The 144,179-nt window shown below is 44.0% G+C and overlaps 1 protein-coding gene across 1 annotated transcript; it reads left to right on the top strand.

Moving 5' to 3' along the window:
- Window positions 1–41,457: 41,457 nt before the first annotated feature.
- Window positions 41,458–117,319, top strand: LOC126131776 (uncharacterized). Its single transcript, XM_049915175.1, has 4 exons — window positions 41,458–41,659; window positions 69,067–69,240; window positions 94,040–94,141; window positions 116,471–117,319. Exons 1-4 carry the CDS (start codon window positions 41,458–41,460, stop codon window positions 116,599–116,601), a joined length of 609 nt encoding a protein of 202 aa, XP_049771132.1. The 3' UTR covers window positions 116,602–117,319.
- The last annotated feature ends 26,860 nt before the right edge of the window (window positions 117,320–144,179 follow it).

Genomic DNA, 144,179 nt, shown 5'->3' with positions numbered 1-144,179 from the left:
GTGCTGATCCAACAGCAGTAATTTCAGGTATTTTTGATAAATTAATATAAAATTTTCTAAACAATTTTACACCGGGACAATACATGTACTTCGATGAAATGCTACAGTGGTCCCTGCAAATTCCGTAAAGACTGACAAATACGATATTAAAATAATGATAATGACAGATGCCAGGAATAGCTATTGTTACAATGCATACATTCATTCGGGTAAAGGATCTAATGGAAAAGATAAGATATAAGTGCACGGAAGTTAAACAAGCCAATACAACATGCCCTGAAACTCCAACTTACAGCTATAGAACCGACGTACCTTGGTTTCCGTACGTTCCTAAGAAGAGAAGGCAGTGGTTGTGCTGAAATATGTCCATTTTTGTTCAATAGGTAATCTAGACACAAATAAGCCAGACAGTTTCGTTCAGTAACCTGACAAGAGGTGGTGTGGATTCTTTAGATAAGGAATGCGCAAACTATAGCACTAGTCGACGCAATACTACTTGCCCATCTTTCATGACAAGTTAGATGTGGCTGCAATGCATTCATGTATACTCTTTCAGAGCAAGGAAAATCATATGGATATTGAAAAAGATTGATGACCTCAGATGTTAAGTCCCGTTGTGCTCAGAGCCATTTGATATTGAAAAAAAATAGCCTTCGTGAAAGATTTAGCAAGCAGACTTGTACTGCCACACATTCAGCGGCGTCTTCATCACACCGGAATACCGTTTTCACTAAGAACACAAATCTCCGTGTGTAACACTCCTTCTGAAATGCGACACTACTTATTGCCAGCGTAAAACTGGGTGGTTTGTATTCATAGTCACACAAATCACTGAGGTAAACAAAAAAATGTATTGAGAAACACAAGACGCTATTATTTGCAACACCTAAGCAAATGACGGCAGAACTGTATAAAGAATACGCATTTTCTAGTCAAAAGGTATTGTTCTTGTGATGTATTTTAGACGAAACGTTCATAATAAAAAAATGTGTTTTTTTTGCAGATGGAAGGTACTCTGTGTAACACCTGGTATTATTTAGAGAGTAGCGTACTCGTGAAAAAATGTTTCAAATGGCTCTGAGCACTATGGGACTTAACATCTGAGATCATCAGTCCCCTAGAACTCAGAACTACTTAAACCTAACTAACCTAAGAACATCACACACATCCATGCCCGAGGCAGGATTCGAACCTGCGACCGTAGCAGTCGCGCGGGTCCGGACTGAAGCGCCTAGAACCACTCGACCACCGCGGCCGGCCGTACTCGTGAAAATAACAACCAAGTTAAATACTTAATTTTCTAGCAATAAGTATCCACATGTTATGTGTTATTACCCTTTCACAGAATAAAAGAAAAAAATGGTGAGGTACTATAAGGAGTCTCACACTGAGGGAAAGTTAATTATGATGTAGGCAGTTATCCATTCTGGGAATAGATAATATCGACGATTTTTGTCTGTTATCGACATTGATGTTGCAAGATATCTGTTCCAGGGATTCCAAAACTTTCGATAATGTTTTAATTTCAGGTTTGACGTCGGATAACAAATAAAAAAAGAAATATTGTTTCTTGTGGTATAATTGGAGAATAACAGTTTCTATTTTTTTCCTTTACTTGTACTGCGAAATATTGCTTCTTGTCAAATTTCATGATTCTACGTCAACGAGATGCGCCCTATAGGTTTTAATGACTGAGTTTGCGAGTGTCAAAATATATGAGATAAATGGTCGTATCATTCACTGTATTGACTTATAAGCTTAACATTTTTCAGCACCAGTGACCTACAAACCTTAGAAAAAGTGGTCTTAACAGCTGGACAGACAGACAGGCAGACAGACAGACAGTCTGATAGCACATGAAAAAAAATCTGTTTTCATGTAATATAATCAGAAATTAACAATTTTCGGGTTTTTATCTTTAGGTTGTTCTCTGAAATCTTGCTTCCTGCAAAATTTCATGATTCTACATCAACGGTAAGTATCCCATAGGTTTTGATGAGCGAGTTTGCGAGTATCAGAATATGTGATGTAAGTAGCCGTATCTTTTGAATACACTGACTTAGAATCCTATATTTGTTCCAACGCTAATGGAGTGTACACATTAGTACGGGACACAAACCTTAATTAGATACGTCTATCAGCTAGCGAGAAAAAGGAATTTTAACAGTCCAATAGACAGACAGACGAACAACAAACTGATCCTGAGAGGGTTTCGTCTTTACCGACTGACGTAGGGAACCCTATGGAATGTAGAAATATAACGAAACATCCCATTTGGCTTTTAGACAAAATAACAATGTTCCCAACTAGGCAAATACCTCCAACTGCAGAGATTTTCAGTTTCATCTAGTGATTTGTTCTCAGTACGCCTTCCGGCCAATGACGCCAAATGCTCACATCCATTTCCAGTACTAAAGCCACACCTCCGTCCCTGTTTGTTTTAATGACTCTAAATGAAAAGTAGGGTCCCAGCTGCCTCTCTACCTTCCTTAGTAACTTTAAAAATTATCCCAAATACTTTGGCCTGCGAACATATTCACCCATTTGTCTGCCGAGAGGGAAGAAGACAGTGGTATTGGCAAAGAGACGGAAATGTAATAAATACTGGAAGACAGTAGACGGTGATTGCGTCATAGGAAGAGCGAACGAGATAACAGCAGTGTGAGAGAAAGAGAGGGACACAATGGGAGTGGAACACAGTTGACAGTGACAGAACAGTGCTAGAAAAAAATAGTGGCGGCAGTACCAGACGGAGAGAAATAAAGAGAAAAAGAAAGTCGAAGTGGGTGAGATCCAGATTATACAACAGTGACAACGAGGAAGAGACAGATAGTGACAATGAGAAGAGACAGCAGCAGCAGGACGGAAGGAATGAGGCGTTAGCAGTAAGAGAGAGCAAGACGGAGACAGTGACGCTGAGAGAAGACTGTAATAGTAGGACAGAACGAAGGGAGCTGTGGCTGTGACACGGGAGACAATGACAGAGAGAAACAAAGAGGTGATGACTTGGAGTTGGGCAGAATGATTGACTGAGAATGGAAACTCGGAATGGATGAGTGAGCAGCGATGGACAATCTGGTGTGAGTGAGTTAGAGTTAGAGGAGCTTTTGGTCGTTTGAGGTGAATTGCATGTTAAAAAAAAAACCACCAACATGTTCTCATGCCAGTAAGAGGTAACATAAAATACCAACAACCTCGTCTCTTATAATTTTTTCGGAAAATATTTAGAGCTTCTGAGTAATCTAAAATGAGGTAGTTGGTACCCCATTTTCAGTCAGAGTCTTTTAAATAAGCAGGAACATATTCGCATTTTTTGTGCTCCAATAGGAGCATTTTACCGTTGATTAAATGTATGGTCTTCAATTGCGAGGTAAGACCTTTGATAATAACGAGCTAAGCCAATAAATTAAGTCGTGTCTTCACTGATAGCGACCTACAAAGAAGAAACAAAAGAAATGTGAATTCCCAAAGGATCAAATTGCTGAGGCCATCGGTCCCTAGACGTACACACTACTTAAGCTAACTTATGCTAGGAATAACACACACACCCATGCCCGAGGGAGGGGCCGCTCAATCCGTGACATGGCGCCTCTAACCATGCGACCAATCCACGCGACCAACGCCAACATAAAACAAAAAATGGTTCAAATGGCTCTGAGCACTATTGGACTTAACATCTAAGGTCATCAGTCCCCTAGCACTTAGAACTACTTAAACCTAACTAATCTAAGGACATCACACACATCCATGCCCGAGGCAGGATTCGAACCTGCGACCGTAGCGGTCGCGCGGTTCCAGACCAAATCTCCTAGAACCGCTCGGCCACACCGGCCGGCTATATAAAACAGCCAGTGTGCCCGCAGTAGTCCACAGTATCCAAATACTCCTTGACTTCATCGTGTTTAATTCCAGTTTTAAATTTTTAACATCGAATTGACATCAAGTGCTTCGAAATTTTTTTCTTGAGTCGTATTTATACACTTTTCCCACCCTTCTTCAGAAACGCTTCTGGAAAAGAATTTGTATGTGTGTGATGTCTGCAGGTCAAATACAAGAGGAAATCCCTAAAATGTAAGCTTTGGAAAACATTCGCATTAACAGACAGCGACTACGAATTCCTCCATATGCCGGACGGGTGTTATCGATAAGTGGAAAATCATCTCTAAGGCAATGTAACTGATACAGCTTAGAGTACAATAAGAAGGAAACACACAATTTCGAATAATATGATGCTGGAAAATGACGCGAGACTGCTCACCGTCTTCTTCGTCATTAGATAACTGTCTGCAGCCGGCCGCTGTGACCGAGCGGTTCTAGGCGATTCACTCTGGAACCGCGCTGCTGCTACGGTCGCAAGGTCGAATCCTGTCTCGCGCATGGATGGGTGTGATGACTTTAGGTTAGTCAGGTTTAAGTAGTTCTATGTCTAGGGGACTGATGACCTCAGATGTTAGGCCCCATAGTGCTTAGAGCCGTTTGAACCACTGACTGCCCAGAGCAAAGGCTGGCTTCCTTTCTATCATCTTTCAAGCTTGTAAATGTTCGGTTCAAGTCTCTTTTGTGTCCTGACTTCTACTGGTGGAGTGCCGTTACCTGGTAGGCAGGATGCACGTGCACAAATGTAAGAAACCAGCGGTGAGGCTGCTACTGAAGGGCGGAAGCGGAACGAAGATAACCCCCACTTTCACTTTTTAACTAATTACTCTAGTAATTGACGATTAGAGCTGGTATAAGTAGCAATATACTTTTCTTCAGTTGACCTTATGAAGGCTTTACATTTTCAAAAATAACTATTTGAATATTTATCACTGTCTTTTTCTTTAATGGCGAACATTTTAATATAGGCTTTATCGTGACTTTAATTAATATCGAATGAAATGACAAGTTTACTGTTACCAGTGACGGTTTATTTACATCCGCGACGCGTATCAAAGCATTATACCTCTATCATTAGGTAGATTTATATGTGTTAATGCGACATGTGTGTATTGTGTTACAACCTTGTGGTAACCTGCGGCACTGTCTACAATGGTCATAGGCCCTTTCTCTGTCGTAATAAATCACATATAAACTGTCACACTTTGTAAACAAAAATGTTGCTGTTGTTGTGGTCATCAGTCATGAGACTGGTTTGATGCTGCTCTCCATGCTACTCTATCCTGTGCAAGCTTCTTCATCTCCCAGTACTTACTGCAACCTACATCCATCTGAATCTGCTTAGTGTATTCATCTCTTGGTCTCCCTCTAAGATTTTTAACCTCCACGCTGCCCTCCAATGCTAAATTTGTGATCCCTTGATGCCTCAGAACATGACCTACCAACCGGTTACTTCTTCTTGTCAAGTTGTGCCACAAACTCCTCTTCTCCCCAATTCTATTCAATACCTCCTCATCAGTTATGTGATCTACCCACCTAATCTTCAACATTCTTCTGTAGCACCACATTTCGAAAGCTTCTATTCTCTTCTTGTCCAAACTATCTATTGTCCTCGTTTCACTTCCATACATGGCTACATTACATATAGAAACGATTTCATGGTACATAAATCTATACTCGATGTTAACAAATTTCTCTTCTTCAGAAACGCTTTCCTTGCCATTGCCAGTCTACATTTTATATCCTCTCTACTTCGACCATCATCAGTTATTTTGCTCCCCAAATAGCAAAACTCCTTTACTACTTTAAGTGTCTCATTTCCTAATCTAATACTCTCAACATCACCCGACTTAATTCGACTACATTCCATTATCCTCGTTTTGCTTTTGTTGATGTTCATCTTATATCCTCCTTTCAAGACACCATCCATTCCGTTCAACTGCTCTTCCAAGTCCTTTGCTGTCTCTGACAGAATTACAATGTCATCGGCGAACCTCAAAGTTTTTATTTCTTCTCCATGGATTTTAATACCTACTCCGAATTTTTCTTTTGTTTCTTTTACTGCTTGCTCAATATACAGATTGAATAACATCGGGGAGAGGCTACAACCCTGTCTCACTCCCTTCCCAACCATTGCTTCCCTTTCATGCCCCTCGACTCTTATAACTGCCATCTGGTTTCTATACAAATTGTAAATAGCCTTTCGTTCCCTGTGTTTTACCCATGCCACCTTTAGAATTTGAAAGAGAGTATTCCAGTCAACATTGTCAAAACTTTCTCTAAGTCTCCAAATGCTAGAAACGCAGGTTTGCCTTTCCTTAATCTTTCTTTTAAGATAAGTCGTAAGGTCAGTATTGCCTCACGTGTTCCAATATTTCTACGGAATCCAAACTGATCTTCCTCGAGGTCGGCTTCTACCAGTTTTTCCATTAGTCTGTAAAGAATTCGCGTTAGTATTTTGCAGCTGTGGCTTATTAAACTGATAGTTCGGTCAACACCTGCTTTGTTTGGGATTGGAATTATTATATTCTTCGTGAACTCTGAGGATATTTCGCCTGTCTCATACATCTTGCTCACTAGATGGTAGAGTTTTGTCAGGACTGGATCTCCCAAGACCGTGAGTAGTTCTAACGGAATATTGTCTACTCCCGGGGCCTTGTTTCGGCTTAGGTCTTTCAGTGCTCTGTCAAACTCTTCACGCAGTATCGTATCTCCCATTTCATCTTCATCTACATCCTCTTCCATTTCCTTAATATTGTCCTTAAGTACATCGCCCTTGTAAAGACCCTCTATATACTCCTTCCACAGTTCTATTTTCCCTTCTTTGCTTAGAACTGGATTTCCATCTGAGCTCTTGATATTCATGCAAGTGGTTCTCTTATCTCCAAAGGTCTCTTTAATTTTCCTGTAGGCAGTATCTATCTTACCCCTAGTGAGACAAGCCTCTACATCCTTACATTTGTCCTCTAGCCATCCCTGCTTAGCCATTTTGCACTTCCTGTCGATCTCATTTTTGAGACGTTTGTATTCCTTTTTGCCTGCTTCATTTACTGCATTTTTATATTTTCTCCTTTCATTTACTAAATTCAATATCTCTTCTGTTACCCAAGGATTTCTACTAGCCCTCGTCTTTTTATCTACTTAATCCTCTCCTGCCTTCACTACTTCATCCCTCAGAGCTACCCGTTCTTCTTCTACCGTATTTCTTTCCCCCATTCCTGTCAATTGTTCCCTTATGCTCTCCCTGAAACTCTGTACAACCTCTGGTTTAGTCAGTTTATCCAGGTCCCATCTCCTTAAAATCCCACCTTTTTGCAGTTTCTTCAGTTTTAATCTACAGTTCATAACCAATAGATTGTGGTCAGAGTCCACATATACCCCTGGAAATGTCTTACAATTTAAAACCTGGTTCCTAAATCTCTGTCTTATCATTATATAATCTGTCTGATACCTTCTAGTATCTCCATGATTCTTCCACGTATACAGCGTTCTCATATGATTCTTGAACCAAGTTTTTGCTATGATTAAGTTACGCTCTGTGCAAAATTCTATCAGGCGGCTTTCTCTTCCATTTCTTAGCCCCAATCCACATTCACCTACTATGTTTACGAGACCGGAGCCGCTACTTCTCAATCAAGTAGCTCCTCAGTTCGTCTCCCCAGGGCTGAGTACACCCCGCTTGCCAGTAGCGCTCGGCAGACCGGATGGTTACCCATCCAACGGCTAACCACCTAGCCCGACAGCGCTTGACTTCGGTGATCGGATGGGTACCGGTGTTACCACTGCGGCAAAGCCGTTGGCTTCGCAAAACCTACCTGCAATATTTCATTTCCGCTACTCACATGAGCTTTTTAAATGGAGAAATTTCTTACGTGGTATACTGAACAGCTGTGTTCGTTACCTTCTGCACATCGTTATGTTACAAGTCTCCGGGAGAAATATTTCAGTATGTTATAGCATTGTGATTAAATACACGAAACAGTACTTTTGCGATAACGTATATTTTAGTAAGCTGATTTTGCTGCAATATTACCATCAAAATAAACTGTTGAGTTCATTCAAAATTATCCTTTAGAAAACACTCCGAACCGTTAAGCATTTTAACCATAGCAACGCATGATCTAAATAAATTTTCTTCTGAATAATGCGTAACTGTTCACATAAATAATTACATTAAATGTAATCGTCGTCAAAAAATTGCCAATATAATATTCCCCAGATTTGCTTATAGCTGAAAAAAGTGAGCTATGCATAAGAAAAATCTTTAACACTTAATTATGAAAAGAAGAAAGCCCTGTCAGGCAGCAAACAGTATATGTTTCAATTCTACGTACAGGAGATTCCGCAACTGTGCAGCAAACATGAATGAAACCCAGTTGTTTTGATAGCCCGTAACCAGATTCGTTCCAAAGTATCCTACTAACCCGCGAAGCTAATAAATGAACATCCCAAAACCTCATAAAACTAGCTAAATATAAACAAAACTAAATAAAAAAGTCTAGTATGGGACTGCCTGAGTCACTGTCCAAAGTCGATGTAAGAAGTTTTTAGTTGCATTCGTATTAGAATGTAGTGACACTTTCTTATGTGGCGGTATGTACATGCGGTGAGGATGTGGCACTAAACCTGCATGGCGACATGGGCGTCACATGTTTGTTATCTCCTTGTTTATGAGCTCAAGGTAAGAAGATAACTTTACTAGAACATTCTACGATAAAACTGACTCACACCAACCTAAATGACACTCCTCATTGTTCAAATTATCGCATAGCCTTCTCTTTCGTGCCTAAAGACTAATTAATGGCTAAGAATGGAAGGCAGTGTCACAAAAGAACATACTAGAATACATTTCCGTGACAGCTGTTTAGTGGAACATAACTGACAGTACGCGATATTCTTTCTTCGGTGTGAGAATTGCCAGAGATCACTGACTAACTCCTTTACCCGTTTAATGAAAAGGGAAACATCCAACAAAAGCAACTCAAAGGAATTTGGTGAAGGTGCCCAAGCCGAGGAAATCAGACGAAATTTTTTATGTACAAGGTGTAGAACTTTGCTTCCGCCGTTTGCCAGTAGGTGGCGACAAGGTAAGTAGCGGTCGAAAGAAACAGATCGCAGATGTCAGACAGTTAGCTTGGACCTCGGTCAACATAACCTCATTCAAACATTAGTCGATTCGTGTCTGCATCATGAAGTTGTTCTTGACTGAAAATGTCAGATTACGAGCCTAATTCTCGTCATTTGCGGGAGGCGTTACTGTTTTGTTTCAGTATGAAGAAAACAGCGGCCGAGTCTCATCGAATGCTCTCAAGTATGTATGGTAATGACGCTATTAGTGAAAGAACGTGTCTTGAGTGGTTTCAACGCTTCAAGAACGGTGACTTTAACGTCGTAGACCGGCATAGTGGTGGAAGAGAGAATGTTTGCGAAGTTGCAGAATTGGAGACATTGCTGAGTAAAGACTCGTGTCAAACTCAATGAGAATTGGCACGATTAGTGGGAGTGACACAGCAAGCCATTTCAAAACGCCTGAAGGCTATGGGCATGATTCAGAAAGAAGGAACTTGGGTCCCGTGTGATCTGAAACTAAGAACGGCGTTTGTGTGTTTGTCAACAGTTGCTTCAGAGGCAAAGACGGAAGGGATTCCTGCATCGCATTGTGACCGAGGACGAAAAATGAGTTCATTACGATAACCCTAAACGCAAAAAATCATGGGGATATCTCGGCCATGCTCCCACGTCGACGGCCAAACCGAACATTCACTACTCCAAGATCATGCTCTGCATTTGGTGTGACCAGCTCGGCGTCGTGTATTATGAGGTGTTAAAACCAAGTGAAACAGGTGCTCGTTAACGAACGCAATTAATGCGTTTGAGCAGAGCATTAAAAGACAAACGGCCGCAATACAGCGAGAGGCGCGGTAAAGTGCTTTTGCAGCAGGGCAAAGCTCGACCCCACGTTGGGAAAGAGGTCAAAACGTACATGGAAACGTTAAAATGGGAAGGCCTACCCCACTCGCCGTATTCTCCAGACATTGTTCCCTCAGACTACCACATGTTTAGATCAATGGCGCATGGCCTGGCTGACCAACACTTCCGATCTCTCGAAGAAGTCACAAAATGGATCGATTCGTAGATCGCTTCAAAAGATGAGGAATGTTTTCGACGCGGGATGCGCACACTGCCGAAAGATGGGAGAAAGTAGTGGCCAGCGTTGGAAAATACTTTGAATGATACATGTGCAACCAATTTGTTTTATTAAAGCCTCAAATGTTGGTGGAAGCAATGTTGTACACCTTGTACTTGCTGAAATAGCATTTAGTAACGGCATAATATAACATACTCTAACACAAAAAAAAACGTTAACACGTAGCACAATCCTTTCTATGACAAATTATCTTCCAGAAGGCGATAAATCTTTCATGTCTCTAGCCCTCGACTAAATATCCCACAATCTATGTTAACTTACATTGTGCTGTGATCTTCGAACGGTAATGTTCCTGATGTTTCCAAAGCTGTCTTCCGTGTGTGTCGTGAATCATTAGCGTTTCAACATATTATTTCAAGTATCTACGCTCTAAGGATCCGGAAGCAGTGTATGTACCGCATTCTATGCGAATGTAGTATGTCTTACGTGGGATAGGCTATCAGGATAGTCGAGGAACGTTGCAAGGAACATCAGCAACACAGCCGACTAAAACAATCAAGTAAACCAGCTATGGCAAATCTGACGTCTCCCGGAGAGAAAAAATAGATACCGCGGATTCATATAACATTAGCGTTATGTTGATTTCTCTCCGTCTTAATCGTACCACACATTGATAAGCTCCTTCATCAGCTGCATTTAGGTACTATCGATAAGTCAGTAGCAGCGGTTGTACTGCACTGCAATCATTACGAGTAGATGACATTTTCTATTCTTTTGATCACTGTATAATGAATGCAGCACCTGTGGTCTAGAGGGTCATATGTTGTCCCTAATTACCCTACGACTCCTCATCAGATACCTACTCAATTGCTCCACTTCTGGGCGTGCGATACTTCCCGCAAGCGAAGGTGAACTCTGTGAAGTGGATTTGTGGACACGCAGCTCACTATTTGTTTGCTGATGGCGAGAAAAGTATCTTTGATTTTTGGCAGATCCTTAATGAACGCCATTGTGCAGTTGTCCTCAATCCAAAGTACATTGTCTTCCTTAACGTACCCCAAAGCTGGGGTGTTCCCGTGATGAATAGTTCATCCCCACATCTTCCACACTTAGAATCGATATGTAAGTAGGCTGTTTAGGTTTTTATATTGGTAACGCCACTTAGCGCTCTGTATGAAAATCACTGGCTGTGCTGTGTGCAGTCTGTGGCTGGGTGGCATTGTTGTAATATTCGCCATTGTAATGTTGTGCAGTCTGCTGTTAACAGTGCGTAGCGTTGTGCAGTTGGAGGTGAGCCGCCAGCAGTGGTGGTTGTGGGGAGAGAGATGGCGGAAATTTGAGAGCGGACGATCTGGATGTGTGTCCATCAGAAAGAGTAAATTTGTAATATTGGATATCATGGACCGATATATATATTATCACTTTTGAACACTATTAAGGTAAATACATTGTTTGTTCTCTATTAAAATCTTTCATTTGCTAACTATGCCTATCAGTAGTTAGTGCCTTCAGTAGTTTGAATCTTTTATTTAGCTGGCAGTAGTGGCGCTCGCTGTATTGCAGTAGTTCGAGAAACGAAGATTTTTGTGAGGTAAGTAATTTGTGAAAGGTATAGGTTAATGTTAGTCAGGGCCATTCTTTTGTAGAGATTATTGAAAGTCAGATTGCATTGCGCTAAAAATATTGTGTGTCAGTTTAAGCGCACTCATGTACAATTTTTCTAAGGGGACGTTACAGATATATTCTTAAAGAAAAACAAGAAACTGAGTAGACTGCTAGAAAAAGTGCAGCGACTTTGATTACTAATCAAAACGTCCTCGGTCCCGGGTTCGAAACCCGCCACCGCTTAATTGTTGATTAATAATCAGAATTGCCGGCCGAAGTGGCCGTGTGGTTAAAGGCGCTGCAGTCTGGAACCGCAAGACCGCTACGGTCGCAGGTTCGAATCCTGCCTCGGGCATGGATGTTTGTGATGTCCTTAGGTTAGATAGGTTTAACTAGTTCTAAGTTCTAGGGGAGTAATGACCTCAGCAGTTGAGTCCCATAGTGCTCAGAGCCATTTGAGCCAATAATCAGAATTGTCGGCCGAAGATTTCCGGCATGAGAAGTCTCCCTCATTCTGCCAACGGCCTTGCCAAAGAGGGTGGAAGAGCGGACAGAGGTTCAGGGCGCTCTCTAGTCCTTGGGGTGGGAAACCGCCCCTAAAGGTGGAAGCATCAACAATGATCAACGGCATGAGGATGTAGAAGGCAATGGAAATCACTGCATTAAAGACACATAACGTATATCCACAGGACACTTGGCCTGTAACTCAAAAAGTGTCGTGATGGTCTCTCAATTGCTAAAAAGATTCCGGATTAGTCCGCCATTCGGATCTCCGGGATGGGACTGCCAAGGGGGAGGTAACCATGAGAAAGAGATTGAATAACAAACGAAAGGACAACGTTATACTTGTCAGGGCGTTGAATGTCACAAATTTTAAAGTGTTAGGGAAGCTAGAAAATCTGAAAAGGGAAATGCAAAGTCTCAATATAGATATCGTAGGGTACAGTGAAGTGAAATGGAGAGAAGACAAGGATTTCTGGTCAGATGAGTATAGGATAATATGAACAGCAGCAGAAAATGGTGTAACTGGAGTAGGATTCGTTATGAATAGGAAGGTAGGGCAGAGAGTGTGTCACTGTGAATAGTTCAGTTTTGTGGTTGTTCTTATCAGAATCGACTGCAAAACCAACACCGACTACGATAGTTCAGGTATACATGCCGACGTCGCAAGCTGAAGATGAAGAGATAGAGAAAGTATATGAGGATATTGAAAGGGTAATACAGTATGTAAAGGGAGATGAAAATCTAATAGTCATGGGGGACTGAAATTCAGTTGTAGGGGAAGGAGTAGGAGAAAAGGTTACAGGAGAATGTGGGCTTGGGACAAGGAATGAGAGAGGAGAAAGACCAATTGAGTTCTGTAACATGAACAGTGCAGTGTGTACAGAATATGGATTGAGAGAAAATCGAAGAAAGACGAAAGTAATGAGAAGTAGCAGAAAATGAGAACAGAGAGAAACTTAGCATCAGGATTGACGGTCACGAAGTAGATAAACTTAAGGAATTCTACTACCTAGGCAGCAAAATAACCAATGACTGACGCAGCAAGGAGGGCATCAAAAGGAGATTAGCAATGGTAAAAATGACTTTCTTGGCCAAAAGAAGTCTACTAGTATCAAACACAGGCCTTAATTTGAGAAAGAAATTTCTGTGAATGTACGTTTTGAGCACTGCGCTATATGGTGGTGAAACATGGACTGTTGGAAAACCGGAACAGAAGAGAATCGAAACATTTGAGATGTTGTGCTACAGAAGAATGTTGAAAATTAGGTGGACTGATAATGAGGAGGTTCTGCGCAGAATCTGACAGGAAAGGATTATATTGAAAACACTGAGACGAAGAAGGGACAGTATGATAGGACATCGGTTAAGACATCGGTGAATTACTTCCATGGAACCAGAGGGAGCTGTAGAGGGAAAAACACATAGAGGAAGGCAGAGATTGAAATACATCTAGCAAATAAATGAGGATGTAGGTTGCAAGTGCTACTCTGAGATGAAGATGTTGGCACAGGAGACTGATGACTCAAAAAAAATAATGAATGGAGTTCGTTCGGAGACATCAAAGAACATGGGAAAGCAGTTGAATGGAATAGAAAGCGTCTTCAAAGTAGGATATAAAATGAATATCAACGAAAGCAAAACACGGATAATGGAACGTAGTCGAATTCAATGAGGTGATTTTGAGAGATTTAGATTAGGAATCGAGGCACTTAAAGTAACAGATGAGTTTTTTTATTTGACAGGTAGTAACTGATGATGGATTAAGTGGAGAGGATATAAAATGTAGACTGGCAATGGCAAGAAAAGCATTTATGACGAAGAGAAGTTTGTTAGCATCGGATATGAGTGTAAGTGTTCGGAAGCGTTTCCTGAAGGTATTTGTCTAGAGTATAGTCTTGTACGGATGTGAGAAATTGACGACAAAAAGTTCAGAAAAGAAAGGGAACAGGAGCTTTTGAAATGTTGTGCTACAGAAGAATGTTGAAGATTAGAGGGGTAGATCGCAGAACTAATGAGTTGTTGCTGAATCGAAATGGGGGAAAACAAATTTGCGGTACAATTTGACTAAAAGAAGGGACGTCCAAGAAACATCAGTTTGGTACTGGAGGAGAGTGTGGGGAGTAAAAATTGTAGAGCGAGACCAAGACTTGAATATAGTAAGCAGGTCCACATCGATGTGGGTTGGAGACGACGAAGCATGCACGAAATAGAGTACCGTGGAGAGCTGCATCAAACCAGTCTTCGGACTGAAGACCACAACAACAGAACGAGCAGTACTTTCGTTTCGTGACGACATTTTCTAGACATTACTGACAGCGTTTTTTGTGCCTTTTGACAAGTTCTGTTGACAGTTGCATCTCTCTTCAAGTTAGCAGATGCTGGAATAGAATTTGTAATGCACGTACTCTCTGCATTCTTTTCATTGCAATATTTTACCCCACTTTACTTTCTTGATTTGAAACTTTGGGTTATTCATAACGTTCAGAGAACGTCAATGAAATTATTCTAAAGAAAATTTGTTTTTAAATTTATAGTGGTTTAAAGCACGAAAAGGGTTATCTACTCACAATGAGTACAACTACTGATGATGCTGGAAAATAAAAAAAAAATCAAATCGCGTTGGCTGAATGAACTTTTCTACTTAAAGCTGCTGAAGAGAACGGCCCCCTGTTCGTAATTTACGATCGCAAAATGCAGTCGGCGAATCTAACTTTTATTTATAACTGCACTTTAACTCCAGCCGATAGTTACAGAAGAACGAATGAAACTAATGTGGCTATTCATTTGATCTCACCTTCAAAATGTGAGTACAAGTTGCTGAAGGAATAGCCCATCTGTACAAATTTATTCTCCCTCTCATCGTCGTAACTCAGATGAGGCAACATCCTAGAACATGTTTGACATCTCTTTGATTGTCAGCATGTCTGTGTGTACTAAACCGGGGACCTAGAAACGATGGAGAGGCTTCGCCCTGCCGTAAATCTCAGTGGTTCACAAACTCACAGCAACCCATCAACCCCACCGCCGCCCCACACCGAACCTAGGGTTTGGGTGCGGTTCGCCCCCCCCCCCCCTCCCGAAACATCTCATACCAGGCGAGTGTAATTGTGTAATTCAAAATGTTTGTTTGGTAGATTAATAATGGTATACGCATACATGGAGACAGTGTTTGCACAGCAATCGCCGACATAGAGTAACTGAGGCAGAATAAGGGAACCAGCCTGCATTCGCCGAGGCAGTTGGAAAACCGCGTTAAAAATCATCCACAGGCTGGCCGGCACACCAGACCTCGATGCTAATCCGCCGGACGGATTGGTGCCAAGGACTAGCACGCTTTCCCGCGGCTAGCCGGGTGGGCATGATTGTCCGCTTACTTCGTGGGGTGTCTGAGAATTATTCTGCTTCATTCACTTGCACCCGCGGTCTCTGATTAGTAGTGAAAAGCCCCTCGGGCTCGGGTTCGAATCGCGCCACTACTTACATTGTGAATAAAAACCATCAGCAATGGCTGCCGGAGAGGAATCCGAATATCTGGAGTGACGTTTACATGTTGAATAAAGTGTGTGCACGTCGTAGATTGTAATTAATTTACGTTTTGTTTCATATAGTTCAATACTTGTCACTCTGTATGCACTCTTTTATTACGCATACCCTGTTCTTCAAAAATAGGGTTCCATCATAACATTATCTTGAAATATTGTAATCTATTTGTAGTAGTACAAGCAACAATAATAAGTAATTTCATGCAGGCGAATGTGAATGCAGAAATGTGCACTGTAGGTAACACGTGAAGATACGCGATCAGTTAGGTGGACGCCGGTCGGCATCAGGTGGTGCCTGTCTGGGAAGCTTCTTTTGTTGTATTGAGAGGAAAGTCCCGCGCAGAAATAGTTCTGACGAGGAGACACAGGCACGTACGAGCTGTTGTGTGCAGATATATTTGAAAGGTTTTGTTGTTACTGGTGCGTTATAAATTGAACTAATTTATCTTCGCAGTACTGTCAGATTGATACTTATGTCAGTTTAAAATATAAAGGAAGTAGTGGGCTCCAACTCTAGATTAATTTCCGCGAGGGGTAGTCGCGCGGTGTAGGGGGCGCCTTGTCACGGTTCGCCCGGCTCCTCCCGTCGGAGGTTCGAGTCCTCCCTCGGGCATGGGTGTGTGTGTTGTCCTTAGCGTAACTTAAAGTCAGATTAAGAAGTGTGTAAGCTTAGGGACCGATGACCTCAGCGGTATAGTCCTATAGAACTTACCACAACTTTCCAAATTTTTTTCTAGATTAATTTCGAAATACGGCGAATGTCGCCAAGTCTGTGTTTCTCCATATCATTTCTGCGGCTTCGTATGGCCTGATGGGTAGGTAAACCGAAGGTCACATGTCCGTTTTTCACACGAGTCAAATAATTTAACACGCGCGAGAAGATGTCCTCCACCTCTGGGTAAACCAAGTGAAATACGCCGAGCTCCATCGCTGTTCGGAATCCAATATAAAATTTGAAAAGTGTGTGTGTGTGTGTGTGTGTGTGTGTAATGAAGCATAGACAACCCTCGTAGGTACTAAAAGAGAAACCCTCTAACTTCGAAGATACGAGAATGTGCATTTTTAATGACGAAGAGAACAAACTTAGCATTGCGATCTGACTCGAAAATAAGTAGAAAATAGTCACAAAAGACAAACTTTCATCCGTAAGTAGCACGTAAAGGAATAGGTCCGTGAATGCAATATATTACTATGAACGTGTGTTAACTTTCCGCTTACGGTATCCAGCTGTCCAATGAGGCTGTCACCTCTTTTGTCTATACACGAATTCAAAATTCAGAAAATAATTATCAGAGTGATCAATTGCAATTCTAACTCGTTATCTACTTAATGTTGCATTAGATAAGCGAGGCGACGCAACTTGGCTCATAGCGGCAGACAGCAGCCCAGCACAGCACAGTCTACCTTTTATCAGCGTTTGAAACCTCCTTAGCATGCAGAGAAATTTTATTTTTATCACAAGGACGTAAGTCCGGGAAGTATGGTGGATGGTACAATACTTCCCAGTCCCATCGACCGAACAGAGCAGCCACAGCCTGCGCTGTATTCGCCCGCGCATTGTCATGCAAAATGATGGGTGGGTTGCGCAGAAAGTGTCGCCTCTTCTTTCGCAAAGCTGGTCGCAGGTGATGCTCCAAAAACGAATAGTAATACGACTTGTCCTTGTGACTTTGATTTCATTCCGAAGATGAAGGAACCACTTCGTGGCATTCGCTTCAGAACTGTTCCAGAGAGTCGACAGGCAGTAGACCGCCCCATTGGCACCATCAACAGAACAGGCTCTGCTAAAGGTATACTACGCCTTCCACATCGCTGGCAACGGTTTCTACACAATGCTGGTGACTACTTTGAAGGACAGTAATAGTTGCAAACATGTAACTATTCTGTATCGGTTGTGAATACGTAGTTGCCACTCCTCCAACCCTCGTAGATCAAATAAAAAGAATGACATGGTTCTGGTAAATTAATTCCTAAGACGTAAGTTTGTTGTTTTGGTCTTCAGTCCTGAGACTGGTTTGATGCAGCTCTCCCTGCTATTCTATCCTGTGCAAGCTTCTTCATCTCCCAGTACCTACTGCAACCTACATCCTTCTGAATCTGCTTAGCGTATTGACGGACGTAAGTTTAACAAGCAATGTATTGACATTAAAGACAAGAGAAAACTTTGCAGTCCCTTAGGGATATTCCCACCAATTCCAAGATTCAGCTTTATAAAAAAAAACTCCATCAACTGAAATACGTGGCTCTGATTCCTTCAAAAATTAATCTTATGTTTTAAAAGTGGTTAACATCTTTGAATTTATACTAACACCGAATGAAGTAAAGCAATACATGACGCAATAACGAACTCCCAAACAGTTTCTGACAGCAAATTTCGAAGACCTAATGCAGTGTGCGGAAACATGCCATCGGACATCTACATGCCGGCTAATAGAAAAAAACATTTCCAGCTAACCTTCATCATGGTAAATAAATTGAGTTAGCCCGCCCAATCCTTGCGTACTTTTATAACAAGAACAGTCTAGACCGCATACAATAATTTTATTTTTAAAGAAGGTGACTGGTTTCGATCAGTTCGACCAGCGTTTGATCATCTTCACACCGCTACTCCATGCTTAATGGCACGTAACATGAACAGCTCTAGGACGAAGTGAAAAACTGTTCAAACACTGAAGGAAACAGGCCAGTTTTTTAAAAAACATAAAATTATTGTATATGGTCTGGACGGCTTTTATCATAATTTTTTTTAAAAAAAGTTTCCTTCTCAACATCAAAAAGACGGCATACTGTACCTTTTCGGCTTTAACCATTCCAAGTCCAGACAAAAAGCGATCAAGAGTAGTGGGGAATTACTAACAGACAACGAATACATTCGATCGACAGCAAAAACGTTTCACCGATGACATATTTTTGTCACAGTGACCAAGCGAATAGGTTGCCAAAGAGATCTTTTGAAACTGATTACATAAAAATATCATAGATCAGCAGAGAAAATATAAACATCACGATAGGATACATAAAAAAACAAAATTTACTATGAAAGAGGTAGTAGGCACATTTCAAGGTGATGTCTCCAACTATCAATTTGAATGTAGGCAGTTTAGATTCGACAATGACACAAGAGGGTTGTAACTGGACGTCCTCCTATAGATTTACTTTTCCTCAACAGCAGTTGTCGACGACACCTATGTTATTTTTCTAATTTTGGAGCGGTCAGTATTACCTCAGCTGCTTTTCTGAAAATTTTCATATAATTTTATACACAGTATGTTATATTTCAAGTTTAAATTTATGAAAAGGAATTATTTTATAAACTACCTTAGTTTCGATGTTATAATCGACAAGCACTAGTTCTGAATGTACAGTTAAATACATTTTTATAGAAATATTTGAGATTACGAATTATTTGCGAACTTCAAATTTCTATTATTAATTCTGTAATCCTGTACTGTTTACTATGTTTATTTCTGAATTGATTTATGAAATAATAATCGAAATTAATAATGTAAGGAAAACTATGAGGAATTCATTTGTTAAGGTAAATTGTGAACCCTTTGGAATGTTGTTATTTCCGCAGAGTGAGAGAGTCGTAAGCTTGCGTCTGATGTGATTGGACATAATTTTGTATAACAGGTGCGAACAATGTAATTTCGGCTTTGTTAATGTGAAAAATCAAAATACTGTATGATATACTAAAATGTAAGAAAATCAGTGGAAAATATATTTAAGTAAAGGAAATTCTGCAACTACAATCTTCAAATTTATTTAGTTCAAGCCAACCGTGAGAACCTGATGTTAGTGTTTCAGCCTCAAGAATCAGACCCCTAGACAGGAAGAACTGGAGTCATCTAAACATGACAAACTAAGTAAACTTGAAAGTTTATTGTAATCTTCACTCCTCTCAAATCTTCATAAAAGACTTTGCTTATTAGTTACTTGGACTGGGCATTGTTTAATGTGGACAATAGATAGAAGGAGGAGGAGATGACAGGGTGCACAGCAAACGAACACTCTATTTGTTACTTACACACAAAAACGTAATAGAAAAATAAGAAAAATTGTCATTATCCAGTAGCAAAGAAATTACTCTGAGAAATTCGTTTGGAGTTAAGCAGTTCTCTGTTTATTTTCTTATAGTCCAGGTTTTTAAAGGTTGCGGAACGAGACTATGAGTGCCCTGAATAATTTCTTCATCGTATTTGCGATCCTTCAGTATTATTAAAATCAGATATTCAGTTTTCTTTGTGATGACAAAAACGTAGGTAACAGTCTATAGAAATGCAAAAACATGTTAAGGGCAGGACATGTTGTGACAGCTAGACAGAATTAGTACATAAACTTATCTCGTTGCATTGAGTTGTCATTTCAAATAATTGTATGCACTGGTATTAGGTCTCATTGTACTGTCATATGCTTACCATTGACTTAAAAAAAATACAGTTTTTGGATTAATTATCTGTAATTGCAAAGATACTCACTCGCTGATTAACATAGCTATTTGTCGCATAATTATGCATGGTATTTACAAATGAGCTGCGAGCTTAAGTTTACAACTCTCACTTCAGGAATTAGAAAATTCGTTTCATCATTATGTGCGATTTCTAGAGATGCTATTTTTGCCTGTTTCTCAGTACTTCCGCTTCCTCACAGTATACTTTCCCTTTTTCATATCGTGATGTGGACAACATAGTTCTAACGGCAACCAATTTTTTCTACTGCAGTCCCATCTGCCAATGTGGAAAAGATAGTTCTAACAGTACCCAAAGTAACATAGCTCATTGAGTTGCAGGTTATAGCAATTATTTCTATATCTGCCTTATCGTCCTACTTTGCAGGTCAGCCAGCATATCAGCGACAATAAATGGTTTTCCAGCCCTTGAAGCGTGGGCTCCCCTGCACGACAGGCATGTTGTGTTGAGTATTTTTGGCCTGCCTCGTCGACCTGCTTCATGGGGGCGCCCACACATTAGAGGTAAAAAGAGTTTTCAGGCCGCTAACATGTAGGGGATGTCCAGCACAACAGGTCTGTTGTGGGAGTAGTAGCGGCCTGCTGTATCAACCTGTTTAGAGTTGGGTTGGGTTGGGTTGGGTTGCTTGGGGGAGGAGAGCAGACAGCGAGGTCATCGGTCTCATCGGATTAGTGCAGGATTGGGAACGAAGTCGGCCGTGCCCTTTCAAAGAAACCGTCCCAGCATTTGCCTGGAGCTATTTAGGGAAATCACAGAAAAAACTAAATCAGAATGGCCAGACGCGGGATTGTACCGTCGTCCTCCCGAATGCTAGTCTAGTGTGCTAACCACTGCGCCACCTCGCTCTGTAACCTATTTTGCAGAGGCGACATGTGCAGATTGATACCATCTGGGAGCGGTTGAGATTGGTAGAGGAGATGATGAAGAGTGAGAGAGGGGAACAGAGGGGATGATTAGACAGTGAGTGGGGCAGTAGGGGATGGATGGAGAGGGGGGGAGGAGGCAAGTGGAACGTGTAGTTGGAAATTGGCAGGTGTAAAAGAAAGAGGAGGACGAGATGAGCACAGAGAAGGGGAGGAGGATATAGATGGACAGAGAGGGTGGAAGATATGGTTCGAGGGAGGTGATGGAGGAGATGGACAAACAGAGGGTGAAGGAGGAGTTGGATAGATAGAAAGAGTGGGTTAGGAAGAGATGGACACATAGATGGAGGATGAGGTGGACAGTTAGACGGAGGGAAGAAGAGGTAGATTCAGAGAAAGGGGACGAGTAGATGCATGCAATATATATGAGTCGAGTGCATACATGAGTGAAGATATGGGGAAAAGTCTAGTGTATCTATAAAGGAAATTGTCATCACTCACATCACAGCTATATGATACTTGAATTACACTGAAATTAATATTTTAGTTGCTATGTCTACAGCAAGTTTTGAAAATAGTGGATACAACAGTTAGATTGAAATTTTCACTTTAGAAAAAACCACCAGTGACCTGACACACCAAACAGCTGTTACCGTCCTAGTGCTTGAAGAGATGGTGGGTGCAAACTGCCATGTGCCAGACCCAAAATGATGGGACTCTGTGTGACAGAGGGTATATAGCTGGATTCTGTCTGTTCCGCTATGAATTAGTGTTGTTAATACTGATCCAGCTAAGGTGCTAAAGCAGCACATGCTAGTTAACTGGGCATGTGTTGCGATCAAAAAGGGAGAATCACAGCTACGGACACACGCTGGTGTCGCCACGTCGTTTAATGTGGCATTCTGTCGGGCTGGGATTCTATATCCACGTCGTTGATTATGCCAGCCATCCCGAATGTGCGTCTTAGTCATTAGCTCATACTCACTCAAGTACACTCTGAGCTTTTTAGTGGCTTTTCCTTAACCGAGAATCAGAAACAACAGGAAAATTTCACCTGGTTCTTACTACTATTGCAACAAATACCTTTAGACATAACATGGTTCCATATAGACATAAAATCAAGTTAATGCCGATAAAGAAATATACATACAGGTTTCGTACCATCCTCCTTTGAAGTTACCACTATCAGTGTATTAGATACCCACCGAATGGCGATCTAGTAGGTCTGCTGTCATCAAGTGAGGTATTAGCTACTGTCGAATGTGTGCTGTTCACAATCTAATTCATGGGATTCCATATAACGTAGGCACCGATTTATCCTAATGGGTCAGAAATGACTGAGTATGTTAAAATTCTAGCATCTCATGTTATTGTTGTCCCTATTCACTGAAACTACGATGACAGGGATGTAGAAAAGGAAGTGTCAGTGTGAATTGAAAATCAGTTAGTAAATTCGTTACGAGCTCTACATCACATCACAAAACAGGACGCGTCACAAGTAGTGTTGGCTCTGGCTCTGAACACTATGGGACTTAACTTCTGAGGTCATCAGTCCGGTAGAACTTAGAACTAATTAAACCTAACTAACCTAACGACATCACACACATCCATGCCCGAGGAAGGATTCGAACCTGCGACCGTAGCGGTCTCGCGGTTCCAGGCTGTAGCGCCTAGAACCACTCGGCCACTCCAGCCGGCAGGGTCACATGTGAGGTGGCAATATGTTGGTAGCATTGTGTCTCCTTGCCTGTTGTACTGTGCAACAGACAGTAATTCTTTACAGTTAGCATAAGGAAAAGGTGAAGGCTCTCAGGAATTGTGTCCCTGACTGTACATACTGAGTAATTTCGTCTCAAATTAGGCCAACTTTTGATCCTAACAGACGTCTGTTGGCCAGGAATGCCCTCTTTGCCCTGCGCTAATCTGATTTTTACGTCCTCTTTGCTTCGTCCACCATGTGTTGTTTTCCTTCCAAGTCAGCAGAATTACGGAACTCTGACTACTTCGTGCTCATCCGTTTTGCTGTCAAGTTTATCGGTAATCTAATTTCTACTACTCCTCAATACTTTCGTTGTTTACTCACGAGACTGTTCATTCCTTTCAAAAGGTCCTGTCAACTCCTTATGCACTTTCAGTGTGGGTAGTAATTTCGTCATCCCACCTTATCACTGATATCTTAACACTTATTTGAATCCAAATTATTTCGCATTCACAATCCTAATCAACTTCACTAGTTACTACCGCATTATTTCTGGCTATATACGCCCCTTTTTCATCTGCGTTCAGTTTGTCTTTGCGATATACATTCCCGTCACAATTCCCATTTTAGTTGCTGTTAACAATTCCGCTTCAATAACTTTCAGATGTCTTGACCACACTTTTTATTATTCACGAAACTGCCTTACGCGATTCGACATTCCGTCATTTTCTAAGGCCGTTTTCTGTCAGTCACAGAAAATTGTTCAATGGATACATTGTACCTCGTCAACATTCTTAACCAAGAAACTAGTGCATCTACTCGCTCTCCGACTCTCTTCCTGTTAACACTGCTCCAACAACACCTTACCCTAACTATAAGAAAAAAAATACAGTGGAAGTGCTTCACTGAATTGTAGAAAACAAGAAAAGATTTTCAGGCTTTCCAAAATGTGGCTAGAGGACAGTTATGGAGAATAATGGAGAACAGAAGTTATTCTGTACAGCTTATACCAGCTATCAAAAGTCAATATGTAGAAACATAAGTTATCCATACATACTATAAAAATGGATATATATATATATATATATATATATATATATATATATATATATATATATGTGTGTGTGTGTGTGTGTGTGTGTGTGTGTGTGTGTGTACGTCCCACCTCTCCTCTTAAACCAATGGATCGATTACAGCCAAACTTGGTGTACATATCCCTTACTGTCAGTCAACAATCACTGTTAGGGTAAGAACCACTTACCTATCACAGTTCAGGAGATATGACGTCAGAAACAATGACATTCGTGAAAAAACTGCCGCATCATGGGTGAAGTTTAAATCAATTACTACTTTGTTACTAATTCCATTCGCAATAAATTTTTCGGATAGTACACACACATGCCGCTAAATGTACATACAAAATTATGTCGTGGTACCACATATAGTTTAGGAGATATGACATCATAAACACTGAGATGTGTAAAAACTGCCGGATCAGGCATGAAGTTTTAATCATTTATTCCTTACTTCTAAGACACTCCTACTGTGGTGTCACCGCCAGACATCACACTTGCTAGGTGGTAGCTTTTAAATCGTTCCCACGCCTGGGTTCCCGGGTTCGATTCCCGGCGGGGTCAGGGATTTTCTCTGCCTCGTGATGGCTAGGTGTTGTGTGCTGTCCTTAGGTTAGTTAGGTTTAAGTAGTTCTAAGTTCTAGGGGACTGATGACCATAGATGTTAAGTCCCATAGTGTTCAGAGCCAGCTTTTAAATCGGCCGCGGTCCATTAGTATACGTCGGACCCGCGTGTCGCCACTGTCAGTAATTGCAGACCGAGCGCCACCACACGGCAGGTCTAGAGAGACGTACTAGCACTCGCCCCAGTTGTACAGCCGACGTTGCTAGCCATGGTTCACTGAGAATTACGCTCTCATTTGCCGAGACGATAGTTAGCATAGCCTTCAGCTACATTTGCTACAACTTAGCAAGGCGCCGTATTCAATTGCTATAATACTTCTGTATCATCAAGAGCAATGTTCTACAAATGTGGATTAAAGTTAAGTATTCCAGAAGCTACGTACTTTTCTTTATAGCATTCATTACGTATCCTGTTTCAGACCTCACGCCAGCCTTCGTGAGCTTATAGCGTGCATTTCGGCCTCCTCTAAAAACAGTGTTGGCAATTCTGCCGACACTTCATATTGGTGACGAGTCTCAAAAAGGATCTTGTTCTTTATACTTGCTTTGCCCTCATTTACTTGTGTCATGGCTTCGCCACATTCTCCAGATGTACTGTCCGAATTTTATCTCTTACAGAATCAGCAGACGCAGGCCTTATTGGATGCCCTTGGACAGCTCGTCCAGGGTCAACGTGCACTGCAAAACGATGCGGCCGCCGCCGCTTCACCGCTACAGCAGCTACAACACGCAGTTGCACCACCATTCCGTAATTTTCAAGCGGACGTGGAAAGCTGGACTGAGTGGTCACGCCAATTTGGATTCCATCTTACGGCCTACAGAATTCAAGGTAACGAGCGGCAGCCTCACTTATTATCGTGTGTCGGCGTCCAGACGTACAGAGTGATAGTGAAATTGTTTCCCCGACGCGACATAGCAACTCTGTCCTACGACGAAATTTTGTCTGCTTTAGATGCCTATTTCAAAGAATCAGTTAATGTGGTTGCAAAAAGGTATACATTCTTTCGTACCAAACGTACGGCCGGTCAGACTAATAGGGAGTGGGTTGCAACTTTGCAAGGCCTTACTAGGGATTGTGCTTTTGAGTGTGAGTGTGGACTCCCTTATTCAGATACTATGGTGCGTGATGCAATTGCACAGAACGTTTCTGATGTTCGCATAAGGGAACAGATTTTGAAACTTGTCAGTCCCTCCCTTCAACAAGTGATAGACATATTGGATAGGCAAGACACACTTGACTTTGCTCAGGAATCATTTGAAACTTCGCCAGCTGTGTGTCACATTAACCGGCCCGCCGGGCGAGCTGCACGGAACTGTAAACAGCCCTCGCGCACGTCCGTGCGGCCACGTGTGCCGCGCAAGCACGCAAATGCAGTGAAATCATGCCCGCGGTGTGCTACTAGACATTCGCGTGAGAATTGCCCGTCACGCCAGGCTATTTCCTTTTTCTGTAACAAGAAAGGTCATGTTCAAAGTGTTTGCCAGAAAAAGCTCCGATCGGACACTCACAAACATTCCAGGCCCTTCGCTTCGCGCCGGAATCGAACCAAGGATACTCAGGCTCGTGGACCTTCGCCCAAGGAAATTCATGTAGTTAATTCCACTCTGTCCAGTGCTACTCTCTCTAACAGTGACTGTGTTCGTCCCACGAAAAGTGTGCGTCGACATCGACGGACATCACATTAAGTCGCAAGTGATTCTGTACCAGTGTCTGTTCACGTTGCACAAAACCGTCGCTCTTGTCGTCAGCACGACAATAAACTTTTTGTAGACTTGGAAATTAATGGCAACGTGATACCATTCCAGCTCGATACCGGAGCTGCAGTTTCATTGCTCAATAAAGACACGTACAAACAACTGGGCACACCTCCGTTGCGTGCCGCAAATGTTAAGTTACATAGTTATTCCGGACAGCATATCCCTGTGTTAGGACAGTGCAGCCTTCTTGCAACATACAAGGGACAAACAAAACTTGTGTCTTTTTACATCCTTCGTTCTTCTTCTGCAGTGAACTTGTTTGGTTTAGATTTATTTCAATTGTTTAACTTGTCTATAGTCAATCAGGTCCTATCAGTGAACCAGACTGTGCCTTCAGCCAGTGTTTCTCGTCTATGTGAAGAATTTGCATACATTTTTGCACCGGGCCTTGGTTGCGCTAAGAACTATGAAGCACATTTGGAACTGAAAGTCAACGCGCAGCCGAAATTTTTCAGAGCACGCAATGTTCCCCACGCATTGCGTGATGAGGTCGCAAGAACATTACACGATTTAGAATCACAAGGTGTAATTGAACGTGTGCAGGCTTCTCTCTGGGCATCACCCTTAGTAATTTTGCAAAAATCTTCTGGAAAATTGAGACTTTGTGTGGACTTCAAGGCGACAGTGAATCCACAACTAGTGACTGTGACTTTTCCTTTACCCCGCCCGGAAGATCTTTTTGACGAACTGTGCCCGGGTAAATATTTTTCGAAGTTGGACCTCGCAGATGCGTACTTGCAAATACCGGTGGACGAAGAATCCCAGCGCGTATTGGTGGCTAACACGCATCTTGGTTTGTACAGATTCTAAAGACTGCCATTCGGGTGTGCATCCGCCCCTGCATTGTTTCAGCAATATTTACAAACTGTTTGTGCGTCGGTCCGTACTGCTGCAAACTATCTGGACGATACTGTGATCTCCGGAAAGACGGAAGACGAACATTATTTCAGGTCTTGCGACAAAATGGTCTTCGCTTGCGGAAGGACAAATGTGTGTTTTTTGCTCGTGATTTGCCATATCTGAGACATGTACTCAATGCCCAAGGCATACATCCCAGTCCAGAGCACCTTCGTGCCATACAAGACTTGCCTTCGTCGCAGAATTTGAAGCAGCTACAGAGTGTGCTGGGAAAAATTAATTATTACAATCGCTATATCCCCCATGCCTCTTCTATTTCAGCTCCGCTTCATCGCTTACGCCGTAAAGGTGTTCCGTTCGTCTGGTCGACGGAATGCGAACGGGCCTTTCGACAGCTGAAATCGGCGTTGCTTTCTAATACTTGCCTTACGCCTTTCGATCCCCAGAAACCCCTTTTGTTGATGGTAGATGCATCAGATTTCTGGATCGGTGCTGTGGTTGCGCACAAAGATGGTTCGCATGATCGCCCTATATCCTTTGCGTCCAAATTGCTCTCGTCAGCGCAAAGAAATTATTTTCAGATAGAGAAAGAAGCTTTGGCTCTCGTGTTTGGTGTTACAGAGTTTCTTGATTTTTTGTATGGTCGTCACTTTACCATCATCACAGACCACAAACCTTTGACATCGCTTTTTCATCCGAACAAGCCTGTACCTCCGCGTACAGCGCAGAAATTCATTCGCTGGTCTATTTTCCTCTCGCAGTACCGCTACGATATCTTGTATTGGTCCACTGCTAAGCACGGCAACGTCGATGCGTTGTCCCGTTTGCCTGTTGCCGAGGATAAAGCATTCGATTCTTCCGAACTTGCTTGTATGTTCATTGATTCGGAAACCGATGATGTGGTCGAATGGTTTCCGATTGATTTTCGTCGTGTAGCTACAGCCACAGCTGCTGACCCTGTCCTTGCTACCGTTTTGCGTTTTGTTGCTACGCAATGGCCCTTGTCAAAGTCACGGATCGAGGATCCGTTGGTTCGCCGATTTTTTGCTCACAAGGAGAGACTTTTTGTACGACGTGGTGTTTTGCTCTTGCGTTCTGATAATGATCAGTCCAGGGTCGTGGTCCCACGTTCGTTACAGTCCTCTGTCTTACAGCTTCTCCACCAAGGACATTGGGGTATAGTGCGCGCGAAACAACTTGCTCGTCAGCACTGTACTTGGTTCGGAATCGATGCTGCGATTACGAATATGTGCTCTTCTTGCATGGCGTGTGCCGAACAACAATCCGCACCACCGTGGAAATTCTTTGCATGGCCGAAAGCCACTTCCCCTTGGCAACGCTTACACGTAGATTTTGCTGGTCCATTCTGGAATGCTCGATGGTTGGTTGTAGTGGATTCCTTCAGTAATTTTCCTTTTGTTGTCCGGATGTCTTCCACGACGTCTTCTGCCACCATCCAGGCGTTGTCCGCTATCTTTTGCATTGAAGGTCTTCCACAGACTATTGTTTCCGACAATGGCCCACAATTCATGTCCGCAGAATTTCAGTCATTCTGCAAGGCCAATGGTATTCAACATCTGACGTCCGCGCCGTTTTCGCCGCAGTCAAACGGTGCCGCTGAACGTTTGGTCCGGACTTTCAAGTCACAGATGTTGAAGTTGAAAGAGTCGCATTCTCGGGAGGACGCGTTATTGCTCTTTTTGTCTTCGTATCGCTCTCAGCCCCGCGATGGTCGCTCGCCGGCTGAGTTGCTCCATGGTCGTCCTCATCGAACCTTGATGTCTTTGCTACAACCGCCGCATCAGGTTCCTGTGCAGCGGCAGACACTTGCTTTTGCCCCTGACGACGTTGTATACTATCGCAACTATCGCGGTTCACGGCGTTGGCTCGCAGGGCGCATTCTTCGCTGCCTCGGCCGCGCTATGTATCTGGTTTTGGGGGCCTCTGGTGAGGTGCGTCGGCATCTCAATCAGCTGCGCCTCTGTCGTCGCCTGGGTTCTGCCGCTCCCCGTCTGCTTTCAGCGACGATGCCGTCCGGTCAGCGCCCTGGGGACCCATCTATTGGCTCGCCTCATCCCCAGGTGTTACCGTCGCTGCCTTCCATTTTGCCCCATGGCGTCACGCCGCCGCCGCAGCCGCCACCGGCGCCGCCCGCAGTGGACGCGTCGCTGCAACCGCCGGGCGCCTCCCTGGGTCACGCGCCGCCGATCGCTTCCCGTGACCAGCTGTCCTCCGCCATGGAACTCTTGCCCGCTCCGGACCATCTGTCGTCTTCGCCAGTCGGGTGCTCCGACTCGATGGAGGTCGACCCTTCGGCCCCTCCTGACTATCTCCGGGCGCATACACCTCATGTTGGCGTGCACCCTGGACTAGGTTTTCAGGCGTTTCCTAGATCCCCTCGGACCGAATGGCCGGGTGCGGGTGGCACAGCCTCGCCTGTTATTCGGCTTCCCACCTCGTCGCATATGTCAACATGGGGTCCTCCCCACGGAAGCCTTATAATACAACCGTTCGCCGATTTGCGGGGGAGACACCACACTTGCTAGGTGGTAGCTTTTAAATCGGCCGCGGTCCATTAGTATACGCCGGACCCGCGTGTCGCCACTGTCAGTAATTGCAGACCGAGCGCCACCACACGGCAGGTCTAGAGAGACGTACTAGCACTCACCCCAGTTGTACAGCCGACGTTGCTAGCCATGGTTCACTGAGAATTACGCTCTCATTTGCCGAGACGATAGTTAGCATAGCCTTCAGCTACATTTGCTACAACTTAGCAAGGCGCCGTATTCAATTGCTATAATACTTCTGTATCATCAAGAGCAATGTTCTGCAAATGTGGATTGAAGTTAAGTATTCCAGAAGCTACGTACTTTTCTTTATAGCATTCATTACGTATCCTGTTTCAGACCTCACGCCAGCCTTCGTGAGCTTATAGCGTGCATTTCGGCCTCCTCTAAAAACAGTGTTGGCAATTCTGCCGACACTTCACCTACAATCGAGTCAAATTATGGAAATAGCTGACACCTGGTAACGCTTTTGAAAGCGTTGAAGTGCGACGCGCAAACGGCTGTAGATAAAAACAGTAGATCTCTATAGAGCTATGAAGAGGCGTTCCTATAGAGACGTTTAGAAAATCGCTTTGTAGAGACGCGAAGCAGCTGCACCCAGCGTAGAGAAACTGTCTGAGACCATCTCATACCGAGTCTATTGTAGGAGTACATAGTATTTTTTCGATACTACACTACAAACATAGATCATTTTTGTCACCGTTTCTAAGAAAATTGGGATAGTAATACTCGGGCAATGCAAGGTTTGCCAGCTAGTCTTAAATATAGAAGACGTGTATACGTAACTGATACAAATAAGTAAAGGGGTGAGGCAAGACTGTAGCTTTTCCCCAGCGTTGTTCAATATGTACACTGGCGACACTGATGATGCACTATACAGATGTAATTCTAGGATAAACGCCGTTATACAGCTAAAAAATTCGGTACACCTGAAATCACTCCTTTATGCTGATGCTGATGATGTAACAGGGATATTTTCAAGAGAAGATGATTTTCTAAAAGAAATTTGTGAACTATATAAAATATGTACAGAAAAAATATAGAGATATCTTCTTGTAAATCTAAGTCAATGACATTTTGTGAAAATATTCAGTGAGAACTAAGACAGTAGTTAAAGAAAAAACAATTGAAGAGGCAAAATATTGTCACAGCAGAAGCTAAGGTGGTATGGTGGTATGGAGTATGGTGGATACGACACTAAATTGTTGCATGGAGGGTCGTCAGTTTGAAACTCACGTAGACTGCACAGATTTAATTTTCTTATTCGGTTCGAGTAGATTCTAGAAGTATCCACAAATGTCAAGAATCATTGTACCGGGAAGTTCTGTAGCTGTATATATACTGTATGTGTTCTCGCCGGAAGCAATTCGCTCCGTGCTCCCGTACGTGCAAGTGCTGAATAAACCGTCCTTAAGAGAACTTCCTCATTGATGTAATTACACCCTCTTCTGCGTGACATTATTCTGGTCGAGGCGCCGAGTACTGGAACTTGTGTCAGCGCACATTATCGACGACACAGTGGCTCTCATGAGGCCACGACAGAGCCGCCGTTTACGTTGCGAGAAACCCGAGCTCGAGCCATATTCAACAGATCGCAATCTATCGGAGACAGAAGAAGAAGAGGACTTTACGATGACAGCAACTGTGTGCCACCACATGAGACATCCTTCCGGGTTCTCTGGTGACGATGGCTAAGATCCAAACAAGTGGCTGAACGTATATGAGTGTACCGTCAAATTTAACAAATGGGATGACACCGCGTGTTTGGCTAACGTATTTTTTACTTGGAGGGTCCTGCCAAGCAATGGTATGAGAAAAACCAGGAGAAGTCCACAAGCTGGGAAGTATTCCAGGCGGAACTGCGCAAGTATTCCGGCGATACACAACGACAGAAGTGCAACGCTGAAGATAAAGTGCAGGGCACAGCATCCTGGAGAAACTACAGCATCCTACATTCAATACGTCTTGGCGCTGTGTAAAATAGTGGATCTAGAATGAAGAAGGAAGATAAGGTTGTACGTCTCATGAAGGGTGTTCCTGAGGACATGTATCAAGCCCTACTCCTGAAAGAGGTTTCGACAGCAAACGACTTCATAAAATGGTGCAAGGATACCCAGACAATGCATCAAAAAAGAATTACACGCAAGAAGTTTGAACGGCTTCCAAACGTCGTATCGATGTCTGTGATGGAGGAAGCAACTGATTTCATAAGTGTTCTTCGTCAGATAGTGAGAGAGGAAGTTCAGTAGGCACTTGGATTACACGGCGAGCAAAAAACCGAGACGCTTCAAGAGGTCATAAGGGAGGAAATGGAACAGACATTGAACCCAAACTCTCGTCCTTCATTTCCCTTTAAAACGGTGAAAAAGTCGAGACCCAGGCGGAGTTACGTTCCTACAATGCTGCGTGAGGAACCTCTTTGGGCACCAAGGAAGACTGACGTCTGGAGGGTCCAGGATAACCAATCAGTATCTTCCACTGCGGACGACCGGGACATGTGGTGCCCTATTGTCGAGGAAGGCGGCGGTATTTGATAAAACGCCCGCGCCAGGAGACAGCAGAGCGAACTTAGCCGACGCCAACTTCGGGTCGACGAGGATGAACAAAATGATGTGGGTGCAGCTCACCATCGCTCACCATCGCCGCAAGCTAACCGCTGAAGTGGACGCTCCCCAACACGCCGATCAAGGTCTCCATCGCCCTTTAGAAGCTCCAGCCGATCACCTAGCCGCCGCAACCTGGAAAACTAAAGGGTGCGACCTTCCTTGGAGGTGAGGCTGCCGAAGAGAAAAATCCTCCACCATCGAGCAGTAGAAAAATGATAGGTAACTACGTCGATATCCTCATGGGTTTCCGGCCGGTGTGGCCGAGCGGTTCTAGGCGCTTCAGTCTGGAACTGCGCACCACTACGGTCGCAGGTTCGAATCCTGCTTCGGGCATGGGTGTGTGTGATGTCCTTAGGTTAGTTAGGTTTAAGTAGTTCTAAGTTCTAGGGGACTGATGACCTCAGATGTTAAGTCCCATAGTGTTCAGAGCCATTTGAACCTCATGGGTGAGCGCCCAGCTCAAGCACTTGTGGACTCTGGAGCAGCATATTCAGTCATTTCGGAGAAGTACCGTCGCCAGTTGCAGAAAACCGTATTCGTCGACAAGAAAACAACTCTGCTGAAGGTGGCGAATGGGAAATATGTAAAACCTACAGGAAGATGTACCATTCGTGCGAGTATAAGTCGCTATACTCGGTACTTAGAATTCATCGTCTTACAAGAGTGTAGTCATGACGTCATTCTCGGATGGGACTTTTTGAAAGCTTCTCAGGCACTTATAGATTGTGGTCGTTCGAAGATTATGCTAGACGAGATGTGATACTGTGGACAGGAAGATGCACATCCGAATGTGTGGAGACTGTGTAGTGGATGATCATTCCTGCAGTCAGCGCTAGAAAGGTAACTGTCACGTGTCAAGCCATGCATCAACCCATGGATCTCGTAGTGGAATATAAGAGAAGCATACCACTGAAGAATAACTTCATCATCCCAGCCTCTGTCGTCTCGTTTAAGAACGGATTCGGTGAATTGTGGATAGTTAACTGTCGCCGAGAACCTCAGATCCTTCCAAGACGCATGAGCTTAGCAACCGTTGAGCCGTTAATTGAAGAACAGCTGAGCCTCATAGAAACCTCCAATGCCGAGTCTGTGGGCGAAATTAGCGCTACCACTACGAGACAAGAAATTCTAGCTCGACTATCACCAGATCTCACTAAGGAACAACAGAAGAAGCTACTTGCCATTCTTCAAGAGTTATCTGAATGCTTCAATCCACAGCTGAAGAGCAAATTAGACAAACCGACGGTGAAGCACCGGATTCGCACTGAAGACCATCAACCAATAAGCCAGAGAGCATACCGTGTGTCAGCAAAGGAACGTCGAATGATTCGCTACGAGGTAGAGAAAATGATGAAGATGACGTCATTCAGCCTTCGGAGAACCCATGGTCGTCACCAGTGGTCCTCGTCAGGAAGAAGGATGGCAGTTGGCGCTTTTGAGTTGATTACAGGAAGCTTAATAAGATAACTAAAAAGGACGTTTACCCTCTTCCACGAATTGACGGTACACTATATTGTCAGAAGGGTGCTAAGTTTTTTTCAACCATGGACATGGGATACTGGCAGTTCTAAGTAGATGAGGCTGATCGTGATAAAACTGCATTCATCACCCCTGAGGGCCTGTATAAGTTTAAGGTAATACCGTTTGGTTTGTGTAATGCACCAGCAGCTTTTGAACGGATGATGGATAATGTTCTAAGGCACCTGAAGTGGACGATGTGTCTTTGTTATTTAGATGACATTACAGTGTACTCAGAGACATTCGATGAACACATAAAAAGACTGAGGGCCGTTCTTAAGTGTCTATAACAAGGTGGTCTGAAACTTAATCCAAGAAAGTGTCTCTTTGGAGCAAATGAAATCAAAATACTTGGACACCTTGTATTAAACGAAGGTGTGCGGCCAGCCCCAGAAAAGGTGAGATCTATAACGGAATTTCCTATTCCTAAAAGTATTAGAGATATGAGAAGCTTCCTCGGTTTATGTTCTTATTACCGTAGTTTTATCAAAGACTTTTGTATCAAAGCCAGGCCATTCCAAGAGCTGTTAGAAGCTGATGCTAAATTTCCCTGGGGTGGTGGTCAACAAAATTCTTTCGATGTGCTGCTCTGATAACTGACCTTGTACTTGGTCTGTATGATGAGAGAGCACAGATGGCAGTGGGTATGGGATCGGTGCTGTTCTGGAGCAAATTTCTAATGGAAAAGATAAGATTATAGCCTATGCTTCTAGGACACTTACAAAAGCCGAGAGAAACTACTCAACTACGGAAAGAGAATGTCTTTCTGTGATCTGGGCCATGTGCAGGTTTCGACAGTATCACAGTATTCACAGTTGTCACAGACCATCATTCACTTTGTTGGTTGACAGGTCTTAAGGATCCAACAGGACGACTCGCCAGGTGGGCACTACGTCTACAGGAGTATGACATTACCATAGTGTACAAAAGAGGAAGAAAACACTAAGATGCCGACTCTCTTTCAAGAAAACCTGTGCAAGACCATCAAGACTTTGACGAAGATAGTGACTGTCTCGCTGCACTCCAGGATCTCTCTGCTGAGCACAAGAAGGACGCCAAGATATCTAAAATTATGCTTGCCTTAAATAGGTCAGAGAATGTGAAAGGACAATTTAAGGTAGTTAATGGATTACTTTGCAAGAAAAACTTTGATCCGTTTGGAAAGAGTTGGCTACCACTCATAAACACATGCGCTTAGATGTTCTACAGAAATTCCATGACACACCTGAGGCCGAACATTTAGGATTTATTAAGACATACGACAGAATCCGCAAGAGGTTTTGCTGTCCAGATTTGTTTAGGAGTGTCCGTCACTATGTGTTACACTGTCGAGAGTGCCAGAGGCGTAAGGCAGTTCCTCAGAAACCACCTGGCCGACTCACACCAATTCCACCAGCCGAAACGCCTTTTCAGCGTGTTGGGATTGACCTCCTCGGATGTTCTCCAACGTCTGCTAGTTGCAATAGATGGATTAGTGTTTGCGTTGATTATCTGACACGCTACGCCATTATAAAAGCCGTGAAAACAGCCGAAGCATCCGAGGTAGCCAAATTCATCGTGGAAGACATTGTATCAAAACTCGGTGCCCCAAGGTGGTTAATGACCGATCGAGGGAAAGTTTTTCAATCGAATCTTGTGACAGAGATAAACCGTCGGTGCAACATTACTCACTTGACGACTACCTACCATCCGCAAACTAACGGGCTTACTGAACGCCTTAATAAGACCTTGGCCGACATGCTACGTCGATGTTGAGCAGAGCAACTGGGATGAGGTGCTATCTTTCGTGAGTTTGCCTACAACACCGCCAAACAAGACACCACAGGATTTACGCCATTTTTCCAGGTGCATGGGCGTGTGGCGACTACGACGATGGACACTGTGTTTCCGTTACATCCTGATGACGTGGATGACGACTACATCGGCCAGGTGTTAACCAGAGCTAGGGAAGTCGGCATTTAGCTCAACTCCGCACGCTTCAGGCTCAAGAAAACGATCGCCGAAGGTATGACACGAGCCACCGACCTGTTGTCTACCAGCCTGGTGACCTCGTCAGGATCTTCACTCATGCTTGGAAGGTTGGTCTCTCTGAGAAGCTCGTCAGGCGCTACTTTGGAGCTCATAACGTTCTAAGACTGTTGTCTGATGTTACTTATGAAGTTGAAGATTAGAGATACGGTCCACGTCCTTCGAATGAAGCCCTATAAGGATCTTGCAACCCAGGGTAAATTCGAAGCTCCAGCGACAGGCAACAAGCGGAAAGATGACGAAGAGCGTAGCGGCAAAAGAAGTTCTAAGAAGATCACCGCCAAGGCGAGAATCATTCATCAGGAGCCGGAGTATGCAGGACCGATGACTCTTTCCCGGACTAGGAGGACGTAACTCCGAGGCGCTGTTCACTTAAGAAGGGAGCAATGTCGCAGTAGAAGCTGAGTAGCACCGTGGTGTAGTGGATATGATACTAAACTGTTACATGGAGGGTCTTGAGTTCAAAACTGACCTGGACTGTACAATTTCAGTTTCTGTATTCGGTTCGAGTACATTTAAGAGTATCCTCAATTGTCAAGAATCGTTGTACTGGAATGTTCTGTAGCTGTGTATATACCGTATGTGTTCTGACCGGGCCAGCCGTTGTGGCCGAGCGGTTCTAGACGCGTCAGTCTGGAACCGCACGACCGCTACGGTCGCAGGTTCGAATCCTGCCTCAGGAACGGATGGGTGTGATGTCCTTAGGTTAATTAGGTTTAAGCAGTTCTAAGTTCTAGGGGACTGATGACCTCAGATGTTAAGTCCCATAGTGCTCAGAGCCATTTGAACCTTTTTTTTTTTCTGACCGGAGGCAGTTCACTCCGCGCTCTTGGATGTGCGAGCGCTGAATAAACATTCGTTAAGTGAGGTTAGTGTTCGTCATTCATCTAATTACACCTTCTTCTACGTGGCAATATTTTAACTACCTTGGATGTAAAATATCGTAAGAATACGTAGAAGATATGTAGATTAAGTTGAATAGAGTCTGAAATATTTACAGAACAATCAGTAAAACTTCAAACATTAATCGCGGAAAGAAACACGCCTGAAAAGAGTCGCATTGTCACCCCGGTTATACAGAAGTGAATCGTGGGAATTGAATAAAAGCCAAGAAAAACAAGTGCAAGAAATAGAAATGAGATTTCTTCGAGCAGTAAAAGAATGTAAAATAACAGATGAAATATGAAGTGAGTATATGCGAAAGAAGTTGAAAGGCCGGCCGGGGTGGCCGAGCGGTTCTAGGCGCTACAGTCTGGAACCGCGCGACCGCTACGGTCGCTGGTTCGAATCCTGCCTCGGGTATGGATGTGTGTGATGTCCTTAGGTTAGTAAGGTTTAAGTAGCTCTAAGTTCTAGGGGACTGATTACCTTAGAAGTTAAGTCCCATAGTGCTCAGAGCCATTTGAGGCATTTTTTAGAAGTTGAAAATTTTGAGCGTAAAAGGAGAACTGAATGAAAACAAAAAGAAATGGAATTAGTTTAAAAGAATGGAACTAGAGAGACTGCCAAGTCAGAGAAAAGAGAAAAGAGATCTTGGCCGACCGAGAAAAGGATGGGAACCATAACAGATCACAATCGGTTTAATATGGAAAGCGCAGGAGAATGAAAGACAGAGACGACGACCTGACACAAGGTGTCTACATTATCAGGATTGGACCTTAAATAGCAGCAACATTGCCCTAGAGACTCTGTGCACCAGAATAAAATAATGCCTCTTACAGCACATGTTAGTTATATACACCTATTTAACCACAGCGCAAATGGACTTCCTCTTCCCCTACCACGCGAATGGGCAGTGAAAAAAAAAAAAGTAACCTCGTGTTGCAGACTGTCTAATGTATTGCTCTTACGATGTTTTAGAAATAAGAAAAACGGAGTTGGATAAAAAATGTGCCAGAAGACGTGCTGCAGAGCGGTGTCATCAAGTGTCGTCTGCTCTTACCGCATTACTAGATAGTGATCAGTGCTAAACGATTCTTGAACTGAACCGAGAGACAAGGTTATTACATACAGCTGTGCTTCGCATGCAGAAGTAACGTCTGGGCAAGAGGAAAATTGCATAAGGATGGACTGCACAGAACTGCAGAAATAGCTACGATACAACGCTGCTTATTCCCAGTTGGAACGATATGGACGCCGTACCATTACGATTGATGAGACGTGGGCCAACACGTAACAGCTATAACTAAAACGCCAGTCGAACGAATACCGAATTTTTTTTTCCTAACAAGAGACAACTGCGAACAACTTACGCTGGAACGAAAGACTACGTTTTATTGGCACAACACAGCCTGCACTACGCTTGTTTGTCCTTGCTACAGTATTGCTGTGCTACATGCGATCCTTACCACATTGGATTGATGGGAAGGCATCGAAAAAGTTCAAAGAAGGGAAGCTCGTTTTGTATAACTGCAAAATAGGGGAGAGGGAGTTACTGATATGATAAATGGGATGAGAGTCATGAAAACAAAGACAATTCTCGTTGCGGCGAGATCTTTTCAGGAAATTTCAATCACCAGCTTTCACGTCTGAATGTGAAAATGTGTTATTGTCGCGAACGTACATAAGGATAAATTATCATCATAATAAAGTAACAGAAATCAGAGGTCGTACAGAAGGATTTAAGTGTTTCGTCTTTCCCACGCGCTAATAGAGCGTGGAACGGTAGAAAAATAATCTAAAGGCGAGTGGAAGAACCCTCTGCCAGATACTTAAGTGTGAATTGCAGAACAGTCACGTAGACGTAGACTTAGGACACGAGCAATGTGAAAGTTATGGCGGTTCTTGAGTATAACTGTGATGGTGTTATCCTAACACATGCACTCCCCCCCACGGCAGAATGTTAATAAGCTGTATTTATACATGTGTGGATGAAAATCCTACGTCAAGATCGCGGAGTTTGTTTACTGATTACCAGTTTCGGCCCGTTATCGAGATATCTTCAGATGGATTTAAAATGTGCAGTGTGTGAGACACATTACACATCGACGTATTTTTATAGCTAAGTCGCCCTAGTAAATTAAAAAATCCTAAAGTGAACCTGTTGGTTGGTTATGTAAACTGATAACGTTAATCACTAATCACTTTACATAACCAATTAAGATTTTCGCTTTAGAATTTTGTATTTAATTAGGGCGACTGAATTCTAGAAAATACGACGATTTGTAATGAGTGTCATACTCTGAACATCATTTTAGATTGATCCGAAGATGGCTCGGTAATGTGCCGAAATAGGTAGTCAGCAAAAATATTTCCAATTTTGAGGTACGATTTTTATCGATACAAGTTTAAAACTAACGGATCGCCTATCTACCCCATTTACAATGTCAAAGAATATTGCTGTATTACTGTTCATTTTTGGAACGCAGCCTGCGACCAGCTTTGAGAAAGGTGGGCCAACACTCTCTGCAGAACGAACCAATCATTTTGCAGGACAATGCTCGGGTACATATGGCGCAATTTATTCGAGTAGTGGGGCTGGGAAATGCAGACGACCCATTGCACTCCCCGGATTTAAGCCGTTGTAACTTCGACTGGATCCCTAAAAGGAACGGAGAACTTTGTGGCATTCGTTCCAGAACGGTTAGAGAAATTCTTCGAAACAAATACCGCTCTATTCGAACTATCAACAAAGCTGAAACTGCTAAAGGTGGCCCGCGAGTTTCACATCGCTGGCAATGGGATGTATACAGGGTGGTCCATTGATAGTGACCGGACCAAATATCTCACGAAATAAGCATCAAACGAAAAAACTACAAAGAACGAAACTCTTATAGCTTGAAGGGGGAAACTATATGGCGCTATGGTTGGCCCGCTAGACGGAGCTGCCACAGGTCAAACGAATATCAACTGCGTTTTTATTATATATTCGTGTAGTACGTAAAGAAATATGAATGTTTTAGTTGGACCACTTTTTTCGCTTTGTGACAGAAGGCGCTGTAATAGTCAAAAACGCGTAAGTACGTGGTATCACGTAACATTCCGCCAGTGCGGACGGTATTTGCTTCGTGATACATTACCCGTGTTAAAATGGACCGTTTACCAATTGCGGAAAAGGTCGATATTGTGTTGATGTATGGCTATTGTGATCAAAATGCCCAACGGGCGTGTGCTGTGTATGCTGCTCGGTATCCTGGACGACATCATCCAAGTGTCCGGGCCGTTCGCCGAATAGTTACGTTATTTAAGGAAACAGGAAGTGTTAAACCACATGTGAAACGTCAACCTCGACCTGCAACAAATGATGATGCCCAAGTAGGTATTTTAGCTACTGTAGCGGGTACTCCGCACATCAGTAGCAGACAAACTGCGCGAGAATCGGGAATCTCAGAAACGTCGGTGTTGAGAATGCTACATCAACATCGATTGCACCTGTACCATATTTCTATGCACCAGGAATTGCATGGCGACGACTTTGAACGTCGTGTACAGTTCTGCCACTGGGCACAAGAGAAATTACGGGACGATGACAGATTTTTGCACGCGTTCTATTTAGCGACGAAGCGTCATTCACAAACAACGGTAACGTAAACCGGCATAATATGCACTATTGGGCAACGGAAAATCCACGGTGGCTGCGACAAATGGAACATAAGCGACCTTGGCGGGTTAATGTATGGTGCGGCATTGTGGGAGGAAGGATAATTGGCCCCCATTTTATCGATGGCAATCTATATGGTGCAATGTATGCTGATTTCCTACGTAATGTTCTACCGATGTTACTACAAAATGTTTCACTGCATGACAGAATGGCGATGTACTTCAAACATGATGGATGTCCAGCACATAGCTGGCGTGCGGTTGAATCGGTATTGAATAGCATATTTCATGACAGGTAGATTGGTCGTCGAAGCACCATACCACGGCCCGCACGTTCACCGGATCTGACGTCCCCGGATTTCTTTCTGTGGGGAAAGTTGAAGGATATTTGCTATCGTGATCCACCGACAGCGCCAGACAACTTGCGTCAGCGCATTGTCAATGCATGTGCGAACATTACGGAAGTCGAACTATTCGCTGTTGAGAGGAATGACTTACACGTATTGCCAAATGCACTGAGGTTGACGGACATCATTTTGAGCATTTATTGCATTAACGTGGTATTCACAGGTAATCACGCTGTAACAGCATGCGTTCTCAGAAAAGATAAGTTCGCAAATGCACATGTATCACACTGGAACAACCGAAATAAAATGTTCAAACATACCTACGTTCTGTATTTTAATTTAAAAAAACGTACCTGTTGCCAACTGTTCGTCTAAAATTGTGAGCCATATGTTCGTGACTATTACAGCGCCATCTATCACAAAGTGAAAAAAGCGATCACATTTCTTTACGTACTACACGAATATGTAATAAAAAATGAGGGTTCCTATTTTTTTAAAAAAAGCAGTTGATATCCGTTTGACCTATGGCAGCGCCATCTAGTGGGCCAACCATAGCGCCATGTGGTTTCCCCCTTCAAGCTAGACGAGTTTCGTTCCTTGTAGTCTTTTTCGTTTGATGCTTATTTCGTGAGATATTTGGCCCGGTCTCGATCAATGGACCACCCTGTATAATGGTGCTGACTTCTCTCAACGACAGTAAAACTTTGAAACACGTGTCTATTTTGTATCAGTTTTCACTATGGAAGTGCCAGTTCTCATAGACACAGATATACACTGCAGACCCTGACTTACTTAGTTACTAGAGAAGAGCGTTTCATTACGAAGCCTTGAACATGTCTGTACTGCAGGGGCTCGTGACGCATGAGACTTGTGGCAGGCTGCGCGACGGGCGATATGCTCGCTGCCGCTATCGCAGGGCCACGCCGCTGGTACCAGCCGGGTCGCGCGAGCGGCGTACTTGTCTGTCGCTTAGTATGAGTTCCGCCGCCGCAGCCATGGGGCCAGCAAAGGTTCTCCCCGCGCTCGTCGCACTCGGTAAAGTAGCGCCTCCGTATCTGACCACGCACAACGCCACTGCTTTCGCACCATCCTCACACTGCCACGGAAAATAGCACTTACACATCGTTGATCTCTTCTTCTAAAACTATACTACTCAAGCCATTTTTCATTGTGTTGCCAAGAGAAGGTCCCTACCACTGTCACTTTCCCGTTTCTGTTCCATCCGTGTATGGTGTACAAGAAGAACTACTCTCTTAAGTCCTCGAGTGAGCTCAGATTTAATTTTCCCTTCAGGCCGGCATTTTGCTCAGGATGCATATTCTCACAGGATGGCAACATAGTGAAAGAACTGGAAGCGAGGTGTAGCAAAGCTAATGCAGTGAGCGCTCAGCTACGATCTACTCTCTTCTGCAAGAAGGAAGTCAGTACCAAGACTAAGTTATCTGTGCACCGTTCAATCTTTCGACCAACCTTGTTGTATGGGAGCGAAAGCTGGGTGGGTTCAGGTTATCTCATCAACAAGGTTAAGGTTACGGATATGAAAGTAGCTAGGATGATTGCAGGTACTAGTAGATGGGAACAATGGCAGGAGGGTGTCCACAGTGAGGAAATCAAAGAAAAACTGGGAATGAACTCTATAGATGTAGCAGTCAGGACGAACAGGCTTAGATGGTGGGGTCATGTTACACGCTTGGGAGAAGCAAGGTTACCCAAGAGACTCATGGATTCAGCAGTAGAGGGTAGGAGGAGTCGGGGCAGACCGAGGAGAAGGTACCTGGATTCGGTTAAGAATGATTTGGAAGTAATAGGTTTAACATCAGAAGAGGCACCAATGTTAGCACTGAATAGGGGATCATGGAGGAATTGTATAAGGGGGGCTATGCTCCAGACTGAACGCTGAAAGGCATAATCAGTCTTAAATGATGATGATGATGATGATGATGATTCAGGCCGGCAGGTGGCAGGACCTAAGATGTTCAATGGTTCAAATGGCTCTCAGCACTATTGGGACTTAACATCTTGAGGTCATCACTCCCCTAGAACATAGAACTACTGAAACCTGACTAACCTAAGGACAGCACACACATCCATGCCCGAGGCAGGATTCGAACCTGCGACTGTAACGGTCGCGCTTTACCAGACTGAAGCGCTTAGAACCGCTCGGTCACAACGGCCGGCAAGTAACATGTTTCCCGGCTCTTCTTGGAACGCATACTCTCGGCATTTAGTAGTTGCCCTTTCCACTGTGCTCGGCGCTACTGATGTAGCGTCTGCCATTGGAGTTTGTTGTTCCATAACGCTCACGCGTTTACTAAAATAAGACCTTATTAACGCGCCACTCTTCCTTGGATCTTATCTCTCTGATGTGTTAATCCTACCTGGCAAGGGTCTCAGACGAGTAGTATTCAAGAATCGATCGACGAGTATTTTGTAAGCCATTTCTTTAGTTGATTAATTACATTTTCTTAGGATTCTTGTATTGAATCTCAGTCTGCCATTCTACTTTTCCTTTAACTAAGAGGGGCACCCAGTAACTATCGCAACACAGAATGAGATTTTCACTCTGCAGCAGAGTGTGCGCTGATATGAAACTTCCTGGCAGATTAAAACTGTGTGCCCGACCGAGACTCGAACTCGGGACCTTTGCCTTTCGCGGGCAAGTGCTCTACCATCTGAGCTACCGAAGCACGACTCACGCCCGGTCCTCACAGCTTTACTTCTGCCAGTATCTCGTATGGTAGAGCACTTGCCCGCGAAAGGCAAAGGTCCGGAGTTCGAGTCTCGGTCGGGCACACAGTTTTAATCTGCCAGGAAGTTTCATATCGCAACACATTTTATTTCTGAAAGCAGGTTTTTCTTTTTTTTTATTATTCAGGATTCCAGTACACCGTATTATTCCTCACTCTTTCGGCTACAAAATCCTATTTTATAACATAATCTCCGTTCAATGCGATGGCCTTAGGGCACCTTACTAGGAGGGCCTGTCTGCCCGCACGATACCAATCGACTAGTCGATGTCTGAGCTAACATCTTACGTCAATAACTCCCCCATCATTCACGTACTGCTTCCCGCAGAGTGCATCTTTCATTGGGACAAGCATGTGAAAGTCGAGAAGAGCGAGATCCACGCTGTAGCGTGGATGAGGAAGAACAGTCCAGTGAAGTTTTGTGAGCTCCTCTCGGGTGCACAGACTGGTGTGAGGCCTTGCTTTGTCACGGAGAAGCAGATGCTCGTTTGCAGTTTTGTGACGACGAACACGCTGAAGTCGTTTCTTTAACTTACTGAGAGTGGTACAATGCACTTCAGAGTTGATCGTTGCACCAAGAGGGAGGACGTCGAACAGAATAGCCTCTTCGGAGCCCCAGAAGATGGTTCAAATGGCTCTGAGCACTATGGGACTTAACTTCTAAGGTCATCAGTCCCCTAGAACTTAGAACTACTTAAACCTAACTAACCTAAGGACATCACACACATCCATGCCCGAGGCAGGATTCGAACCTGCGACCGTAGCGGAGCCCCAGAAGACCGTCGCCATAGCTCTACCGGTTGAGGGTGCGGCTTTGAGATTTTCGTTCGCAGGAGAGGTGGTGTGGAGCCACTCCAGGATTGGCGTTTTGTTTCCGGGTGGAAGTGAAGAACCCATGTTTCATCGCCTGTAACAATGATCGACAAAAAAATTATCCACATCAGCCTCGTAGTGTGCAAGCATATCGACACGTATGGTCCTTCCTTGTTCTTTATGGTCTCCTGTTAGGCGTCGAGGTTCCAGCGGCCACATACCTTTGACTGTGTCAACACTACCAACAGAGACGTCCAGTTGTGCAGCGAGTTGTTTGTTCCTGACCCGTCGATCGCCTCGAATGAGAGTGTCCACACGCTCCAGCATTGTAGGAGACGCAACTGTTTGCGGCCAACCGGTACCCAGAAGATCGAGCAGGTTTGCCCCACCTAGTTGCGATGATAACAGATGCCTCGGCCAACAACTCATCGCGCTTTTGTTCACTTCTAGGTCTCCGCACACATTCTGCAAGCGCCAGTGAATATCTACGATACTCTGGTTTTCCGCCAAAAGAAACTCAGTGATGGCTGTCTGTTTGGAACGCTTCTCCGCTGCTACACTCATGCTCATAAATTAAGGATAATTGCAGAATGTAGTGCCACACAACGTGGCACTACACAATACTGGCGCTAATAGCGTAGGCACATAGGGAACACACACGACACAGATCTGTAAGTCCACGGTATTGGTGATAAGTTGAGAAAACCGTCCCGAAACACATGTGCTACAAAACGTCACTCTTTCCTGCGCATGTACCCTCAAATGAATATGGGGTATGATCACCACGCACACATACGCAGACCGCACAACGGGTTGGCATACTCTGGATCAGATGGTCGAACAGCTGCTGGGGTATATCTTCCCATTCTTGCACCAGTGCCTGTCGGAGCGCCTGAAGTGTCGTATGGGATTAAAGACGTGCAGCAATACGTCGACCGAGAGCATCCCAGACGTGCTCGGTGGGATTTAGGTCTGGAGAACAGGCAGGCCACTCCTTTCGCCTGATATCTTCTGCTTCAAGGTACTCCTCCACGATGGCAGCTCGGTGGGGCTGTGCGTTACCATCCATCAGGAGGAAGGTGGGACCCACTGCGCCCCTGAAAAGGCGGACATATTGGTGCAAAATGACGTACCGATACTCCTGACCTGTTACAGTTCCTCAGTCAAAGACATGCAGGGGTGTACATGCGTCAGTCACAATCCCACCCCACACCATCAAACCACGACCTCCATACAGGTCCCTTTCAAGGACACTTTAAGTGGTTGGTATCTGGTTCCTGGTTCACGTCAGCTGAAAACCCGGTGAGAATCGCTGTTCAGACTACACCTGGACTCGCCCGTGAACATAACCTGGGAGCAATGTTCCAATGACCCTGTACTGTGTTCTTTACACCAGGCTTTACGGGCTCTCCTGTGACCAGGGGTCAGTGGAATGCACCTTGCAGGTCTCTGGGCGAATAAACCATGTCTGTTCAGTCGTCTGTAGACTGTGTGTCTGGACACAACTGTTCCAGTGGCTGCGATAAGGTCCCGAGCAGTACTCCATGGCAGTCTGCGGGCACTGATGGTGAGATATCGGTTTTCTTGTGGTATTGTACACTGTGGACGTCCCGTACTGTAGCGCCTGGACACGTTTCCTGTCTGCTGGAATCGTTTCCATAATCTTGAGATCATACTTTGTGGCATACGGAGGACCCGTGCTACGACCTGCTGTTTGACCAGCCTCCAGTCGCCCTAATATTCTACCCCTCATAACGTCCTCAATGTGTGTTCTTTGAGCCATTTTCAATACACAGTCACCATTGGCACATCTGAAAACGTCTGCACACTTACTCGCTGCACCGTACTCTGACATACACCAACGCACCTGCCAGAGCCACCGTGCGACGATCGCAGGTCAAATGCACGGCATGGTCATACCCCGAGGTGATTTAAACCCGCAAACCACCCACCATATCGTTGTTTCACCATGTATCAGCATTATTCTTAATTTATGATCATGAGCGTATATATAACGGTGCCACCTATCGAAACCTCATGAAAAAATGTCTCTGAGCACTATGGGACTTAACATCTGAGGTCATCAGCCCCCTAGAACTTAGAATTACTTAACCTAACTAACCTAAGGACGTCACACACATCCATGCCCGAGGCAGGATTCGAACCTGCGACCGTAGCGGTCGCGACCTCATGAAACTATAGGTGCTGAAGCGGGAACATTCTATGATACCGCACAACAAATTCTGCATTTTTTCAACCAAAATCGTCCAAGGAAAAAATATATTGCATTACTTATTAAACGCCCCTGGTAGTTTTATGTCCTACTTTCATTTTAAGTCGCTTAAAACGGATAGTCCTAGAGATTTTACGGTTGCCAAAATATTTGAAATAATTTATCTCCGACACTGTAACCAAAGTGTAAGAGGTCTCTCGAGCTATTTTTGAGCAATACGCTTCATTTATTTAAGGTGCTCGTCAACTGCCAATCCCTGCACCGAGCGTAAAAGAAATTTTATATGCAGGTAATGTTGAATGGGACTGACACATAATTTCCAAGTGTCAATGTTATCCACTATACCACATTTTTACCTCATTTTCGATTCGTGAGATTTCCTTCTACAGGCACTTGACCGGACTTGTTGTGCTTTCGTTGGTGTTTTGTTTATGCGCATTGTCTGGCTGGAGCTTACAGGTTATATGAAATATCCGTTCATGCGAAGTCTCCAGATGCCGAACTGTGCCTCCCATATCCGTTATTTACTCCATTGCTACGCAGTCTGCACAGGTACTAGCCAAGTTATTTTGCGTGCACTTTACTTGTAAGTATGCCTTACATGTTCTGAATCGATAAGTTTGTCTGATGGGACCTATTGTGAGTTCAGTATCCGAAGAATTGTTTGCTACGGGTGAAGATGGAAGCAAATTCCTACTTTCACCAGATCATTTACAATAATAGTGAATGGTAATGGACGTATAACGCTTCCTTTGTTGTTGTAGTCTTCAGTTCGATGACTGGTTTGATGCTGCACGGTTACCATAATGGTCTGTAATTGTTTTTTATTTTCCTTTTGGTTTGGCTGCAATTATATTTGTGTCGTCATTATTGCTTTCGTACTACTCTATAATACTCCTGAAGAGAAAGTTTTTGCCTCTTGCCTTATGGTGAGGTTCCGATGCTGAAATTCTCTTCAATTATTCTCAATGGGCCTACTTTAAATTACTTTTTATGATCTTTGGAATTAATAACTATAGAAATGGAACGGATAACGCTAGTCGCACCTTCAGCCAACGCATTGCTTGAAACATGCCCGTAACCAAACTGACAGTAAATTGCCGGCCGGAGTGCCCGTGCGGTTCTAGGCGCTGCAGTCTGGAACCGCGTGACCGCTACGGTCGCAGGTTCGAATCCTGCCTCGGGCATGGATGTGTGTGATGTCCTTAGGTTAGTTAGGTTTAAGTAGTTCTAAGTTCTAGGGGACTGATGACCACAGCAGTTAAGTCCCATAGTGCTCAGAGCCATTTGAACCATTTGACAGTAAATTCAACTATCGGAATTTTATTAATTATTTGATTTAATTTCGTTTAATAGCGTTGCCACTTTTTCTCTTATGGGGTTTATATTTGGTTTGCGTCATCCAGTTAATAAAGAGGGTATTAGGAACTTCATGAGCAGCACGTAATTACCATAATTACCATGAATGTTGTATCAAACACGATTCTCTCTGAATATGAACTACATTATTTCTTACTTGGAATAACGTAAGCTCTAATTATAAGAAATTAATAGTAAATGAACTTCCCTTAATCGGACTCTTATCCATGAGTTATCCCTTGATCACACTATCAGAAAGGCAGAAGGGGAAACACTCTCAGAACAACACACCATTTTCATGCAATGACACTCACAGATACACGCACAGTAAGCAGCATCGCGCTACTGATAAATCTAATTGCATTAGCGTACGTCATGCGAAAGCTCTACATCAAAGATGTCCTAGGGTACATTATTTACGTAAGCTCGTGAAGCAAGTGGGAAAGATTGAATTAATGAGCAAACACACGTTCAGAGGGGAGGCTTTGATTACAATAAATAATACAGAAAATGTTTTATCACTTTACCTAATGACATGAACTGACAGAGGGGACTATGCACTTTTGGTGGTAATACTCATAACTGCTATCACTTACGCAAAATTCGCATGAATGTTGCCGTCTACGTGGCTGAAGGAGTTATAATCCTGATATTGAAATCGAAAGTGGGGGACAGCAAATGAAAAAACACGAGCACAGGCACCAGGTGAATCTTTGCTAACCATATGGATCGCTCCCACTCACAATGAAACATATTCAAAATTAATATCAAAACGTCCCAAATTACTTTTAGTACGCGTTAGGATACTGTGTCAGTAGCTGGCTACCTTGGTCAAGACACTGCTACCACCTGCATACACGAGGCCAGCACAACGTCCCCATCACGAACCACAAAGAGAATCAACCGAACACTCAAATTAATCGAGTAAAATGTCTATCGCGCAATTCATGCTACCTCTAATAATCACTGACCACAGTTAAACACCCACCAATAACAATATCCTGACCGTTACTGCTTTCTTTCGAAAGTCGCAATGACACATGGCGCGGATACAAACTACAAAGGCCGGCCGCGGTGGCCGTGCGGTTCTGGCGCTGCAGTCCGGAACCGCGAGGCTGCTACGGTCGCAGGTTCGAATCCTGCCTCGGGCATGGGTGTGTGTGATGTCCTTAGGTTAGTTAGGTTTAAGTAGTTCTAAGTTCTAGGGGACTTATGACCTAAGATGTTGAGTCCCATAGTGCTCAGAGCCATTTGAACCAACCAAACTACAAAGAAAGTGCCGCGAATTCGTCCAAATATTAACTAAAAACATTCTAGCCCACTTTCTATTAACTTTCTTGAAAGTTCGCTACCATTGATCGAGTTCACACCTATGTATTTTCCGCAGTTACTGTGCCACACCAGCAATGACGCTACCTGACCGCCAAGACTGCATTACAAAGAGGACCACTTCAAAAGTTACCTCCATTGCACAAAACTATGCTAGCGAAGAAATATCTGCACCTGATTTCGTATATACCACCACGTAAAAGTCTGGAGCACGTCCTGTAAGGTGCAAGACTGATGGTCAGCACTTGTTCGAAGACAGTGGCAATGACCACCACTCATCAACTTACTCCGCCAAAATAATAATAATGACCTCGACATTTGACTCTTCACTAATAAAATCAACCCTAAATAACGCAACATGAGTCCAGTCCACAACGCTGTAACTCATTTTCAATTCTTATCACATACCAACTGGAGCTCAGCAGGAGGACGACTTTAGCGCAACCCCACTAGCAGCAGTGTCAGAACATGCCTTCTTTCCGGCGACAACTGTCCCTAATTAAACCGCTGGACTCCACTGGCTGAAGACCAACCTACACCCTCTACTCTCGTCCGAATCGATCTTTCTACAGCCCTCTGAAGCAAACTCTGTGCTTAACTTTCTCGTGCTAAGCTTTGACAAGCCTACTGCTTGCTATCTATTTTTGGGTTAGTACATCACCTACCTGCATCCCATTACAATCCCGTAACATTAATGTCAGCCTCGATAGCTGAGTGGTCAACACGACAGACGCTCATGTCGGGGCCTTGTTTCGGCTCCTGGTTCGCTTCCGCGTTCGCCGATGTCTTTCAAACCATGTTTTCTCAAATTCCCTCTTTCTCCTTCAGCAAATACACTGAAGAGCCAAAGAAACTGGTACACATGCATAATACCGTGTTCAGATGGTTCATATGGCTCAGAGCATTATGGGACTTAACATATGAGGTCATCAGTTCCCTAAAACTTAGAATTACTTAAACGTAACTAACCTAAGGACATCACACACAGCCATCCCCGAGGCAGGATTCGAACCTCATACCGTAGCCGTCGCGCGTTTCCAGACTGAAGAGCCTAGAACCGCTCGGCCACAGCGGCCGGCTCGGCTCCTGGTACTGCAAGGGGTTTTTCTTTGGTTGGGTTCACTCAGCCTCGTGATGTCAATTGAGAAGCTATCTGGTTAAGAGGTAGGGGCTCCAACGCCGAAACGTCGCCAACGACTGGGCCTGTGGTGTGCTGACCCTATGCCCCTCCATACCACATCCGAATATGAATGAAGGATGACATGGCGGTCGGTCAACTACCGCGTAGTCTTCAGTACCTGATCGCGGAGTTTCGTACCCTTATAAACAGTAGGATATAGACAGAACGAGGAAGTGTGACACATAGGAGTACTTGTCGGAATAAAACACAGTGGTGCACATTTCCAGGTCCAATGGCCGAGGTTTATGATTACAAGAGAAGAAACACACTTTTAATGTCATAGACGACTGTAAACATTACCGATCTGCATATCGGAAATAGTGGTGAAGTGTACTAACTGTACCGCTTCAATGCAACTCTCCATGCTACCCTGTCCTGTGCAAGCCTCTTCATCTCCGAAAAGCTGCTGCAACCTGCATCGTTTTGAACCTGCTTACTATATTGGTCTCTTGGTCCCCACCTAATGGTTTTACAAAAATGGCTCTGAGCACTATGGGACTTAATTTCTAAGGTCATCAGTCCCCCAGAACTTAGAACTACTTAACCCTGACTCACCTAAGGACATCACACACATCCATGCCCGAGGCAGGATTCGAACCTGCGACCGTAGGGGTCGCGTGGTTCCAGACTGTAGCGCCTAGAACCGCTGGGCCACATCGGCCGGCTATGTTTTTACCCTCGACTCTTCCTTCCAACAGTAAGTCCGCGAGGCCGGCCGCGGTGGTCTAGCGGTTCTGGCGCTGCAGTCCGGAACCGCGGGACTGCTACGGTCGCAGGTTCGAATCCTGCTTCGGGCATGGGTGTGTGTGATGTCCTTACTTTAGTTAGGTTTAAGTAGTTCTAAGTTCTAGGGGACTTATGACCTAAGATGTTGAGTCCCATAGTGCTCAGAGCCATTTGAACCAGTAAGTCCGCGATCCCTTGATGTCTCAGAATGAGTCCTAACAACACTTTTTTTTTAGTAAAGTTATGCCGCAACTTTCTTTTCTTCCCATTGCAATTGAGTGCCTCCTCATTGGTTACACCATCTACCTATCTAATCTTTAGCATTCTTCTGTAACAAAACCAAAAGCTTCTACTTTCTTTTCTCTGGGATTTACGTCATCCACGTCTCACTTCCGCGTAAGGCTACACTTCAGACAAATGCCTGTAGAAAAGGCTTCCTAACACTTAAATTCACGTTTAATGTTAACAAATTTCTCTTCTTCAGAAGCTCTTTCTCTTGCCATTGCCAGTCTACATTTTACGTTCTTACTGCTTCTTCCATTATCAGTTATTTAACTGCCACTTCTTGTGTCTAGTTTCGTAATCTAATTTCCGCAGCAACGCCTGATTTAATTCGAATACATTCCATTACCCTTGTTTTGCTTTTGTGATGTTCATCTTATGTCCTCCTTTCAAGATACTATCCGTTACGTTTAACTGCCCTGCCAACGCCTACGCTGCCTCTGATAGAACTACCACGTCATCGGCAAACATCAAAGTTTTTATTTCTTCTCGATGAACTTTATTTCCTTCTCCATACTTTTCTGGCCGGCCGGTGTGGCCGAGCGGTTCTAGGCGCTACAGTCTGGAACCGCGTGACCACTACGGCCGCAGTTTCGAATCCTGCCTCGGGCATGGATGTGTGTGATGTCCTTAGGTTAGTTAGGTTTAAGTAGGTCTAAGTTCTAGGGGACTGATGACCTCAGATGTTAAGTCCCATAGTGCTAAGAGCCATTTGAACCATGTTTTTCTTTCGTTTCGTTTACAGCTTGCTCACTGTACAGGTTGAATAACATCAGGGATAGGTTACAACACTGTCTCACTCTCTTCAATTAATTGCTTTCCCTTTTGTGCCCCTCGACTCTAAGGACTATTTTTCTGGTTTCTGTACAAGTTGTAAATAGCCTTTCGCTCCCTGTATTTTACCCTCCTCCTCTATAACGTCAAAAAATGTATTACAGTTGACACTGTCTAAAGCTTTCTCTAATTATACAAAAGCTATAAACGTACGTTTACCTTTCCTTTACCTGTCTTCTAAGGTAAGTCGTATAGTCAGAATTTGTTGAGTGTTCTTACAATTCTCCGAAATCCAAATTGATCTTCACTGATGTCAGCTTCTACCAGTTATTTTTCGTGTTAGCATTTTGCAACCATGACTTATTAAATTGATAGTTCGGTAATATTCACACCGGAAAGCATCTTTCTTTGGAATTTGAGTTACTACATTTTTCTTCAAGTCTGAGGTTATTTCCCCTGTCTCATACTTTTTACACACCAGGTGCAACAGCTCTTTCGTTGCTGGCTCTCCCAAGGATATCAGTTGTCAGTTGTTCTGACGGGATGTCGTTTACTCCAGGGGTCTTGTTTAAGACTTTCAATGGTCTGCCAAATTTCCTTTCTCATACTCGTCTACTTGCTCTTTCACAAAAAAAAAAAAAAAAAAAAAAAAAAAAAGTTCAAAAAAAGTTCAAATGTGTGTGAAATCTAATGGGACTTAACTGCTAAGGTCATCAGTCCCTAAGCTTACACACTACTTAACCTAAATCACCCTACGGACAAACAAACACACACAGCCATGCCCGAGGGAGGACTCGAACCTCCGCCGGGACCAGCCGCACAGTCCCTGACTGCAGCGCCTTAGACCGCTCGGCTTTCTCTTTCCTTTCTATAATATTGCCTTCAAGTCATTTCCTCAGGGTACCCGAAAAATCTGTTTTATATTTCTTGATTTCGATCCGTTAAGAACGCTGTGTTGAGTTCTATCAGCTAAGAAGTTCTAAATCTAATCACAGGCCTGGGCCGATATTCCGCAGGGTCACACTTTGTTTACTGATCATCAGTTTGGAGCTTTATTGATTGTCTTCAGGATATTAAGGAGCATGGAGTCTACTTGGGGGCATGTGTTTAATGACCTCTAGTACTCTTGGATGAAGATAGCAAACTGAGTTTTATAAGATCTTTGCCCACGTAATGCATGTTGGTGCCTAAAGAGAATATTTTCGCTCAAGAAGAATGTGATGACATTTTACAGACCGAAGTTAACACAGTCTGTACTTGACGCTTTATTTTGCATTAACTTTATTTCTGATATTCTGATGGTGCATCATGCCCCAAATGCGTCAATGAAGTTTTTATAACCAGTGGAACCATCTTATTTAGCGACCTGAAGCAGTATTAACGTCGTGTCGAGTTAGTCATATAATGGTCACAAGCCTCCTACACGAGTGTTTGTCGCAAGTTAAAACGATTGTCACTACTGCCGACATATTTGTCGCAAGAAATTCAGCAACAAAATTAATGTTTGAAATAAATAGTAAAAAGTTTAAATAAATTTAATGTTACAACACGCGAGAGTAAAGAGGTTCCATAGTTGCGTAACGGGTAGAACGTCGGCAATACGGGCCTATAATTATGGCTTTTAGAAAACGGGAAGAAGACGTACCAAGCATTCCTCTGCCACTTTTCGACTTATTTTATCAGTGGCGCAACGAGAACTCTTGGACGCCACCCAGGTATAGGTAATGCTCGTTTCATCAAACATTGTGGGGTTTCAGCTTAGATGAAAAATTCTGGAAATTACTGAGAACGACAGACATCTGCAAAACGAGTGTTAGCCTGGTAGTTTAAGTAAATGAATAGCATTTCTTGGAGGCAATTGTCAACACTGTAAATCTTCCTCGGAGTTTTAGTACAATTGCTACATTAACCACACATTGACTTGTCACAGTATGTTTATTGTATTAGATAGACCCTAGTCTGAATTGAGAACCATAAACGCTTACATACTTCTCGACGTTTACCGGCCTTTAAGAGCTTATGCCGAACTCACAGTCTTCCCACAGAAACAGCGTTCTTATGGTTTTTTCCATCGATTCATTTTCATGACTTCATTCACCTTTTTACTCCGAAGCAAGCAAGTTCCCTCGGGCATTCCCAAAATAACAGCTAAGGACCGAAAGTCTTCCAGTTTGACAGCCGTAAGTTCTCCTTATAGAAGTCATCTTGCCTTCAATTTTCGGACGTTGTTATTTGTCGCACCATGTCATACAAACAATTCTTGGTCCCCTATATTCCAAATATCTATATCTGCAACTAGGCTAACGATCTGTGGTGTCCAACGTCTCTGATATGTACAGCACCTCTGGAACTATTATTGCATTATTCACACCTACTGGAGTAAGAATGGGAGTGCGTTAAATGGCCGGCCGGGGTGGCCAAGCGGTTCTAGGCGCTACAGTCTGGAAACGCGTGACCGCTACGGTCGCAGGTTCGAATCCTACCTCGGGCATGGATGTGTGTGATGTCCTTAGGTTAGTTAGGTTTAAGTACACTCCTGGAACTGGAAAAAAGAACACTTTGACACCGGTGTGTCAGACGCACCATACTTGCTCCGGACACTGCGAGAGGGCTGTACAAGCAATGATCACACGCACGGCACAGCGGACACACCAGGAACCGCGGTGTTGGCCGTCGAATGGTGCTAGCTGCGCAGCATTTGTGCACCGCCGCCGTCAGTGTCAACCAGTTTGCCGTGGCATACGGAGCTCCATCGCAGTCTTTAACACTGGTAGCATGCCGCGACAGCGTGGACGTGAACCGTATGTGCAGTTAACGGACTTTGAGCGAGGGCGTATAGTGGGCATGCGGGAGGCCGGGTGGACGTACCGCCGAATTGCTCAACACGTGGGGCGTGAGGTCTCCACAGTACATCGATTTGTCGCCAGTGGTCGGCGGAAGGTGCACGTGCCCGTCGACCTGGGACCGGACCGCAGCGACGCACGGATGCACGCCAAGACCGTAGGATCCTACGCAGTGCCGTAGGGGACCGCACCGCCACTTCCCAGCAAATTAGGGACACTGTTGCTCCTGGGGTATCGGCGAGGACCATTCGCAACCGTCTCCATGAAGCTGGGCTACGGTTCCGCACACCGTTAGGCCGTCTTCCGCTCACGCCCCAACATTGTGCAGCCCGCCTCCAGTGGTGTCGCGACAGGCGTGAATGGAGGGACGAATGGAGACGTGTGTCTTCAGCGATGAGAGTCGCTTCTGCCTTGGTGCCAATGATGGTCGTATGCGTGTTTGGCGCCGTGCAGGTGAGCGCCACAATCAGGACTGCATACGACCGAGGCACACAGGGCCAACACCCGGCATCATGGTGTGGGGAGCGATCTCCTACACTGGCCGTACACCACTGGTGATCGTCGAGGGGACACTGAATAGTGCACGGTACATCCAAACCGTCATCGAACCCATCGTTCTACCATTCCTAGACCGGCAAGGGAACTTGCTGTTCCAACAGGACAATGCACGTCCGCATGTATCCCGTGCCACCCAACGTGCTCTAGAAGGTGTAAGTCAACTACCCTGGCCAGCAAGATCTCCGGATCTGTCCCCCATTGAGCATGTTTGCGACTGGATGAAGCGTCGTCTCACGCGGTCTGCACGTCCAGCACGAACGCTGGTCCAACTGAGGCGCCAGGTGGAAATGGCATGGCAAGCCGTTCCACACGATTACATCCAGCATCTCTACGATCGTCTCCATGGGAGAATAGCAGCCTGCATTGCTGCCAAAGGTGGATATACACTGTACTAGTGCCGACATTGTTCATGCTCTGTTGCCTGTGTCTATGTGCCTGTGGTTCTGTCAGTGTGATCATGTGATATATCTGACCCCAGGAATGTGTCAATAAAGTTTCCCCTTCCTGGGACAATGAATTCACGGTGTTCTTATTTCAATTTCCAGGAGTGTAGTTCTAAGTTCTAGGGGACTGATGGCCATAGAAGTTAAGTCCCATAGTGCTCAGAGCCATTTTGAACCAAGTGGGTTAAATCATATACAGATTAACTCAGAAGTGGGCTCTGGGTTCATTATAAACACGTTGTTTTATCTACAGCTTTATTCAGTTGTTCTTGAACTAGAAAATCTCAAAATTCTTACTTGCAGCAGGAAACATTATGACGATTCTCTCCAATGCAACTGAATTCAGTCTTCCCAGCACTGATTTTCAGATTAACATGCCTTTTATTTCTCTATCTTCATACCGCTTCCGACTATGATAAACCTACGATTTCATCTGAGTGCGGTTCCATAATGATTTCTCACTCAAGATGGCGCTTTCACCGTCTCATTTCTGTTTATTTATCGCAAGACATTCGCATGTACTATGTTATCCACTACCTGGCACTAACACCACCTCGCTGTATACCTGTACAAATGTCTAAGTCATTGTCCGTCTTTCTGCAGAATTTGACATTTTCTCTTGTTCTCACTGTGCATATTCTCACAATGCGCTATTTTTCCTCGGAATCCGATATTCACTCCAGATGTTAGCAAACTCAGCCTAAGGCCATCGTAAAAAAGCCTTACAAAAATAAATGTCGCCAAAATGTGTTTGTTAAAATGTTAGTGCTTCTCTCAAATTTGCCTCACAGCAACTATCTTACTGTAGTTGAATTCTCAATCCAAAACACTGTTCGATAATCTCCTATTATCTGTTAATCCAGTTGCTACAATTTTGCGAACTGTATTAGCGAAAAGACTATATATAATACGATTATAAAATGAACAAACATAGACTGATGGTCATTAATCCAACATCACGAAGGTGAAACTCAAATTGGCGTTAAGTGTACTTCATGCATATGCAAATCTATTCGGGAGGACGACGGTTCAATCCCTCGTCCGGCCATCCTGATTTAGGTTTCCCGTGATTTCCCTAAATCAGCCTAATGCCGGGATGGTTCCTTTGAAAGGGTACGGCCGACTTCCTTCTCCATCCTCGCCTAATCCGATGGGACCGATGACGTCGCTGTTTGGTCCGCTTCCCAAAGCAACCAACCATTTGCAAGCGATTAGAATTTCAGCACCGTTATGCGTCAAATTAGTAAGGAAGAGGGAGAGGAAAATTTTCTAAGTTCGAATGGCATTACTCAATCAGGGGGAAGTATCAATAGCCGCCAGCCGGGAAGCGCAAACATTTTAGCACCATTACTCGGCCAGGAAAACAGTGACCTCGCACCCTAAAGTGAGACTGCGAGAGAGCTCAGCACAAAATCGTGAGGAGAATGCAGAACGACTGCCTTCGTAAAGCTATGCAAGAGACACTATGGAGGACATAACAACGCCTAGCAGGGGTTTGACTAAGCAGTAACGACTCTGTAATAAATTCGTTAAACAGCGGAACCGAAGACCGCTGACGACTCGAGAAGAGCAGAACCGATTCTGTTATTATGAATGATGTCACAGAGTTGAGCCGCCCGTCGACGACGTAAGTATTCCTCCCCCACTAGCCTAGAGCACCCGATCAGTAGGACCGATGGCGTTCATGTCGTGCGCCCTCGATTCTCTGCTTATGGTGTGGTAACATCTTGTATGTGAGATTGTTGTAGTGTTGGTCTTAACACTTGCTGCCTTAGGAGAAGATCAGCGATCCGTAGCCATAGGTAATGAAGACCTGATAGGTAGTCCAGAGGTCTACCAACATCGCTCCGGTCCAGGGTAGAAGCTGCCCTGAAACTCCGCCGTCGTACAAGTCTGGCGGTCTACCGTATCGGCGAGCCAGGTTTAGCATTAAGCACGACGTCACGGGGTCCGACATCGCGATCCGCCTGACAGGACAACTTAGGCAGTAATCTGGGAGTGATTGAGTACTCCCCGAAATGGCGTGTGACTCAAACACACACGTTGTCAGCGCCGTCTCCAAGCAGCGCTGCCGATGGGGCGTGACTACCTCGCTAGCGGGCGCCAACCACCGTAGCAAGTTGTCATCGACTTGCAATCCGAGCTGGTGCAGCTCCCTCGGCAGCTCTGAGTCTGCTGTTGGGTTCAGCGGCTGCCTCTCCGGATTACGCAGCCACCAGCCATCGCAGGAGACACGGCAGACGATTGGTATTCTGAGTAATAAATGTAATAATTTTCAATAATGTTTTGCTGCGTCTAACTGCGTCACACAGATCCTCGGTCTACGTCCTGACAAAACAGTAGGAGTTTTCAGCCCGGTAGTGCGCGACCACTACAGCACAAAGGAGGTAGCAGCAACGTGTTCTACACTCTTTATACGAGGGCTGTTCAGAAAGTAAGCTCCGATTGATCGCGAAATTTGAACCACAGTGAAAATTAGAAATGTTTTATTTTTAACAGTTAGCTACACCATCCAGCTACTTCTCTACGTAGTTGCCGTTCTGACTAAGACATTTGTCGTAGCGTTGTACCAACTTTCCAATACCCTCATCATAAAAGACAGCCGCCAGTGCTTTCCGCCAATCTCTACGCTGGCCTACAGCTCGTTTTCTGTGCCAAAATGTTGTCTTCATAGCCAGCGGTTCATGTGAGCAGAAATGAAACGCAGGGGGAGTCAATTACGGGCTGTATTGTCGGTAGTCAAACATTTCCAATTGAAAACGATGCAGGAGCATCTTCATTGCCCCTTCAGAATGCGGCTGAGAATATTGCCTTGTAGAAGAAACTGCACGACAGTTATGTAATGTTGGCTGTATAGCTTCAGGCGAAATTTCTCACCAGGTCCTCGTACTTGGCGGGAGACACTATTCTCTAGACAACTTTACGCGATCACTATGAGCTCAGAAATGAGAGGAGTGACGTGATGCTATCTAGGGTCATACTAGAGACACTGCCCAACACATCTGTGCAAAGCTTTATCGGATTATCATAGTCGTTTCCATTTCGCGATCAATCGGAGCTTACTTTCTGAACAGCCCTCGTATAAGGAAACCCTTTAGCTGCAGAAATTGCATTTACTGTTGTTTTATGCCTGGTATAAGAAGAACAAACGTCTACCAGCAAGTTCGGAATTCCAAAATTGCAGGGTCGAAGAATTTCGAGAATATGGTTCATCCTTCAGCGATTTTTCTGATCGCGTTGGTCATCATACCTCTTGAATTAAGAAACGGGGTTGTTTGGAGCAAGATAAGTACCGAACGGACAGTGTGACGACGTCAGAAGCACCATGGACTGTCACACCGTGACTACACTCTGTGAGGCAACGGGCGAGTTGTGGCGCCCTGGAAATATTCTAAATTCAGAGTTGGCGTAGCCGCGCTGGGGCCTTCTTTCAGTGACTTCATTCTTCTGTAAATATAGTGCATTGTTCTGGACTTAAGTTGGATGGGTCTCACCCACTCACCAACTCACTTTAAACTAGAGGAAACCTCTGTTTCGTCGTGTGGTGTTTGTGCGTTAGCTACGCTGTTCAAAGTACATTCGTAATATACCTTTAAAACCTTTTGTTTTTATTCCTCAGGCGATGGGTTGGGATATTAATTTAATGTAGTACTCAATTTGTATTTTTGAAGAAACGAACGCCGATTCCCATTTAAGAAACGTATCATAAGCCGGGCGCTTTCGCTGAGTTACCATAGCTGCGCAAAGTATAAAGAAAAAGATCTAAAGCAAATAATTTTGTGTTAACCGTTTATTATGGGTGCTTATTTGTTGTTCATATGTGCCAAAGTAAATATGTGTCGGACCACATAAACAAACGGTCAAATGTTTGCTGACTTATAAATTCGTTTTATGTGAACAGGACACCCTGCTGCTCTAGCGGGAAAAGGAAGGAGCACAAAAAAAGACGATTATGTTCCAGTTCGAAATTCTCTGACAGAAAAGAGGGAAACCAGCAGCCATCATCCTCATTCCAAGTTTCTTAACAAAAATTTTAGCATGCGAATATATTCCCGCTTTTTTGTGCTCAAAGAGAGGAGAAGTGAGACAGTAACTGTGAATGAGAGAGGAGAGATTGCCAGTGGGAGCAAAAGAGAGAGGAGACAGTGATTGTGGAGAGAGAAAGTGGCGGTGGAAGAGAAAGTGGCAGTGGAAGAGAAAGAGAGATAGATGAAGGCAATAGCGGTGGAGCCGAAGAAAGAGGAGTTACCGATTGCCAGTTCTCCTCCATCGCTCTACACCCACGTGTTAAAAAATTTGCTCAATTTCTCTCATCCCCTATACCCATGCGTTAAGGATTCCCGCTCTAGTAGTCTAAATCTGAGCAAAGGCTCTCCAATCACGTTTCTGTAGAGGAGACAATGATGGTTGAAGCAAAATACAGCAGACTGTAATCAAGAACGAAAGAGTGCTAATGGAAAAGAAAAAGAATGGGACAAAGACAACGACAGCGGAACAGAAAGGCAGTGAAAGTGGAAGAGAAAGAGACAGTGGTACGGACGAGAGAGAGAGAGAAAGGGATGAAAGAATTGATAATCGAAGAGACACAGAAGAATGGCCCAAAGGGAGAAAAGGGAATCAGTGGGACAGACACTTAAATAGATAGTGGCAGTGAGAGGGAGGCGATATCCTACAAATCATGGATAGAGAGCAACAGGCGTTTTTCCATATTTCTAGATTTCTGGAAAGCCGTTGACACGATGCCCCACTGCAGACTGCTGACGAAGGCCCGAGCATACGCTTTAGGTTCCTAAATATGTAAGAGGCTCGAAGACTTTTTATGTAATAGAATCCCGTTTGTTGTCCTCGATGACGAATGTTCGTCGGAGACATAGGTTTCGTCATGAGTGTCGCAGGGAAGTGCGGTAGCACAGCTTCTATTCTCTATATACGTAACTGGTCCCACGAACAGAGTAAGCAGCAATTTACAGTTGTTTACTGATGATGCTGTGGTACAAGGGATTTTTTTAATGTGATACGGTACAATACAGCATCACCGGTGTTTCGCGGTCTAACTGTGTTGATGCGGCAGTAAATTTAACCACAGGGCAGTGACAGTGCGTCACTGCAATACACTTTGGAGGTGTATACATTAATAATTGGTGGAGACTTCAATGTACCCTCGATTTGTTGGCGAAAATACATGTTCAAACCCAGTGGGAGACAGAAAACATCTTCCGAAATTGTACTGCTTGCTTTCTCTGAGAATTACTTTGAACAATTAGTTCATGAGCCCAGACGAATTGTAAATGGTTGCGAAAATACACTTGACCTCTTAGCCACAAATAATCCTGATCTAATAGAGAGCGTCATGACGGATACAGGGATTAGTGAACGCAAGGTCATTGTAGCGAGGCTCAAAACCATATCAACCAAAACCACTAAAAATAAACGCAAATTATATCTATTTAAAACAGCAGATAAAAATTCGCTTGATGCCTTCCTAAGAGAGATTATCCATTCCTTCCAAGCTAATTATGTAAGTGTAGACCAGATATGGCGCAAATTCAAAGATACAGTATCGACAGCAATACATAGATTCATACCGCATAACATAATAAGAGACGGGACTGATCCACCATGGTACACATAACACGTCAGAACACCGTTGCAGAAGCAACGAAAAAAGCATGCCAAAATCAGAGGAAAGCAATATCCGCATGACTGGCTAAGTTTCACGGAAGCTCGAAATTTAGTGCGGACGTCAATGCGAGATGCTTTTAATAGTTTTCACTATGAAACATTGTCTCAAAAGATGGTAGAAAACCCAAAGAGATTCTGTTCGTATACCAGTGGCAAAAAAAGGGCAATACCGTCACTGCGCGATAGCGATGGAAATGTTACCGATGATGGTGCTACTAAAGCGGAGTTACTAAATACAGTTTTCCGTAATTCCTTCGTGAACGAAGACGAAGTAAATATTCCAGAATTCGAAACCATAACAGCTGTTAGCATGAGTGACATAAAAGTAGATACCTCAGGTGCTGCGAAACAACTCAAGCCGGCCGTTGTGGCCGAGCGGTTCTAGGCACTTCAGTCCGGAACCGAGCGACGGCTACGGTCTCAGGTTCGAATCCTGCCTCGGACATGGATGTATGTGTTGTTCTTCGGTTAGTAGGTTTTAAGTAGTTCTACGTTCTAGGGGACTGATGACCTCAGATGTTAAGTCCCATAGTGCTCGGAGCCATTTGAACCATTTAAAACAACTCAAGTCACTTAAGAAAGGCAAGTCTTCCGGTCCAGATGGTATACAAATCAGGTTTCTTTCAAAGTATGCGGACACAACAGCGCCTTTCTTAGCAATCATACACAACCGCTCACTTGACGAAAGGTCTGTTCCTAAGGACTGGAAATTAGCACAGGTCGCACCAATATTCAAGAAAGGAAATAGGAGTAACCCATTGAGTTACAGACACATATCACTGGCCTCAATTTGCAGTAGAAGTCTGGAGCATATACTGTACTCGAACTTTATTAATCACCTTGAAGAAAATGACTTATTGATACATAACCAACACGGATTCAGAAAATAGCGTTCTTGTGCAACACAGCTAACTCTTTATTCCCATGAAGTAATGAGTGCTGTCGACAAGGGATCCCAGATCGATTCCATATTCCTAGATTTCCAGAAGACTTTTGATACCGTTCCTCACAAGCGACTATTAATCAAACTGAGTGCATATGGAGTATAGTCTCAGTTGTGTGACTGGATTCGTGATTTCCTCTCAGAGAGGTCACAGTTCGTAGTGATAGACGATAAATCATCGAATAGAACAGAAGTGATATCTGGCGTTCCGCAAGGTAGTGTCATAGGCCGTCTGCTGTTCCTGATTTACATAAATGATCGAGTTGATAATGTGAGCAGCCCCGTTAGATTGTTTGCAGATGACGCTGTAATTAACCGTCTAGTAAAATCATCAGACGATCAATTCAAATTACAAAATTATCTAGAGAGAATTTCTTTATGGTTCGAAAAGTGGCAATTGGCACTAGGGAAAGAAAAGTTCGAGGTCTTCCACATGGGTACTAAAAGAAATCCGATAAATTTTGGGTATACGATGAATCGCACAAATCTAAGGGCTGTCAATTCGAATAAATACCAAGGAATTACAATTACAAGCAACTGAAATTGAAATGACCACATAGATAATACTGTGGGGAAGGCGAAACAAAGAATGCGCTTTGTTGGCAGAACACTTACAAGGGAATGGTCAGACTTGTCATGCCGAAACATGTATTGATTTTTTTAGCACTGTTATTTAACTGTGCAAAAGGTCCGTTAGCAAAATTGTAGCTGCTGACATGAACTGGAAGTCCATAAAAAAGAATCACGAACATGGCTGTGTATCCTGCTTGGCGCTTGCAGTGACGGCTGGCCACCCCTGGAAATGGCGAGTCGCGAGCGTTGTGCGCATGGTCGGGAAGAGCGGCCGTCTTATCGCGGCGTTCACTAAAGAGGAATATCGCTGCACGGTTTTGGTGGAAAGGGGAAACGAATGTTCGTTTCTGTGGCATGCACGTCCTTTTAATTTCTGGTACGTATTTCGAAACGTACCGTCCTGAAACTGGTTATAGATATGAAAGATGTTCTGTACATGTTCATCTGTACTCCGCAAGCCACTTTACGGTGAACATTCAATCTCCCCTCACAGGTGATGGCGAATCCTGTAAATGTTTTGCTGCTTGCCATGGAGATATACCACAGACGCCAAATGAAGCAATCAACAGAAAACACGCGTGAAGACTATGTGTTGTGCGACATGGTTGTTAAAGTTCTAGACGAGCATGTAAATGGCGCAGACATGTGGCTAGAAACAACTGGAACACTCGATGTTGCAGACTGTGACTCTACAGACGGCGAAGACACCGACGAAAGTTGCACTCATGAAGACTCTTCGAGTGATAGTGCCACGTACCATCATCAATTATCTCCGAAAGTAACATCAGCAACTACAATTACCTTATCAGACAAAGAAAAAGCGGTGACGTATTGGTTGAACGAAAGTGGTAAGAAACGCCTACTTGTCAGTACTGTTCAAAATAAGTATCGCTTTGTCCGTTCTGAACGTGAATTGTATAGATGGAAAAAGCAAGTCGCTCGACGACGTAATAGTCGACTGGAAATTGCGACGGAGATAAATGCGCGACTTTTTGAGTTATTTACCGATGCCAGACAACAGTCATTTGGTGTGAGCAATACAACTTTGAGTGATTGGGCGTTAGAGATTGCCAACGCGATAGGCGCTAAAGAATTTACAGCTTCTCAAAGTTGGATTAGTCGCTTCAAAAGATCGCATGAAATTGTGGCAAGAAAAATAACAAAATTTGTATCGAGAAACAGGTCGGAAAATGAAGTGACACAAATCGAAATGATAGGAGCTTTTCTTACGAAAGTAAAAAAATAAGATCGGTAGTTTTAGTGAATCGTACGTGTACAATGCAGATCAATCAGGTTTTCAAAAAGAAATGCGTGCGAAAAGAACATTGTCATTCAAAGGGGAAAAACATATTGAGGCGATTTCGCAGTCCACGACTGCACTCACCCATTGATACACTATAATGCCCATAATTAGTCTGTATGGTTCATTGCTGCCTAAAATATATGTGTGTCTTCAAGAAACAACTGGACGTTTTGGACCACGTGTCAAAAGAACAATGTTCTACGCAAACAGTCTTGTAGTAGACGCATAGAAGTCTGGAAAAATTGGAAACGAAAACGTTACACTTTTCATGCATCATGCTTTTCTTCCGTTCTGCGGGAACAAATCTCTTCTCCTTCTAGATTCGTGGTCAGGTCATAAAAGGTCTGATTCATTAAAAGCTGTATTTCGAGCCCACCCTGACAAAGAAGTAGAGATGCTTCAGATTCTACCCGGCACGACCAACGTAATTCAACCTTTAGGCAGAGAATTTTTCCGCCAGTGGAAGGCATTTTGCAGAAAACTAACAGAGAAAATTATTGTGTGCTGATCACTGCAATTTCCTGTCTATCACCGTGACAATATTCTCAAGCTGCAATCAGTAGTACATTACCAATTTTCCTCTCTACGATTTCAGAATTTGATTAAATATGCGTGGCACTCATCGAAATATGCTGATATTAGGCCTGATTCATTCGTAACACCAGTCCAGTTTTGTCTACGGACATCTAACAACGTCTGTGATTCGCAGAGCTGTCGTATGTCGTCTTTGCTTGTATGTTCTTGGTGCACAAAAAACCTATGTTTTGAACATTGTATCAATGTTTCGCATTTTTGCGGTAATTACAAGAAATAAAATTTGGACGTGTTCTAAATCGTATATTTATTTGTGTCTATTTCATAGCTATTTGGATAGAATGTCGTAGATAACATATCAGTCATATTTGTCAACGAATGTTTAATTATCATACGATCGCTTTCACTGGGGGAATCAGCTCTCTCACTGCTGTGGCGAGAGAGCGGCGCGTAGCTAACGCCACCTTGTCCCTAGATGGCGTTGGTATAACGCAGCGAGAGAGGTCAGGGTTGTACAAGAGGCAATTATAAGCGCGGAAACCATGCGACAATAATGTCTTACTTCATAAAATTGTTTACAGACTTCCAGGTCATGTCAGCAGCTACAATTCTGCATACAGACTTCTTGCAATGTTAACTCACAGTGGTAAAAAAAGCAACACAGGTTTCGACATGACAAGTCTGACCATTCCCTTGTTAGAAGACGCGACAAACCCACTAAAGAGACAGCCCACATTACACTTGTCCATCCTCTGCTGGAATATTTCTGCGCGGTATGGGATTCTTACCAGGTAGGATTGACGGAGGACATTGAAAAAGTGCAAAGAAGGGCAGCTCGTTTCGTATTATCGCGCAATAGGGGTAAGAGTGTCACTGTTATTATACGAGAGCTGGGGTGGCAGTCACTGAAACAAAGGCGGTTTTCTTTGCTGCGATATCTGTTTACGAAATTTCGATCAGCAGCTTTCTCTTCCGAAAGCGAAAATATTTTGCTGACACCCTCCTACGTAAGGAGAAATGATCATCATAATAAAATGAAAGAAATGTCAGTTCGAACGGAAAGATTTAGGTGTTCCTTTTTCCCACGCGCCATTCAAGAGTGGAATGGTAGAGAAGTAGTGTGAAAATGGTTCAATGAACCCACTGCCAGGCACTTAAGTGTGAATTACAGAGTAACCATGTAGATGTAGATGTGGCGGTGGGACTCGGAGTCCCGTACCACCACCCAACGGTGACAGGGTATACGGGAGTGCTGTAGAAGTATATGACTTAGACCAAATCACTAGTTGGTAAAACAAATGACAGCCTGCTCTAAATGTATAAAAATGTAAATTAATGAGTAGGAAAAACAATCCTGTAACGTTCGAACTCACCATAACTATGATGCTGCATGACAGTCACAGCAATTATACACTGGTGTCCATAATTAAAGCAAAAAACTGCTATTTCTCCGTCCAGTGTCTAACTGACGATCTAATCATACAAACCGTCAACAGACGTCGTTACGATCGTGTTCTGCACCGAAGATAGCATTCCGATCAACGAACAACTACGCCTGCAATGATGTCAGGGCACCTATCAGGCGGGGTAGTATTTGCAGGGTAGTCCCACAGCCACAACCATTGTACACACAGTTACAGACGGTGCATTGCAGACGGTGCAGTATGGCTCAGATCAGACGCCTACAGACTCTGCTGTGGAGGGCCACAGGAAGAATGGTAGCAGGAGAGTCGCAAACTGATGTGGTCCAATGGGTCAATGTGAATGGTTTTGGTTCTAGGCGCTTCAGTCCGGAACCGCGCTGCTTCTACGGTCGCAGGTTCGAATCCTGCCTCGGACATGGCTGTGTGTGATGTCCTTAGCTTAGTTAGGTTCAAGTAGTTCTATGTCTAGCGGACGGATGACCTCAGATGTTGAGTCCCACAGTGCTCAGAGCCATTTGAACCATTTTGAATCGTTTTGTTGTTTCTCGGATGAGATGACAGTTTACAGAAACCGAAACTATATCCCGGAGACCTGGACAGGTACGACCACGTGTGACATCAGAAAGAGTGGACCATTATTTGGCCGTAAGGGCCCCAAGGTACCGTCTTACTACTGCACTTCAACTGGCATCTGACCTCGCGGCATCCCCTGGACGTGTTGTATCGAGGCAAACGGTGTACGGAAGGCTTAAGAAGAGTGGCCTTTATTGTTAAGGACCTGCTGTTTGTTTGCCTCTGGCGTGTCTTCACAGGAGGGTAAGGCTAGAGCGGAGCCGTCAACCTACCACCCGGACAGTGGACCAGTGTTCTTTTCACAGATACGTCCCGATTTTGTCTGCAGAATGATTTTCGGCGGATTCGCACCTGGCGGGCACGTGGAACACGATATCTGGACCCAAACATTGTGGAAAGAGACCGATATCGAGGAGGATCCCTAACGGTGTGCGCAAGGATTGTGTTGACCACTCGAACGTCTCTTCATGAAACTGTATGGGTGAATCAGCAAGACTTAACCGCTGCCAGGTACCGTGTGGATATCTTGGGATCTCATGCGCGGTTGTTGCGAGATGCTGAGGGCCCATACTTCGTATTGGTGGACGATAATGCTCGACCTTATATAGCACGGATGGTTGATGTTTTCTTGGAAACGGAAGATATTGCACGCATGGTGTGGCCTGTTCCCTTTTCCGAATTGAATCCCACAGAGCCTGTCTGGGATAATGGCTTGCATCATGTCAGGAACCACCAACCACTCTACAAGACTACGAGCAGCTCTGCAGGAAGAGTGGGCGTTAATGCCTCAACACGAGATTGATGACATCATTCACAGCATGTCCCGTCGTTGTTAGGCTGTATTGGTGTCGCAGGTGGTCACGCCCAATACTGAGCGCATTAACCAGTTGTCGCATTGCGTGTGTGCAAATATGTTAAGTTGGAAAAAAACTAAGAACTACTGTTACGCATGTTGCAATTTTTTACCTTCTGTATTCTCTACATTGTTTCTACTTTGCTATCACCTATTTATACTGTTTTGGGGCAAAATAAACGCAACCTTGCACAATTTTCTTTTGTTGCTTTAATTTTGGACACCAGTGTACATGTAGACGTAACGTAGCAAAGCGATATGAAATCGAATGAGCACGTCAGTTTGGTAGAAGGAAAGGTGAATACTCGACTTCGTTTCATTAAGAGAATTTTTAGAAAGTGTGGTTCATCTGCAAAGTAGGCGGCGTATAGAAAACTAATGTAACACATTCTCGAATACTGTTTGAGTGTTTGGGATTCCCATCAGGTCGGATTAAAGGAAGACATCGAAGCAATTCAGAGACGTGCTGCTATATGCGTTATTGGTTGGTTCGATCAGCGCGGTAGTATTATGGAGATGCTTCGTGAACTCAAATGTGAATCCCTGGAAGAAAGACGACCCTATTTTCGCGAGGCACTGTTGCGGAAATTTAGGGGACCGGCATTTGAGGCCGACTGCAAAAAGATTCTATTGCCGCCAACGTGCATTTCACGTGACGGCCAAGAAGATAAAATGCGAGAAATTACGCCTCGCACGGATGCTTTTATTTAGTCATCTTTCCATCGGTCTGTTTGCAAGTGGAACGGAAAAGGAAATGATTAGAAGCAGTACGTGGCTCCCATCGCAATGTAGTCTACGTAGCATGCGGAGTATTTATGTAGATTTAGATGTAGGTACTTATGAAGACTTAACAACAAAGGGAGACTGGGTAAAAGGATTCTGTGTCAAAAGAGCGCGACTACTGTCGCATGCCAAAATTTTTGTCGTGGAAGGTGGAATTAGGAATGAGGCAGCTGTTTCTTCGCTTTTCTGGAAGTCTTTTAAAGAGGAGCGTAATCGCCTTTTTTTATGCTCCGACAGGAGCATTTCATTGTCCATTACCGTCTGTGTATTTGCCTTTCTATCGATTCTGGTAACAAAACTTTATTGTTAACAAGTTTGATTTTTGACCGGTCACACTTTTAGGTGTTTGCTACCTCCAGTCAACAGGTGGACGGTACGGAGCAGTAACAGACAATATCATTTCTCAACGAGAGGAGTGTGAAGGCTCTGCGGAGACGGCAAGCCAGTCAGCAAGCGTTACAGAAGCGGCTGTTTTCCTTTGTTACAGGTGTGATCGTGATGGCAGACGCACAGTCCCCTGCGACGACACACTGCCTTCCCTGCTCCAAGATCCGGCTGCCCGTGTGCGGCGTCGACGAGGAAGGAGAGATCTGGACGTTCCCCAACAGCTGCACCATGCTCTGGTGCAACTGCATGCTGCGTGCCGCCGATTCCGACAGAAGTACGTACTTGCGAAAGGCAAAAGCCCCCGTCGCTGTTGGTAAAGCGCACCGAGGACTTTTGCGCAACGTGACTTCAGGCTTCGTGTACGCGGTCGTAACTATCTCTAGCTAGGAGATAAGACAGGTTTGACAAGACATTTATCACTCACAACTGGTTATTTCGCGTCGAAGTATGTCACGTTACCTTTGTGTCCTGCTTGTGTTGAGGATGCAGTCGATGCTAATGGGTTGCCTTTGCTTAAGTTCTCTATGATTATAACTGCAAGTTTAAAGCAGAATCTCTACCAACAAGGTACTCCTCGTCAGAGGTTTGGCCTCGCAAAAACTGTGGGAAATCCATGAATTCCAATAATGGTGAACGTACCCTTTGAAACTAGCGAACCATTACCTGAAAGAAATGACATCCTTATAAAATCGAGGAAGCATACGAGGAACTATCGAGATATTTGCTGTAAGGGGAGGTTTACTACCTCTGGCCCGAAAAAAGCATGTTCTTGGAGAATTTTTTCCCGGGGATATGTCATAGATATCAATGTCAAATTTGGTCAAAATGTTTATTGATATTTTCTCTACAAACTGGAATTTTTTCTATCGGAAATGTCGAAGAGCAAAGGCGGAAGTGCCGTCGGAAGGAAACAAAATTTCGATGTAGACCTCCGCGCGCGGTATGTCACAGGTCAGCCGGCTCGTCTGAAATCAAAATTGAGTTGACGTAAGCGAAGTATATAAGATTCTTTAAGAGTTGTACCTCTCTTAAGTTATTTGGACCATAGGAAACAAAATGGCGGTCACTTGAAAATAATAGGGTTTTTTCATCGATTTTTCGACTTCATCCGCCAAGTAATATTTATAGTAGATGGATCGGAAGACAAGTGGTACAACTCCTAGACAATTTAGTTAGCTTCGTCGGAAACATTAAGTATATTTGAAGTTAGCATACAACGCGATAAAAGAAAAAGTCATTTCGGGAAAAACGCACTTGAAGTTTTGATAACATATAAATGCAATACTATGCAACGTACTTTCAATCTGCTATCCCGGGACCATAAACTAGTCCTTCCTCTTCCTCATATAGGGCGTTCTGCCCGATCTGGGCCATCCTGTGCTGCTCCAGAGCCTCTCGTATGGCCGGTGACAAGCAGTTTTCGGCCGCTTGAATCCGGTGGTCGTCCGAATGCTTGGCGAACTGCGTCGAATAGAGTCCCGGGGTGACGTCCATCGTTGTCATGGTCTTCAGAATTGCTGAATACCATTCGTTTAAGCTGGTCACTGCCAGGAAAGTCGCAATCTCCACAGTCTTCGCACCAGGATGCAAATGCTTGGAGGCTAACTTCCAAACACACGCGTTCAAACTTTCATTTGAATTTTGTGTGTTCCCTCCCAAGCACCGGTACAATAACTCGTCTTCCGAAATAAAAGAAATTGGTGCGTGAAAAAGGCCGATTTCAGGCAGGTACATTTCTTGGTTCACCCGCGAATAACAAACATTTCCGGTCCGTATTCGAAAAACCGTTTCAGGGGCGAATTCTAAACACTTTTCTGGATCCAGAAATGCAATTTTTAAAAAATCGATTTTTTGAACCAAAAGATAGTAAACATCCCCTTAAGTGGTTCAGGGAAACCTTGGGAGGAACACTGGGGTTTGAAGTCCCGTCGACGAGATCAGTAGAGTCGGAGCGCGGTCTCTGATTGTCGGAGGGGGCGGGGGGTGGGATATAGAAGAATATCGAACGCACCATTTCAAATAGGCTGTCCCTGCATTCACTTTAAGCGATTTAAACAGATCATCGAAAACTCAGAATGCGGGTCCGGTGGTTTATAAACGTGGCACCTCGCTCGGTGAAAACCGTGGAAAACCTAAATCATAGTTAATGGGACTGAGAATTCATCGGGCGTTTCCCTGAATGCGGGTTTGCTTCTTAACACTGAGCCATTTCCAACACTGACTCTGAGCGACAGTCGCTTGGGACGTGTAATCTCTTCTCGCATGAGTCACAGACTTACTAAAAATAACTAGGCTCACTGGCGCTAGTGTAGCTCTCCCATACTGAAGCCGATATTTGCAGCGCAATGCTGTGTTTGCACTGTTAAATGATGTCAAGTATATGATAAAACGTTGCCTGCACAATACCTTCAAAAGTGAAAATATTGTTCATAACGACTCTGTATCCCTATTATTAGAAAAAAATGTGGGAATGAAGTGGCTAGTTCAAGGTATAGTGGCGATTACAATTATTTAGTTGAAAGCTAGCTGAATGAAAAGTTCGACAAATTGTGAAAAGTAAGAAAGAGAAAATTATACCATGTTGTTGTTGTTGTGGTCTTCAGTCCTGAAACTGGTTTGATGCAGCTCTCCATGCTACTCTATCCTGTGCAAGCTTCTTCATCTCCCAGTATCTACTGCAACCTACATCCTTCTGAATCTGCTTAGTGTATTCATCTCTTGGTCTCCCTCTACGATTTTTACCCTCCACACTGCCCTCCAATGCTAAATTTGTGATCCCTTGATGCCTCAAAACATGTCCTACCAAACGATCCCTTCTTCTAGTCAAGTTGTGCCACAAACTCCTCTTCTCCCCAATCCTATTCAATACCTCCTCATTAGTTACGTGATCTACCCACCTTATCTTCAGCATTCTTCTGTAGCACCCCATTTCGAAAGCTTCTATTCTCTTCTTGTCCAAACTATTTATCGTCCATGTTTCACTTCCATACATAGCTACACTCCATACAAATACTTTCAGAAACGACTTGCTGACACTTAAATCTATACTCGATGTTAACAAATTTCTCTTCTTCAGAAACGCTTTCCTTGCCATTGCCAGTCTACATTTTATATCCTCTCTACTTCGACCATCATCGGTTATTTTACTCCCTAAATAGCAAAACTCCTTTACTACTTTAAATGTCTCATTTCCTAATCTAATTCCCTCAGCATCACCCGACTTAATTCGACTACATTCCATTATCCTCGTTTTGCTTTTGTTGATGATCATCTTATATCCTCCTTTCAAGACACTGTCCATTCCGTTCAACTGCTCTTCCAAGTCCTTTGCTGTCTCTGACAGAATTACAATGTCATCGGCGAACCTCAAAGTTTTTACTTCTTCTCCATGAATTTTAATACCTACTCCGAATTTTTCTTTTGTTTCCTTCACTGCTTGCTCAATATACAGATTGAATAACATCGGGGAGATGCTACAACCCTGTCTTACTCCTTTCCCAACCACTGCTTCCCTTTCATGCCCCTCGACTCTTATAACTGCCATCTGGTTTCTGTACAAACTGTAAATAGCCTTTCGCTCCCTGTATTTTACCCCTGCCACCTTCAGAATTTGAGAGAGAGTATTCCAGTTAACATTGTCAAAAGCTTTCTCTAAGTCTACAAATGCTAGAAACGTAGGTTTGCCTTTTCTTAATCTTTCTTCTAAGATAAGTCGTAAGGTCAGTATTGCCTCACGTGTTCCAACATTTCTACGGAATCCAAACTGATCTTCCCCGAGGTCGGCTTCTACCAGTTTTTTCCATTCGTCTGTAAAGAATTCGCGTTAGTATTTTGCAGCTGTGACTTATTAAACTGATTGTTCGGTAATTTTCACATCTGTCAACACACGCTTTCCTTGGGATTGGAATTATTATATTCTTCTTGAAGTCTGAGGGTATTTTGCCTGTTTCATACATCTTGCTCACCAGATGGTAGAGTTTTGTCAGGACTGGCTCTCCCAAGGCCGTCAGTAGTTCCAATGGAATTTTGTCTACTCCGGGGGCCTTGTATCGACTCAGGTCTTTCAGTGCTCTGTCAAACTCTTCACGCAGTATCGTATCTCCCATTTCATCTTCATCTACATCCTCTTCCATTTCCATAATATTGTCCTCAAGTACATCGCCCTTGTATAGACCCTCTATATACTCCTTCCACCTTTCTGCCTTCCCTTCTTTGCTTAGAACTGGGTTGCCATCTGAGCTCTTGATATTCATACAAGTGGTTCTCTTCTCTCCAAAGGTCTCTTTAATTTTCCTGTAGGCAGTATCTATCTTACCCCTAGTGAGACAAGCCTCTACATCCTTACATTTGTCCTCTAGCCATCCCTGCTTAGCCATTTTGCACTTCCTGTCGATATCATTTTTGAGACGTTTGTATTCCTTTTTGCCTGCTTCATTTACTGCATTTTTATATTTTATCCTTCCATACAAAAATAAATTAAAGACCGAAAAATAATCGCAAAACGTTCAAATGGCTCTGAGCACTATGGGACTTCTAAGGTCATCAGTCCCCTAGAACTTGGAACTACTTAAACCTAACTAACCTAAGGACATCACACACATCCATGCCCGAGGCAGGATTCGAACCTCCGGCCGTAGCGATCGCGCTGCTCCAGACTGTAGCGCCTAGAACCGCTCACGGGCGTGATTGTCTGCTTACTTCGTGCGATGTCTGAGAATTATTCTGCTGCATTCACTTGCACCCGTGATGTAGTGGTAGCGTCGCTGATTAGTAGTGAAAAGGTCACTCTGGCCGGCTATAGCAAAAGGCAAACGCAGTGTGTGTGCCAGGAAATATTAAATAAGAATCAAAAGTGAATAACTTATTGAATGAAAAATTAATCTCACTATCTGCTACTTCATAAGTTTCATGCAATTATAGCCAATCTAAAACTTGAAGCATTTTCGCTCATACTTGTAAGAAACGAACCCTACGATCCTGAATAGATGACATTTAACGGAGAGATGATACAGAAAACTGGGGATCTACAATCATTTAAGACAGTCTTCATTACTCGGTAGGAATTGTGATATAACCGTTTTACACCGTAGGAAATACTGAAACTATCCACAAGTTCTTTTTAAATGATTTTATTGTGCCATTAGTAGTTTCGGGCCTGAGCCCATCGTCAAATGGTAGGGCTGACATCCTTGCAAGTTTTACATTTGTGCCCTAAGAAATAACAAAGTTATTGTGATGTATAGTTTACAAAATGATTCACATTTGCATCCTAAAATATAACAAAGTTTTTGATATTACATATTTTTACAGTTATACATGCTCTATACATTGTACTTACTTGATGAAAAGCCCTCCTTTACATACAAACAAATAATTTCATTTCTAAGATGCTATTCCAATACATTTGGAGAGCCTCAGCAATGCTGTTCGATTTAAGGGGGAATACCAAGTGGGCTGAGGTGTCAGTGCAAATTTTTGTTGACAAGGGAGGTGTGCTGGGTAGACCGCGCAGTTATGCAAAACCCCTGTGCCATGCTGGCGTAACGGTTAGCCAGGCTGCCTACCGGGCAGGAGGGTCAGGTTCGAATCCTGGTCCTAGTAAACGTTTTCATTCGTCGCTTCAGGCTGCATATACACATCATAAATGTTTGAGACTTGAAAAGGTCTCTGGAACCAAATACTTTCGTTTGACTTTATCTTTAAACGTGGCATTAACTACATGGTGTCACGCAAATTACGAATTACGATTCTTGGTTTTGAAACAACTACGCCAAGGTTCCAGGAGTAACACCATTGTTTCTCTCTCCAAACATTGAAAGAATGGGACCTGACACTCCCTGGCAGATTAAAACTGTTTGCCGGACCCAGATTCGAACTCGGGAACTTCGCCTTTCACGGGCAAGTGCTCTACCAACTGAGCTACCCAAGCACGACTCACGCCCCGTCCTCACAGCTTTACATCTGCCAGTACCTCGTCTCCTACCTCACAGAAGCTCTCCTGCCAACCTTGCAGAACTAGCACTCCTGGAAGAAAGGATATTGCGGAGATATGGCTTAGCCACAACTTGGGGGATGTTTCCAGAATGAGATTTTCGCTCTGCAGCGGAGTGTACGCTGATATGAAACTTCCTAAAACTGTGATGACGGGGCGTGAGTCGTGCTTGGGTAGTTCAGTTGGTAGAGCACTTGCCCGCGAAAGGCAAAGGTCCCGATTTCGAGTCTCGATCCGGCACACAGTTTTAATGTGCCAGGAAGTTTCATATCAGCGCACACTCCGCTGCAGAGTGAAAATGTCATTTTAGAATGGGCCTCTCTCCGAGTCGCCACCATACGCGCCGACGACAGTCATCCAGGGTGTGCAGGACTGTCATTCATCACTGAACACAATGCGAGGCCATTCACCAGCAGTCCATGCTTCCAGGTGCCGGTACCACTCCAACGCAGCTATTTGTGTTGTGTGTTAACGGCAGCCTACTCGTGCGACGATAATTCCCTAGACTAGCTGCTGCTAGCCTCCGACCAAAGGTGCGGATAACGCAGTATGCTGCAGAGAATCCATTTCTTATTCTCAGATAGCAGGCGCAGATGTGAGGGTGTTACGGCGTGCCTGGTGCACAGTACGGCGATCCTCTTCTTGTGCTGAGACGTGATAGACTGGAACCTTGACGACGAGTATTCCAGTCGTCACTCTGCCATGCAGTCCGACATGTGGTCAATCCCACACGCTGGTGCCCACATGTACGAAGTTATCTTGATATCTCAGCATGTCATCAGAGTGCTTCATTTGTTTTGTCAGCCAGTCCATTTGTGATACATAAAGATAATATTAATTAAGAAAAAGGAAGAATTATACAAACACTTCAGAAAACTTCCCTCTAAAGTAACATTATGCACTCGTTAGTTCTGACAGTACATTATTGCTGTTACTTATTCCTCAAAATGGCTCTGAGCACTATGGGACTTAACATCTCAGGTCATCAGTCCCCTAGGACTTAGAACTACTTAAACCGGCCCACTTATTCCTCCCCTATGTCAGATATGGCTCTGAGCACTATTCGACTTAACTTCTGAGGTCATCAGTCGCCTAGAACTTAGAACTAATTAAACCTAACTAACCTAAGGACATCACACACATCCATGCCCGAGGCAGGATTCGAACCTGCGACCGTAGCGGTCGCTCGGTTCCAGAGTGTAGCGCCTAGAACGGCACAGCCAGTCCGGCTGGCAAAAGGTCAGATATCCATGTAGCGATTGCTGCTAATGTTTTCGCTATTTTTTACATATACTCTATGTGATCAAAACTATCCGGACACCTGGCTGAAAATGACTTACAAGTTCGTGGCGGTAAGCGGTAATGCTGGAATTCAGTATGGTGTTGGGCCACCCTTAGCCTTCTTGACACCTTCCACTCTCGCAGGCATACGTTCAGTCAGATGCTGGAAGGTCTCTTGGTGAATGGCAGCCCATTCTTCACGAAGTGCTGCACTGAAGAGAGGTATCGATGTCGGTCGGTGAGGCCTGGCACGAAGCCGGCGTTCCAAGGATTCACGTAAGGACTCTGTCCAGACGTGTCCATTACAGGGATGTTACTGTCGTGTAACCACTCCGCCACAGACCGTGCTCTATGAACAGGTGCTTGATCCTGTTGGAAGATTCAATCGCAACCCCGAATAGCTCTTCAACAGTGGGAAGTAAGACTGTGCTTAAAACATCAATCTAGGCCTGTGTTGTGGTAGTGCCACGCAAAATAATAAGGGGTGCAAGCATCCACCATGAAAAACACTACCGCTTCCGAATTCTACTGTTGGCATAAACCACGCTCGCAGACGACGTTCACGAGGCATTCGCCACACCCACACCCTCCTTTCGTATCGCCACATTGTGTACCGTGATTCGTCACTCCACACAACGTTTCTCCACTGTTCAGTCGTCCAATGTTTACGCTCCTAACACCAAGCGAGGCATCGTTTGGCATTAACCGGCGTGATGTGTGGCTTATGAGCAGCCGGTCGACCATGAAATCCAAGTTTTCTCACCTCCCACCTGTCATAGCACTTGCAGTGGATCCTGATGCAGTTTGGAATTCCTGTGTGATGGTCTGGATAGATGTCTGCCCATTACACATTACGACCCTCTTCAACTGGCGGCGGTCTCTGTCAGTCGACAGACAAGATCGGCATATACGCTTTTGTGCTGTACGCGTCGCTTCACATTACCATTTCACTATCACATCGAAAACAGTGGACCTAGGGATGTTTAGGAGTGTGGAAATATCGCGTGCAGACGTATGACACAAATGACACACAGTCACCTGACCACGTTCTTAGCCCAATGGTTACTGAGGTCGCTAAAATGGAGCACCTGGTAGCACAATGCACCTAATATGAAAAACGTATGTGTTTGGGGGTATCCGGTTACTTTTGATCATATAGCGTATTACCTATTGAATATTTTCTCGTTTTTATATTTTATGATATTTTTGTGTTTGAGATGAGTAGACTCTAATGTGTGATGTCTGATCGTGTTGGTTTGCTTCCAATTTCGAGAAATTTAATTAATTCTCGAATATGCGCTTCTAGCTCATTTTGTTACCCACTTTTTTTTTATTTTCAGCCTTAACTATTTTTTCACTGACCTTCTCATTATTCAGGGCTATTCGTTTATTAAAGTCCAATTGGTAGTGAAATGGAAACTACAATGAAAACCCAATGAGGCTTTATGCAGATGTGTTGAGCAGTGTCTCTAGTATGCCCATCGATTGCGTCACGTCGTTTTCAGTTACTGGTGCACAGTGTGCACATAAAGATGCATATAAAACAGTGTCTCCCGGCAAGTACGAGTCCCTGCTAAAAGAATTCACCTGATTTCATGCAGCCCACATGACACAACTGTCATGCGTTTCCTTCTTCATGACAATTCTCGGCCACACGCTGCAAGGGCAATGAAAATGCTCCTGCAACCTTTTCGATGGGAGGTGCTTGATCCCGCAACATACAGCCCGGCTTAGCTCCCTCTGAGTTTCATCTCTGCTCTCATTTACCCCCGGCTGTGAAGACAGCATTTCGACACAGAAAACGAGATGCAAGCCAGCATAGAAAGTTGGCATAAAACACAGGCGGCTGCCTTCTATGACGAGCGTATTGGAAAGTTGGTACTAACATACGACAAATGTCAAAGTTGGAGAGGCGTATTGGAAAGTTGGTACTAACATACGACAAATGTCAAAGTTGGAGAGGCGACTACCCAGAGAAGTAGTTACAAGGTGTACCTAACTGTTGGAAATAAGACATATTTCATTTTGACCATGTTTTCCATTTCACGACCGACCGGACCTTAATAAACGAATAGCTCTCGAGTGCTGTTACGCAACAACACACTTTTCTTTCTTTTGCATTATATTTGTCTCAGCTCGACTACGTTTAGAATGTCACGCCTGTCTTCTTCAGAATCGTTAATATCCCTGTTCTAGTTAAATATGCAAAACTGAACTCACATACTTCTAGGAATTCTGGTTTGTATGCTTTTATTAACACCCAGATTAAAGCTCTACGCGGAGACACTGATATGAGGCGAGTTATCTCCTAAATTAATTTTCGAAGTAGACGCTATGGTAGAATTAAGGAAATCACTTTTTCATTACCATACTTTTTATAGGTACTCCATATTCACCGACGAATAACAATCACAACGCCTTTACCTTGTATAATAACCTATGGAGATGTTGACTGCTACTTTTAATCCGCTGTTCGAAACAGACCCAGACATTTTTCTAGGGGACTAAGACCGGGTAATTTAGTGGGCTAGTCACGGCGCAACTGAATGCCTGAGTATCCGTCAATCTAGGAGCTTTTGCATAAAGTCCTGTGAAGACTAGCTGAAATGTACTAAAACAAGAAGCTACGTGAAATACTCATTGGCACTAGCAGAAATTGTATTTAACAGAAAAAGCTACTTGCAAGAATGGAATAACATAGAAACGAATGTTCTTACATACTTCTTACATATTTCAAACTTTCCCTATAAACTGACCACTATTCGTGGTGCAGAGTTGGTTAATTTCTTCATAGTAGTAAGAGTTGTCTTTTGCCCAGCTACTACTATAAACATTTCGAGGCTGGGCTCTAGGAAACATAGCACGTTCATCTGTCATCATAATCTTACGGCGAGCCGCTAATGTAGCAATGCACAAGAATCACGTCACGTATTCATATCGGAGTCAATACACTGATGCTGCCAGGCCGAAATGAACAGTAACCTTCTTTCGTTATCCAGCGATGCATGGAGATTCTGGAAATGTTCTCCACTGACCGCTTCCTTGACGATTTTAATGGTGGACGATGCAGTGATGTATTTAAGAGTTCAGTGACTTCACTGTCGTTGTCATATTTCTTGTGTCTTGTGTGGTCCATCTGTCTTGTAAAGTCATCAGATGATCAAAACGACTTGCAAAATGATTTGTGTAAGATATCTCTATGGTGTGAAAAGTGGCAATTAACCCTGAATAAAGAAAAGTGCAAAGTTATTCACATAAGTACTAAAAGAAATCAGCTAAATTTCGATTACGCGATAAGTCACACAAATCTGAGGGCCGTAAATTCAACTAAATACTTAGGGATTACAATTACAGATAACCTAAATTCGAACGATCACATAGATAATATTGTGGGTAGAACAAACCAAAGACTGCTATTCATTGGCGGAACACTTAGAAGGTGCAACAGGTCTACCAAAGAGACTGCTTACAATACGCTTGTCCGCCCTATTCTGGAGTTCTGCTGTGCGGTGTGGGATCCGCATCAGGTGGGACTGACGGATGACATCGAAAAAGTACAAAGAAGGGCAGCTCGTTTTGTATTATCGCGAAATAGGGGAGATAGTGTCACAGACATGATACGTGAATTGGTGTGGCAATCATTAAAACAAAAGCGTTTTTCGTTGCGACGGGATCTTCTCATGAAATTTAAATCACCAGTTTTCTCCTCCGATTGCGAAAACATTCTGTCGGCGCCCACATACATAGGGAGAAATGATCGTCACGATAAAATAAGAGAAATCAGCGCTCGCACGGAAAAATTTAAGTGCTCGTTTTTCCCGCGTGCCGTTCGAGAGTGGAACGGTAGAGAGGCAGCATGAAGGTGGTTCATTGAACCCTCTGCTAGGCACTTTATTGTGAATAGCAGAGTAATCACTTAGATGTAGATGTAGATATCACAGACCTGGTTGCAAAGGCCTTTCTTTACACACCCACACGCTAAGAAAAAGACGTCCTTCAGTTGTGAATCTGTTTGTATCCGCCATTATAACACAAACGTTCACCGTAGTGTCAGCTTGGTAGCAATACAGAACACGATCACATGCAGCAAAATTCACCAGGACCACAAGCACATACCTTATTTTCACGGAGTAGCGTCTACATTGTTGTAATTTGACACATACCAGTTATCACCTGCGTTGTTGTTGTCTGAGTGGCCTCAGAAAGACGTACCACAAGCAGGGAACATTATTCTCAACCTAGAATACATTTCCAGATCCAGCAAACTATACAGGGTGTCAAATCTTTTGAATCAGACTGAAACAGGCGATAGTCGGTCCACAACCGATGTCATTCAGACAGGGAACAAATGGTCGGAAATGCATATTTGGACATACACAGTGTACACAGCATAACAATAGTGTAGCTCACAGTAATTGTTCAAAGCGACGACCTCCAGTCTCAGTGCAGGTATTGCAAAGACGCAAGCAATTCTGCCGCACTCTCGCAAAGATCCAGGGTGTCTGTTGTACACTGGAACAGGCCCCAGGTGGTAAACAGCATACACCCCTAACCGCCAAACAGACATACTATACACAACTTAGCTCATATCACGTGTGTTATGTTACGACCGCATGCATCGCATCGGCGTATTAATCTGTGCCGCACGCACACCAGTATCCCTGGTATCAGTTGTTCATTGCATCAGACAGCTTGTGATGTATCCATGGTGAGGTGTGCTGTTGTGTGCAGTACATGGCATGCAGTCAAAGATGGAACGTTGCTCGTGACGAGAGTTGACAGACAAGCATTTGACGTATGATGTGGCAGGATATAATGCCCACAAAGCAGCACAATAAATCGACGATAAATAGTTCAGACAAGATAAATAGATAAATAAATATATAAATAAATAGATAAATAAATAGATAAGTAGACGATAAATAGTTTAGACAAGAAGGGAATATAAGCTTTTGAAATGTGGTGCTACAGAAGAATGCTGAAAATTAGATGGGTAGATCACATAACTAATGAGGAGGTATTGAATAGAATTGGGGAGAAGAGAAATTTGTGGCACAACTTGACTAGAAGAAGGGATCGTTTGGTAGGACATGTTCTGAGGCATCAAGGTATCACCAGTTTAGTATTGGAGGGCAGCGTAGAGGGTAGAAATCGTAGAGGGAGACCAAGAGATGAATGCACTAAGCAGATTCAGAATGATGTAGGTTGCAGTAGATACTGGGAGATGAAGAAGCTTGCACAGGATAGAGCAGCATGGAGAGCTGCATCAAACCAGTCTCTGGCCGCGCGGGATTAGCCGAGCGGTCTCAGGAGCTGCAGTCATGAACTGTGCGGCTGGTCCCGGGGGAGGTTCGAGTCCTCCCTCGGGCATGGGTGCGTGTGTTTGTCCTTAGGATAATTTAGGTAAAGTAGTGTGTAAGCTTAGGGACTGATGACCATAGCAGTTAAGTCCCATAAGATTTCACACACATTTGAACATTTTTTGAAACCAGTCTCTGGACTGAAGACCACAACAACAACAACAACAAAGCAGCACGAATCAACAGAGAACACTTTCCCACCAGGCGTCATCCTAACTGGAGGAAGTTTAGCTCCGTGGATACCAACTTACGAGAGACAGGATCGTTAACACCACAGAGAGCCGGCCAAGGTTCCCAGTAGAGACTTGTCCGGACACTAGATTTTGAGTAGATAGTGTGTCCAACCACCCAGCATCCGTCAGCTCGCCCATGAAATGCACACTTCGAATGGTACAGTGTTGAGAGTACTAGTGGAACAGGCATTTCAGCCCCATGATAGTACCGGTAGAACAGGTATTACACACGTAACCTAAAGAACGTGCGCAAGCACTGGTACCAACGGATTTTGAGCACCGTGTCCACTTCTATAAAAGGATTATACACCCCAGTGCCAAGTTTCGTACACCAGTGCTAGTATTTTCAACTGCCGCAACAACCATGTCAGGAGTGAGGATAATCACCAGCAACGATTCTCTGTCAATGTATAGGCGGGAATTGTCCAAGGTCGCCTAATAGGACCTTATTTACTGCCTCCCCGTTTGACTGGTCCACGTTACCTGGTGTTTCTGCGAGACGTGCTGCCACATTTTTGTCCACGAAAGGATGTTGTTTCAACACAACAGTACACCAGCCCAGTTCGACATTAATGTCTGTGAGTACCTGAACCAGGCGTAAATTGCCCAAGATCGCCTAATAGGACCTCAATTACTGCCTCCCCGTTTGACTGTTCCACGTTACCTGGTGTTTCTGCGAGACGTGCTGCCACAGTTTTGTCCACGAAAGGATGTTGTTTCAACACAACAGTACACCAGCCCACTTCGACATTAATGTCTGCGAGTACCTGAACCAGGCGTAAATTGTCCAAGATCACCTAATAGGACCTCAATTACTGCCTCCCCGTTTGACTAGTCCACGTTACCTGGGGTTTCTGCGAGACGTGCTGCCACAGTTTTATCCACGAAAGGATGTTGTTTCAACACAACAGTACACCAGCCCACTTCGACATTAATGTCTGCGAGTACCTGAACCAGGCGTAAATTGTCCAAGATCACCTAATAGGACCTCAATTACTGCCTCCCCGTTTGACTAGTCCACGTTACCTGGGTTTCTGCGAGACGTGCTGCCACAGTTTTATCCACGAAAGGATGTTGTTTCAACACAACAGTACACCAGCCCACTTCGACATTAATGTCTGCGAGTACCTGAACCAGGCGTAAATTGTCCAAGATCACCTAATAGGACCTCAATTACTGCCTCCCCGTTTGACTAGTCCACGTTACCTGGGGTTTCTGCGAGACATGCTGCCACAGTTTTGTCCACGAAAGGATGTTGTTTCAACACAACAGTACACCAGCCCACTTCGACATTAATGTCTGCGAGTACCTGAACCAGGCGTAAATTGTCCAAGATCACCTAATAGGACCTCAATTACTGCCTCCCCGTTTGACTAGTCCACGTTACCTGGGTTTCTGCGAGACGTGCTGCCACAGTTTTATCCACGAAAGGATGTTGTTTCAACACAACAGTACACCAGCCCACTTCGACATTAATGTCTGCGAGTACCTGAACCAGGCGTAAATTGTCCAAGATCACCTAATAGGACCTCAATTACTGCCTCCCCGTTTGACTAGTCCACGTTACCTGGGTTTCTGCGAGACGTGCTGCCACAGTTTTATCCACAAAAGGATGTTGTTTCAACACAACAGTACACCAGTCCACTTCGACATTAATGTCTGCGAGTACCTGAACCAGGCGTAAATTGTCCAAGATCACCTAATAGGACCTCAATTACTGCCTCCCCGTTTGACTGGTCCACGTTACCTGGGTTTCTGCGAGACGTGCTGCCACAGTTTTGTCCACGAAAGGATGTTGTTTCAACACAACAGTACACCAGCCCACTTCGACATTAATGTCTGCGAGTACCTGAACCAGGCGTAAATTGTCCAAGATCACCTAATAGGACCTCAATTACTGCCTCCCCGTTTGACTAGTCCACGTTACCTGGGTTTCTGCGAGACGTGCTGCCACAGTTTTATCCATGAAAGGATGTTGTTTCAACACAACAGTACACCAGCCCACTTCGACATTAATGTCTGCGAGTACCTGAACCAGGCGTAAATTGTCCAAGATCACCTAATAGGACCTCAATTACTGCCTCCCCGTTTGACTAGTCCACGTTACCTGGGTTTCTGCGAGATGTGCTGCCACAGTTTTATCCACGAAAGGATGTTGTTTCAACACAACAGTACACCAGCCCACTTCGACATTAATGTCTGCGAGTACCTGAACCAGGCGTAAATTGTCCAAGATCACCTAATAGGACCTCAATTACTGCCTCCCCGTTTGACTAGTCCACGTTACCTGGGGTTTCTGCGAGACGTGCTGCCACAGTTTTGTCCACGAAAGGATGTTGTTTCAACACAACAGTACACCAGCCCACTTCGACATTAATGTCTGCGAGTACCTGAACCAGGCGTAAATTGTCCAAGATCACCTAATAGGACCTCAATTACTGCCTCCCCGTTTGACTAGTCCACGTTACCTGGGGTTTCTGCGAGACGTGCTGCCACAGTTTTGTCCACGAAAGGATGTTGTTTCAACACAACAGTACACCAGCCCACTTCGACATTAAAGTCTGCGAGTACCTGAACCAGGCGTAAATTGTCCAAGATCACCTAATAGGACCTCAATTACTGCCTCCCCGTTTGACTAGTCCACGTTACCTGGGGTTTCTGCGAGACGTGCTGCCACAGTTTTGTCCACGAAAGGATGTTGTTTCAACACAACAGTACACCAGTCCACTTCGACATTAATGTCTGCGAGTACCTGAACCAGGCGTAAATTGTCCAAGATCACCTAATAGGACCTCAATTACTGCCTCCCCGTTTGACTGGTCCACGTTACCTGGGTTTCTGCGAGACGTGCTGCCACAGTTTTGTCCACGAAAGGATGTTGTTTCAACACAACAGTACACCAGCCCACTTCGACATTAATGTCTGCGAGTACCTGAACCAGGCGTAAATTGTCCAAGATCACCTAATAGGACCTCAATTACTGCCTCCCCGTTTGACTAGTCCACGTTACCTGGGTTTCTGCGAGACGTGCTGCCACAGTTTTATCCATGAAAGGATGTTGTTTCAACACAACAGTACACCAGCCCACTTCGACATTAATGTCTGCGAGTACCTGAACCAGGCGTAAATTGTCCAAGATCACCTAATAGGACCTCAATTACTGCCTCCCCGTTTGACTAGTCCACGTTACCTGGGTTTCTGCGAGATGTGCTGCCACAGTTTTATCCACGAAAGGATGTTGTTTCAACACAACAGTACACCAGCCCACTTCGACATTAATGTCTGCGAGTACCTGAACCAGGCGTAAATTGTCCAAGATCACCTAATAGGACCTCAATTACTGCCTCCCCGTTTGACTAGTCCACGTTACCTGGGGTTTCTGCGAGACGTGCTGCCACAGTTTTGTCCACGAAAGGATGTTGTTTCAACACAACAGTACACCAGCCCACTTCGACATTAATGTCTGCGAGTACCTGAACCAGGCGTAAATTGTCCAAGATCACCTAATAGGACCTCAATTACTGCCTCCCCGTTTGACTAGTCCACGTTACCTGGGTTTCTGCGAGACGTGCTGCCACAGTTTTATCCACGAAAGGATGTTGTTTCAACACAACAGTACACCAGCCCACTTCGACATTAATGTCTGCGAGCACCTGAACGACACGTACCCTCATCGTTGAATTGGATGAGGAGGTCCTGGCCTATGGCCAGCGCGATCGTCGGATCTTACGCGCCTTGACTTAGGGGTTGTCTCAAGACGCTTATGCGTGGAACCCCCACGCAAACGACTGAAGACCTGCTTGATTGGGTCCAAGTTGGCTGTCTCCTGATACAACAGACACCAGGGATCTTTGGGGAGTGTGGCAGAACTTCATGCGCCGTTGCCATACATGCAAATTACTACGAGCTAATTTATTGTTGTGCGGTGGACGCTGTGTATGTCCGTAACATAGTGAATATGCATTTCCGACCATTGATTCCCCATCTCAATGTAATAGATTGTGGACCCTCTCTCACCTGTTTCAACTCGACCCAAGGTTTGAGACACGTGACTTGTGCCCACCCTGTACACTGCCCACACACTGCAATTTAAAAGCATCAATGGGGCATCGGTGCACTCGATGCCTTGCGGCAATTAAAAACAGTTACTAGTAGGACCACACGACTCCAGTCATATACTTTCTAGTTTCTTAATTGTTATGCACACCGGAGACGCACAGTTTTCTCTGCCGCCTCAAGAAATGATATCCTGTGAGGTATCAGACTCCCTTTACAATGTTCGGTCGGAAAATGGTTGAGATGAGCCTATATTTGCCGACAGCGGAAATTCTTGAAACCGATTGTCATTTACTAGGCGTGACATTCTCTCTGGCCACTGTCGGTAAGTATCATTTTACAAGCACCCGGTCTGTATGGCTGGGAATGGAGCACCATTCCCTGCAGACACGTACAGAAAGTTCGCGTTGATGGACTAAGAAATCGGGCAGCTTCATTCGCGATTTGGTCATGGCGATGTCAAAGCAAGATAGATCATTTCTGCCATTCTGTCTTCACTTTGACGCGTCTTACTGCACTCATGCTAAACATCCTCACACTTCAGTACAGTGACTGGTGTCAGCAGTGGACAATCACCTGACCACCTGGTACCATTTCTGCATCATCTAAAGCCCTATAAAGCCACAGGGGTTGGTCTAAAGTACTGAAACACCGCGAGAAATGCGTGCTTGAATATAAATGCAGATGCTAGCCAAGCTGTTGTTTTTGACCACGACCGGTACATATGCAGTATCCTCAGTAAGATTCAGGTATCAATCGCGGTCGGAACAGTATTCTGTGTAGTCGTGAGCGCATATGTCGGAGCTGAGTGAATTCGAACGTGGGCGTATGGTGGATGCTTCTGTAAACAACGTAACCAAAGTGTAGACTGTTTCAAGAAGCACTGTGTCGAAGGTTTGTACAGAATAGAGGGAAAGGGGGAAAACATCATCAGCTCCGTCACAACACGGATGCAAGTGTGTGGACGTTCATTTGAGAGGATTCTGACGCAAAATAAGAGGACGACAGCTGCAAAAGTCACTGCAAAATTAAATGTCACACTCGCTAACCAAAACGCGAAGGGAGCACCGTACGCTGGGAACTGCATGGCTAGCTGGAATTCCACAAGCACTCATCAGTCATGCAAATGCCTGTAACAGGAAAAGTGGTGTCCAAGCCAAAAAACCTGGAATGTGGAGCAACAGAAGAAAGTCATTTGGTCCGATGAGTTTTGCTTCACATTGTTTACAGCTTCTGGCACAGTGCATGTCCCACATTGTGGGGTCTGTTGATGATATGGGCAGCCATACCGTGGTACTCCATGGCCCCCATGGTTACCCTGCAAGATCGCGTTACTGCCAAAGATTATGTGACCATTTTGGCTGATCACATCCATCCAATAGTGCAATGTTTGATGCCCAATGGTGATGCTACATTCCAAGACGACAGGACCCCTTGTCGAGTAATCCCCACCGCACTTTTGACTTTATATGCAGTTTATATGGCATAATATTTTAATTAACTGTATATTGCTTATTGTTGCGAGCACAACAGCTAACATGCGATTCTCACTATTAGTTTCTGCAGTTGAAAATATTTTAACTTTGCCAACCTTGATCTATTACGTGGGGATTCGCACAACACTAAAAGATTTCCTGCTGTGCGCGTGTGATCTTTAATTTTCAAACTATTTTTATGTAGCCCTGATCTGGCTTGTTAGAAATGGAACACGGTATCATTATTGAAACTAATTATGAAATTAAACATGTTCTTCGCTACTTTCATCTCTGAAACGCACTGAAAATTACTCTTATTATACGTAGAGAAGTTACAGTATCCTATGTTCACTAAACGTAAAAGCTGCAGTGGATTTTTTTAATATATGAACACCATTGATTGCCACGACTAACACGAGAGCATGAAACTAAAAATGAAATTTGGATTTTTTTTATTATTAGCCAGAACAGGTTTCATCACAGCAGTCTTTGATACCACACAAGTAAAATTTCATTGTCCAAATGTACATTAAATCTTATGGGACTTAACTGCTAAGATCATCAGTCCCTAAGCTTACACACTACTTAACCTAAATTATCCTAAAGACAAACACAGGCACCCATGACCGAGGGAGGACTCGAACATCCGCCGGAACCAGCCGCACAGTCCATGACTGCAGCGCCTGAGACCGCTCGGCTAATCCTGCGCGGCTAAAATTTTATTGCTCTGATTTCCTTAAATTACTTACGTCACTGATATTGTAATAGCAGTTGCCCATGTCCTCCTGAAAATGACATAATGAAATCCACCATTCACCTCTGAGGTTTCCGGGAAGCTGGAAGAAATAATTTTAATGTACCGTTACGTGCCCGCTTAATATCGGGAAAACTGCTTTCATTCAACTTAATTTGAATTTGCCGCGGCAGCGGCTCCCGTGATCTCTGCACAGCTCTACGTCATGAAAAATTCTAAATATGCTCAAAACAGCTGAAAATGTGGAATGAAATACTGCGCAAGCTGGCAATAAATTATTGCAAGTCTATTTAACAATTTCTATATTCAAACATCAGCATACATTTAAAGTACACCCCTTTTTCATCCATCAGCCTCCAATGGCGTCGTTCTCGAACAAGGAACAAAAGAAAGCTAACCAAGCATTCAGTCGAGCGTTACAGGCTCTTACAACTTTAACGGCTACAAGAAGGCAGAGAGATTAATATTTTAACCTCCACTATTTATAGACAATTTAATATGCATCTTTGTTACCTTTTTTAATTGTCATTGTCTGCTTCGAATTCTACACTTGCAAAATATACACTCCTGGAAATTGAAATAAGAACACCGTGAATTCATTGTCCCAGGAAGGGGAAACTTTATTGACACATTCCTGGGGTCAGATACATCACATGATCGCACTGACAGAACCACAGGCACATAGACACAGGCAACGGAGCATGCACAATGTCGGCACTAGTACAGTGTATATCCACCTTTCGCAGCAATGCAGGCTGCTATTCTCCCATGGAGACGATCGTAGAGATGCTGGATGTAGTCCTGTGGAACGGCTTGCCATGCCATTTCCACCTGGCGCCTCAGTTGGACCAGCGTTCGTGCTGGACGTGCAGACCGCGTGAGACGACGCTTCATCCAGTCCCAAACATGCTCAATGGGGGACAGATCCGGAGATCTTGCTGGCCAGGGTAGTTGACTTACACCTTCCAGAGCACGTTGGGTGGCACGGGATACATGCGGACGTGCATTGTCCTGTTGGAACAGCAAGTTCCCTTGCCGGTCTAGGAATGGTAGAACGATGGGTTCGATGACGGTTTGGATGTACCGTGCACTATTCAGTGTCCCCTCGACGATCACCAGTGATGTACGGCCAGTGTAGGAGATCGCTCCCCACACCATGATGCCGGGTGTTGGCCCTGTGTGCCTCGGTCGTATGCAGTCCTGATTGTGGCGCTCACCTGCACGGCGCCAAACACGCATACGACCATCATTGGCACCAAGGCAGAAGCGACTCTCATCGCTGAAGACGACACGTCTCCATTCGTCCCTCCATTCACGCCTGTCGCGACACCACTGGAGGCGGGCTGCACGATGTTGGGGCGTGAGCGGAAGACGGCCTAACGGTGTGCGGGACCGTAGCCCAGCTTCATGGAGACGGTTGCGAATGGTCCTCGCCGATACTCCAGGAGCAACAGTGTCCCTAATTTGCTGGGAAGTGGCGGTGCGGTCCCCTACGGCACTGCGTAGGATCCTACGGTCTTGGCGTGCATCCGTGCGTCGCTGCGGTCCGGTCCCAGGTCGACGGGCACGTGCACCTTCCGCCGACCACTGTCGACAACATCGATGTACTGTGGAGATCTCACGCCCCACGTGTTGAGCAATTCGGCGGTACGTCCACCCGGCCTCCCGCATGCCCACTATACGCCCTCGCTCAAAGTCCGTCAACTGCACATACGGTTCACGTCCACGCTGTCGCGGCATGCTACCAGTGTTAAAGACTGCGATGGTGCTCCGTATGCCACGGCAAACTGGCTGACACTGACGGCGGCGGTGCACAAATGCTGCGCAGCTAGCGCCATTCGACGGCCAACACCGCGGTTCCTGGTGTGTCCGCTGTGCCGTGCGTGTGATCATTGCTTGTACAGCCCTCTCGCAGTGTCCGGAGCAAGTATGGTGGGTCTGACACACCGGTGTCAATGTGTTCTTTTTTCCATTTCCAGGAGTGTATATACATAATTATTGCACAAACATAAAAATGAAAGAAGATTATTTCTTTTTTTTTTTTACAGAGTCTACATAATCGACAACCGTTCATACAGAAATGAAATAATAATAATCATAATAATTATAATAATACAGATAAATGTTTCTTTTTTTCACATATATTACAATGATTTTGCGAATGTCTTGCCAGGGGACGTCCCACCCTGATGACATGACTCACGCCGTCTAGGACTGGTTTTGACAGAATTGGATGAATTTTCGCATCTCAGCTGGCCACCAAAATCACCAGGTCTCAATTCATAGAGTTAACATTAATAAAACTGACAAACTGCATGGGCGGTATCCTGACTGGTAATGGATGAAAAAGGATACTATTCATATCGTTCAGAAATGCATCGCTGCCACGGTAGATGGCGCTGACGAATGGAAGTTCCTCTGCCCACGTGCCGTGTGTTTATTGTGGGTTTCAGGCTGTTTGATTGACGCAGCGTACTGTAAGTAGCAGGATGGTCTGGTATTCCCGTTGGAAACAAGCCGAGATGGTGTTTCTGCAAGGCCAAGCAGATGGAACACGGTCGACATGCAGCACGGTCGTACCAAAACAAGTATCCTCACAGACACCAGCCACGTTACGCAACATTTCAATCCCTTTCTGGGCTTTTGTGTGATCGTGGGTCTTTCAGACAGACGAAAGCGCACGAAGACGGAGAACTGTGTGTACATCAGATTTGGAGGACCGATTTCTACAGGATATACAGACGAACCCTAGTACAAGCTCCAGGCAAGTCGCCCGCCAAAGTACGGTTATGTGTATATTGCGTGACAACCGCTACTGTCCCTATCACCTGCAACGCGTGCACCGGCCGCTGTGGCCGAGCGGTTCTAGGCGCTTCAGTGTGGAACCGCGCGACCGCTACGGTCGCAGGTTCGAATCCTGCCACGGGCGTGGATGTGTGTGATGTCCTTAGGTTACTTAGGTTTACGTAGTTCTAAGTCTAGGGGACTGATGACCTCAGTTGTTGAGTCCCATAGTGCTCAGAGCCATTTGAACCGAAGGATTTTGCCGACGGTTTTTTTTTTTTCCACCAGCCCACCACGACTATGGGATTTCTGCCATCAGTCGTTTTTACCGACGAAGCAACTTTTACCAGAACTGGCAATATCAAACTGCATAATCGTAATCTGGGGCTACAAACACGACACGTGGTCAGCGGAACTGCCATTCGTCAGCGCCATCTACCGTGGCATCGATCACAGGATCAATTCCTACATTCCCAGCCAGGAATCCGTTTCTGCAGTTTGCTAGTTTTATTAATGTTCACCCTGTACAGATCCTTTGTGGTCTACATTGGAGAGGATGGTGCGTGATCGATATCTGACTCCATCATTGTTACCTGCAAACGTCACTATTTTGCAGAAAGAATGGCATAAATGTCACTTGAAAACCGTACAGTACCTGTGTTTGTACATTCAGAGAAAACTGGAAGCTGTTTTAAATTTCATCGATTTTCCTATACCGTGGTAATTTTCACGAAGTTGCAGCCGGATCATGTCGCCGTCCAGACACAATATTTCGGCGGACCAGCTGGCCGCCACCTTAAGGTGAGTTAATGCTGGTGCACTGCCTCGCCGGAACTGAATTTCAGCCACTTTTTTTTTTTTACTTTATTGTTATTTGAACACCTGAGCAAACAGGTAGGCTGGCAGCGGCATGCTACGCCGCTCTTCAGCCAGAGAGTTGACAATCACAGTACAAAAAATGGAGAATGAAAAGGAACATAGTGACGGGCGAAAAATAGTGGTCACAGTCACACCAAAAAACACGGAGCCGTTCACACTCGACGAGAAAGACACTGAAAACATGTTGACACGGCGCACAGAACACTGATGAATCCGATGGCACAAGTGAACGGAGAAGCGTGACGGCGGACACTAAAAACACTAAACGACATCACACACACGAGACACAGATGGCAAAGATCTCCGGCGCACGAAAGTCCACGTAGCATGTGCGAGTCCTGGGACCTGCCAAGAGGGGAAGCAGGGTGAGGGTGGGTGGAGAGGGTGAAGAGGGGAAAACAGAGATGCCAATGGCTGAGGAGAGGGGAGGAGGAGTAGAAGGACAGGGGAGGGGAGGCCCGGGGGAGAAGTGGGGAGGAGGGGGGGGGAGGGATGGAGGGTGCCCAAAGGAACAGATACAGGAAGAGGGAAGGAGGATCAAAGTTGGTAGGAGGGGTAGATGGAGGGGAGGAGGACATCATCAGGGAGGGGTAGCTGGCGGAAGCCACCTTGGGAGAGGGTAAGGAGGGTGGAGAGATGGAGACCGGGTGGGACGTGGGAATACAGGCGCGGCAGCAGGCGGGGGTGGGAGAGGAGCGGGGAGACGAGCGGGTGAGGAGGAGCGAGTTTGCGGGAGGTGTACAGGATCCGTATCCTTTCAAGGAAAAGGAGGAGGTGGGTGAAGGTGATGAGATCGTACAGGATCCGCGTGGGGGAGGGGAGACGGATGCGATAGGCGAGGCGGAGAGCATGACGTTCAAGGATTTGGAGGGATTTATAAAAGGTAGGGGGGGGGGGGGGCGGAGATCCAAGCTGGATGGGCATAACAAAGGATAGGGCGGATGAGGGACTTATAGGTGTGGAGGATGGTGGAGGGGTCCAGACCCCACGTACGGCCGGAGAGGAGCTTGAGGAGACTGAGTCGGGAGCGTGCCTTGGCTTGGATTGTCCGGAGGTGGGGAGTCCAGGAGAGGCGACGGTCGAGGGTGACGCCAAGGTACTTAAGGGTGGGAGTGAGGGTGATAGGACGGCCATAGATGGTGAGATAGAATTTCAGCCACAGCGATGGATACATTTATACACCACGGACAGAGCACCGCGCGTGCGCGAGATGATGGGCAACGCCTCCTGGCGGCAAGTAGACACGCAGCGCGCCGGTGGGAGAAGACGGCAGAAACGATAAATCGCAACAGCACTAGCTGGAAGACTCCAGTGATCGAAACGAAGACCGTTGTTGTTTATGTCGGGCAAAATCGGAGTCCATATCTTACTTAGAGGGAAACCTTTATCCCTGTTAATAATATTACTTGATAATCTGATTTCAATGGATTCTTTAAGAAACATTCCCAATAGCGAGAAGCAGGCGAGATCAATTGTGTCTTGTCATACATCATCCTGTGTCCTTCGGTAAGGCAGTGTTCCACCACTGCCGACTTCTCAGGCTGGAACAACCGAGTGTGCCGATGATGTTCCACGCACCGGTCCTGAATAGTTCCAATAGTTTGACCAATATACTTCTTTCCACAGTGACACGGAATTTCGTAAGCCCCGGGCTTCCTCAAGCCCAAATTATCTTTAACTGAGCCAAGAAGGGCTCTAGTCTTGGTCACCGGCGTGAAAACACTTTTCATATCATATTTTCTTAAAATTCTTGAAATTTTGGATGATATACTTCCCGCAAAGGGTAAATAAGCAAGAGCTTCGAAAGTATCCTCTATTGGCTTACGTGTCGGACCAAACTGAAGAGAACTACACGTTTGTTGTTCCGTATATCCATTCTGTTTAAAAACAATGTTCAAATTATCAAGTTATTCTTTCAAATGTTCCTCGTCAGAAATGGCATTAGCTCTTTTCACCAGAGTCCGCAAAACTCCACTACGTTGGTGTGGTGGATGACAGCTGGCCGCATGAAGATAGAGGTGAGTATAAGTAGGTTTCCGATACACACTGTGTCCAAAAGTCCCATCGTCCTTTCTTTATTATGATTCTATGGTTTACCCAAGATTTATAAGAGTGGTATTCCTTTGCGTCCCATTGTCAGCAACTTGGGCTCCCCTCCCTATAATTTGGCCAAATATTTAGCTTCAGTCCTCAGGCCAGTGTGTCCATTCAACATGATGAGTAGTTTGTTTGTTGAGCTAGTCGTTTTCCTTGTTTCAGTATTCAAGGAGCTGAAGTCTGGCAGCTGCGAGGGAAACCCGTCCAACGAGACGGAAATACCAGAGTGCTTCCCAGAGATGGAGACGACCACCGAGTCGACAGGTGTGTACGGCGGCGGCTGCGTGCCGGGTTCCGCCTGCGCGCAGGTGCACCCTGGTCACGGACCGTGGGCCCTCCCTGTGGTGGTGGAGCTGTCGCAGGCGAGAAGGAGCGCGGCACTGTCTCTGGTCGCCATAGACCGGCAGCTGCGCCGCATGGTCACGGCCGACATGCAGGCTGTCCGTCGGAGAATGCAGGAAAACTTCTCGAGGCTGAGACTAGCCTTCATACCAACTCTGTTGTGAATATGCTAGGAAACGCCAGTTTCGTCCTCGTAGGAGTGTTCGAAGTCCCGCGAGAGAAAGTGTCCGATCTTAACGTAAAAATTTTTCTAGGTGTAGGACTCGAGTCACGTCATTCATGTTTTAGAGTTAAACAGACCTTTGGAAGACATGTGATCGAATAAGGCAAAACGGGTAGATAACATTCCGTCTGATTTTCTCAAATCATTGGGGGAAGTGATAGTCAAAAACTTATTTAGGTTGGAGAGCGGAATCTATGAGACTTTCGGAAGAATATCCACAAAGTCCCGAAGATAGCGAGGGGAGATAAGTGAGGGGACTATCGCACAATCAGCGTAACTGATCATACATCTAAGTTGCTTAGAATAGTATACAGAAGAATGGAAACGAAAATTAAGGAACTATTACACTGAAAAGCCATAGAAACTGGTACACCTGCCTAATATCGTGTAGGTCCCCCGCAACACGACGTGGCGTGGACTCGACTAATGTCTGAAGTAGTGCTGAAAGAAACTGACACCATGAATCCTGCAGGGCTGTCCAGAAACCCGAAGGATACGAGGAGTGGAGATCTCTTATGAACAGCAGGTTTGCAAGGCATCCCAGATACGCCCAATAATGTTCATGTCTGCGGAGTTTGGAGACAATCGGAAGGGTTTAAACTCAGAAGAGTGTTTCTGGAGCCACTCTGTAGAAATTCTGAACGTGTGGAGTATCGCATTGTCTTGCTGAATTTGCCAAAGTCCATCGGATGCACAATGGACATGAATGAATGCAGATGATCAGACAGAATGCTTACGTACGTTTCACCTGTCAGAGTCGTATCTACACATATCAGGGGTCCAATATCACTCCAACTGCACATGCCCCACACTATTACAGAGCTTCCATCGGCTTAAACAGTCCCCTGCTGACATGCAGGGTCCATGTATTCATGAGGTTGTCTCCATACCCATACACGTCCATCCGCTCGATACAATTTGAAACGATACTCGTCCGACCAGGCAACATGTTTCCAGTCATCAACAGTCTAATGTCAGTGCTGACAGGGCCAGGCGAGGCATAATGCTTTGTGTCGGGCAGTCATCAAGGGTATCAGGGGTCCAATATCACTCCAACAGCACACGCCCCACACCATTACAGAGCCTCCATCGGCTTAAACAGTCCCCTGGGCCTTCGGTTACGAAAGCCTATATCGATGATGTTTCATTGAATGATGCGATTGCTGACACCTGTTGATGGCCCTGCATTGAAATCTGCAGCAATTTACGGAAGGGTTGCACTTTTGTCACGTTGAACGATTCTCTTCAGTCGTCGTTGGTCCCGTTCTTGCAGGATCTTCTTCCGGCCGCAGCGATGTCGGAGATTTGATGTTTTACCGGATTCCTGATATTCACGGTGCAGTCGTGAAATGGTCGTACGGGGAAATTGCCACTTCATCGCAAACTCGGAGATGCTGTGTCCCATCGCTCGTACGCCGACTCTGACACCACATTCAAACTCACTTAAATCTTAATAACCTGCCATTGTAGCAGCAGTAACCGATCTAACAACTGCGCCAGCCACTTGTCTTATATCAGCGTTGCCGACTGCAGCGCCGTATTCTGCCTATTTACATATCTCTGCATTTGAATATGCATGCCTATAGCGGTTTCTTTGGTGCTTCAGTATATCTGTGCATCAGGTCGCCTTTAGGAGAGGTAGAGAGGTACCAGAGAGTAAGATATTACGTTATGCTTGCTAATGGAAGCAAGACTCCAGCAAAGTCGAGGTACATATATACGTTTTTGTTGACCCAGAAAATGCGATGAACTCGGATTAAAGAGAGTGCAAGTCAGAGATGCAGTCTTTCGTTTCTATTGTTCAGTTATCGAAGCAGTAATGAAAGAAATAAGAGGATGGTTCAGGCTGAAACGATATAAATTATAAGATCCACTAATCAAACTGCTATCCTCAGTGAAAGTGAAGAAGAATTACATGGCCTATTGAATGGAATGAACAATGTAATGAGAACACACCACAGGTTGAGAGTAAACCAAAGGAAGGCGAAAGCAGCCCGAACTAGCGAAAATGAGAATAGCGATAAACTTAACATCAAAACTGGGGAGAATAAAGTTCACAAAGGAAGTACCTTTGAAGGAAAATAACACGTTACGGATGAAGCAAGGAGAACACAAAAAGCAAACTAGTACAGACGAAGAGAACATTCCTGGCCGAAAGAAGTCTATTTGTGTCAGCCTTAAGGCTTAATTTGAGAAAGAAATTTCTGAAAATGTACGTTTCAAGCACATCATTTTACGGAAGCTAATCGTTCACTGTGGAAAAACAGGAAAAGAAGAGAATAGAAGCGTGTTAGATGTGGTGTTATAGAATGACCTTGAAAATTAGTTGGACTGATAAGACAGGAAATAAGGATGTCCTCTGAAGAATGGGCGAGGGAAGGAACATTTGGAGCGCCGGCCGCGGTGATCTACCGGTTCTAGGCGCTCAGTCCGGAACCGCGGGACTGTTACGGTCGCAGGTTCGAATCCTGCCTCGGGCATGGATGTGTGTGATGTCCTTAGGTTAGTTAGGTTTATGTAGTTCTAAGTTCGAGGGGACTGATGACCACAGATGTTAAGTCCCATAGTGCTCAGAACCATTTGAACCATTTTTTGAACCATTTTTGAACCATTTTTTTGAACATTTGGAAAACATCAAAACAAAGAAGGAATACGATAATAGGATATGTGTTACGACTTTTAGAGAATCTTAGACGCAGCGGTAGAGAGTAGTATCGAACAAGTAACTGAAGACGTTGGCAGCAAGTGCTAATCTGGGATGAAGAGTTGTCACCAAAGAGAAAGTCATAGTGGACCGCATCAGACCGGTCAGAACAATGATGAACCACGTTATCGTGCGCCCCCTCCCCCTCCAAAAGAACAGGTTTCAGTCACGGTTACAGCTGAATTCCTGTGGGTCTACTGGTGTTCTGTGTTACCCAGGTTCCACATTCAAAAGGTGTATCATTATCCACAGCGAAAACTGACACAGTAGAAAACATATGTTAGTAGAAGCAGAAACGTTCCAGCAAAAAGGAGTTCACAAACGAACTGTTCGATAATGGGTGGCTCCTAATCGCTACTGACTTTGAAATACTGTCCTATTAAATACAAATACACACGTCTCCTCAACCAGTCGTACACGTGTTTGGTGGGACTTCAGTCGGCGAAACGGGCAGGCCATTCCCTTCGCCGAATATCCGCTTGTTCCAAGAGCACCTCCACCTGCGCTCTTCGATGAGGACGCACTTGTCGTCCATAACAATGAAGTCATGACCGAATGCACCCCTGAAAAGACGCACATGAGGAAGGAGTACAGAGTCACAATAACAGTGAACGGTGAATGTTCATGTTCAAAGATTTCGAGGTCAGTACTGAAATCCAACATTATGCCCCCTCCCCCCACACCGCAATATTTGGACCATCAAAACGATCATGTTAGACAATGTTTCTGGGTGCATTACATGTTCCCATCTCTCGCCATATGAGGGTACGTCCAGGTTCACCACTCAGACTGAAACTATTCTCATCCGAGAAGAGCACGTGACCCACCTTCTTAGTCCAGTCCCAGTCCTCTTAGCACCACTGCAAACGGTGCCGCAGATTTGCGGATGTTCCATAGCGCACTAGTCGGGCAGAGGGACCATCCCCATGCAATCGCCGTGCAGCGCGAGATAACGTGCCTTGCACCAGTGACTGTGGTTCGGAACGCTCCCCGTGCAGGTGAAACAGTGCTGTGACCAATACCAAACTTCTGGGCTACATTCGTCACACTTCGTCCATGTTCCTATTTGGCGATGATTGTTCCTGGTGTGAAGTCATCCAAAAGGTGTCTCAGAGCCATTTTGTGATGCAGAACACCAGAACAGTGCACAGTAACTGCTTGCTGATTGACACAAACTGTCTTTTCCTTTTCCTTCAACTGCTTCGTGCCGCGGGGCCAGCCCCATTTGGCGCTACGGTCATGCTGAACTCACGTCTTGCGACGTTCAACTTTCTGTGCACGACTGGGAGACCTCTGTCAACATGCTCCGCACTTCCATTCATTAACAAACTATGTTAATTTATCTCGCCCCTAAGTTTTACAGAGCAGTGTATCTGAAATAAAACTTTTCGATAAGTCGAGGAATTGGCCTCAGATTTCAGCCGTTGCCTACTGTAACAAGGAATACAGTTGCAGCGGCAGGGAGCTGGTTGCGGAGTGGAAAATACTGGGGCCTCCAAATAAAGTACATTGAAACAATAGTTTATTTAAAACAATTAAAATCACACAGTAAATAGTACACCACTAAGGGAACCCGCATCACAAGAAGTGAACAAGAAATTAAACCGACTACAATCAAATAAATGTTCCAGGGGTAAAAAACAAGTGGCTCGCACAACAAAACTTTAATTTTGAATTGTTATAGTGAAAACAGAAATCAAACTGCTGCTAAACAGTTAATCGCCTTGTGGCTTTGTTCGTGGGAGGTAAAGGAAACCAAATGATAAATTTGGCAACTGCAACATTGGCTTAAGGCCGAGCCAAATAAACACTGTAATTAGCAGGTACGTAAATCCAAAAATTGTTCCTAACAACTGCACCAAGGGCTTAAGGCCCAATGACAAAAACGTATTATAATAAGATTGCAAACACGAAGAATAATTGCAGATTAAAGACCTGAAAGCTGAAACCAGTGATTAACACTTGGCAGTTTCATCAAATGACCGTATGGCTCATTGAACTTACTAACCGCGATGAAGGCAACACCAAATTTTAAAGGGCCTATAAACCTTACAAACACTGAGCTTTAGTAGTAAACATGTACAGGTTAACTGAATTAGTGGCTCGTGGCCACGGAAAGAAGTTTACAATCGGTGAATGCGTTTTAAGGTTTGCTTCGAATTCGCGTAAAATATAAGAAATCCATTAGTAACCAACTGTTGTGAGATTTACAGCACAATGACGAATCAAACAGTACCCGAAGCTTCCGCAGGTTTTTCTTTACTGAAACATATTTTCTAAAAGTTTTCATATAATCACCTACTATTTCGATAACTGAAAAAATCAAGTGAGGTATCTGTTGCAGTGAGAGTAGCAAGAACAGTTACAGCTTAAGAACATGAATACTAAAACTAAAATTATAACCTGAGCCAGATTTTAAGATTTACTAAGATTTTTAATAGTAGTTTAAAAGAAGCGCCCGTGGCCGTTAACGCAGTGTTAACAGTCGGCGAGTGTTTATGCCAGCATTACAGTTTGCGGAGGTGCCTTAGGATTTGCCTGAAATTTGAAGAAAACACAAGAATTCCAGAAATAATTAAACAATAAGCTCATATTACAGGACGCCTTTACGCAAAACAACGCTTAACATCAGGACAACAAACAAAGGCAGTAGCCGCTCAAATCTACCGACAGACTGGGCAAGGTCCATGCAGCACTATCAAATAAACAACTGACAAGTTATTAACAGGCAGAGAACTAGTTCATAAAAATAATAAACGGCAAGTAATATAAATCTAAGGTATTCAATTGGCCAGCTATCTTACAAAAATAGACCACTATTAATGAAAGTATTACCAGTTCTGTTTGACGTCGGTCACAGCACTCGTGCATACAGTGAAGTCGCTGATAAAAAAGCTTTAAATAATGGTTTACGTGTCCTGCTACATACGCACACAATTAAACAGTATCAGTTGCAAACAAGACTAACAAGCACTTAGAGCACCTACAAAACAAACTGAATAAATGGTTCAAAAGGCTCTGAGCACCATGGGACTTAACTTCTAAGCTCATCAGTCCCCTAGAACTTAGAACTACTTAAATCTAACTAACCTAAGGACATCACATGCATCCATGCCCGAGGCAGGATTCGAACCTGCGACAGTAGCGGTCGCGCTGTTTCAGACTCTCTAGTGCCTGGAAACGCATGGACACTCCGGCCGTCACTGAATAAATCCTGCTTTCATAAACAGAACTTTGGATAACATGTCAGGCAAGTAAACTATGGCTAAGCTTGACTGTAGCCTCCTACAACACAGTTTAAACAAATAATAAACACCCAAAACACTTCCAGTTTGAGACAAAGAACAGGGCAGGTAATCTACCAAAGTACTTAACAGAAAGCCGTCATTTACACACACCGCATAGCAGCCATGTTGCTCAATAAATAACAGTTTTACGTATTTACGTTCACGTGCTTGCCACAAACTGAATTTTCCACATTTAAGTTCACACGTTTGCCACGAACCGCGAGTCCGCCCTTAGATATCAAAAACAAACAAGTAGGCCAAGGCTGATTTTTTATGCACGATGGATGAAGTTCGAGGCATTTTAACGTAAATCAAACAAGCCATCAATTTTAAACTATTATTCCAGAGTCTAGGATCAGTAGCTGGAAGGTATTGTTAAGAGAGTGAAAATCAACACAGGCACTCCTAAGGCTACAATGTTCCTCACTTAAAACGGTCTATAATGTTAGATCGCTTTAAGTTTCCAACTCGTATGGAATGTAGCCCTGTTAATATTCCAATGTAAGAAATATATTCAAGCGCATGACATATATCCATCTTTCCGGTTTCTCTAGGATAAACTACGTTATCGAACTGTAAAGCAAAAAAAAAATTCTTAAAACATTTACTCTGTGTGATACGAGTACAGTATAGCTTGCCAGTGATGTATAGCGACCACTGTTCACATCCGATCACGGTTCGGAAATTATAAAATGGTTCAAATGGCTCTGAGCACTATGGGACTTAACATCTATGGTCATCAGTCCCCTAGAACTTAGAACTACTTAAACCTAACTAACCTAAGGACATCACACAACACCCAGTCATCACGAGGCAGAGAAAATCCCTCACCCCGCCGGGAATCGAACCCGGGAACCCGGGCGTGCGGAAATTATACTCTGCGTGCATCGACCCTATATAGAAAATGACCGTTACCAACGGAGAAAGCCTCTTACAAGGAAACAGATAAACGCAAAGCAGCAGCGCCCGACACGCGAAAACAAAAGGTCATTCTACCACCAAGTCTGTGAGGCAAATGTATACATTGGGGGTTGCAGTACCTCACAAGCACCTATCGCTAACTTATGAAGCTGATGTCTCGATTTTACTCCCAAGAGATTTTACTCCCAAGATGGGCCGAGAAAGGGGGGGGGGGGGGTGAGGATCGCATAAATCATAGTTCGTTTAGAGGAATGTGTCACGTTTCATCACACATGAAATGAAAGTCATCTGATGCAGGAGAGGTTTACAGTTAACGATGGCAAGTAGACAGTGCTTTAAATCATATACAGAACGTGCGGCTGTATGTGAGTCAAACGCAGGCTATATCACGTGACCGCAAATGCATTTAAGTTTATAGACGGATAGTTCTCTGACTTCCTGGAAAAGAAACCCTCCCGGCTTTTGCATGGAGCGATTTATGGAAATCACGGATAACGTAAATCAGGATGGCGACCGAACGCGGGATTGAACCGTAGTCGTCCAGAATGCGAGTCTAGTGTGCTAGCCACCGCGCGATCTCGTAATTTACGAGTTGTTTGAGTTGTTTGCATCTCTGCACATCAGTGTAATGCATTATTTAGGAGTACTTTCGAGATCTGTAAACTCCAAGCACGTTAGGGTGAGTGTTTTGCATCAGTGTAATAAATAAATTAGGTGAAATCCGTAGTTAAACAAATTGTCCAAAAAATAAATAAAGTACACTCCTTCCTCTCTCCAGCAGCCCAGAACAGACTGATTCGTTATTCACCCTATTATCCCGTCCTCCAGACCGCGGGCAAGGTGATGTTTTGTATCAGCGTAATAAACAATGTGGTTGGATGACCTTGGAAAGTAGTTGGAACTTAGTAGTTGAAAGCGTAGGAAACCCCTTTTCTTGCCTATGTAAAGCTTTGTGGGACTTCGGCCTCACGTAAGGCTGGCCCAAGTGGACCTGAGTTTTCTTAGAGAAAGTGAGAATGTTTGTGTTCGGCAGACGTCAGCGGGTGTCAAAGTAGGCTAATCGGCTGTCGATCGTATTGTGGGCGCGTGACACACACATACGACCTGACGACTACGTGACATATCGCGAAGCGCAGCCTGTTGTGGCGGTAACATGACACTAATGCTGTAGATTATAGATATAAATAAATTATACTCGAATTGAATGTAAGCTCTTAGAGCAAAATTGGTGAACATTTTCTAAGATGATGTCGAGCACGCTTGATGGTGGTACTGCGTATAATTGTTTATATAAAGACTTTTGTCCAGTGCATGTAATACAGCTATCGATATCTCAGCCTCTTGTGACGGTAACAAAAAAAATTTCTAGAAATTATATTGAAATTGAATGTAAGCTCTTAGAGCAAAATTGGAAATTCCAAGAAAATGGCGAACACACTTGATGGCAGTACTGCATCTAATTGTTTAAATAAAGACTTATGTCCAGTTCCTAGGAAGAGCTGACTTTGGTTAGTGGAGGTAGCTCAAGTGCCCTTTATTTCCCGCGATTTTCTTAGGTTAGTAGAGGTAGTCCAATTGACTTACCTCCCCCCCCCCCCAAAAGCCGCAATTTTGGACAACGGCCACACTTGATGGTGGTAGTGGGACTAATTGTTTAAATAAAGACTTGTGTCCAGAGCTGAATGAGTGTATGTAATACAGCTATCGATATCTCAGCCTCTTATGGTGGCAACACAAAACTAATGCTATAGGTAGATAATAAATTTAAACAAATTTACATACGTTTAAAGAAATTTATAAGAAATTATATTCGAATTGAATGTAAGGTATTAGAGTAAAAAATTCGAAATTCGAAGAGGGTGGTGAACACACTAGATGGTGGTACTGTTTGTAATTGTGTAGATAAAGACTTATGTCCATCCATTATGAGTGCATCTAACGAAGATATTAAAAGACTGAGAAACTGATATCTCAACCTCTTGTGGTGGTAACACAACACTGATGCTGTAGGTAGATAATAAATTTAAACAAATTTAAATAAATTTAAACAAATTTATAGACGTTTAATGGAATTTAATAAAATTTATAAAAATTTTAACAAATTTATAGAAATTATATTCGAATTAAATGAGCAGCCTCTAGTGGGGGCGTGACACCATACCACTCTGCACAATAAAATTTTCCAAGAGGATGGCTAACAAAATTGATGGTAGTACTGCTTGTAATTGTTTAAATAAAGACTTATGTCCAGTTCCCAGGAAGAGGTGACTTAGGTTAGTGGAAGTAGCCTGAGAACCGTTTCTTTGCCACCATTTTCTTAGGTTAGTAGAGGTAGCCCAACTGACCTATCTCCCCACCAAAAGTCAAACTTACGGCCAGTTCCTAGGATGATGTGACTTAGGTTAGTGGAGGTAGTCCAACTGCATTTTCTTTACTTTTTTTCACCATTTTCTTAGGTTAGTATAGGTAACTCAATTGATCTATCTTCCTGCAAAAAATTCAAATTTCCCGTGAGTTCGATGGGGTGGCTTAGGTTAGTGGAGGTAGCCCAATTGACCTATCTTCCCGCCATTTTGGATGACGGTACTCGCATCATCAGCTGACGTCAATCGCGTCATTAACTGACGTCACGTGACGTCACGTACTTATGTCATAGCCACCATATTGGATTTGGGGTGATGCCAGCCAGCCTTAGGGAGACCTACTTTTGGGCGACGTCCTTGTTGCTCCACTACTCCAGGATACATGAATTTAAAGTCAGTAATCACGTACCTCACCACAGTCCACAATATGTGCGGGCAACATACATCTACACACATACATCGCAAGCCACCATACGATGCGTGGCGGGAGGTACCCAGCAACACTACTAGTCAGTTCCCTTCCTGCTCCACTCACAAATAGAACAAGTTAAAAACAGGTATCCATAAGCCTCCGTATCAGCCTTAGTTCCTCGTATCTTCGTGGTCCATAGGCGAGATGTATGTTCGCGGCAGTAGAATCGTTCTGTAGTCAGCTTCAAATGCCGGTTCTCTAAACTTTCTCCACAGTGTTCCTCGAGAAGAACGTCACTTTCTCGTCAGGGATTCCCATTTCAGTTCTCGAATCATCCCCGTAATACTGAGAATGTTGTTGGAGCCTATCGGTAACAAACCTAGCAGCCCACCTCTGAACTACTACGATGTCTTCCTTTAATCCGACCTGATGCGGATGCCAAACAGTCGAGCAGTAATCATCTAGCGTCCCATACGAAGTCTGCTAAAATTCTCGTAATAAACCGAACTCGACAATTCGCCTTTCTGTCACAGTCCTCACATACTCGCTCCGTTTCATATCGCTTTGCAATGTTACTCCCAGATATTTAAACGAGGTGACAGTGTCAAGCTGTACACTACTAGAGCTGCACCCGAGCATTATGACTTTTTTTAATGCTAATTCGCTGCAACTTACATTTTCTACCTGGAGTGCTAGGTGCCATTCATCATCCCAACAAGAGAATTTGTCTAAGTCATCTTGCATCCTTTCACATTCACTCAACTTTGACACCACAGCATCGTCAGCAAAGAATCGCAGGTCGCCGCCCACTCTGTCCGTCAGTTCACTTATGTGCACAGAAAGTAGTAGCGGTCATGTCACGCTTCCCTGAGGCTCTCCGGACGATACCCTTGTATCTGACGAACACTCGCCGTCGAGGACAGTGTACTGGATTCTCTTTCTTAAGAAGTCTTCGAGTCATTCACTTATCTTCGAACCTATTCCATACGATCGCACTTTCCTTAACAGCCTGCTGTGGGGAACCGTGTAAAATGATTTTCGGAAATCTAGAAATAAAGAATTTGCTTTTTGTCCTTCATTCACAGTTCTCAGTACAGCAGAAGCCCGCTAATCTGAACCCCGGTAATCCGAACGTTCGGTTAATCTGAACATGAAAAATGTTAGTCTAAATATGGAAAACTGGGCGGTAAACTGCTGCACATACGCACTATTTTAATTTAAACAGTACAGTAAACATGTATTAGAAAAATTGGCAAGAAAAGATTAGGTTTAAACAATGCGTAACAATGAAAGAAAAGCTGTCAAACTTACTAAAATACAGCGGACATTTTATCCCTACTTTTTAGATGATAAAAACTCAGTCATTGTTTTTGGCGTAATGAAGACAGTCTGTTATATGACGCATAGTTGCTGCATCGTCTCATACATCAAATCAGCAGGTGTAGCAGTGGGCTGTTGCTCCAAATAACGTAGCGCTAGGTCAAGCGCTTCTGCTGCGTCACTGCGTGGCACCAGCTCTCCTTTGTCGCTTTCAGGCTCATTGTCACTTCCGTCACAGCGGTCCACTTCTTCCTGGTCTTGAGTCACAGCAGCAACTAAATCAGGGTCAGTAGGATTCTCCACACACGCTCCATCCGCTGCCATCCACTCGTCTACGTCTCCTTCACTAGCTTCTTCACGACCAAGGATTATCTGTACCATTTGTAGTAGATTTTCCTCTTCATTTTCAACTAGGTTGTCCTGAAATTCAAGAGATGTCCACAGTTTTCTCCACGGTGAGATGGCGCGTTATGAATCAAAAGGATTGCACGTGGAGACAAACGATTTTCCTTAGAAAACCGTCGAACAGAGGGAACAAACTGGCCGTGAAACCATTCTTTCAACAGCTTACCATCCATCCATGCTTTTCTCTGCTGGCGATAATACACGGGCAGGGGCTTCATGTTGCAGTATTTAAAAGCTCCGGGCCTAGCAGATTTGCCGATCAGCATTAAAGGCAGCTTGTGATTACCAGCAGCGTTGCTGCACGCTAATAAAGTCAACGATCAATGCACATTTTAAAATCAGGAGTATGGTCTTCTGCTTTTGATGCCAGGCTTTTTGTTGGCAATACCCTGAAATTAAGGCCAGTCTCGTCAGCGTTATCGATTTGTTGGGAAGAATACTTCCCCTCTCTTATAATTTTTTCAAACTCACCCTAGTATTCCTTCGCTGCATCACGGTCAGAAGAAAGCTTCTCTCCTGTAATTGTTAGCTGACAGATTCCATGACGTTTTCTAAATCTGTCGAACCAACCCGTACTCGCACTAAAGGACTCATCACCATTCATTAACTTGTTCGAGTAAACAGCCTTCCCCTGAACCAGTGCTCCGCTCAAAGGAGTTTCCCTCTCTCTTTCCTGCGTAAACCAAAGGAAAAAAATCCACTGTATCGTACTGGGACTGTTTCAAAGTCTGCTGAATTTCGAGTGTTTTTCTCGAAGACGTTGCACAGGACTGTTCAAGATTCACTCGGCTCTTCTTCCAAAGCTGGCCGGGGTGGCCTAGCGGTTCTAGGCTCTTCAGTCTGGAACCGCGCGACCGCTAAGGTCGCAGGTTCGAATCCTGCCTAGGGAATGGACGTGTGTGATGTCCTGAGGTTAGTTAGGTTTAAGTATTTCTAAGTTCTAGGGGGCTGATGACCTCAGATGTCAAGTCCCATAGTGCTCAGAGCCATTTCTTCTTCCAATCACAAATGGTTGCTTTACCAACACCCAGTTCCGTTGCCAGTTTAGATACATTCTCATCATTGTCTTTCCGCTTCAAATCATTCAGCTTCTCTTTGAGAGTTAACGTCGTATGTTTCCGTTTACTCATGACGAAAATACGTACACCACTACACCTGAATGAATATAATACAACTGCTACGCGTGCCAGCAATCGATAACTAACATAGCCAAGCTCTTTGCAAGCCAACTGGCAGTGCGCTGACCTGAGACACTAAAAAGGTCTCGACAGTGCACAACAAGGCCAGGGAGTTAGAGTGCGCCATTGTTCCCACATTTGTTCCCATTTGTTGCCATGGTGTACCTATTTATCTGCTTGGTATACTTCATTCTAGAAACTCGTCACCGTAATTCCGGCTGATCCGAACAAATCGATCAAGGTCCGGTCCCAATTAGTTCAGATTTATGGTACTCTACTGTATATCAGGGCAAGCTGAGTTTCTAAACCCTTACTGGTTCATGGACATAAGCTTCTCGGTCTGAACGAAATTTATTATAATTCCCAAGCAAGCTCGCTTCCTTCAACGGTCAGAAGTCGTCAACCAGTGTGATGGACCCGATATGTCTTCATAGTCGAGGCCGCCGCCTTCGAGCAGTGCTGGACCTACGCTTAGCACTCACATTCCTGCCATCCAAACAGACATTAGACTACCATTACTGCGAGCTAAAAATTCGCCTTCCCCCCCCCCCCCCCCCCAAGGAAGCCGAGCACCGGAATATATCTCTTCCGCGTCACCGCCCACATGCGCATACTCCCGGCCAAGCGTCGTCCCCTTCTCCAACTGCCAGAGGGAAAGCTAGTGCGAGCAGAATCGATAGCAACAAAGAGATCAAGTGCGCTCGGCACTACCAACACCGCTACAGAACGTTGCTTGTTACAATTTACTGCAAGCTCGTGGTGTCAAAGGAAGTGTTCCACATGTTGTTCTCGCATTTCGATGCAGTAATGCTCTCATTTCTGCACTGAGATAAAAATTCTTTCAAATAATCATCGAGTCATTTCATAAATCTTGACAAGACTGCTCCAGTCCTCCGACCTTATGAAGAAGAGTGTTGTATACTTAATTCTTGAAATGGCCCCACATGGATAAATGAGTATTTAAGTCAGCTGATCTTGGATGCCAATGTACAAGCCCTGATCGACTTACCTCTCTGGGACCATACTGGTCTATTAGATGTCACCTTACATTAGGAGCAAAATGTGCTGCAGCCCTATGATGCTTACACCACATTTCCCAAACATTGAACAAAGCTGAAACTCTGTTCGACAAGGACTTACTTGGAAAGCTTACAACGATGTGACAAAAGTCATGGGATAACTTTTAATTTCGTGTCCGACCTCCTTTTTCCCGGCGTAGAGCACCAACTCAACGAGGCATTGATTCAATAAGTCATGCGAAGTCCCATGAAGAAATATTGAACCATACTGCCCCTATATCGTCCATAATTGCGAAAGTGTTACCTGGGCAGGATGTTATGCACGTATTGACCTCTCGCTTACATCCCCCAAATGTTCTATAGTAATCCTGTTGATTGATCTGGATGATCAAACCATTCGTTCGAACTGTCCAGAATGTTCTTCAAACAAATCGCGAACAATTGTGGCCCAGTGACACAGTGCACTGCCATCCATCAAAATACCACCGTTGCTAGGGAACATAACGTCCATGGATGGCTGCAAATGGTTTCCATGTAGCTGAACATCCAGAGTACCCACTCCATTCGATGTAAACACAGTCTATACCATTATGGAGCCACTACCATTGCCTTGTTGACAACTTGGATCTGCGCAACACTCGAACCTCCCCTTCCCCCCCTCATCCCCCCACCGTCAGCTCTCACCAACAGAAATCGGGACTCATCTGACCAGGCCACGGTTTTCCCGTTGTCTAAGGCCCAACCAATAGGGTAACGAGCCCAAGAGAGGGGACGCAGGGGATTTAATGTTGCTAGCAAAGGCCCACGCGTCGGTTACCTCGAGCCGTAGCCCATTAAGGCCGAAGTTCGCCCCAATGTCCTCACGAATACGTTCGTCGTACGTCCCGCATTGATTTCTGCGGTTATTTCAAGCAGTGTTGCTTGTCTGTTAGCACTGACAACTCTACGCCGCTGTTATTGGTCATTAAGTTAAGGCCGTCGGCCACTGCGTTATCCCTGGTGAGAGGCAATGCTGCCTGAAACGTAGTATTCTCGGTAACTCTTGACACTTGGATCTCGGAATATTGAATTCCCTAATGATATCCGAAATAGAATGTCCCATGCGTCTAGCCCCAACTACGATTCCGTGTTCAAAGTCTGTTAATTCCCGTCGTGCGCCCACACTCATGTCAGAAACATTTCCACATGAATTACCTGACAACAAATAACAGCTCCGCCATTGCACTGCCCTTTCATGCCTTGTGAACGCGATATTACCGCCATCCGTATACGTGCATATCGCTATCCCATCACTTTAGTCATCTCAGTGTACACTTCAAATACATTTGTATGAACTAGTAAAATGTGTCATATTGAATTAGGAGTAGCTCATGGCCGCTCATTTGTGGACACGTCTCCACTGGAACTTTTCTGCTTCCGCTATCCCTATCTTTCACCCGTGACAGTTTTCGCATTAATTAGGATAAACCTTTTACATATGTCGCTATGAGCCCTCTACTGAACAAGACATTACGCCACAGTTTCATCATCCGACATTATAGGTCTCCTACGGTGAAAGGAGTGGAAAACTATATAACATTAGTTTCTTTTCGCAAAAAGAGTAGAGGGACTGCTGTTTCCTATCACTCCATATATTATCAGCGATGACTGGCAATCACGGGTGAATGGGGTGTTCTTCACGTGGTCGTGGAGGCCCAGTTTCTCGTTGGCAACGCTCGTGTCTCAAATTATTGTATAGGCCTGCGGCCTCAGATGACTGGCAGCCATGATCGTGCAACACTCACGTTTTCTATTCACATTATTAGGATGTTTCAGTATTCCGGTGGACTCTGTGATCTTGCGCTTCGCCATCCCTGGATTCTTGGCAAATACACAAGTTTCGATTACTTTTGTTGTTATTTTCTCGTGGGATTCTCTCTGGTCACCGTCCATTTCTGGCCTGCCCAAGTTGAATGTGGCGCTCGTGCTCCTAGATGTGGGTTACCACTGACCTGCTGGTTTCACAATGTAGACTTCTCCACTCTCATAGTCCACTGTGTAAAGGCCTGCAGTGTGCAGGGTATCTGTCTTGTCGTTGGTGAACATGTCCTGCAGAAGACGGACTGGACACCAATCCGTTTAAGATGTATTTCTTATTCGATCAATGATCTTTTCACATGCGGTAAGCGCACTGCTTATATATGTCCCAGTTGTTTTGCGTTCTTTTATTGCTAACGATTATGACATGGCTCAACACCCAGAAAAGTTTTACGTCAACTGACTCTGGCTCCGGAAGCCTACCCACTCACATCAGTTTAGGATCTATTCAGGCCTTTATCCCAGTAATTGAGGTTATCCAGTAGACATATTATACCTCTACAAGCTCCAGATGAATCTTGGCAGATAAGAGAAGGAACTGAAGATACCATGTTTCTCAAGGGTTAAACGTTTATAACAGCAGTATGGACGAAACTCGGAGCTACAAAGGTACGCTGACAGTATGAATGAAATCGATGGTTTTTGGATTTAATGTATGATGTGATGTAAAATAAGCGCTACCTTAAGACACCCTACAATTTTAAATGTAATGTACAGTGAGCCGAAACATATCAACTAAATCAGTTGTTTACCAGATATGTGAATGTGGGAGATGCCCAACACACAGTCAACTTCCACTAGCATTGGACACTGTAGGAATTACATATTTTTATATAAAAGTGAAACGTATTGGTTTTTTATCCACTTACGTTTAACTTAAGTTTGATACTTCTTACCCCAGAACTTCTACTCCTCTCTGGCCTGGAGTGTGATTGAAGTTATTCATATCCTACTCATCTTATTTATTGCCTTAAAAAAATCTCCATTTACAGAAATCAGGAAGCCTCCCTACATGTCCTTATCTTCACTTGATACATATCGCTTGGTAACTGAATGTATTGTAAATCGGTGATTTTTTTGAACATGCATTGGCCGCTTCGTGTAACTACGCAGCCAAGTATCTATCGAACCAAATGCTCCAACAGACTGCTGTTCCAGCTATTACCTATCGTTACATTCGCCTTCTATTTTTTTGTACTGATTATTATTATATAGTATGATTTACACTAGTCGAAGTCCATCATTTAATATCACTTGCTAATACATATCACGACCTCTGAATCGATTATATGATTATCAAAAATATAAGAGTTTGCATTAACATTACAAGTTGCAGATAATTTTCTCTACATGCTAAGAGAACGCACGAGCTTTTGTTTCAGTAAGCTTACTCTCCTTATTGTCATGAATCCCGTTTGCCACACATGGGTGTTGGTTGGGATCTCAGTGGTTTAAGTTATAACCAATTTTCAGCAAAAACTTTACATAAAAATATATGCAATTGTGATAAACATTTAAAGAATGTGTTAATATACACTATTTTAATACAATAATGAGTGTGTGAATACACGTTAACTATGATGTTTCACCTAAGTGAGTATTTTTACGTCTTTGTGATAATACCTTGTAACAGGAGAAGCTAAAGCGGCGTGGGTTAAAGATTTTAGAAGATAAATTGTTGGGAATAGGACAGAAGCTGATTAGCTTAGAAAAAGTTTCCTAAATAAAGGAATCATAAGGGAAAGTGGGAGGAGGGGAGGGGGGGGGGGTTAGGTGTCTGAACGGAAGATGTCAGTCTGTTGCATTTAGTAAGTTGCTTATATATCGGAAAATATTTCTTGACCTAGATAGGACGAAAACAAATGTTTCGGGACATGTGGTAAGCGCAACGGTGCGTCACGTGCTAAAGGAGTTCAATGTTTGTAGAATTACTGGAGTACTCAAGTTCACGTGAAGTTGGAAGATCGTTTCCCATTGTGCAGAATACTGAGAAGTAACTTAAAAAAAGGTAGGATGCTAGGTTGCTACTGTGTTCATGGCTGTGAAGGCTATGGTCCTACGTCCCTGACAACGAACGTCTCCTAGATGGCGTTTCACGTATCACGAAGAGATCATCATTGTTACGCAGACGGTGACTCTTTTATGAAAAGGCCCTGCACCACACAGTGAAGAGCCGAAGCATTACTTCTACCTGCTTAATGGCGTAACGGTTTACGATCGGCACGCAGCAGGTCCACGATTGTGCGAGACATGGGTTGAACATGTCCCTGGTAGGTTTCAGGGCGTATGTGCAGCGGATGCCTACGCACAAGTCAAGATATTTCCGTAATCTTCATTGAAATCGGGTCCACAGTTGCGATGAATTGCTTAAGTCATTCGATATCGCCTACGGCTTTGATTTTTCTTTATTCGCTGCACTATTTGAAAAGTTCGGTCTTAGACCTTATTTCAAATATCCATACAAAAATCCAGTGATGGCACAGTGTGCTATACAATCTCCGCTGCGATTGCACTTGTGAGTGCCGGTGTCACAGTCGTCATAAGCCTAACAGTAACTGTTTATTCTATTTCATTCTGCTCGACTGGTATATTATATGCTCAGACTATTTTATAACATAATGCATCACTTGTAATTCTACATTAAGGAAGCTGATAGACATAAACTATTCATAATACTCCAGCATAAGGTCTCAGTAGCAGAATTTCTGTAGTCCCATGCCTACATTAAGTAATGTGGTGTCAATGTGTACGTCTAGTGCGATGACACGAGGAAACATTTGTAATTTTTAAACTCTGATATCCACTCGTACTAACGGTGCCAGTGACATTGGTTTTGTGATAACAACACCTGCACTCAGAAGCACAATGAAGTGCACGTCATTCAGGCTTTAGTATGAGCGGAGACTTGTGTGCCATGATGTGCTATAATTGAAATTCTGTACGGATACTTGAAAATGTTGTAAAACAAAAATTGTGCAATAGTACAAGGAATAAGGAAAAAATGACAGCTGTAGGCGGTATCAAATCATTTTAACAACTCCCATAAATTACGGGCTGGTGGTTCATGGGTGAGGATCTTGTACCCGATGTTATTGTTGTTGTTGTTGTGGTCTTCAGTCCAGAGACAGGTTTGATGCAGCTCTCGATGCTACTCTATCCTGTGCAAGGTTCTTCATCTCCCAGTACTTACTGCAACCTACAACCTTCTGGATCTGTTCAGTGTATTCATCTCTTGGTCTCCCTCTACGATTTTTACCCTCCACGCTGCCCTCCAATACTAAATTGGTGATCCCTTGATGCCTCAGAATATGCCCTACCAACCGATCCCTTCTTCTAGTCAAGTTGTGCCACAAATTTCTCTTCTCTCCAATTCTATTCAATACCTCCTCACTAGTTACGTGATCTACCCATCTAATCTTCAGCATTCTTCTGTAGCACCACATTTCGAAAGCATCTATTCTCTTCTTGTCTGAACTATTTATCGTCCATTTTTCACTTCCATACATGACTACACTCCATACAAATAGCTTCGGAAACGACTTCCTGACACTTAAATCTATACTCGATGTTAACAAATTTCTCTTCTTCAGAAACGCTTTCCTTCCCATTGCCAGTCTACATTTTATATCCTCTCTACTTCGACCATTATCAGTTATTTTGCTCCCCAAAAAGCAAAACTCGTTTACTACTTTAAGTGTCTCATTCCCTAATCTAATTCCCTCATCATCACCCGACTTAATTCGACTACATTCCATTATCCTCGTTTTGCTTTTGTTGATGTTCATATTATATCCTCCTTTCAAGACATTGTCCATTCCGTTCAACTGCTCTTCCAAGTCCTTTGCTGTCTCTGGCCGAATTACAATGTCATCGGCGAAACTCAGAGTTTTTATTTCTTCTCCATGGATTTTAATACCTAATCCGAATTTTTCTTTTGTTTCCTTTACTGATTGCTCAATATACAGATTGAACAACATTGGGGAGAAGCTACAACCCTGTCTCACTCCCTTCTGAACCACTGCTTCCCTTTCATGTCCCTCGACTCTTATAACTGCCATCTGGTTTCTGTACAAATTGTAAATAGCCTTCGCTCCCTGTATTTTACCCCTGCCAACCTCAGAATTTGAAAGAGAGTATTCCAGTCAATATTGTCAAAAGCTTTCTCTAAGTCTACAAATGCTAGAAACGTAGGTTTGCCTTTTCTTTATCTATTTTCTCAGATAAGTCGTAGGGTCAGTATTGCCTCACGTTTTCCAACATTTCTACGGAATCCAAAGTGATCTTCCCCGGTGTCGGCTTTTACCAGTTCCATAAATTACGGGCTGGTGGTTCATGGGTGCGGATCTTGTACCCGATGTTGTTGTTGTTGTTGTTGTGGTCTTCAGTCCAGAGACTGGTTTGATGCAGCTCTCGATGGTCATGTCTGGACATGCCACCATCCACGCGAACAGTTGCGTGTAACATGCATAGCGCCATGGACGCCGGCTGGTAGGGGCAAAGAATTCTTGTTAGTATTTTGCAGCCATGGCCTATTAAAGTGATAGTTCGGTAATACTTGTACCCGATAGCGTCCCAGATATGTTTCACGGAATTAGGATCAGACGAATTTGGTGGCCAAGACAACAATGAGAGTTCACTGCTACACGTGTCTGGCCTTGTGGCGTGGACCGATATCCTGTTGGAAAATTCCAACGTTGTTGGGGAAGACACCAACTGTAAAGGGATACAGGCGGTTCACAGTAATGTCCTCTAAGTCCACCACTGTCATTGTGCCATCGAATACTACCACAGGTCTGATGGAAGCCCAGGTGAATATCCCCCACACCATAATACTGTCCCTACCAGCCGGCGTCCATGGCGCTGTGCATGTTACACGCAGCTGTTCGCGTGGATGGTGGCATGTCCAGACATGACCATCGACTTAGTGTAAACGCCATCATCCTACCAGGCAAGCAATTCCTTTGATTTACGGCCCATCTCGATGATAATGTGCCCACTGCAAACGCAACTGACGATCCCATTCGGTCAAAATGCGAACGCGGAAGAGATCGTCTGCTGCGGAGCGCCGCGTTCAACAATGTGTGCTGAACAGTGTCCTAAGAAACACTTGTATCTACATCTCCATAGTACTCTGTCGTCAGGTCTACCACAGATCGCTACCTATCCGTTTCACAGAGTGGACGAACCTGTAACCTCCACGTCCTTTACGTGAGGTGCATATGTAACACCTAGTCGCCCGCCCGTGGTTTCACCGTCCTTCTAATACGTTCTGTGGGTGCTCATTACAGTAGCACGCTAACATTCGACAAGCTTCGCCGTTCCCGAGATACACCTTCCCAGGCACCAGCAATAACACACCTCCCTTTGTCAATGGGGTCTGAAGTTTTCCCGGCGTATTTCCAATTTGAACAGTTCTCGGGTATCCGACCGGGTAGCGTCGTAATTTCTCCACAATATTTCGGCAGACGTACACGCTGCCATCTTCAGGAGGTTCGTCAGGAACCACCTGAAGATGGCAGCCTGTACGTCTGCCGAAATATTGTGGAGAAATTACGACGCTACCCGGTCGGATACTCGAGAACTGTTCAAAATGGCGCTTATGTCGTCGGATTTTCACATTTTCGGCGGCCCGTGTCGTCGCTAGAAACATTCTCCAATCGTCTCTCCTCCACCTCTAGTCTTTTCTCGCCGCATCACGTGCCCACAACGCCACCAGGTGGCATTAATTCTCGCTGTGGACCGTGGTCACGCTATTTTAGCTCTACAATTGGCGATAATTGAAGAAAGATTGGAAATACATAGGTTCCAAAGATAATGAGTGAAATAGTTATGATGATCTTGGTTGTGGATTCTATTATATGAATTACCAGGACTAGAGGAGAAGTTGAATAACCCGCCAGGATAGCCGAGCGCGATAACACACTGCTTCCTGGACTCGGGTAGGCGCGCCGGCCCCGGATCGAATCTGCCCGGCGGATTAACAATGACGGCCGGTGTGCCGGCCAGCCTGGATGTGGTTTTTAGGCGGTTTTCCACATCCTACTAGGTGAATACCGGGCTGGTCCCCACGTCCCGCCTCAGTTACACGACTCACAGAGATTTGAATCACATTCACACTATTTCACGATTTACACTAGACGCAGACAGCTGGGGTACACTAATTCCGTCCTGGGGGGTACGTGCCAAATCCAGTTAACCATGGACGACCCTGCGTAACTGCGGGACAAGGCGCAAGCGATAGATAGATAGATAGATAGAATAGATAGTAATTTGAAAAGAGGTTCCCAATAGACAGTTTTGAATGTGAAAGCTAGTGGGACTAGGTCTCTGTGTGTTGAGGACAAAATAGTCTGTTAGACTGGGTAAGTTCGGTAGATATTGGGATCGACTTCGTGGCCTGGGAGGGGAGCACTAGTCGTTCAAGTTTTTGAAGATTTGTAGTAATACAGAAGTTCTAAAATCCAGGAAACGTTGCAAGAAGTTTCCCGTTGTGGAGAGTATTGGGCAGTAACCTAAGACGAAGACTGAGGACTAGGATGCTACTGTGTACACTGGTTTGCAGACGACGGCCCTGAGATCCGGATTCTGAACGCCACGAAGGCGACGCCAGCTGCGGGGGCGTGTCTCGCGCCCGGCACCGTCCTGGCAGTGGCGGCGGTCGTCGCGACGCTGGTGGCAGCCGGCGACTTGTAGCGGCGACTTGTAGCGGCGACTTGTAGCGGTGACCTGTGGCGGAGATTTTTAGCGTCGCCGGTTCTCTGCAGCTATGCTGCTCGCTCCACTGCAGACGACATTTCTACACAATTTACCCACCAGATGCTGTTCCCGTACTATATTAATAACATTGGTCAATTTTTTTTCGAGTTGTGACGTAGTCACAAAAAATGTTTCTAGCGATCCAAGAAAATATTTGCTGTAATATAGTTCCAGTCTTGTTTATTTGTAGTCAATTTATTAACTACGGTCGGCAATGACCATCTTCAGGCCTGTGTACAAATATGTTGCATTACACATATCACACATGATGACGTGATATGTGTAATGCAACACGTTTCTAATCAGTTCTGAGCAAGGCCATTACCAACCGAAATCAATAACCTCATTACAAATAAACATTCTGGTCCATAACAGGAATTTTAATAAAGCTATATTTTCAGTTAGACTTTTTCTGAAAAATAATTCGCCACTAAATATAGGTCTAATTTCAAACTTTCTGTACCGGCCTCAGTTGTCATGTAATAATGGTTTTTGTACATGCTTAGAGCAAGTAGACTATGTATCAAATGTATCTGGAAAAATTACAATTTCTCGAAGCAAGACTTCAAACAGCAAAAATATGTAACTACACAAAGGAATCAAAGAAATGGGTAAAACAGGAGCGAAGAAAAATAAAAAACCATGTATAAAAATATTTCCTTTCCGATTTCCTGCGGTTCTTTACCTCGGAAATGTCGCTTCTTAAGGAGCAGCATTAGCTGGACAACATTGTAATACAACAGCTGCCTTGATAAAGCTTTCCCAATTGAGAAATGTCCCGTTGAAACCGTTCTCCACGTTCGTCACCAGCGGCGCCAAGATTATCCGGGAAGAAGTACACATGATCGTTCAAGAAATGTACTTTAAGTACAGTCCTATAAGATGGTGTGATCTCAGTAGTTCTTGTATAACATAGCGATAGTTCTCTGCCGCGTGGATGGCCAAGAAGATCTTACAGACCCTTGTGAAATACAACCATATCATTCTTTCGTCATCACTCAATAAGTAAGGAAACGTTCCCTAATTTGAAGTACTTCAAATATTCCTTCCTTTATTTTTGTTTCACTGATCCTTGGAAACTTCTCTCGCAGATACATTAATCCACTTGACGTTTTGTTCTTGGCTTCCACAAAGCTCAGCGGAGGTAGATACAAATTTCGCTGTCAACAAGAGGCACACGTGTAACTCTCTGTTTTTTGCGTTTTCGTCACTGTATTCGCCTTCCCTCACTGTCTCATTCTCAGGAGTCACTGATATTGGCAGCTCTTCATTGTGAGATACGGGCAATATAGGCAGAGGATAAATTCTGGTAGCGCACAGTTTTCCGTGTTTTCAAAACGACTATCCGTTTTGTCAGGCGAAAATAAGAGTCCGTTGGGTGGCCCGTTGGTTCCTTCCAAACCACGGTAATAGCAATTTCCACGTAATCCTTTTAACCAGTCTATGAGGAACGTAGTACAGAGTGGTTACAATAAAATTTTCGCTACTTGAGCCAGTGTAGACCGAAAACTATTTGTCTTGTCAGTACCTTCATTGTGCACTGCAGGATTTGCTTTGTTACCAGTGTTAGTGTCATTCCGTTAGCCGGTGGTACTGGTACAGCGGTGTAGAACTGGAACACAAGCATCAGTATGAATTATAGTTGTAGACAGTCAACAGGAGCCTACAAAAGGTGATGAGAGCTTTACTCGTAAGGGTAAATTATCAAAACAACAGTAATAGTGCTGCTGCACTTCGCGACTATTGACGCATTAAGGGGACCACACCGTGGTTCAGGTCGAAAAAAAAACGATTTATTTAAGTACCCTGAAAAGGATTTTATTGAAAAAACTTTTTTCGAGCATTTAAAGAGCATTTTACTACCACGAGTGTTTATGTGCCACACCCACTTTTCTGTCACCCAATTTTCTGCATATATTTTAGATCTTTATATCCCCTACATTGCATGTTAGAGATTTTTTTTTTACTCCCGAGTGTGTTGGCTGTACCTGTACTTGGAATGCATCGGTCGGTATTCTTTTGTTTCTGCTGTTTGTAAACAACATGCTTTCAAACACGCGATTAGTTTTGTTCAAGTGTGATTGCAAGTAGTTGCTACACTTACGTTTGCAGTGCTTGTTTACGTGTGTTTTGTTGTGTATACTAAGGTCAGGCAATTAGAAGTAAAGAAAATCTGGAGGCAATGAAGAGAGATGTCTGCGCCATATTCTTCCATAAGTCCTCTACTGCTGATAAGCCACGTCATGAATTGTGTCCATCAGGAGAAAATTCGTGGTGCAAATACAATAGAGCTCAGGAAACTGGAGAATCTTATTCTCACAAGCATTCTCTTCCTGCTGCTGTTATTACAGCAATTAAACCTATTTTCAGAGACTTGGCTCATCCTGACCTTCTAAGGAAATGTCTGCATGGGCAGACACAGAACCCAAATGAATGTTTCAACAGCATAATTTGGAACCGCCTTCCTAAAACTGTATTTGTAGGCATGCATACAATGAAACTAGGAGTTTATGATGCTGTTATTACATTCAATTACAGTAATATTGGAAAGTGTTGGGTACTGAAAAGCTGGGAATTAATCCTGCTGAAAATATGATCACTGGGCTGCAACATTGCGATAAAATGAGAATAGCCGATGCAGACACGTCTGCATCTAATATGGCCAAGAAAGCAAGACAAACATCCAGGAATGTGAAAAAGAAGCTGGAAGACATGCTAGAGGCCAAAGAAGGGCCATAATTTGCAGTAGGACAGTTTTGATTAACTGTAAGTAACAAATTTCAGAAGTTTTTTCTATAAAGTCAATTTCCTGCAAACTAAAATTTTCAGTACATATGCGCCATTATATCAGAAACTATCATAGATAAATGAATGAAATTATCAGAGACTCTGCATAAAATAAAAAGCCACCTCTGGTACTACATTCATTAAAATACACCCGTTAGGAAGTTTGCAAAAAAATATTTTCAGCAGAAAAAACTTAATATTTTTTTGTTAATAAATTTAAAAAAGTATTTCTTAAAAACTATAAATTGGATAAAGTAGATTTTAGTACAGTTGACTCTATTAACATCATGTAACATACAGTAAAAATATTAAGGTCCTGCATCAAATAGTTTATTCAGAAACGGGTCAAATACTTGCCTGAATTAACATGGGTGCGATAGGCAGGGATGGTCCCCTTAAAGTAATACGTAGAAGTCATCTTCCGCACCGGCGTTGAACATGACTCGGAAGTTACAAATAACTGACGATTTGGGAACGGCCCCTGGGACAGCCCAACACGCAATTGCGCCGCAAATTATTGAAGAAGTCGCTGCTGCCACAGCCGAACGCAGTGTGCAATCTTCAAGCAGTACATGAGCTGTGTCGCGACAGCTGAACATTTCGTGGTGTACCGTTCATAAAGTGCTGCCGACAGATGTGAAATGGAAATGAGCACTTGGCGTCACTGTCCGGGAGTCTCCTGACAGGGCAGGTCCGGCTGCCTTGGTGCAGGTCTTATTACATTCGACGCCACATTGGGCGACCTGCGCCACGGATGGGGATGAAATGATGATGAAGATGAAGACAACACAACACCCAGTCCCTGAGCGGAGAAAATTGCCGACCCAGCCGAATCGAACCCGGGCCCCTTAGGACGGCACTCCGTCACGCTATCTGGGCGGACAGTTGTGAAGTGAAGTGTGCTTCATCACTCCACAAAACATTCCAAGGCCACATGTCGTCAACTTTGAACCTTGCGGTAAACGTAAAGACAAAGTCTACTCGAATGTCTGCGTCACGTGGAAGAAGTTGATGAATAATGGGAAAACTGTACGGATATCATTTCACAACTGATATCCATACAATGTTCACATTATTCATCAACTTTTGCCACGTGACGCAGACTTTCGAGTAGACTTTGCCTTTACGTTTACCACAAGGTTCATAGTAGACGACATGTGGCCTTGGAATATTTTGTGGAGGGATGAAGCACACTTCACGCTCACTGGGGCAGTAAACATACAATTGTCGCATTTGGGTATCGGCAAAGCCAACGAAATTTCATACAGGTCCCCTGAAATGTGGACGCGTCATTGTGTGATGCGGCCTCATGGCACAGTTCATGATTGGTCCATTTTTCTTTGAGAATCTCAGACGCTAAGGACGAAAGACACGCAGCGTACACGGTACACGTTACTGTGATCTGCTTCGCCAACGTGTGATCCTAGCTCTGTAGGAAAAGGTGCTTGAGACTCAACAGTTTTGATGCACGACGAGACACCATCTCACATCACTGTTGAGGTTACTCGGTTACTCCACAACACATTTGGAGAAAACGGAATAAGTAGTCTATTGTTCCAAATTGCGTGTCCACCCAGCTCACCAGATTTGAACCCACTCATGTGGAAATTAAAATGTGTTTCTTTCAGTGGTTTAATGTATGTGGAGCGCAATTTACGAGAGGATTGAGTTTCCCTTTTTACGTTTTCTGAGTTAACTCTCCACAGTCACACTGATACGAGTTTGCGCTAATTACACAGCTACGTACGATTTCTTCTTCTGCATTATCACAAAACACAAACCACAAACCTTCACGAAATAAGGACAAGCAGTCACTTCCAACAATTGTCGGAACTACCAATGCTGAGATGCAAGTCGCTACAAACACAACGTGATTCTGTGTTCATTTCTAATTCATCGGCACTGCTGCCAAAACACCTTCATTTTCTGGCGGTAGATTTCCGAACCCCGGCTCCGTTTTATAACTCCTTGTACATATTACGATTATTGCTCAAATATAAATGAACAGAATGAACTCATGCAAGAATAACCAAGCGTTTACACGGATTTCGATGTATAGACGGTAGCGTGTCGCAAGATAACTAATCCCCATAATCAAAAACCGATTTCATTTTCGAAATCATAATCCACGACACAGCAAATAACACCATTCACAGTCTTTGAAACAAAAATGTTTTGATTACTGTACTAAACGTCAACACACATTACAGTCAACTGCATTGAGTTACCAAAATTGAAAACAAAAACTTACACGCCATAGTTGCTATTCACGGTCAGCAGTCAAGAAACGCAAGATCGCGAAAACCAAGAGTCAGAACGTTCATTCCCATCCAGTCGGATCGGAGCCGCTTGCTAGTCACTTACGACTCTATCACGTGTAGTCTTAAGGCTTTAATTATCATTTCAACGAACTAAAAGTTGCTTAATTGGCTTTCTGTTTGTTTGTCGATGCGTGAGTCCTCGTAAACAATGAAATCCCCTCGCTGCAGTACCGCAGCACGCCGCTTATCAATGGTCTGCACCGTTTAGTTTTGTCTAAGATATTGTGGCAGGTTATTTCAAAGTGCGCCAAACTACAGACGTGTACCTGCAAAGAAACAGAAAATTAATTTTGTAACTGTATTTTTTCGAGATGTTAATTAAAGCTATACGACTGCCTCTCTTGTGACTGGGCAGCAAGGGAGGTTTCCGATTGCCACATCTCTATAATTCAAATTGGGGAATTTTTGATTAATATCTCGTATTAGGAGTACATCAATGTCTATTTTGTTTGAGCGTCGTCTGAAGTCAAATTTCATGCTTTCAGCTTCACAGTTCTTTACTTGGTGTGACACACTCGATCATCCAAGCTTTCTCGAATTAACGTTCAACATCTTGAAAAGGCAAACTCAAGGTTACCTTTTAATTTGGACGAGCTCCACAGAGATAGAAAACGCAGTGAAGAATATATGACAGATATTTGTCTCATGTCGTATTATAGTTAATATCCACTTACAGCTACAGACAAAGGCCTGTGTTAACTTGAAATCCAATTCTTCCCGCAATACTTGCTATTTATGTTGTAAACTTATGGTAAGATTAGCCAACTGAGAACCTATTAGACACCAACGGTGCCAGTGATTCATATACTCACAAAAAAACTCTTCAAGGCTTCTAATTTTGAATATCAGACTCTTTTCTGGTGGAAACAGCGTCTAATGGGTATAAGTACAGATTTTTTTCTGGTGGCGACAGAACGGTGTGCTGAATAACATTACATCGGTAGTTACGTCATTTGTAGGGTAATAATTGTAACTGTTAGGAGTAGTATGTTTTTGGGGTTAGCCAGTAACTTATAGTTCATGTGGCAAGATCAAGCTATTAATGCTTTTTTTTCCCTGGGCAGCAGATAAGGCGCAGCACTGTGTACATATGGACGTAAACCGGTTAGTCTATACCTCTTAGTGGTGCACTTTCGACCGTGTAGAAAACGTCCAATCATAAAGTATGTGACGTGTTTGTGCGAAGACTGTTCGACGCTGAGGAAAACCAACCAACACACTGATGGGTGTTCACACACATACAAAAATATCTGCTCTTGTATCCGATACACCCAGCATAATTAGCCATAAAAAATATTCTTGAGGACGGAAATTCATGTGGGTACCAGGGAACAGTTGCTATGAAGTTTCTTGTCGTGGAAAGACGACTCCTCCGTACCTCGCAATATGATCGACCTACTCTTGGGATACAAGGGCGACATAAAAATTCTGCAAAAGTCTTCTCGCCACGAAGGTTTGCAGACAGAGATTAACACATTACCTAACACGACGAAATAGGGTCGGGCGTTTTTGTATACACTGCTTTAATTTCTACTGGCTTGGTGGATAAGTGGGTAACGGATCCTACCCCTTCCAACAATTCTGAATCAAAACACGAGGAGAATATAATTGGGAGTTAAGTTAATTTTAACCACCCTGTGAAATAGTTAAAAATATAGTCAGCCGGTGTCGTTATTTTGAAATGAGAGTTAGTATGAACGTCGCGTAATGAATATTTCGCGTGAAGCGCCGTTGCGACAGGGATTAAAAGTAACGTTATTAAGGAACACACACGACTGACTACACAAAATAAGACGGCACGAACATTCGCGAGTGAGTGGTTCAAAATAAGAATTAATACTGTAAGGGAAATGGGTCGTAAGTATAGTTATGTCGGTACACATTCAGTTTATGCAAACGTACGATCGGGATACAGGCATGTACATTCTAAGTACCATCATTCCCCATGGCCTGGGTAAAAAGAATTGCGGGGTTAAATGCATTTATTCATCTAAGAAAGAAAACAATCGGACTTCGTAATTAAATGAAAAGAAAGATTGCAGTTTCTGAATGTCGCTGCAAATATGACCTACATAACTGAAATTGACGTTGGCGGCCACGAAGGGAAAGAGGTGTTGAGCAGCGCCGTCGTGAAGATCGTCGCCTCCATCTAAATTCTCCATACAAAATTAAAATAATAATAATAATCTTCCAAAATTACAGTAGCTGGGATCCATGGTATCTTGAATGAGAAAATCATAATGTTTCAGAAGTTGCTTTCATTATTTAGCACAATTTGCTTGAAATTACAGAGCACTTCGTTTATACTTTTTGCAAAAACAGACATAATGTCTGATGGGATAAAAGCAATCAGTGATTTTATAATGTTACTTATAATCCGTCTTGATTGCAAATTTTTTATTCATATGACCGGTTTTGGTTCATTCAGAACCATCTTCAGATCTGATACTTCAGTGACGTGTTTGTGCGAAGACTGTTCGACACTAAGGAAAACCAACCAACACACTGATGGGTGTTCACACACATACAAAAATATCTGCTCTTGTATCCGATACACCCTGCATAATTAGCCATAAAAATATTCTTGAAGACGGAAATTCATTCACACCAGGGAACAGTTGCTATGAAGTTTCTTGTCGTTGAAAGACGACTCCTCCGTACCTCGCAATATGATCGACCTACTCTTGGGATAAAAGGGCGACATAAAAATTTTGCAAAAGTCTTCTCGCCACGAAGGTTTGCAGACAGAGATTAACACATTACCTAACACGACGAAATAGGGTCTGGCGTTTTTGTACACACTGCTTTAATTGCTACTGGCTTGGTGGATAAGTGGGTAACGGATCCTACCCCTTCCAACAATTCTGAATCAAAACACGAGGAGGATATAATTGGGAGTTCCCCCTTGGGCGAAATGTCCGAAGAAATTTCAAATTCCGGGCAATGAGCCAACCATTTTACACACTGGTATAATTCGTTCATCATCATAAAATGTGACGCAGCATGTGAAATTTGCTGGATTTGGACGGGTTACTCCGGTAACTGAAATATCAGATCTGAAAATTGTTCTGAATGAACCGAAACCGGTCATATGAATAAAAAATTTGCAATCAAGACGGATTATAAGTAACATTACTTCGTTTATACGTCGTATCACCAGGAAATGAGAACAACGGAAAGTAACTATTACTAAAACTACTGTAATAAAAGGAAGAGCGTAAATCTTCTTTTGTCCGTCAGTGTAAAATACTTCAAATGAATATTTGGCATGTGAGTCGAATAATTATCTATACATTGCTCAATAAGAAAAAATTATTAACTTTCTTTACATTTACCCCTTGGGCGAAATGTCCGAAGAAATTTCAAATTCCGGGCAATGAGCCAACCACTTTACACACTGGTATAATTCGTTCATCATAAGAATAAACATGATGTAAACAAACACAAATGCGATGATTTGTCAGAAGCCGCAGCACACATACGCTGACGTTGTTACGCTCTTGGAAGTAGGTCCTACTTACGTATTAGATATCTTATTACTAAGCTACGTTAAATGAAACTTTAAGATACTCAAATGTATTAACAGTCATCAGCGTTTTTCTTAATCACTCTTTAGCTACGTAGTATTTATTTCAAAAATCGTGTACAGTCACAGCCTCTGCAGCGTTGTGCTCTGATAGTCACGCTGTTAATGCGCAGTATGAAAGCGGCTGAGGCTGCTTTCTGTTCCGTAGTGAAACACGCGGGTGGAACACGGTTAAAAAGTACCGAGAAATATGCTGTTCTTAATGTTTTTCATAAACTTACAGAAATAATCGTCTTTGAAGTTTTCCCAGCGTTGTACATAATGCAGTTGATTGAGAAGTCCTCATTGTACTTCCGGCGCAGTCGGTAGCGTAATGGAATGTGAACAAAATGCGGATATTGGTGCGTTGGTTTCAATTTCCCCAGTATAATTTTTTCCTCGTTCAATTTGAAATACCTACATTTCGTAAATACCTACATCTCGTAATTATAAAACTCATCATCATTTTTTATGAATAATGTGCGTCTTCTTGTTTCTAATTACAATTGGACGCGAAATTCCTGTTTCTGTTTCATATACAATTTCTATATTATCGATGTTCTATGAAAGACTGTGTCCATCGTTTTATACCACAGAGGTAGATAAATATCGTAGAAACATGAAAAACAAACAATTTCACAGCATCGAATACATCATACAAATGCTGCAGCTTTACATTTGCTACTGTACCATTACAATATGAACCCAACTGAACTGATCTGGAGCCAAGCTGCGGGATTTGGCCAGAGAAGTAACAAGAATGTTAAACTGCCAGACGTACTGGAACTAACGCAGGCAGCTTTTTCACACGTCACGGCCGAACGCTGGCGGGATGCAGAACGAATCGTTATAAAAGAAGAAGAGAAAATGCTGCGTCTGATTGGCTTCGTCGATTCTGTTGTTAATAAGCTCGTTATCAACGCAGCAGGTGGCACTTCCAGAACTGAAATTTATTTCTCGGATTCGGATAAGGAAGGAGCTAAGAGATTACCAGATGACTGACTGGAAGTAATACCTTCAGTGGTTCAATATTTAACTACGCGGTGAAATCCTTCAATGCTCTCTTAGGTTACATACAGCTTTAAGCAGAAAAATTACCCTGTGGTTAAGTCAGGAATTTTCATCATTCTTGTTTTTAAATACAATAGCACATTACCAAAAACGATAACTTGTTCAGCTTTCGTCTAGTCGTCTTAGAAGATTATTGTGGGAGATTTGTAGTGTATTATTTCATTCTGCTAAAAAATTGAATGACATTCGAAACTGTATTGCTCTTCCGCTCGTCTCGTTTTACGTGTGAACTGCAGCTGGCTACGTCAACAGGCTAGCTGTACCAGCTGACTGGCGATTGCACTCCAATTTACATGCGCCGATAAAGCTGTTGTCCCTATTATCGCTAAGTCGATGTGCGCGTAACGCGCAGCACAAAACCTAACCGTATTGCTGTACTTGACAGTACCCGAGACAACATGGCTGCAGTCCCACGTGAAACGGAAATCCAATGAGGTTCCAGCAAACGCGGAAGAATACATAGTGCAACGTTTACATCAGGTTTATTCTTATGATGAACGGTTTATAGTTCTTTCACTCCTTTACATGCGTACTTGAACTGCACTGTTCCTGCTTTTAAGGGATTTCTCATTACCACTTTGCTTATATAGTTCTGCTGCCGGCCTTGGCACTTAGCTAATCACTTGTAACATTCGTTACTCTCGTATACTGTACATTTATGGCTTTTTTTAGCAATGAAAGCATTAACTTACATACTACAAACAAAAGCAACTGCATCGTCCTTTACATAAAATACATGAATATTACATCTTACACAAGGCCGTAGTTCAGTTCTTTATGATTGGTTTGTAGCGTCATTGTTCCTGCGTACGTAGGACAACGTTGACAACAAAATTACATTTCAGAAGTCTTTTCTATGATTCTACAATTACATTTTTCTTGAAAATAAAAAAAAAAATTCACAAGCACGTCGTATATTTTTGTGTGCCGATCCAGGCTGTAGGGTTAGCAACGATATCTGATGTGGAAAGTATGATAAATTCTTCCTTATAGTTACTTTTGCTCTCCCCTGCCTCCCTCTTTTGTACCAAGATCTATTTGATAACGTCCCAATATATCTCCTTTCTGGGTTTTGTAATTGTCTCTTCATGGGTACTTAGTCTAGCTTAACTCTAACATATGCATGAACATACAGGGTGTTTCAAAAATGACCGGTATATTTGAAACGGCAATAAAAACTAAACGAGCAGCGGTAGAAATACACCGTTTGTTGCAGTATGCTTGGGACAACAGTACATTTTCAGGCGGACAAACTTTCGAAATTACAGTAGTTACAATTTTCAACAACAGATGGCGCTGCAAGTGATGTGAAAGATATAGAAGACAACGCAGTCTGTGGGTGCACCATTCTGTACGTCGTCTTTCTGCTTTAAGCGTGTGCTGTTCACAACGTGCAAGTGTGCTGTAGACAACATGGTTTATTCCTTAGAACAGAGGATTTTTCTGGTGTTGGAATTCCACCGCCTAGAACACAGTGTTGTTGCAACAAGACGAAGTTTTCAACGGAGGTTTAATGTAACCAAAGGACCGAAAAGCGATACAATAAAGGATCTGTTTGAAAAATTTCAACGGACTGGGAACGTGACGGATGAACGTGCTGGAAAGGTAGGGCGACCGCGTACGGCAACCACAGAGGGCAACGCACAGCTAGTGCAGCAGGTGATCCAACAGCGGCCTCGGGTTTCCGTTTGCCGTGTTGCAGCTGCGGTCCAAATGACGCCAACATCTACGTATTGTCTCATGCGCCAGAGTTTACACCTCTATCCATACAAAATTCAAACGCGGCAATCCCTCAGCGCCACTACCATTGCTGCACGAGAGACATTCGCTAACGATATAGTGCACAGGATTGATGACGGCGATATGCATGTGGGCAGCATTTGGTTTACTGACGAAGCTTATTTTTACCTGGACGGCATCGTCAATAAACAGAACTGGCGCATATGGGGAACCGAAAAGCCCCATGTTGCAGTCCCATCGTCCCTGCATCCTCAAAAAGTACTGGTCTGGGCCGCCATTTCTTCCAAAATAATCATTGGCCCATTTTTCAGATCCGAAACGATTACTGCATCACACTATCTGGACATTCTTCGTGAATTTGTGGTGGTACAAACTGCCTTAGACGACACTACGAACACCTCGTTGTTTATGCAGGATGGTGCCCGGCCACATCGCACGGCCGACGTCTTTAATTTGCTGAATGAATATTTGGATGATCGTGTGATTGCTTTGGGCTATCCGAAACATACAGGAGGCGGCGTGGATTGGCCTCCCTATTCGCCAGACATGAACCCCTGTGACTTCTTTCTGTGGGGACACTTGAAAGACCAGGTGTACCGCCAGAATCCAGAAACAATTGAACAGCTGAAGCAGTACATCTCATCTGCATGTGAATCCATTCCGCCAGACGCGTTGTCAAAGGTTTCGGGTAATTTCATTCAGAGACTACGCCATATTATTGCTACGCATGGTGGATATGTGGAAAATATCGTACTATAGAGTTTCCCAGACCGCAGCGCCATCTGTTGTTGAAAATTGTAACTTCTGTAATTTCTAAAGTTTGTCTGCCTGAAAATGTACTGTTGTCCCAAGCATATTGCAACAAACGGTGTATTTCTATCGCTGCTCGTTTAGTTTTGATTGCCGTTTCAAATATACCGGTCATTTTTGAAACACCCTGTAGGTGCAGTTCAATGAACATGGGTGTCGTTTTTATTTTGTAACGTGGAACCTAAATCATGAATTGTAGTGGTAAGACTTTATTTAGTGGGTAAGGAAATCGTGCCTCTACTTCCCTTTGCACTATGGTGAGTGTCCATTTGAAGATAGATTTTGCTTCCCATTCAAATTGTCCTCCTGTATCACGCCGTCAGTCAATAATTCGTCAGTTACAAGTAATAACACACGCAACAATTAGTCAGAGAGCACGCTACGCACTGTTTGGCTTCCATTAGCCGCGCACCCACCGCCAGGTAGCGATACCGAGCGTGCCGGACAGTGCCTCTTTGTGAAGTTCTTTGTGCAGCGTTCGCACCATTTATGAAACTGCTGCACCTGCTTCAACTCGTCGTACGCTTTGGCTGTGACAAGAGACCACAGGACACCTCCTACGTTCACTGCACGGAGGTAAGTACTGCACTTTATTATTTAGCTTACCAACGGCATACTGTCCTAGTGCACAAACACTCGTACCGTAGCAGGTTTCCTCGATTCACCAAGTCTCATTTATTTCGAAGTAGAAGGCTCGTGGTATAAAACTTGTTCTGACTTGCCTCTATGCATATAACTCCCATGTCACTGAATGAATTACTGTCACTGAATTATTACTATTTTCGTATGGCTAATAGAATACAGCAGTAAGTAAGTAATAACACAAACAACGTATAAAACAATGAATGGTCAATATGTTACAGGCAACAAACAATTATTAGATCTAAAAAAGGAAGTAAACACAAAATACACAAAAATACATAGAAATTGTAGTAATAGTATCTAGTAATAGGTTTTTCAGAAGGAAAAGAGTAGACCAGACTCATGGTTGTATGTCCAAGTCCCTCAGCCAGCCAGAAGCATCTCCCTCCAGGAGGTGCAGCTCCTGCATTGTGCCAGGGAATCTCCTCGTAGGGCAGTCCATTGCGATATGATGTAGAGTTTGTAGATTCCCACAGTCGCAGTTGGGTGAGTCAGTCTGTCTCCATTTGTGCTTCCAGTAATTACATCTACCATAGCCTGTTCGGATACGATTTAAAGTTGTCCAAGATTTTCTGGGAAGACCGAAGCCCTCGGGCCGAACGGTTGGGTCCGAGACTAAGTTAAGGTGATCAGGGTTAGACATATCCCATTCCCGACGCCAGGCTTCGTCGATATCATAATTGTCCTCGATCAGCTGTTGCCCTAATCTCCATGATGGCTTACGGGACTTGAGCCTGTGGCTGGGATTCTTGCAGTCTTCGTGTAAGGGTAGGTCACGGTGGTTAGCGCACTTTTGCCATTCCCTTTTCAGGGCAGATCTTCGCCTTAGATGAGGTGGGGCTATGTTAGCCAGTACCGGGAGCCATTGGTGGGGCGTCGGTTTAATAGTGCCTGAGATGAGCCTCATGGTGTCGTTTAGCTGGGTGTCCACCGTTGCTGTGTGAGTGCTGTTTAGCCAGACCGGAGCGCAGTATTCAGCCACCGAATATACTAGTGCAAGAGCAGATGTTCTGAGAACTGTGGCGCTTGCTCCCCAGCTACTTCCAGTGAGTTTGTGTAGGACATTATTTCTGGTTTTGATTTTTGCTGCGCATTTGTATAAGTGCTCCTTGTACGTCACAGATCGGTCCAATGTAATTCCCAGATACTTTGGGAGGGGATTGTAGTTAAGCAGCTGGCCTCTGAACTCTACGTGGGGTGCATAGTTTGCCTGTCTGTTGTTGAGGTGGAAACAGGAGACTTGGGTTTTAGAAGTATTAGGTCTGAGACTCGATGTTTCGAAATATTCATCCATTTTTATAAGGTCTTCCTCAATGATTCTTTCGGAATTGTGGAAGTCTTGATGTTGATATGTGAGAGCAATATCGTCTGCATAGATAAACTTCTTAGAAGATGTCTCTGGTAGGTCTGATGTATATATATTAAAAAGTAATGGAGCTAGCACGGATCCTTGGAGCAGGCCATCATTTAACCTATATTTCTTGCTTATCTCTCCATCTAGGTGTACTTCAAAAAATCTATTTGAAAGCATATTGTTGATTAGGGTAGCCGTTTTCTTGCAAGGAATAATGCGTTGGAGTTTAAGAATCATTGCCTCCCTCCACACTGTGTCATATGCTGACGATAGATCTATGAACACGGCGACTGTCTTTTTCTTCCTTTGAAAGCCACTCTCAATATGTGTGGTAAGAGATAATACTTGATCACAGCAGCTCCGACCGGGTCTAAATCCGGCTTGTTCAATAGGAATGAAATTCTCAGCAATGGGTTTTATTCTGTTGAGAATAAGTCTCTCCAATAGTTTGTAGCATACACTTAGAAGAGCTATAGGTCTATAGTCCTCTGGGAGCTTTCCATCTTTGCCAGGCTTAAGAATGGCGACGATCTTGGTTTGTTTAATTAGTGGTGGTAGTGTTTCCGATCGTTGGATGTCATTGTAAAACTGAGTTAGCCACTGTAGAGCTCGAGGTCCTAGGTGCCGTAAGAACTCGGGGTAGACCTCATCTAAACCAGCCGCTTTACCCATTTTCATTTCTTTCAGTGCTTCTGTGATCTCTAGGATGGTAAAGGTTTTTGAGAAATTGTTGTCGGGTGTGGATTGTCGGGGCTTGGTTCTCAGTTCTTTCTTTACTTTCATAGTCTTATCCTTGTTGCTGCGTGGTGTTTTTCTCGTAAGGTTAACTATTCTGTTTGCTACCTCTTTGGGGTGTATGTTGCCACCCATACAGGTTTTAATGGAGCTTTCACCTAGGTTTTTAAGACGGCACCAGGCTTTCTTGCTGGAGTGCTTGAAGTCCATATTTTTCATGATAGTGTGCCATTTTTCTCGTCTTGCTGAGTCCAGGCATTGGAGAAGCTCGTCCGCAATTTCAGGATCGTTGTTTTGCGAATATGCATTATATAGGTCTATGCATTCTTGGCTCCAGCCGGGAATATAGGTTTTCCTGTAGCCTCTGGGAATGTGTTTTTTGGCAATGACCAGGAGTAATCCCACAAAGCGGTTGTAGTTCTTCGATGCGGGTGGGATCCATTGGATGTTGTGGTCCATTTCGGCGGTAAAGGCTTCCCAGTTGGCTTTGCCAAAATTCCATCGAGGTTTAGGTGTAGATCTCGCTATTGGAATCTGTATACCGACATGTAACAGGACGGGCCTGTGCTGGCTACGAGGAAAATTAGGCAAGATCTGTTTATTGCAGCGTAATGGTAGCTTTTTGGAGTCTCTGGAAACAAAGCACAGATCGGGGTTGTAGTCTCTTTTCCATCTAGCCGAGTGGAAAGTCCCTTTATCCTTTAGATCATGGATCAAGAAGACGTCTTCTATGTCCGCCGATTGCATTACTCCCTCCCCATCCTCATTGGTGTTGTTATATCCCCACTGGGTACTGTGGCTGTTGAAATCGCCCATTATCACTGTAGGATGTTGTATGTTGGAAATAGCAGAGTCATTCCATGACTGAGTTGGGGGTTTGTAGAGGTTGATGACTTCAATATCAGCAATTTTTGTTCTTATGACGTAGGCGCTTGGGTCAGTGTGTGTTTTTATATCGTGGACCTGGTCAGTGTTGTTTTTAAAGTAGGTGGCAGTGCCATAGTTAGCGTGGTAAGTTGCTGCAGCAAGGGAATAGCCTGGAAGTTTGCGCCTATTTTTCAACTGCTTTTCGTCGGCGCAATGTGTTTCCTGGAGCAAGACAGCATCCACTGAATGGTTGTCCAGGACTTTAATTAGGTAGTCAGATTTAGCTCTACTCATTCCTTCTACGTTGAGTTGTAGGATTTTAAGGACATCTCCAATGTCCTTGGTCAACGGGTTCTGAGAGGAACCGTTGTTTCGGGTATTCGTGTTCATGTCTGTGCTGATTCTGTAAAGCTGGGAAATCCTCACAGGCCCAGCAGCCAGATTTGTAGACTATTTAGCCGCGATAAATAATCACGTTGCCCAGGGTGCACCACGGGGAGGCTAGTCTACATTGCACCCCACTGTCATTGGGTAACCGTACACTGTTCCGTTTATTTTAACTGTTCAAAAAATTGTATTTCATGAGACAACTGGCTAGGTTTTGGTAGTTTATCCCCACGTTCATCATGTGCTCCTGTATCATCTTTCTAAACTTTATCTGTGAACATACAGCTCAAAATATTTCGTTATACAAGTTGGTAGGTAAATGTGCTCTTAGAAAACACGTGCCTCTAGTACTACAATTCGCGGTCGCGATACTATCTTACATATCTCACAGGCCATAAGAGAACACGTTTTCGAGAACAACAGCACATCCCTAACTTAGGATCGTGCTACAGATGCACTTATAAATCGAAACGACTACACAAAAAATGAATGCACGAAAAGTGCTTATAGAAACTGTCTCAAACTGAGGCAAAATCTGTGCTTTAACTACCAACGATTACTGTGTGTGTGTGTGGGGGGGGGGGGGGGGGAAGAATCTCATGTTTACGTCACCTAAACCCACAAACCTATGTAACAACGCATGATACAAGCACCAAAATGGTTCAAATGGCTCTGAGCACTATGGGTCTTAACATCTGAGGTCATCAGCCCTAGAACTTAGAACTGCCTAAACCTAACTTATCTAAGAACATCACACACATCCATTCCCGAGGCAGGATTCGAACCTGCGACCGTAGCGGTCGCGCGGTTCGAGACTGTAGCGCCTAGAGCCGCTCGGTCACCCCGGCCGGCGAAGTGCCTAGAACCGCTCGGTCACACCGGCCGGCTACAAGCACCAAAGAAAGAAAATAGTAAATGACACTCAAACAGAACAAATCTCTATACCTAAAATCACATATAAATACAAAACAAACAAGAATAACCTGACAAGTAATACGAATAATATTAGTAATGAAGCTTGGTCGCTGCGCGCGAGACTTTTCTGAGTGAGAGTCAGTGTACTGTACATGTCTCGTGTTGTGCTTGCTTCTTCGCTGCACTAGTATGTTCATGTTTTGATAATCATCGTGACCTCTGTCACCTCTCAACTTTTATCACACGTAAAATATCTCCCACCTATGTTGAGTAAAGTATTATAAGAAAATTCGAAGTATGTACATGTTTTTCATTAACAGTAATCATATTATGTTTTCATGACGTAAAACACATGTTTCCACTGGCGTTGCTAGGCAGCATGTTGTTTGCGGCCAATGCTCGTGATAAACTTTACAACATTGCCTGAAATAGTTGTGACGTCTGTACAACTTTACTGTTTTTATCTATGGATGAAGTCTTGTAGAATTTCGACGGGCACCACCCATAAATAATTGTGTATGACTCGGTTTAGCTAGTATTTGTCCCCAGATTTGCGTTTGTAACTTACCTTGTACTTATTTGTAGACGGTGTTGTATTTACCTTATTTCACGTTTACAAATCGTACCTCATTAGCGTAGTTATCCTCTCACATATATAGATAAAGATAAACGTATCCTTGCCAGTTCACACTAACTCTCTCTCTCTTGATGCAACTTAGACTAGGTTGCAGAGTAAATAGTAGATGATGCGAGAGACTCTTCAGCAGCTCGAAATCAATTCATCCTCTTGAAACATACTATAATTAATTCAGTTCTAATCAAAGCTGCGTCGAAATTGCGTAGCGGTGTGGATACGTTGTTAAAGTTGCTATGCACCATGACATGTTAGTTCGTGCACAACATCCCGCCCTGGCAATACTTTCGCAATTACTGGCGCCTATAGAGGCAGCGTGACAAGAAACTTCCAACGACTTGCTGAGTCCATGCCAAGTAGAGCTGCTGCACTGCTCCATGAAAAAGGATGCCCAAAATGCCATTAGGACATATCGCATGACTTCTGCCACCTCAGTGTACAACAAGTAAAGGGAGATGAAAATCTAATAACCCTAGGGGAGGGAATAGTAGAAAGCGTTACGGCGGTGTGTGGGTGGTAATTCTGAGGGTGCTGGATGAAGAAATGAGCCACTAACGGAATCACTACAGCAAGAGGTATACTTTGTTATTTTGGCAGCAAAATAACTGATGGTAGTCGAATTATGGGATATTTGTAATGCAGACTAACAAGAAAAGCATTTCTGAAAACAGGGAATTGTTAAATGTGGATGTTAGGATGTCTTTCGTGAAAGTATGTTTGGAGTGTAACCTTGTATGAAAGGCAAACGTGGGCAATAGGCAGTTCAGAGAAGACGGATGCAGCTTTTGAAATGTGGTTTTATAGAAGAATTATGAAGATTGGATATTCGATCGAATAACAATTTTGGAGGTGCTGAATCGAAATGAGGGAAATTGAAATTTATGCCACAGCCTGACAAAAGAAGGAATCAGTTGGTAGGACACATACTGTGGCATGAAGAAATCGTCAGTTTAATAATGGATGTAAGTGTAGAGGTGAAAATTATAGAGAGAGACCAAGGCTTGAACACAGTAAGCAGGTTCAAATGGATGCAGACTGCGATAGATATGCAGATGTGAAGAGGATTGCGCCGGATAGACTAGTACGGAGATTTGCATCGAACTGAAGACAACAACAACAACAGCAATAGTAGGAGAAAGTCCCCTATTTTGGGGAAGTTCCTCAGTTTGGGAAGGTCATGTATTTCTGACAAGAAGGCGATCCCATCATGCGATAATGACTGGAACTAGAGGGCAGGCATGTGACTGACCTTGGAAACTCACGTTTTCAACAGATTGCCATTGCATTGTATTGCTATAAGCAGGACAGCATTGTTCACATTCCTGAAGGTTTTGTTAGTTGTTAGAAAGCGGGAAATATATTACGAAGAGGCGAATACGTGATTAAATACACTACTGGCCACGAAAATTGCTACACCAAGAAGAAATGCAGATGATAAACGGGTATTCATTGGACAAATATATTATACTGGAACTGACATGTGATTACATTTTCACGCAATTTGGGTGCATAGATCCTGAGAAATCAGTACCCAGAACAACCACCTCTGGCCGTAATAATGGCCTTGACACGCCTGGACATTGAGTCAAACAGAGCTTGGATGGCGTGTACAGGTACAGCTGCCCATGCAGCTTCAACACGATACCACAGTTCATCAAGAGTAGTCACTGGCGTTTTGTGACGAGCCAGTTGCTCGGCCATCATTGACCAGACGTTTTCAATTGGTGAGAGATCTGGAGAATGTGCTGGCCAGGGCAGCAGTCGAACATTTTCTGTATCCAGAAAGACCCGTACAGGACGTGCAACATGCGGTCGTGCATTATCCTGCTGAAATGTAGGGTTTCGCAGGGATCGAATGAAGGGTAGAGCCACGGGTCGTAACACATCTGAAATGTTACGTCCACTGTTCAAAGTGCCGTCAATGCGAACAAGAGGTGACCGAGACGTGTAACCAATGGCACCCCATACCAACACGCCGGGTGATACGGCAGTAGGCCGATGACGAATACACGCTTCCAATGTGCGTTCACCATGATGTCGCCAAACACGGATGCGACCATCATTATGCTGTGAACAGAACCTGGATTCATCCGAAAAAATGACGTTTTGCCATTCGTGCACCCAGGTTCGTCGTTAAGTACACCATCGCAGGTGCTCCTGTCTGTGATGCTGCGTCATGGGTTACCGCAGCCATGGTCTCTGAGCTGATAGTCCATGCTGCTGAAAACGTCGTCGAACTATTCGTGCAGATGGTTGTTGTCTTGCAAACGTCCCCATCTGTTGACTCAGGGATCGAGACGTGGCTCCACGATCCGTTACAGCCATGCGGATAAGATGCCTGTCATCTCGACTGCTAGTGATACGAGGCCGTTGGGATCCAGCACGGCGTTCCGTGTTACCCTCCTGAGCCCACCGATTCCATATTTTGCTAACAGTCATTGGATCTCGACCAATGCGAGCAGCAATGTCGCGATACGATAAACCGCAATCGCGATAGGCTACAATCCGACCTTTACCAAAGTTGGAAACGCATTTCTCCTCCCCACCGGCGCCAAACTTGTGTGAATGCTCTGAAAAGCTAATCATTTGCATATCACAGCAACTTCTTGCTGTCAGTTAAATTTCGCGTCTGTAGCACGTCATCTTCGTCGTGTAGCAATTTTAATGGCCAGTAGTGTATTAGGCATACATTAAATCTACATCGCTTTGAGATTGCAATGAAGTAAGTAGTTTCGTTGTAGACGAACTGCAAAATGCGCTGATGGAACACGTTTTGTAAGCATGTGCAGGTGCTTGAATTTGGGGAAGTCTGGGATTCCTGATATGGAGCTCCCCAAACTGGAATCCCAAATTATTTGTTGGGACTTTAGGTTCGTCCATATAGTTTTATCTTTAATCACATTTTCTTTCTAAAATATTAATTTTAGGTAAATCCTACTTACGTATCTGTAAACTTGTTTTCGTTTTGCGCACTGAATGGCCACCAAAGGAAGTGTTTTAATAGAAACAGAGAAAGTATCTCTAACAATAGTCTAAGTTTCTTTTGTAGATGACACATAGAAAAGGTTGGGACCCCAAACAAATGAAGGCTGTCATTTTAGCATTTTTGCGCACTAAAGTAATAGGGCACTATAAAGCACCTCGCATCTTCGATGTTCCTCAAACAACACTGGAACGCAGTGTTAAAGACAACAAATGTCCAGATGAATCTATGAACACCAAAATGGAAAGAAAACCTATTTTCCCTCGAGAACTGGAAGATAACTTGAAGAAACGCAACAGCGATTTTATGGTCTCTCTAGGAAAGGTGTCCAAAGACTTGCCTATCAGCTTGCTATGTGAAGGGGAGAAAGCAAATCGCTTCTCTGCAGGCTGCTGAAAGGGGCTGCACTCATTGTTGTAGTGACATGCATGAGTCCTTCGGGACACTTCATACCGTCTCTGATGATCTCCCCACGGAATAATATGAAGATGGAGTTAATGGATGGTGCTCATCTATGTTACATTTATGCATGCCAGCCTTCAGGATGGATTCAAATATTTTTACACAATGGCTTCGCCACTACTTGTTCCGCGTGAAACCAACGAAGGATGATCCTGTGGTTCTCGTCGTGAATGGACACTTCGCCCATATCAGAAATTCTAACGTGATCAATTTGACCACGGACAACCACATCTTCACTCAGTCCCTGCCGCCTCATAGCATCCATGAAATGCAGCCATCATTTTATATCCTAAAGGTTGAGAGCTGAATCGAGTGTCATGTTGTAGCTGTGTACCAGGTAAGCGATATTTTTCAAATAGTTTACGTGCAGGCAGCGACAGTATAAATAGCAGCATACTGTTTCTGGAAGGCAAATTTGTTCGCATGAACCGTCAGAATTTCCGACACCATGAATTTACTATTGTAGAAGAATTGGCTGATCCTCCTGAGAATAGTCTATATGCAAATGAAGACCCACTAGAAGGAACTTCACGGGGATAGAAGAAAATTCCATTCCTGAAACACTGGCATCGAAAGAAAGTGCCGTTCCTCAAACGGTTCCAGAAGATCTCACAATGGTTCTGCTCAGCTGATTACTGGGTTTCCTTATAAGTATCGGTTAATGGACTCAAAACAAAGGGTGGTACCACCGAAGCAAGTTGAGAACGCAGGACGTTGTAAGTGCGAAGCATCAAACCAGGCACCGAGACGTATCAAACAGACTGGCAAGAAACGGAAGAACATTGAATCTTCATCGGAGTACGAAGCAGATGAAACTGAACTGTCTGATGAAAGCGACGACAGCGAAGACAATGAAGATGCGGAGTACATCTATTGTGCAGGGCTCTTCTGAGACGACCACAATGGAGAGAACTGGATTCGATGTTCAAAATGCCTGAGTAGGCGCATAAAGCATATGCTGGCTCTACAGACAAGAGATTATTTGTGACAGGTGTCGTTAAAGGCGCTGCAGGTGCCAAACGTCTGATTACTTGGTTTATATGCAATGATCATAAGACCTCCCAAAATTAGGAGCCCATTTTTAAGGGAGACTGTTTTGCAAACATTATTTGTTTTGTAACATATCTAACGTAAATGTATAACGTGGGGAGAAGCTGAAGATGCATCGTTATTGTAACGTGCTAAATAAAATATATTTAGTGTTTGTACTAACATAAATGAGTTTCATTTTCTTCTATGACCTACTTAAAAGAACCTCCCAAAATTAGGTGACTTTCCCGTATGACTGTGAGAGGAAAAAGACTAATAGAGTTCTGCAACGAATTTCAGCCAGTAACAACGAATAAACTGTTCAGAAATCATTGCAAGAAGAGGCGTACGTGGAAACAGCCTGGAGCCACGGGAAGATTCCAGTCGGATTATATCTTGTCAGACAGAGATTCCGAAAACACATATTAGATTTTAAGCGTATCCAGATACATTCAGATCATAATTTAGTAATGGTGGAAAGAGTAGGCTTAGGTTCAAGAGAATTGCTCACAAGAATCAGTATTGGAAAAAAAAGGCACACGGAAGTACTGAAGAGTGATGATGTGCCTTGCAAATTCTGTAAGTCAGAGGTCGTAGTAATGAAATTCACAGTAGGATCTCAGTTGAAGAGAAATGGACATCTCTACAAAGGCAAGAAAGAAGTTTGACGGACAAATGCAGGTAGAAAGAAAGGAACTGCAAAGAAACCTTGGGTAATTGGAGTAACACTTCAACTGATCAATGAAGAAAGGAGGTAAAAAAATGTTCATGGAAAGACAGAAGTACATCAACACAGCTCATTTAGGAATGAAATACCTAGGAAGTGCAGAAAAACTAAAGTGAAACGGTTGTAGGAAAAATGTGAAAAAATGGGAAAACAAATGATTATCGGAAGGACAGATTCAACACACAGAACAGTCAAAATAACCTTTAGTGAATTTAAAAGCAACTGCATCTGCTTTAAGACTCAAAGAGGAATTCCAATTTTAAACGCAGAGGAGAGGGCAGATATATGAAAAGAATATACTGAAAGTCTCTACGAAGAGGAGGAACTGATAACATGATAAAAGTCAAATGGGACTTGATGTGGAAGATATAAGGGATCCAGTATTAGTGTCAGAGTTTTCGAGAACTTTAGTAAATTTGAGATCTCATAAGATGGAAGGCAAGGAAAACATTCTTTTCGGAATTTATGAAGTCAATAGTGGAAGCAGCAACGAAACGATTATTCTTCGTATTGGTTTGCGGAATCTATAAGGCTGGAGACGTACCATCAGACTTTCGGAAAAACGTCATCAGAACCATCCTCAAGATATCAAAGGCAGGTATATCCGAGAACTATTGCACAATCAGCTTAACATCTCATGCAAGTAAGCTGTTGACAAGACTTCTGTACAGAAGAATGAAAAAAAAGTTTGGGGCGTGTCTTATGACTATCATTTTGGCTTTCGGAGATGTAAAGACACCAGGCAGGCAGTTCTGTCGCTACGGTTGATAATGGAAGCAAGATTTAAGAAAAATCAGTACTCCTTCCTAAGCTTTGCCGAGCTAGAAGAAGCGTTCGACAATGTAAAATGGTACATGACGTTCGAAATTCTAAGAAAATTAGGAGTAAGCCATAGGGAAAAATGGGTGATACTGTATGTACAAGAAGCAGGAGGGAACAATAATAGTGAAAAACAAGGAGGAAGTGTTAGCATTGTACAGGTCAAGTTGTGACCCCAGGGCGGCCGAGGAATCGGCCGTTTGTAGGTCAGGAGGAAGTGCGGCCTCGATGGGATGTGGCTTGTGGAGGTGGCTGGAACCGCTCGGCGAGCCGTTAGTAAAACACCCCTGTTTACGACAGTCGTTTACTCAAAGTTTAGTAGAGAGACGAGATTACAGCAGGCGGCAGACTACTGCACGTCGGTGATGTCGATGGCTGCCGAGCGCCGTGGGCATCAACTGCCGACTTGGGAGTCGGCACAGCATCTGCACGCGTCAGCAGTGACGGGGAGTGTGTCAACAGGGCGCCTGGCAGGGTGACTAACTCATGATGGCCGCGTACCATATCGAGACAGGCGGCGTTTAAACCGTAACATCCAGCACGGCCGAAGTCGAATGCGAACGCTTTCACAGACAATGAAGACCCTCAGGAACCGGTGTTCAGCAACATTGAGTCCAGGGCGCCCTACCCAAGGGTCGAACACGCGTCCCACTAGAGAGGTTGCCTCCAACAGGAGGTAATCACCCAGAAGTAGATCTAGAGGTACCAAGGCGCAAAATTGTATGCATACGGTCCCCAGCTAAGGTGGTTGCCTGTTGCCACCAGAGACGAGGTTGTTTATAGGTGACTGGATACTTCCTCTGGCACTACGGTGACCTCCACCTCGACCTCAGCAGCTGATGGAGACACAGTGATCAGTATCATGTACACACCACGATAAGACGGTGTACATAGAGCATCTGAAAACATCTAAGAGTGATGGTCTGATTTGGGGGAAGAGGGGGGGGGGGTATTTTTGAGACCCTGCCGGCCAGTACTTCTCCAACAATAGCACCCCCAGCCTCGGAAGGGGCAACAGACTGTAGTGGCTATGCGTCACCGTTGGGTGGCGATGAGTTCATTCGTTCAGATTTACTTATCAGCAACTCCAGAAGCTTAGCTGGAGCTATAGGGAGTTATAGTATGGCCCAACTTAAGCCTCCAGAGGCGCTGGTTAGCCCCTTCCTCTTCGTCACCTTCCTGAATAAGCGCTCTTTTGTTCTGAGTACACCTTGTTATAGACCGACGTCTGGACTTCAGGTTGACGCTCGCTTCCATCTATGTGATGTTGTTACGCTGAGCGCCGCAAGAGCAGTTCATCGCACCCGACGGAGTCGTAGTGCAACAGTATTAAAAAGGGTGTAAGACAGGGATGCTTTCTCTCTTCCCTAAAGTAAAGCATCATCAACCCGAAAATAATTTTGAACACCACAGTGCTTTACCAGGCATGGTCCTGCCGGAGGTGGTATGGTATTGCCTTCCCCTGATCTTTGAACTGACTTACCCAGACAGTTATAGGTGGACCTACAATTTAACGTGGGTTCCGAACCACGGTACAGCTCAGTATTTTTCACATCGACAAACAGTACCACAGGTGAAGGAAGAGACAGATAAAAATCCTGAGAGTGACCGGAATCGAACCCGAGGCCTTTGGATTTGTAGCCTGCCGCCATGTTTTCTTCAGACTCACAACAGCGTTATACAAGAATTTTCGAACCGAAGGTTGAAGTCATAAGTGAGACGTGAGAGAAGAAATATTTCCTTTGTTCCTCGATTCATAAAGAGGGCAGACGATAAAGACAATAAAAAGTACTGCCAGCGAGACTCGATCCAGGGACCAAGTGCCCACGAAACCAGGCGCCTACTCGCTTAAAAAAAAATGTTATTTTTATTTGAACAATACCAACAGGGCTCCAAAAATTAAATAAACTGCGAAACAGTTTGCCTGAAATTACCATCTACAACGTAATGAATATAGTGTCCCAGCACCCACGCAATTGACAGCTGCCTTTGATATTGTCTTCGTAAAGTAGGAGTCTGGACGCAACAAGATATCAGCCGAAAACGCAGTCTCAACCAATCGAGTTAGAAGCGCTAATTGTCTTTTAAGTCAGTGTCAGTTCGCTTCGTGGCTGTGACAAGTAAATCAATGTCGTAGCAAATCTATGGCGAGACAGCAACTGTACTGTCTTCCAAGACGTTTGCGGCTATGCTCGTTCAACAGGCGCCATACAGTCAATCCCTCCCCCACGTATTAACAAAAATTTGGCAGTGAAATGCGGCCCCTGTAGAATATCAGCCCCTAAGTAACTGACAGCAAAATAAAATTCACGGATATGTTTCACCTGGAAATTCAATCAACCGCACCGACAGGCAAATCAAAACTGCCCGGCCGCAGACAGTAAAACAACCGAGACGTGTGGATTGCGTGAGAGATAATCAACGCGGTGAGCTGAAGAAATAATACAGACAGTTTCCTTTGAATGTCGGAAAGTCTCAAATCCCCGAGAGAAAGTGCACGCTCAGCCACCTCGCACCGTAAACGCAAAATGTCGTCCTTCCATAAAAAACGACTACACAGCTGTTTCAGTTATCTAACCACCATTGCAGGAAGGGGAAACATATCTGTGCGATGTAGTATGCCTTGCGCTAGACATAGGTACCCAGGATCCGAATTTTCTGAAGCAGGTTAAGGGAATTGTTTCTTCCCCATAAACAATTAAGAGTAGCCATTTTAATTGGAGATCGACCACAGTCACCGATGAAATGACAGAGTTATCAAAACCTCGTAACTTCAGCAAACGACATTTGCGTTCGTTGATCCGGGCACCAGATACAAGATCGTCTCGCCTAAGAGAGTGTTCTTCCTGGTAAATGAGCGGCGATCCTTCGACGAAAACGCCTACGGGTATCAATCGGGAGGGGGGGGGGGGGGGAAGTGTCAGCTGACCACTGACAGCCGCCGATGCTTGGATACCGTAAACAAATTAGACAAGATACTTCGCGTGTTAACAGAGAAACCAATGGTTCCCAGTGCCTGCAACAGGAAGCCATGAATGACACGAATAAACGACTTGCCCAAATCCAGAAGAGCGAGACCACAAGAAACAGAAGCAACAGCGGCCACCGATACAACATCACGACATTCAGCATTCAGGATCGGAATAGTACGACCAGGAATATACCTTTGATGGTCGCCAACAACTTTTTCCAGCAAGACAGACTGCTGGCTGCTCACCACCCTCGCCACAGTCTCAGCCAGAATTTAACAAGGTAACAGGATGAAAGTTATCAATTGCTGCTTGGCCAGAACTTTTAGGAATTAACACATTATTGCCAACATTGAAAGAGCCGGGCAGCGACCCCTCTTTCAACACTTCGTTCAAAAGCATCGTAAACATAATACCCAACAAAGGACAAAACAAAACTGTTTTGGCATGCCATCCAGCCCCGATTATTTACCAACAGGCTATATGACAATAATGTCACAAACATCGTCACATTGGAAAAATCTAAAAACGCAGAATTATGTGCTGATGTAAGTCTATGATTCAAAGTCCGAACAAGCAAATCTGATGAAATATCGACAGGAACGGGTAATACATACCGCCAAACATAGTATTGATGGAAGGCATTCAATATTCCATTCTGTGCCACCTCAACGTTGCCGTCCTGTCTTGAGAGACAC

Source organism: Schistocerca cancellata, chromosome 1 (genome assembly GCF_023864275.1).
Source record: "Schistocerca cancellata isolate TAMUIC-IGC-003103 chromosome 1, iqSchCanc2.1, whole genome shotgun sequence".
In the NCBI taxonomy this organism is placed as follows: domain Eukaryota; kingdom Metazoa; phylum Arthropoda; class Insecta; order Orthoptera; family Acrididae; genus Schistocerca; species Schistocerca cancellata.
The sequence above is the reverse complement of the archived record's forward strand: the minus strand, read 5'-3'. Positions and strand labels throughout refer to the sequence as shown.

Bases quoted from the DNA above. Each gene is read 5' to 3' on its own strand.
- LOC126131776 (XM_049915175.1), top strand. From the start codon at position 41,458: ATGTCTGTACTGCAGGGGCTCGTGACGCATGAGACTTGTGGCAGGCTG. The intron at 69,241-94,039 runs GTACGTACTTGC...TCCTTGTTTCAG, and splicing joins TGCCGCCGATTCCGACAGAA to TATTCAAGGAGCTGAAGTCT. The intron at 94,142-116,470 runs GTGTGTACGGCG...ACTGGTTTGCAG, and splicing joins GACGACCACCGAGTCGACAG to ACGACGGCCCTGAGATCCGG.